Below are 144,179 nucleotides of genomic sequence, written 5' to 3'. Positions count from 1 at the left end.
CACTGTGCCGAAAACAATCCACACTGTGACCTTAATACCGAGGTACGTACTAAACTGTACTGATACACTCACACCACAATCATTTACCACGTTCAAAGAAACACACCACTGATAGAGGGACCCGGTCTTGATTCATGGCTCAACAGTTTGAGAATGACTTCAATAACTTTGTTCCATCATTTTTGCATTTGTGTGAAGCCCGCAAAAATTTATTATTTTTTTTGGTCCATACACAACACACATGTGGAATGTGACCTTAAAAATACTTAGTAAGTAGTTATTGAAAGATCAAACGTTGGTCTCTTCCAAACTTTTGGGCCACCACTGTACAAAGTGATTAACCAACCACTGCGCCGTGGCACATTTGTGTGCCAAGAGAGATCATCAGGTGTGCTGTGCAAAATGATCCAATTGTGCTTAATTGGTCTGAAATTCAAATATCAAGACAAAAAAATAAAAAAACAGCCGCTAGATGGCAAAAGGTACGATATTGACCTGTGTATGCACCGTGGCCACGAACGTGTTGTCTATCCACAGTGCAAAGCCGCTTCTAAGATACTAATCCTCACCGCCATGGCGAACAATAAACCAAGGTTCTTCCAAGTAATAAAGTAAGGAATGGCTAAGCAATGTACACACACACACACACAAAGCAGGACGACACAAGAAGCGAACCGCTAAAGCTTTGAAGTAAAGTCGGGGTGATCGATCCAGATGTCGATACTGTCGATACCTAGTAGGGTATTAGAGATGTTGCACGGTTTTGCCATTTCTAAATCTTCACAATAATGCCGTGATGTGTGACGGTATCAAACGAAAATTTGGGGAGAGTAGGTTTTTTCTGACGCTTTTTTCTGGGTCAATTACATCCAAAGACTATAAAAGTTAGACCCATTACCTCCCTGTTTGGCACTCAGCATCAATGGTTGGAATTGGGGGTTAAATTACCAAACTTTCAAATTGACCAAGTCAAAGGGATCTACCTCATTCATATATATACATATATATATCCATCCACCCATCCATCTCCTACCGCTTATTCCCTTTTGGGGTCGCGGGGGGGCGCTGGCGCCTATCTCAGCTACAATCGGGCGGAAGGCGGGGTACACCCTGGACAAGTCGCCACCTCATCGCAGGGCCAACACAGATAGACAGACAACATTTAAACTCACATTCACACACTAGGGCCAATTTAGTGTTGCCAATCAACCTATCCCCAGGTGCATGTCTTTGGAAGTGGGAGGAAGCCGGAGTACCCGGAGGGAACCCACGCATTCACGGGGAGAACATGCAAACTCCACACAGAAAGATCCCGAGCCTGGATTTGAACCCAGGACTGCAGGACCTTCATATTGTGAGGCAGACGCACTAACCCCTCTGCCACCGTGAAGCCCACATATATAGATATATAATTTATATTAATTTTTTTATGAAAGAGACATTGTTGTTATCAAGTTAAAGTTGTTTAATGATAAAACAAGCATGTTTAGACTTAGACTTAGACATATAGTCGTAGTCCAAAGTTTATATACACTTTAAAAGAACATAACGTTATGGCTGTCTTGAGTTTCCAATAATTTCTACAACTCTTATTTTTTTATGATAGAGTGATTGGAGCACATACATGTTGGTCACAAAAATCATTCATAAAGTTTGTTGTTTTTTTATGAATTTATTATTATGAATTTGTCCATGTGATGTCAGATGAAACAAAAATTGAGCTGTTTGGCCACAATGCCCAGCAATATGTTTGGAGGAGAAAAGGTGAGGCTTTTAATTCCAGGAACACCATCCCTACCGTAAAGCATGTTGGTGGTAGTATTGTGCTCTGGGCCTGTTTTGCTGCCAATGGGACTGGTGCTTTACAGAGAGTAAATGGGACAATGAAAAAGGAGGATTACCTCCAAATCTCTTCAAGAAAACCTAAACTTATCAGCCCGGAGGTTGGGTCTTGGGCGCAGTTGGGTGTTCCAACAGGACAATGGTTTGTACTTGTATAGCGCTTTTCTACCTTCAAGGTACTCAAAGCGCTTTGACACTACTTCCACATTTACCCATTCACACACACATTCACACACTGATGGAGGGAGCTGCCATGCAAGGCGCCAACCAGCACCCATCAGGAGCAAGGGTGAAGTGTCTTGCTCAGGACACAACGGACGTGACGAGGTTGGTACTAGGTGGGATTTGAACCAGGGACCCTCGGGTTGCGCACGGCCACTCTCCCACTGCGCCACGCCGTCCAATGACCCCAAATGCACGTCCAAAGTGGTAAAGAAATGGATAAATCAGGCTAGAATCAACATTTTAGAATGGCCTTCCCAAAGTCCTGACTTATATGTGTGGACAATGCTGAAGAAACAAGTCCATGTCAGAAAACCAAGACATTTAGCTGAACTGTACTAATTTTGTCAAGAAGGGTGGTCAAAAAATTGACCAGAAGCTTGGCTTTCTGAGACTCTTATTTTGTTGGCGCGGGCAGGATGAAGCAGCGCTTTTATTGCGAAGACAGGAAATGTGCAGTCGGTCTTTAGTTTCGACGGCGGGTCGAAACTCAGTTGAAATAAGAGTCTGTTGAAATAAAAAGTTTTTCTCGCCTTGCTGTCGGTAATTGTTTCTTAATAATAAATGTCAATCAAGAGAAAAGTGACGTCTTGGTGAAGATTGATGATCGCTAATTTTTAGGTCCATATTTTGAACGCCTGGCTGGCAACCCTACGCGATCAACCGGTAGCTCACGATGGAGTTAATGGGCACCCTTGATTTATTGCAACCGAATTAAAACACAGACCAACGAGCCTGAAGCAGGTTATCTCGCGCTCATCCACACCAGCGCCACTTGAGAATCAATGTCACATGTCAAGTGGCGACGAGGCCTCTAGGGGATACTGATTAGGTTAATGCAGGGGTGTCAAACTCATTTTATACCAGAGGCCGCATGGAGGAAAATCTATTGCCACGAGGGCCGGACAAGTAAAATCATGGCATGATAACCTAAAAGTAAAGACAACTGCAAAATAGTTTTCTTTGGCCAAAAATAGAACAGGCATATTCAGAAAATGTACACATGAAAAATAATCTTCTTGGCAAAACATTTTAAGTTTGTAGAAAACTCTGAGCAAACAATTGCTGCCGTTTCCAAAGCACCATGAACTTAGACAATGTCTCTGTGTTTTTACAAAGCCATTAAACATTAAGCACTTCCTGTTCAGTATTATCATGTTGGCAGTTCATTAAAGACGTGTTTGGAAAAGCAACCGAGTGTTTCCTCAAACAGCCACATTGGTGACATCCACAACTGCCACAACACATTCATTTACCATCATACAAATATTGCAATTATAATATGATCAACATGGCATGGCACAGTTGGGAGAGTGGTTCCTGGTTCAATCACCACCTTCTACCGTCCTAGTCACATCCGTTGTGTCCTTAAACAAAACACTCAACCCTCGCTCCTGATGGGTCCCGGTTAGCGCCTTGCATGGCAGCTCCCGCCATCAGTGTGTGAATTTGTGTGTGAATGGGTGAATGTGGAAATAGTGTCAAAGAGCTTTGAGTTCCTTAAAAAAAAGGTAGAAAAGCGCTATACAAGTACAACCCATTTACCATATCAAAACAATGATCAAAATGACACCATAATAGCCCAATTAAAGGTAGGTAGGTAGGTAGGTAGGTAGGTAAGTAGATAGATAGATAGATAGATAGATAGATAGATAGATAGATAGATAGATAGATAGATAGATAGATAGATAGATAGATAGATAGATAGATAGATAGATAGATAGATAGATAGATAGATAGATAGATAGATGGATAGATAGATAGATAGATAGTACATAACTGATTCCTTCAGGATAATTCCCTCTGGAAAATTGCAAATAGCAACCGAAGGTAACATAACTACAAAGTAAACCAATGTGAACATGGAAGATTCAATCAAAATGAAATAGAACAAACAACAAATGTAGAAACACACATTTTTACAATGGAGTTCAGGGTGCACATCGTGCCGTCAACAAAACTGCGAGCGCTTCATGGAAATCTAACTAGCAAAATGATGGTCATGTTGCATTTTACTGTTTTGTTATTTGTATCTGTTAAGTGGATAATTTCCAATACAAAGAGGTATTGTGTGTTGCTACAGCATTAGTCTGTTGCCAGCCACAATCCATGCTGACTGGAGTAGCGGCACCCAATCCAGAGGGCGCTTGAAGTCAGCTGACACATCATCTTTAAAACAGTGTCAGGCGTGACGTGGGTAACACTTGAATTGCTACTGCGACATCCAGTGGACACATTTAGAACAGCAGTTTCTTTCATTAAAAAATTTGCAGCTCACGTTATCCTTCAACTTATTTTGCGGGCCCGTACGTTTGGCACCCCCTGGGTTAAAGCGGACGTGATTTATTTCCAAGACGCCGCGTGTTTTCGTCACATAAACAAGCTTGTGTGCGCATGAAATCCAATACCGCATCAAATCTTTCACGGGTGCAGCGGCGGCACAATGGAAGGCCTTGTCAGGACCTGAGCACCCCGGCCGGGGTCAAAGATGAGCGCGCACGTGAGCGAATACAACAAAGTCATTAAAAGGGTACTGTCGATTGAGCTAATTGGACCACCAGCTCTGGCGGAGGACCGGGCACGGGGGACAAAACCCGGGGGACAGGGGGGGAGGTCAGTAATGACAGGGGCCAAAATATGTCACTGCACACACACAGAGTACAGAGTACAGTAATGTTCAAACCAAATGACATTCCAAACTGTATACTTATAAAGGTAAAACTAAGAAATATGTTCAGCTTTGCGTCCTGTCATTAATAATGAGACGAGAGGTGCTTGTCAATCATAGCTGACAAGGCACGTGTCCCTAATTTTATGGGCAGCCTGTAAACAACAATACTTTGACAATTGTGTTGTGCTCCTTCGTGACGTCACATTTTAATCACGACGTAGTTTTGTTTCTGTTGTAAGAAAATAAAATAATAAAAATAAAAAAAATAATAAATAAAAATGCCAAATTGATTATTCAGAGTGAAATGAGTGTTTTGGGAGATTATACACGAGTTACTAAATCAAAACAAAGCCTTTAAAGAGTTGACCTGTGCAAACTCACCCTTTCCCCGGAGAGGTACACGGCCAAGCCGAGGGTCAAAATGAAGCAAAGGTTTCTCATTATTCCGTGTTTTTGTCGCTAAATGTCGTCTTCTTCTCGTTCCTTCCTCCGCTGGGCTTTACAAGCCTGCCTCCAAACTCCCGTCGCGTCTCCCGCAGGACCCCCGCAACCTTGTTTTTTTTGTTTGTTTGTTTGTTTGTTTGTTTTCTTCTCTTCACCACCTTCTCATTCTCCGAGGTGCTCCTTTCTTTCTTTCCAGTTGGTCTGGCGGACAATCGAGAGAGAAAGGAGGTGGGAAATAAAGCAGGAATCCGATTCGCAGCCCGCCGCGCGGTTGTGAAGTACACTCCACAAACCTCTCGTCGCTCGCACTGTGCGCCTTACGTGAAAGAGTAGGTTTTTGGGAGTGACTCGAAAGAGCCGATTTTCAGCCGAGGTGGGCGGATCGATCCAAATACCAAAAGAGTCAATAGCTTTCGTCTTCCTCCCTGCCCCCAAATATATGTTGTTCAAATATGTTGTAAATGTTGCAAACTCTGGTAATAGGTGTCAAACTCAAGATCTGGCCTGCTACTTCATTTTGAATGATTCGTGAAAGCCTGTAAATAATATGCATCAATAAAGTAGTTTATAGATGCGTGTCATTGCATCCGCGGGTCGGGCTGGTGACATGACGAAAAAATACGATTTTAAATAGATTCGGGCGGGTGGCGTTTGAACCATTCGGAAATATTTAATATTCATAGTTAAGGGTTCGGCAACTTTTACCACTCAAAGAGCTAATTTGACCCGTGTCGCAAAGCGAAGAAGACAATAGGAGCCACAAACATTCTCACGAATATCTGCTGGCGGTCACCCAGTTAACAAGAATAACGGCATGCTATGAAGCCATTGCCTTTAACGCCTTCTACAACATGTACAAATTGATTGCCAGTCCAGCAACGTGATGTATTTGGCTTCCGCAGGCACACACACACGACTGCAAGGCATACTGGGTGACACAGAGTACATTGATGGTTGTTGTATAAACAACTTTAACACTCTTACTAATATGCGCCACACTGTGAAGCCACACCAAACAAGAATGACAAACACATTTCGGGAGAACATACTCACAGTAATACAACATAAACACAACACAACAAATACCCAGAATCCTTTGCATCCATGACTATTCCAGCCTATATTATACACCCCCGCTAGCACCAAATAACAGCGCAAGACAATAACTAAAGCACTACACACAGGAAAACACTAACAAACTCAAAATACGTCATGACGACCTGGTGGAGTTTAATTTTAAAACATTTTCTGCCGGTGGTGTGCCTCCGTATTTTTTAATGAAAAAAATGTGCCTTGCCTCAAAAAAGGTTGAAAAACACTGATTTAGTAGTTTTTTTCTTTTTTTTTCTTTTGACAGGAAAAGAAAGACATGTACTGCATGCAGTTATAATTATATTAAAAATAGGCAGCCTTTGCTCTGATTACTGCTTTGCACACTCTTGGCATTCTCTCAATGAGCTTCAAGCGCACCTGTGAAATGAAAATAATATCAGGTGACTACCTCTTGAAGCTCAAGACAAGGCCAAGAGTGTGCGAAAAAGTAATCAGAGCAAAGGGTGGCTATTTTGAAGAAGTTAGAATGTAAAAATATTTTCAGTTATTTCACCTTTTTGTGTTAAGTCCATACAGTCCTGGTCAAATGTTTACATACACTTGTAAAGAACGTAATGTCATGGCTCTCCTGAGTTTCCAATACATTCTACAACTCTTGTTTTTTTGTGATAGAGTGATTAGAGCACATAATTGTTGGTCGCAAAAAAACATTCATGAAGTTTGGTTATATATGAATTTATTATGTGTCTAATGAAAATGTGACCAAATCTGCAGGGTCAAAAGTTAGTTTGTTTGTTTCATCTGACCAAAGAACTTTCCTCCAGAAAGTCTTATCTTTGTCCATGTGATTCCAGATGAAACAAAACATTAGCTGTTTAGCCACAATACCCAGCAATATGCTCGAAGGAGATAAGGTGAGGCCTTTAACCCCAGGAACACCATACCTATCGTCAAGCATGGTGGTGGTAGTATTATGCTCTGGGCCTGTTTTTCTGCCAATGGAACTGGTGCTTTAAAGGATGATTAGCTCCAAATCCTTCAGGAAAACCTAAAATCATCAGCCCGGAGGTTGGGTCTTCCAACAGGACAATGACCCCAAACACATTTCAAAAGTGGTAAAGGAATGGCTAAATCAGGCTAGAATGAAGGTTTTAGAAGGGCCTTCCCAAACTCCTGACTTAACCATGTGGACAATGCTGAAGAAACAAGTCCATGTCAGAAAACCAACAAATTTAGCTGAACTGCGCCAATTTTGCCAAGACGAGTGGTCAAAAATTCAACCAGAAACTTGTGGATGGCTACCAAAAGCGCCTTATTGCAGTGAAACTTGCCAAGGGACATGTGAGCAAATATTAACAATGCTGTATGTATACTTTTGACCCAGCAGATTTGGTCGCATTTCCAGTAGACCCATAATAAATTCATAAAAGAACCAAACCTCATGTATGTTTTTTTGTGACCAACAAGTATGCAATCAATCTATCACAAAAAAATAAGAGTTGTAGAAATTATTGGAAACTCAAGCCAGCCATGACATTATGTTCTTTACAAGTGTATGTACACTTTTGACCACCACTGTATATAACCCTAGGCTACAATTGAGAAATAAAGACACGGCTCTTCTATAAGAGCCGAACCAAACGTGAGGAATCTCAAAAAAGAGACTAAATTCCCTCTAGTCAAACTTGCACAGCTCTCTCTCTCTCCCTCTCTCTTTGCGTCAATTTGTTAAAGAGCGCACAACATTTCTTAATATGATGTGAACAGTAACACAGTTACATGCAATAGTTTGTATTCAACACCTCTATCTTCTGGTTGTAAATACTCTTGAGATTGCACATTTTACTTAATTGAAGAAGTAGAGCTGTATTTTCATTTTTTATTTTTTGCATGTAACAAAAGTAATTGTAAATTACATAGTGTGTTTTTGTTCACACACAACCCAATGACTGGTAGCACACAGTTTTTCACATTATAGGAGCGATCTGGTTTTTTTTGGGTTTTTTTTTGTCCCAAGCCAGTTGAAAACTTTATGAACAAAGCCACCCCCTGCTGGTGGGTGCTCACCCCTACGCATAAATACACCCACTGTGCCCCCTAATGGTTTTTGCTCATTACAACATTTATTTTGTAGCATGTTGTTTGATATAGTCATGGAAAACACCAGCATGGTACTACTCCAATAACTAAAGTCACAATAATAATTGTTTAGATAATATTAGCCTATTTTGTTCGTTAAAAAGTTAAAATTAGTATACCGTATAGAAAATGGGTGTCAAAATCCTTTTTATTGAGGGCCACATCGCATTTATGGTTGCCCTCAGAGGGCCGAGTTTAAAAATGAGTAATATATATATATATATATATATATATAGGACTGTCTCAGAAAATTGTGAATATTGTGATAAAGTCCTTTATTTTCTGTAATGCAACTAAAACATGAAAATGTCATACATTCTGAATTCAATACACATCAACTGAAATATTGCAAGCCTTTTATTATTTCAATATTGCTGATTATGGCATACAGCTTTAGAAAACTCTATAATCCTTTCTCAAAAAATTAGAATATTTCCTCAGACCAAAAAAAAAAAGATTTATAACAGCAAAACAAAATCAAACATTTGAAAATGTCAATTAATGCACTCAGTACTTGGTTGGGAATCCTTTTGCACGGATTACTGCATCAATACGGCGTGGCATGGAGGCAATCGGCCTGTGGCATTGCTTGAATGTTATGGATGCCCAGGATGCTTCAAAAGCGGCCTTTAGCTCATTTGCATTATTGGGCCTGGTGTCTTTCAGCATCTTCTTCACAATAACCCCTCAAATTCTCTATGAGGTTCAGGTCAGGGGAGTTGGCAGGCCAATGGAGATTGTCACACACACGCTAGGTGTGATGAAATTATCTTCTGCATTCGACCCATAACCCTGGATCCCCCCCCTTGGGAGGTGAGGGGAGCAGTGAGCAGCAGCGGTAGCCACGAACCCTGAATTATTTTGGTGATTCAACCGCCAATTCCAATCCTTGATGCTGAAGTTCAAGCAGGGAGGTAATGACTCCCATTTGTATAGTCTTTGGTATGATTTGGCCGGGTTTTGAACGCGCAACCTACCAATCTCAGGGCGAGCACTCTGACCACGAGGCCACGATATATTTTTTTTTACACAAGCTGCAAAAAAAAGATCTAATTTTACTTTAAAAACTGGCTGCTCAGTCACCACAATTTTACAGTAAAAGCATTGGGGGTTTTTTGAATAAATGGAAGGGAATGGAGAAACTATACCACTGTTTTTACTAGTGAAATTCAAGCAACAGAGCAGCCAGTTGTTTGTTTGTTTTTTACCGTAAAATCTTGTTGTTTTAATGTTTTATTTCATGTTAGTGTCTTACTGTATATGGAAAAAAAAAACAGTACCGAAGTTAATTTTATGGTAAAAAAAAACAAAAACCCTCAGTCGGTGGAATTTAACCGTAAAATCTAATGCCAATTTTACAGTGCACAATTTCATTGAAAATTTGTTTCAAAATGATAAGTCAAGCAGATATTTAAGAAGAGTATTTATCTTTATTTGAAAAAAAAAAAATTTTGGAATACATGATAATATGATATTTTAATGATATTGAACTTTAAAAGGTATGCAATTGCATGCAGTACAAACCAAATTTAAGGTAACATTTGAATAGCAAAGTTGTTCAAGCACTAAGTTGAACGTACTCTGTAAAGCCACATACAATAGTACTTGTTAAACCAAGGATACAGGTGCAAAACGAGTATTAAATGGAGCAGTGCATGAATGGCAAAATACTTGTAAATGACTAAAAACCTTTGGATTTTCTTCAGGCTTAATGTTGTAACTGTCCCATTAGAAAAGGTGTGATTTTCCGTGCAGGCTTTATCGGCTTACTCAAAGCAGTTCTAAATGTTAAATCTGTGCAGTTATGTTCGACAACATTTACATTAAAACAACCATTCTCACAATTTGTTTTTAATTGTACAACCACTGGTAAAATGATGGAAACACCAGTGTTGGAGGATGTTCATTCAGTTGTTTTAATTTCATAGAAAACACAAAAAGCAAGCAGATAACATATATGCCACAAAACTATAGTCAATTATTTGGTTTTAAGAAAACCCTAAAATAAATCAAGAAAATAACTATTTGTAATCAGAAACAGTTTCATTTTTAATACGGAATCACTCACTTCTGAGGAAGAAAATATGGAATGATGAAAATCAAACACTACAACATACTACTAGTACTTTGTTCAATGCAAAAATTCTGTGTTCAAAAACAAGAAAATACAAAAATGAGGGGTATTTTATTTGAACTAAGATAAATTATCTGCCAATAAAACAAGAAAATTCAGCCTGTCAAGACTTTCCAAAACAAGTAAAATTAGCTAACCTCAGTGAACCCAAAAATACCTTAAAATAAGTACATTCTCACTAATAAAAAGTGCACTTGGTAGAAAAAAAATTGGACGTTTTTGCTCAATATGTTGAAAAATATTCTTAAATTAAGTAAATGCTAGTGCCATTATCTTGACATAATGACATGCGCTCGGCATCGTGATTTTTTTTTTCATGCTTGAAGTAAGAAATTATTACTAAAAGTAGTTTTATACTTGTGAATGTTGATGACACAGCTTTGCAAAAGTTGATATTCTACAAACCCCGTTTCCATATGAGTTGGGAAATTGTGTTAGATGTAAATATAAACGGAGTACAATGATTTGCAAAACCTTTTCAACCCGTATTCAGTTGAATATGCTACAAAGGCAACATATTTGATGTTCAAACTCATAAACTTTATTTTTTTTTGCAAATAATAATTAACTTAGAATTTCAAGGCTGCAACACGTGACAAAGTAGTTGGGAAAGGGCATGTTCACCACTGTGTTACATCCCAGTTTCTTTTAACAACACTCAATAAACGTTTGGGAACTGAGGAAACTAATTGTTGAAGCTTTGAAAGTGGAATTATTTCTCATTCTTGTTTTATGTAGAGCTTCAATCGTTCAACAGTCCGCTTCAGAACGCGCCACACATTTTTGATGGGAGACATGTCTGGACTGCAGGCGGGCCAGGAATGTACTCATCTCTTTTACTATGAAGCCACGCTGTTCTAACACGTGCCTTGGCATTGTTTTGCTGAAATAAGCAGGGGCGTCGATGATAACGTTGCTTGGATGACCACATATGTTGCTCCAAAACCTGTATGGACTATTCAGCATTAATGGTGTCTTCACAGATGTGTAAGTTACCCATGCCTTGGTCACTAATACACCCCAATACTATCACAGAAGCTGGCTTTTGAACTTTGCGCCTATAACAATCCGGTTGGTTATTTTCCTCTTTGTTCCGGAGGACACCACGTCCCCAGTTTCCAAATATAATTTGAAATGTGGACTCGTCAGACCACAGAACACTTTTCCACTTTGCATCAGTCCATCTTATGTGAGCTCGGGCCCAGCCTTGGTGTTGTTGATAAATGGCTTTTGCTTTGCATCGTAGAGTTTTAACTTGCAGTTACAGATGTAGCGACCAACTGTAGTTACTGACAGTGGTTTTATGAAGTGTTCCTGAGCCCATGTGGTGATATCCTTTACACACTGATGTCGGTTTTTGATGCAGTACCGCCTGAAGGATCAAAGGTCTGTAATATCATCGCTTACGTGCAGTGATTCCTCCAGATTCTCTGGACCTTTTGATGATTTCACGGACCGTAGATGGTAAAATCCCCAAATACCTTGCAATAGCTCATTGAGAAATGTTGTTCTAAAACTGTTCGACAATTTGCTTACAAATAGGTGACCCTCACCCCATCCTTGTTTGAGAATTACTTAGCATTTCATGGAAGCTGCTTTTATACCCAATCAGGGCACCCACCTGTTTCCAATTTGCCTGCACACCTGTGGGATGTTCCAAATAAGTGTTTGATGAGCATTCCTCAACTTTATCAGTATTTATTGCCACCTTTCCCAACTACTTTATCACGTGTTGCTGGCATCAAATTTTAAAGCTATTGATTATTTGCAAAAAAAAAATGCTTATGAGTTTGAACATCAAATATCTTGTCTTTGTAGCATATTCAACTGAATATGGGTTGAAAATGATTTGCAAATAATTGTATTCCGTTAATATTTACATCTAACACAATTTCCCAACTCATATGCAAACGGAGTTTGTAGCATGTTCAACTGAATATGGGTTTAAAAGGATTTTCAAATCGTTGTATTACATTTATATTTACATCCAACACAATTTCCCAACTTATTTGGAAACAGAGTTTGTAGTTCCAAACAGGTTTTACTAAATATAGGTCATCAAATCTCAGCAACAAGCTGTAATATCTTACTTAGATAATTTAGGAACAAAACCCTTAAAACAAGTAAAACACTAACATAAAATCTGCTTAGTGAGAAGAATTATCTTATCAGACAGAAAATAAGCAAATATCACCGTTATTTGAGATATTTCATCTTACTTAGATTTCAGTTTTTACAGTGCTGCACCACCTCTGACTTTTATAGTAGCTTGCAGCCTCTGCAATTTTTTCAGAACAGTGCTCATGGGTCAAGTTCAGTATGTAAGGCAAGAACACATGTATTTCTGGTTTTCTAGCATTGTAATTTGTAAAAAACGGCAAGTATGAGGTGGCTAACGATGCAGCTAATAGGGGTACTCTAATGCGCCCATAAAGCCCTCTAAAACATCCAAAAACTACCAGAAATGTTCATGTATTGTGATGATGTTTTGTTTAGTTATGTTCTGTTTTGCTTAAGACCCCATTGTTTCCTGTTTTTGCACTTCCTTGTTTGCTTTGTTACCATGCCAACCAATTAGTTTCACCTTGTCCCCATGTCACGCACCTGTTTTCACGAATCACCACAGCATTATTTAAACCACAGTTGCCATCTAGTCAGCCAGGCGACTTTACATCTGTTACTCATGTCGGTCCATTGTTGTTTCTTGCCATGCCACGTAAGTTTTTGTTTTTTCATGTCACAAATATCGAGTTTTGTTTCATGTTCATAGTTTCTGCCTTGCGAAGTGCAAGTTTTGTTTTCACAGCCAAATTTTGTACTTCCTTGTGAGCGCCTTTTGTTTGTTCCTGTTTTGAGTTAAGATTAAATCATGTCTTTACCTTCACGCCTTGCCCGCTCAAACTTTCCTTTGCCTTCCAGGAAAACAAACCCTAAAGTCCACGCCTTGACAGGAATACTTACCAAGTATTAGTAATATTGTTACTATAAGCGGCAACATGGAGGAAATACTTTTAGCTGTTAAAGCTGTGACTAACTGCTCGCTGTTGCTGTTGCGCAAAAGCTAAGTATTGTTCTATCGGCGTGCTTTTAATTGTTTTGTAGCTTTCTTTACTACTTTGCAAATACATTCAGCAGTCTTATTTAACTTTCAAATCACCTGATGTCTGTCTCACCACCCCTCCCTCATATCAAAACACGTATTTGTATGTCAGTCTTAGCCCCGTCTTGGTTTAACTCTTATCTAACGGACAGGATGCAGTGCTTCTCCCATAACAATGTGACCTCGGACTATGTTAAGGTAACGTGTGGAGTTCCCCAGGGTATGGTTCTTGGCATTGCACTCTTTAGCAAATACATGCTGCCGCTAGGTGACATCATACGCAAATACGGTGTTAGCTTTGACTGTTATGCTGATGAGACCCAACTCTACATGCCCCTAAAGCTGACCAACACGCCGGATTGTAGTCAGCTGGAGGCGTGTCTTAATGAAATTAAACAATGGATGTCCGCTAACTTTTTGCAACTCAATGCCAAGAAACCAGAAATGCTGATTACCGGTCCTGCTAGACACCGACACCTATTTAATAAAACCACCTTAACATTTGACAACCAAACAATTAAACAAGGAGACTCGGTAAAGAATCTGGGTATTATCTTCCACCCAACTCTCTCGTTTGAGTCACACATCAAGAATGTTACAAAAACGGCCTTCTCTTACCTCTGTTATATCGCTAAAATTCGTTCCATTTTGTCCACTAGCGACGCTGAGATCATCATTCATCCAATCGTTACGTCTTGTCTCGATTACTGTAACGTATTATTTTCGGGTCTCCCCATGTCTAGCATTAAAAGATTACAGTTGGTACAAAATGCGGCTGCTAGACTTTTGACAAAAACAAGAAAGTTTGATCATATTACGCCTATACTGGCTCACCTGTACTGGCTTCCTGTGCACTTAAGATGTGACTTTAAGGTTTTACTTACGTATAAAATACTACACGGTCTAGCTCCATCCTATCTTGCTGATTGTATTGTACCATATGTCCCGGCAAGAAATCTGCGTTCAAAGAACTCCGGCTTATTAGTGATTCCCAGAGCCCAAAAAAGTCTGCAGGCTGTAGAGCGTTTTCTTTTGGGGCTCCAGTACCATGGAATGCCCTCCTGGTAACAGTTAAAGATGCCACCTCAGTAGAAGCATTTAAGTCCATCTTAAAACTCATTTGTATACTCTAACCTTTAAATAGACACTCCTTTTAGACCAGTTGATCTGTCGTTTCTTTTCTTTTCTTCTATGTCGGGGGGTTGGTATGGCGTAGTGGGTAGAGCGGCCATGCCAGAAACCTGAGGGTTGCAGGTTCGCTCCCCGCCTATTGACATCCAAATCGCTCCCATTGTGTCCTTGGGCAGGACACTTCATCCTTCCCCCGGTGCCTCTCACACTGGTGAATGAATGATGAATGAATGATTGGTGGTGGTCGGAGGGGCCGTAGGCGCAAACTGGCAGCCACGCTTCCGTTAGTCTACCCCAGGGCAGCTGTGGCTACAGATGTAGCTTACCACCACCAGGTGTGAATGAATGATGGATTCCCACTTCTCTGTTAGCGCTTTGAGTATCTAATAATAGAAAAGTGCGACATAAATCTAATCCATTATTATTATTATTATGTCCCTCTCTGCCTTGTGGAAGGGCGGGCACAGGTCCGGTGGCCATGGATGAAGTGCTGGCTGTCCAGAGTCGGGACCCAGGGTGGACCGCTCGCCTGTGCATCGGTTGGGGACATGTCTGCGCTGCTGACCTGTCTCCGCTCGGGATGGTCTCCTGCTGGCCCCACCATGGACTGGACTTTCACTATTATGCTTGATCCACTATGGACTGGACTCTCACATTTATGTATTAACTGAGTTTTAAGATGGGACTTAAATGCTTCTATGACTTCTATGACTTTTGATTGATGGAATAAGAAAAGTGTCCAAAATGTCAACATAAACTTGTGCATTTATTAAAGATGTAATGATCGCTATCTTCCCACTACCATTACCTGACATGCAGCCCGGATCATATGTGACTATGGAAATGTGCATGTTTTTTTTCAGCCAGTCGTCTTCATAAATATTATTGGCACCAAACAAAACTTTAAGCATCATCACCTTACTCGATGCAGATTCGCGATTCATCAATTGATATGACTTTCATCCAGTCATCCAGAGTGCACCATTTCTCTTCCTTAGCCCATTGGAACATTGTGACGACCGGGTCCCATCGTGATGTGGGGTTTGTTCTCCCAGGAATGCAGATCGGCTTCGGACACAGAGTGCAGGTAGTGTCAGGCTTGGACTTGGTCTTGGGTTGTTTTCCCGAGGTGCGAAGCGAATGGAGTGGAAATGGCGTGAAGGTAGGTACATATTTAATTGATTTACTCATAAACTAAAAACAGCAACAAACAAAAAGCGCTCACAATGGAGGTACAAAACTTGGGCTATGAAACAAAAGACTAGCACAAAGGCTATGAACTTTAACATGAAACAAAACACTTGTGCAATGGCATGAATGACAAAAACTTACGTGGACAAAATGTACGGCATAGCAATGCAGGAAGCAGATAATCGAGGTCGTGAAGGAGGTGATGTTGCCAGACTGACTAACTGTGGCTTAAATAATGAACATGATAAGTGAAAACAGGTGTGAGACAAGACTGGTGAACTGATTGGTCATCATGGTAACAAAACAGGGAGTGAAAAAAAAGGAACTTACAGTCCAAAAGCACCTGGTATTCCTAGGCAGTCTCCCATCCAAGTACTAACCCGGCCAGACACTGCTTAACTTTGAGAACAGATGAGATTGGGGATGTTCAGGGTAGTATGGCCATACAAAACTCATGATCAGACATGACAGATGAAAACTAAAATCCGTTGGCATGGTAACAAGACAAACAAGGAAATGCAAAACAGAACTAAATGTCCAAAAAACTAAACATAGCATGACCAAAACAAAACATGAACCATAGGCGTGACAAGTAGGAATTGATTTATTTAAGAAATTAATTATACAGGAACAAACAAAAACGTGCTCATAGCACGTAAGGCAAAATTAAAGGGACTAGCGTGGGAGCTAGCAGGTTCAGAGCCGGAAACAAAAGTCGTCAGCTGTAGCAAAAGCAATTTAGGAAGCCAGACCGAGTGAGGTCATGGCATGAACTAAATAGCCCTCTGATTAGTGCCCGGGCAACAGGCAAACATTTACCAGAGGCAGGTGAGTGTAATCTGCCGTCATGGCAACTGAGACACACAAACTCATAAGGTGCTGAGAACACAAGTGAACCGAAAACGTAAATAGACTATGATCCGGGCAGCGTACCATAACAATTATTTTTTAAGTTACCATTTGAAATGACTATGGTTTTGTGTCATGTCTGTTTTCTTCTATCAAATTAAACAACTATCCTCAGAGTCTGGCGATTCCATCAGTTTCACCAGTGGTTGTATTCGCAGAGACTTTCTCTCTGGCACTCACGGAGAGTGGAAGCTCCCCTTCCCTCTCCCTTATCTCTCCTGCTTGCTTCTTTGTTTTGTCTTGACTAACTTTCTTGTTGCCTCTTTTTGCACTGCTCTCCAAATCTAAATATTGGAACTATTTAACTGGCCTCAACAAAATTGACAAGATCTTGGGTTTGGGGGAACCTGCTGTCGTTACGAAGCGGTTGTTGCTGGACGCACGACGGACTCTTGGGAGAAGAAGGAGGGTCGCGTGCCTGGCGACCCTTTTCTGTCAAGGGCGTGAAGATATCCACCTATTCAGGATTGTGACAACAGGACATCTGATGATTGGAGTAAGCGTTGCTCTGGTTTGTCGACAAATTGGAAGTTGCTGGCAGTCTTCAAAGTACCCCAAAGCTGCCACAAATGATTAGAGGATGTGGGAAGAACTGTGGATTACATCGGACTGTCTACCCAGCAGTTTTTGAGGACCAGTCATAGACAATTTAGAGTGAAAAGCAAATTTTATTTTCACTCGCATACAAATCATTTTAACTTGGATTTTTTCCCTGGCTACGAGACTCTCCCGAAGATCACTGCAGGAAGACACAACAAACTCCCTTTTTTGTCTCTTATGGACACACACGTGTTGCTGTGAACTTTGGACTAGCGACAGCAAATACATCAAGGCCGCGGAACAGAGACACACTATGGGCTTATACACACACACACACACACACACACATCCACAAAAATATACGCCACACATACACACTCCAGTCCCCCAATCCAACGCCCTCGCCGCAATCCCGTAGGGATGATGAATGGATGGTCAGCGCCTGAGAGCTGCGGCCTACCACCATGACCTTGAACTACCTTCCCTCTGTTGCTAGATATCTCGAGATGTATGTTGTAATATGTATATGTGCTTTGCTATGAAGGTTTATTTCTCACTCCGAACTGGGCCCCCTTGGGAGCCCAGTCTGGATTGTATTTTTTTACTCATCCCTCCCCAGCGTTTACCTTTTTCCCATCTTTTACGGGGCGCCTTCTGGCGACCCATCAGCGTTCTTGTTCTGTAACCCTGTACACTGTTTGTTTGTCTAATCTTGAACAGATTTTTGCTGAAAACAAAGTGTTGTTGTACTTGTTGCAATGACAATAAAGACCTACCTACCTAAAATATGAAAACTAGTCCAGTCCATTACAAGATGTTGCACTTTGAGTCAATGGTGTGCTTAAAAGCTAAAGTCATTCTTCAGTTGTTGAACAGTTCATTCATTTTCTATTGCTTAATCTTTTCAGGGTCACGTACGAGTGAGCCGAAGCCTGTCCCGGATAAACGTGAGGATACGTGGTCATGGTCACAGCGTTTATTCCCCGGCGACCGTGGTGGCCCATCCATCCATCTTCTTCCGCTTATCCGAGGTCGGGTCGCGGGGGTAGCAGCCTAAGCAGGGAAGCCCAGACTTCCCTCTCCCCAGCCACTTCGTCCAGCTCTTTCCGGGGGATCCCGAGGCGTTCCCAGGCCAGCCGGGAGACATAGTCTTCCCAACGTGTCCTGGGTCTGCCCCGTGGCCTCCTACCGGTTGGACGTGCCCTAAACACCTCCTTCGGGACCAGATGCCCGAACCACATCATCTGGCTCTCGATGTGGAGGAGCAGCGGCTTTACTTTGAGTTCCTCCCGGATGGCAGAGCTTCTCACCCTATCTCTAAGGGAGAGCCCCGCCACACGGCGGAGGAAACTCATTTCGGCCGCTTGTGCCCGTGATCTTATCCTTTCGGTCATGACCCAAAGCTCATGACCATAGGTGAGGATTGGAACGTAGATCGACCGGTAAATTGAGTGCTTTGCCTTTCGGCTCAGCTCCTTCTTCACCACAACGGATCGATACAACGTCCGCATCACTGAAGACGCCGCACCGATCCGCCTGTCGATCTCACAATCCAGTCTTCCCCCACTCGTGAACAAGACTCCTAGGTACTTGAACTCCTCCACTTGGGGCAGGGTCTCCTCCCCAACCCGGAGATGGGACTCCACCCTTTTCCGGGCGAGAACCATGGACTCGGACTTGGAGGTGCTGATTCTCATTCCTGTCGCTTCACACTCGGCTGCGAACCAATCCAGTGAGAGCTGAAGATCCCGGCCAGATGAAGCCATCAGGACCACATCATCTGCAAAAAGCAGAGACCTAATCCCGCGGCCACCAAATCGGAACCCCTCAACGCCTTGACTGCGCCTAGAAATTCTGTCCATAAAAGTTATGAACAGAATCGGTGACAAAGGACAGCCTTGGCGGAGTCCAACCCTCACTGGAAATGTGTCCGACTTACTGCCGGCAATGCGGACCAAGCTCTGACACTGATCATACAGGGAAAGGACCGCCACAATAAGACAGTCCGGTACCCCATACTCTCTGAGCACTCCCCACAGGACTTCCCGAGGGACACGGTCGAATGCCTTCTCCAAGTCCACAAAGCACATGTAGACTGGTTGGGCAAACTCCCATGCACCCTCAAGAAACCTGCCGAGAGTATAGAGCTGGTCCACAGTTCCACGACCAGGACGAAAACCACACTGTTCCTCCTGAATCCGAGGTTCCACTATCTGGCGTAGCCTCCTCTCCAGTACACCTGAATAAACCTTACCGGGAAGGCTGAGGAGTGTGATCCCACGATAGTTGGAACACACCCTCCAGTCCCCCTTCTTAAAGAGAGGGACCACCACCCCGGTCTGCCAATCCAGAGGTACCCCCCCCGATGTCCACGCGATGCTGCAGAGTCTTGTCAACCAAGACAGCCCCACAGAATCCAGAGCCTTAAGGAACTCTGGGCGGATCTCATCTACCCCTGGGGCCTTGCTGCCGAGGAGTTTTTTAACTACCTCAGCAACCTCAGCCCCAGAAATAGGAGAGCCCACCACAGATTCCCCGGGCACCGCTTCCTCAAATGAAGACGTGTTGGTGGGATTGAGGAGGTCTTCGAAGTATTCCCTCCACCGATCCACAACATCCGCAGTCGAAGTCAGCAGAACACCATCCGCACCATACACGGTGTTGATAGTGCACTGCTTCCCCTTCTTGAGGCGGCGTATGGTTGTCCAGAATCGCTTCGAAGCCGTCCAGAAGTCGTTTTCCATGGCTTCTCCGAACTCTTCCCATGTCCGAGTTTTTGCCTCCGCGACCGCTAAAGCTGCACACCGCTTGGCCCGTCGATACCCGTCGACTGCCTCCGGAGTCCTATGAGCCAAAAGAACCCGATAGGACTCCTTTTTCAGCTTGACGGCATCCCTCACTGCTGGTGTCCACCAACGGGTTCTGGGATTACCGCCACGACAAGCACCAACAACCTTGCGGCCACAACTCCAATCAGCCGCCTCGACAATAGAGGTTCGGAACATGGTCCACTCGGACTCAATGTCCTGCACCTCCCTCGTGACATTTTCAAAGTTCTTCCGGAGGTGGGAATTGAAACTCTCTCTGACAGGAGACTTTGCCAGACGTTCCCAGCAGACCCTCACAATGCGCTTGGGCCTGCCAGGTCTATCCGGCATCCTCCCCCACCATCGCAGTCAACTCACCACCAGGTGGTGATCAGTAGATCACCACGAGTGTCCAAAACATGAGGCCCGAGTGTCCAAAACATGAGGCCGCAAATCCGATGACACAACTACAAAGTCGATCATGGAAAAGCCAAAGAAAAAGAAAAATAATTACTTTACTGCACTATGCTCAAGAAATTCAGGTTTGTGTTTTTTGTAGTTTGGGTTTCGTCTCGGGCTGCCAACCCATGCAGCGGATTTCACTCCGTCAAGTGTCAAGTGTCCAATTACCAGCTGTTAGTCACGGTGCACTGGAGGGAGTTGAAAGAAAGAGAAAGTGGTCAAAGGATGAGGAAGGATCGACAAAGAGAAGAGCCATGACCAGGTACCGTTTGACCCGTTTTGCTTGACCTCATCAACACAAAAGCAAAGGAGAACAAAGTAAAACGACGGGGTAAAAATGAAGGTTGCTTTGAATATTAATTTCAACCAGGATGATCTATATTTTTAAAAACTCATTTAGAAATCTTTGGAACCAACCCCCATTCTTAATGCAAAAGCTTCCCATGCAGGCTTTTGTGTCGTTGTCTTTCTCAAAGGGCTTAACACTACTCCTGGTGTCCCAGATTACGCAGCCAATTAGGGCATAGGCAAAGCCCCTTCTGCTACTGAGCCTGGTCGGACAGTGCCGTGTGTGTGTGTGTGTGTGTGTGTGTGTGTGTGTGTGTGTGTGTGTGTGTGTGTGTGTGTGTGTGTGTGTGTGTGTGTGTGTGTGTGTGTGTGTGTGTGTGTGTGTGTGTGTGTGTGTGTGTGTGTGTGTTGACATTAAAGTGCATCCGGCAGTGGAGGCTCATCTCTGGGGTCTTGGGGCACTAGGAGGTTAACCCCTTTACTTATGTTACCTCAGGTGGCCCTTGGCAAAGGCCAAGTACCTGACTGCCCCCTAACCTGGGACACGGTGAAGACCTCAACGGCGGACCAGGCGGAAGACGGTAGATTTAAGAACTAGCACAACGGCTGCGATGGCGGGGGAAGGCTGCAGCAGAAAAGGGTCCCCAGTTGTCTTGGACTCCATGCCACTGGACCCTGACCCGGATCTGTCAAGGATCGTGTGGTGACTGTCCGTGCAGCAGTCTACCCACATCAAACTAAGTCACGCACAGGCATCCTCCATACAGGGATACACTCCTACCAGGAGGTTCGTCATAATCGTTCAAGTGCCCACCGATGATGATAGTGTGTGTGTGTGTGTTTGTGTGTGTGTGTGTGTGTGATTGTGTGTGCGTGTGTGTGTGTGTGTGTGTGTGTGTGTGCTTAGTACCAATACGTTTCCCTGCCTCCATCAAAACACGAATAAGAGGAACCAACAAACCGTGTGACGATTCAGGATTTCCATTGTTAAATCTAATTCCATGTGCAAAACTATCTATTTTGTATAGTATGTATGTATGCTAATGCCCCGCCCCCCCCCCCCCCCCCCCAAAAAAAAACCAACAACAACAAAAGCACACACCTCATTTTTTTCCTTCTCCAATTCTACATGGCTAAAACTGCTATCATATTTGATTGTCTTGGACTTTTTTTTAAATTGTTTTCTTAGTTTCTATTATTTCCTGTACAATGCTCTTATTTTTGTTTTCACTTCCTATTTGTCTTGTCTAAGCGTTGGCTCCCTCACCTGTCCCAGACTGGCAATCAGGATGTTTCTTATGATTATTTTGCTTTGTACCTTACATGCATGCCTGTGTTTAATTGAGCCTGTTTTACCTTTTGTGCACTTCCTTTTTATTTTGCATTACCTAATCAAAGGGCTTTACCTGCATGCTGTTTACAGTCTATGCATCCTGCAGTCCAGACCAATATGAAGTATACCAAAAACACTCAGAAAACCAACCACAGGAAAGATTGGATAGTTTAGCAAGGTCCTCGAATGGGCTGAGAAGAGGATCTGTTGTGACTGTCTAGTCTAGAGCATTCAAAGTGCAGCCATTTAAGGGCCGCACCTCTTTTTTTTGGCCTCCGACACATTTTAAATACAAAATATTCACGTGCCACATTAAAACATTACACAATAAAACTACTAAAAAATAGGACCACTCCAAGATGTGACCTGAAAACCAAAATAGTCAACAACCCCTACTAGGGATGGGTACCGAATTCGGTACCTTATTAGGCAGAGCCCAAAAACTGTCGATACCAGTAGATATCGATTCATGTAAAATCAAACAGTGGCACATTTTAATAGAAAAATAGCATTTGGCTGGTAAACAAGCAGTCAAGCCCCCAGAGCTGACTGAATCAAACTGCCTCATCTTTGTAATGTTACAATTTTCCATGCCAATAAGGCAATAAGAAGGGACTCAAGTACAGGAAGGCGCCACTTTTCAAAATGTGCTAGCTTAAAGCTAATTTACATGGGGTTTTGCCATAGACATGCTACCGATTAGCAGTAGCAATTTTACATGGCAATTTCAACACCTCTGAATTAGACAAACAAAACTACAACTAGGAAGCATGTTACAATCAAATAGCTAGTGGGTAATAAAAACAATACTTACAGTATGAAAACGTTGTAGTGATCAACGAAAGACAAGTCAGGCACTTTCAACTTAATGGCAAAGACTACTTCCTGGCTAAAGCAACACCATCTATCCATTTATCCATCCATCTTCTTCCGCTTATCCAAGGTCGGGTCGCGGGGGCAGCAGCCTAAGCAGGGAAGCCCAGACTTCCCACTCCCCATCCACTTTGTCTAGGCTCTTCCCGGGGGATCCCGAGGCGTTCCCAGGCCAGTCGGGAGACATAGTCTTCCCAACGTGTCCTGGGTCTTCCCCGTGGCCTCCTACCGGTTGGACGTGCCCTAAACACCTCCCTAGGGAGGCGTTCGGGTGGCATCCTGACCAGATGCCCGAACCACCTCATCTGGCTCCTCTCGATGTGGAGGAGCAGCGGCTTTACTTTGAGCTCCTCCCGGATGGCAGAGCTTCTCACCCTATCTCTAAGGGAGAGCCCCGCCACACGGCGGAGGAAACTCATTTTGGCCACTTGTACCCGTGATCTTATCCTTTCGGTCATGACCCAAAACTCATGACCATAGGTGAGGATGGGAACGTAGATCAACCGGTAAATCGAGAGCTTTGCCTTCCGGCTCAGCTCCTTCTTCACCACAACGGATCGAAACAGCGTCCGCATTACTGAAGACGCCGCACCGTTCTGCCTGTCGATCTCACGATCCACTCTACCCCCACTCGTGAACAAGACTCCTAGGTACGTGAACTCCTCCACTTGGGGCAGGGTCTCCTCCCCAACCCGGAGATGGCACTCCACCCTTTTCCGGGCCTGCTAAAGCAACACACACCATAGTATTTACACTACTGCCATCCAATGTTTCAGAATTGCAACTGCATGCAAAGTCAACTACTGTATGTATTACAGTAAAGTACTTGCAAATGAGCCACTGAAGTGTAAGAAAGCAAGATATAAACTGGACAGCACAATCACTGTTGAATAAAAAATATATTAACAATTAATTATTTAGATATTTATTTATCAACATATTTGAACACACACACAAAAACACATAAAATTGGTACCGTTCGATTCCCACGCACTGCATTGATTCAAATGTGAAAAGGACCCACCCTTAATAACACATAGTCGTTGTTCTGGATTCTACTGCATTTGGATAAACCTCTTAAAATAAATGACACACTTCAGGTTCAAATCTAAATCCACTCCAGAAGTTCACTTAGCAGAACTACGTACAAATACATACAATCGTGGTCAAAAGTTTACATTCGCTTGTAAAGAACATAACCACAGAACTTACCTCCAGAAGGTCTTGTCTTTGTCCATATAATGTCAGATGAAACAGAAATTGAGCTGTTTGGCCAGAGTACCCAGCAATATGTTTGGAGGAGAAAAGGTGAGGCCTTTAATCCCAGGAACACCATGCCTACCGTCAAGCATGGTGGAGGTAGTAATATGCTCTGGGCCTGTTTTGCTGCCAATGAGACTGGTGCTTTACAGAGAGTAAATAGGACAATGAAAAAGGAGGTTTACCTCCAAATTCTTCAGGACAACCTAAAATCATCAGCCTGGAGGTTGGGTCTTGGGCGCAGTTGGGTGTTCCAACAGGCAATGACCCCAAACACCCGTCAAAAGTGGTAAAGGAATGGCTAAATCAGGCTAGAATTAACATCTTAGAATGGCCTTAAACGTGTGGACAATGACTTAAACGTGTGGACAATGCTGAAGAAACAAGTCCATGTCAGTAAACCGACACATTTAGCTGGACTGCACCAATTTTGTCAAGAGGAGTGGTCAAAAATTCAAGCAGAAGCTTGCCAGAAGCTTGTGGATGGCTACCCTAAGCTCCTTATTGCAGTTAAACTTGGGAAGGACCATGAACGTGGACCCCGACTTAAACAAGTTGAAAAACTTATTCGGGTGTTACCATTTAGTGGTCAATTGTACGGAATATGTGCTGTACTGTACAATCTACTAATAAAAGTTTCAATCAATCAATCAACATGTAAGCAAATATTAACACTGATGTATGTATACTTTTGACCTTGCAGATTTGATCACATTTTCAGTAGACCCGTAATAAATTCACAAAAGAATGTTTTTTGTGACCAACAAGTTTGTGATCCAATCACTGTATCACAAAAAAATAAGAGTTGTAGAAATTATTGTAAACTCAAGACAGCCATGACATCATGTTCTTTACAAGTGTATGTAAACTTTCGACCATGACTGTACATACAAATTTAGTTTTATGTCTATGCTGTATAACTAATCCTATTGAAGTAAATGCATGTATATATGCTAACACCTGTCAAATAAGACTTGTTAAAGGAATCATGCTACTTTAAACAAAGATGACACAGTTATTATTAAATAGACAAGAAGCAAGGAATCATGCACTGACAGAGTTAAATTTTGCTCAATTGAGGAGAGACATGCTTTGGGCTGTACTCTAGTTACAGATCCAAACTAAGTTCTAAAGGTCCAGCCCAGGTGCTTCCTCTGTTTATTTGGGAGGTCCCTGGTCACATCACTGAAGCTGTCGCTGAGGGAAGGGGGTAACCTCGACAGCTCCTGTTAGACACAATATATGATTTTACTAAAATGAAAATGTGGTGACAGTCGTGATATTGCCTTGTCTCTGCTCTGTCTGCATCACGGTACTCGATGTTCGGCGTTGGCAGTCATTAAGCCGATTCTGGAAACAAACACTGATATGAGACTGGTTTGCAATCTTTTGGATTGCCAGCTTTGCACAGGCAAAGAAAAATACAATTTCAGCACAATTGATAATAACTATAACAATGGCCTTAAGCATAAGAGTTGTGTGATAATACATACATAATTATTCTAACAGGTTTATCCTCCAAATCTGTAGTTTCCCTCTTCTTCTTCCTTGCTTAGCAGGGTGCTGGGGTTGAACTCTTTCAGAGGCTTGCCCAGGATGCCAAATCTGGGAGGGAAAATACAAAAGAAAGAGAAAGAAAAGAACATGTTACTAATATTTAATGTGAGTCGCTCACTATGGACGTTTTCCAGTTTTACAGTACGCTTATGTCATCATTATTGCATGTACCGGTGCAGTGGTAAAACCAAATAAGATTGTCCCATAAGAAATAATGTAAATCTAAAAAAATTCAAACTATAGCGCGGACTACTATGGCGGACTGGCGTAAAGCACTTTGGGTACATTTTTACTATATATAGAAATATCTGCTCACACCAGATGTGGGAAAAACGTCACTAATGGGGCGAATTCCAAATGGCAAGATTTTTTTTATAAATATCCCCGCTATGCCCCCATGGTTTAAATTCAAATTTTCAGTTACCAAATACCCCAAAACAGGTACCAATCGGTTAGAAAAAAAGTGAGTTTTGCATAATGGGCCCCTTTAAAAGTCACAAACTGACATTTCATGCAGCCTTGTCATCGATGCACTGCTGATGCTGATGTACAAGCAGAGCCACGTGGGATTGATGACTACTTTCAATCTTTAAAATTATTTTTGCAATATCAGACTTCTTGTTAATTTTGTGGCGGTTTAGCCCATTTTACAAAATAAATAAGTCACAAATCATCGAGTCTGTTATTAACAAAACCTAACCAAGGTTTAATTATACCTGGTGATGAACTAATTACACAATCATATCGACTTTAAACACACTGCACACGAGTGAATAAAGGGCATACTTACTCAGCAGCCATACGTGTCACACTAAGGGTGGCAGTATGAACAATGCAAACACCGTCATAAACATGTGCCATATAGTGAAACCACACTAAACAACACTGTCATAATCATGTGCCATATAGTGACACCACACTAAACAACACTGTCATAAATATGTGCCATATAGTGAAGCCCCACTAAACAACAACGACAAACACATTTTGGAAGAATATTTGCACTGCAACACAACATAAACACTACAGAAAAAATTCCCAGAATTCCCTGTAGCACCAACTCTTCCAGGACGCTGCAATATAAACAAACGCCATTTGTGGATCTACACCTAACATCTACTGTAATGATACCAAGTACAGGAGCGAATCTAGTCGATGCTACTGGGATTACATTGATTATTTTTAACATCACAAAAATCTTCTTTCACCTTTTTTTAATTTATATTATGTTTATAAACTCAGGAAATATGTCCCTGGACACATAAGGACTTTGAATATGACCAATGTATGATCCTGTAACTACTTGGTATCGGATTTATACCCAAATTTGAGGTATCATCCAAAACTAAAGTAAAGTATCAAACAACAGAAGAATAAGTGATTATTAAATTTTAACATAAGTGTCGATATAACATGTTAAGAGAGAAAGTAAACAGATATTAAGAGTAAATGAACAAGTAGATTAATAATTTGTTTTCTACCACTTGTCCTTAATAATTTTGACAAAATAATAGAATGGAAAATGAGACAATATGTTAAAACATATGTGAGCAGCTAAATTAGGAGCCTTTGTTTGTTTACTTACTACTAAAAGACAAGTTGTCTTCTATGTTCACTATTTTATTTAAGGACACAATTGCAATAAGAAACATGTTTAATGTACACTTAAATTTTTTTCTTAAAACATACCTGCCAACCCTCCCGGATTTTCCGTGAGACTCCCAAAATTCAGGGCCTCTCCCGAAAACCTCCCGGGACAAATATTCTCCCGAAAATCTACCGAAATTCAGGCGGAGCTGGAGGCCACGCCCCCCCCAGCTCAATGCAGACCTGACTCAATGTTGTGACCCTCTTAAACAGGACAAAACTGCTATCTACTCTACATAGAATATAATGTAAATATATTCTACATTTAAGTGCAGTCAAGGAACATGCATTAGGGAGTCTGTTCTGAAGCCCACAGTAAAGAGACATAACTTCATCACGTCGCCTAGTTATTGACTCCAACCCAATATATTACACCGTCGACGAGAAAAATGAAGAAATACGCTTGTAAGTTCCAAAACAAATGAAAACATGAATTTCAGTTTATCCAGGAGAGTTCGAAGGGGAAGGGGTATATGTTGCCTGTAAATTTTGTAGAACAGACTTCTCCATTGAACACGGCGGCCGAACGGATATACTCAGCCATGAACGGTCAGTCAGCGAAGCACAAAGCGTCCACAGCGAAGCACAAAGCGTCCGCAGCGCAGCATCATTCACAGCCCAGTATTATGGCCCACCTCGCAAAATGGAGACCCGATGGTGTATCTTATGCAGAGACAAAGATACTCTGCTGATAGCTGGAAGCAACATCCCGTTCTCATTTGCGGATGTCTACAACAAATCCGTGAAGGATGTTCCCGGATTCGGAGATCGCTCACCAATACGCAAATGGCAGAACAAATGTTACTCAAATAGTGAAAGGTAAGTGTTGTTGTGTGTTTTTTTAGTAACCAGCAAGCACAGTACAGTTAGTAGAACAACTGTGTTTTTATTACTGTGTATTTGATAGGTGGCGTAGGAAATTCAACTATTTATTTTGTTTGTATATATAATAAAATAAATATATAGAGCTAGAATTCGGCTTCACGGTGGACGAGGGGTTAGTGCGTCTGCCTCACAATACGAAGGTCCTGCAGTCCTGGGTTCAATCCCAGGCTCGGGATCTTTCTGTGTGGAGTTTGCATGTTCTCCCCGTGAATGCGTGGGTTCCCTCCGGGTACTCTCCCAGTGGGCACCCGTCCTTAGTTCAACGTCGAGGTGACGTTGAAATTACGTCGCAACGTCACTCAACCATATCCCGACCAAATCACAACCAACTGACCCCACCACACCATATGTTGCAAATCTGGTTTGTTTTCCTCATTGGGGGACATCGTCGTTTCAACGTCGTTTCAACGTCGTTTCAACGTCGTTTCAACGTGTACAATTCAACTTGCCAAACATTCTGCGCGCATTGGCCATTTGCGACGGTTTTCAACGAAACCGCCGCTTGATGGCAGCGTGCTGCACCACTCACACCACCTAGCGTATCACAGCCAAGCTTGTGCGCATGCGTGCTGAAGTACTTCCTTTCCAGTCCAGCAAGCAAGGCGAAGAGCGAAGATTTGAATTGGAAATCGAACTATTTCACTGCAAAGAAAACCATCAACGTCCATAAAGATTCAGGTTTGTACCTTGAGATAATACTGGTTATTGATATCGATATAATTGTGGCCCTTTTACAAGAGGGTTGCAGGAAAACGAGAAATTTATCTCACGCCTATTCTCAACGTTTATTTCGACTGTATAAACTGGACCTGAGCAAACTTTTTTTTTCTCCCCAAGCAGACAACTAACAATTTTTTTTCCCCACCTGCCCGAAAGAAAACAATTGTTTTTCCAGGCTAACACAAAACAAAAATATTTTTTGGGTTCTGTACCCATTGTCTTTTACAGCCGCGCCAGTCACTGTATTAATTTACTTCCTCTTGATTTTGATCTTCAAAACACCCGTCTGGATGGCAGTTAGGTTTTTCTGGCTCATTTTAATCTTTATTTGAAATGTTGCCAGTTTATTTTAAGTACAGGTACTTTTTAATTAGTTTGACTGGTTAGCAAGGCTTTGTCTCAAAAGGCAATTCCACGGGTCGCCCATAAAAGGATCCATGTAATATTAAATGCTATGATCTTTACTTATTTTTTTATTTTACTGATAAGGCCAGTACTGCTATTACAAGAGCTTTTGTCAAGTATTGAAACTTCCAAATGGTTTCACTGTTGACCTGTTGGCCAACATGTATACTAAAATATATGACAATAAAATATCCAGACAGATTTTGTTTCATATGTTTTATGATTGACAATAAAGGACTGCACGGAGCGCAGAAATTTTGGGGGGGGTACAAAGTTTTTTCTCTTGGCACAAGAAGGCAACCAACTTTTTTTTTTGCAGAGCTTACAGGAGCAAACTTTTTTTTATATACGTCAGGAGAACAAACTATTTATTTTTCAGTTTTTGCTAAACAATCTCTTTTTTTCCCCCAAAAAAACATACCCTCCCCCACGTTTCATCTGGTCCTCCCCTAAGTCTATGTACATGTACCACTACCGGTAATTGAAAAGCAGAACGTTAATGCAAGGCAATGTACCAATGATTTCAGTTTATGCATATATGGAACGACATAGTACACTTGCTATGATACATATAATACCAAAAAGGATAATTTTTTGATAAAACTGTCCTTCCATGTGCAGAAATTGGAGACAGTGGACGAGTTGATAAAAACTCAACCAAGCAAAAACGATTTGCTGGTAAGTAATTATAACATTATAATTGTGTAGCTGTTTTTACATCGGAAATATTATTGTATTTAGGTAGAAATGTCAGGTTATGAAATCGTATAGATAAAACACGTGTAGATAAAACAGGCCCTATACTTGAATGTATATGTATGTGTTTGCCAGCCCCTTCCCCCAGTGTATGCTAAACACATTCTCTTGTATATTTGCAGACAGCCAGGCTCTCAAAGATTGGTGGATATGACTTAAAGAGCTGTTTAAGCACCATCATGGACATGTATTTTCCTCTTTCTCTACATATATATTAAAGATAGGCGATGTAAGACCCAATTTCTAATCTATGAGTGCTAGATCGGGAATTATAATAATGCAAAATTCCATACTTTTTGGCCTGCATGTATGACTTGCGTGTTCAATTTCAGGCTCATGATAAATGAATTAATGTCCAATCTGAACATGAAGGGGAGAGGGGGAAAAAAATGCCTTCGCCGAGACGAAGCTGCTCGATGTAGTCACAGGTGAGTTTGTGTGTGTGTTTAATAATTTCATTAACTTGATTGGGGTAAACCATATGCACCCTTAATTAATTTGTATTCTTTTTGCCTGTTTACAGCTAGTGTCTTGGAAACCCAGAAGGGGACTGAAACGATGGTCCATGATGCCATAAAAAATAAACTGAAATATGCCCCAGGACGGAAGAGAGGATTAGGATAGGCATCACAGGCTAAATAAATAACTATATCGATTGACATTCTCCATTTTCTTTGTACTTAATTTTAATTTTGCATTATCAGGATTCAGCCTGGAGCTACTGTATATATGCACTATGTTTTGTTGTCTTTAATTATATTGATATATTGGTTGATATTACGTTGATAATTGGTTGGTGGATCTTAGGTTGAAACTGAAAGTTGAATCAACGTTGAAACATTGACGTACATTCTACGTCAGTATTTAAACATTGATCCAACTTTCATTTTCAACCCAAATCCAATGTTATTTCAACACGGGAAAGTAACGTTGTTTCAACCTTGATTAAACGTCTCTATTAGGTAGAAACTGAAAGTTGAATCAACGTTGAAACATTGATGTTGATTCAACGTCGGTATCTAAACAATGATCCAACTTTCATTTTCAACCCAAATCCAACGTTATTTCAACACGGGAAAGTAACGTAGTTTCAACGTTGATTAAATGTCTCAGTTAGGTGGAAACTGAGAGTTGAACCAACGTTGAAACATTGACGTTGATTCAACGTCGGTATTTAAACGTTGATCCAACTTTCATTTTCAACCCAAATCAAACGTTATTTCAACACGGGAAAGTAACGTCGTTTTAACGTTGATTAAATGTCTCTGTTAGGTAGAAACTGAGAGTTGAATCAACGTTGAAACATTGACGTTGATTCAACGTCGGTATTTAAACGTTGATCCAACTTTCATTTTCAACCCAAATCAAACGTTATTTCAACACGGGAAAGTAACGTTGTTTCAACGTTAATTAAACGTCTCTGTGCCCACTGGCCTGGCTTCCTCCCCCTTCCAAAGACATGCACCTGGGGATAGGTTGATTGGCAAAACTAAATTGGCCCTAGTGTGTGAATGTGAGTGTGAATGTTGTCTGTCTATCTGTGTTGGCCCTGCGATGAGGTGGCGACTTGTCCAGGGTGTACCCCGCCTTCCGCCCGATTGTAGCTGAGATAGGCGCCAGCACCCCCCGCGACCCCAAAAGGGAATAAGCGGTAGAAAATGGATGGATGGATGTTTTATAGTGCATGTATGTACCCACTTGACACTGGCCAGCTGCTGGTTGACTTCCTCCGTTAAGACCTTGTTGTCAAAGCATTCGGTCTGCACTGGACTCAACCCTCCGGCCCTGCTGCCAGAGAACAGATGGGGTGACTGTTCTTTTGGTGTGGGCAGCAGACACACCATCAGTGGGGAGCGCTGATTAGCTATCTTGCTCAGTGCTGGATGCCTCTGGAACATGCTGGGTAGAAAGTTAGCAGAAGTATGAATATAACTAAGATTATTTATGCACCAACACCCACATAATAGACAACGCATTTCACTTTATGTGGTATTTCCTGTTGTGTCAGTTTGCAATTTTCACATTATACTTAAGTTCTGTCCATTACCCCCTAAGAACCAGTAATTGTTTACAGTGGACATTAAGGTTGATTTGTAATATTCTCCCTTTTGTTTCTTATTATTCCACTTGCGAGTTTACTGTTTAAAGCTGTAGCATGGTTCCAGCTACTCTTCTGTTAGAGCAGGGGTGTCAAACTCAAATACTGAGTGAGCCAAAATATAAAACTGAACAAAGCCGCGGGCCGAGGTTGATCAAACTAACCTTTTAGTAAGGACCCAAACAAGTTTTTCATTGAATATTGATCAAACAAGGCTTATATAACTTTATAGTGACATGCAAAATTGAGTTTTAAATAATAATAACAATAATAATTAAAAAATATCAATGGCATATCAAATCAAATTTAAATAAAAATTAGATGCCTCTTTTGTATTTGCAGCCTTCTGAGGTAAATATCAACATTAACTTTTTCCAGGGGCTAATACATCTGAAAATAAAATAACAATGAATAAATCAACCATTCAGGCCTTTTTACTCTCAGTTAATGTCGGGGCTCAGGTGGGCGGGGTTTGGGGGTTTTGTTGGTAGCGGGGAGGGGGGTAATATATTGTAGTGGTCCGGAAGAGTTAATGCTGCAAGGGGTTCTGGGTATTTGTTCCGTTGTGTTTTTGTTGTGTTTATGTTGTGTTGGTCATTCTTGTTTGGTGTGGGTTCACAGTGTGGCGCATATTTGTAACAGTGTTAAAGTTGTTTATATGGCCACCCTCAGTGTGACCTGTATGCTGTTGATCAAGTATGCCTTGCATTTACTTACATGTGTGTAGAAGCCACATATAATACGCGACTGGGCCGGCACGCTGTTTGTGAGGAGGAAAAACAGACTTGACGACAGGTTGTAGGGGACTCTAAAGGCAGTGCCTTTAAGGCACACTCCCGATATTATTGTCCGGGTGGAATTCGGGAGAATGGTTGCACCTGGAGATTTTCGGGAGGGGCACTGAAATTCGAGAGTCTCCCGGGAAATCGGTGAATGCGGAGTTACAGCGGCACCGCTGTATAGCACCAGCGGGCCAGCTCTAATGTTAATTTGATATTGCCTCAATGGCCAAATCAAAATAAACGGCGGGCCAAATTTGGCCCGCGGGCCAGAGTTTGACAACTATGTGTTAGAGGTTACCAAGCACCGGTGTTTGGAAAATGACTTTTAAAAGTAATTAATCATAATTACTAGTTACTTTGCCCCCCCCAAAAAATGAATTTAATCACTAATAGAATTACTCTTTGATAAATGTTAGTAGTAAATTAGCAGAGGAAGTACTTTTTGTGTTACTTAAAAAAGAAAACTTCAAATATTTGCCAAATGCAGTTGAGATGTTTCATGAGACCAGAGTGTGTATATAGTCATGTTCAAAAGTTTACATACACTTGTAAAGAATATAATGTCATGGCTGTCTTGAGTTTCCAATCATTTCTACGACTATTTTTCTGATAGAGTGTTGGAGCACATACTTGTTGGTCACAAAAAACGTTCATGAAGTTTGGTTCTGACATCACATGGACAAAGATAAGACATTCTGGTGGAAAGTTTTATGGTCAGATGAAACAAAAATTGAGCTGTTTGGCCACAATACCCAGCAATATGTTTGGAGGAGAAAAGGGGAGGCCTTTAACCCCACGAACACCAAACCTACCGTCAAGCATGGTGGAGGTAGTATTCTGCTCTGGGCCTGTTTTGGTACCAATGGAACTCGTGCTTTACAGAGAGTAAATGGGACAATGAAAAAGGAAGATTACCTCCAAATTCTTCAGGACAACCTAAAATCATCAGCCCGGAGTTTGGGTCTTGGGCGCAGTTGGGTGTTCCAACAGGACAATGACATACAAACACATGTCAAAAGTAGTAAAGGATTGGCTAAATCAGGCAATAATCAAGGTTTTGGAATGGCCTTCCCAAAGTCTTGGCTTAAATGTGTGGACAATGCTGAAGAAACAAGTCCATGTCAGAAAACCAACACATTTAGCTGAACTGCACCAATTTTGTCAAGAGTAGTCAAAAATTCAACCAGAAACTTGTGGATGGCTACCAAAAGCGCCTTTTTGCAGTGATACTTGCCAAGGGACATGTAATCAAATATTAACATTGCTGTATGTATACTTTTGACCATGCAGATTTGCTCACATTTTCAGTAGACCCATAATAAATTCATAAACGAACCAAACTTCATGAATGTTTTTTGTGACCAACAAGTATGTGCTCCAATCACTCTATCACGAAAAAATAAGAGTTGTAGAAATGATTGGAAACTCAAGACAGCCATGACATTATGTTCTTTACACATGTATGTAAACTTTTGACCGGGACTGTATGTGCCTTTAAAGGGGAACTGCACTTTTTTCGGAATTTTGCCTATTGATCACAATAATTATGAAAGATTTGATGGCTATAGTTAAAGAAAAAAAAATTCTAACTCTTAAAAAAACCTAAATGTGCTTATACGACTTTTAAACACATTTATTTAATATTTCGAATTGTCTTTCATAATTATTGTGAACAAACGGCAAAATCCCCCCCAAAATGCAGTTCGGACGAGTAGTTTGCGGGCGGTTATGGCAGGTCTGTTAAATCTTTTTACTGTAAACCCAATCTGCACTTTTGATACAAGTTTATATATTATCACTACTTCATTGGGTTACACGTCAGATATGCTACATACTACACTTACTTCCGAGCATTTTCTATGAGGCATACTTGCTCTGTTGGCATGGCGTTTCTGGGTGTTGTTGATAAATGGCTTTCACTTTGCATAGTAGAGTTTTAACGTGCAGTTACAGATGTAGCGACAAACCGTAGTTACCGACAATGGTTTTCTGAAGTGTTCTTGAGCCCATGTGGTGATATCCTTTACACGCTAATGTCGCTTTTTGATGCAGTATGGCCTGAGGGATCAAAAATTACGGGCATTTGATGTTTGTTTTCAGCCTTGCCGCTTATGTGCAACAATTTCTCCAGATTCTCTGAACCTTTTGATGATATTACGGACAGTAGATGGTGAAATCCCTAAATGTCTTGCAAATAGCTCGTTGAGAAATGTTGTTCTTAAACTGTTGGACAATTTGCCCACGCATTTGTTCATAAAGCGGTGACCCTCGCCCCATCCTTGTTTGTAAATGACTGAGCATTTCGTGGAAGCTGCTTTTTATACCCAATCATTGCACCCACCTGTTCCCAATTAGCCTGTTCACCTGTGGGACATTCCAAATAAGTGTTTGATGAGCATTCCTCAACTTTCTCAGTGTTTTTTGCCACATGTGCCACCTTTTTTGAAACATGTTGGAGGCAAATGAGTTAACATTTGCAAAAAATAACAAAGGTTTTCGGTTCGAACGTTAAGTATCTTGTCTTTGCAATCTATTCAATTGAATATAAGTCGAAAAGGATTTGCAAATCATTGTATTCTGTTTTTATTTACCATTCACACAACGTGCCAACTTCCCTGGTTTTGGGTTTTGTAACATTACCAAGAGGCACTCTGGCTGCTTGACTGCTTGTTTCCCGGCCGAGTGATAGAGCCGGTGACAAGGCCGCAAACTGATGTGACATCCTGTGCAACAAAGGTATTGCAATATGGCACCGTTTGATTTTGCGTGAAATGGTACCTGGTAGTACCGACAGATTTGGGTCGGTACCATCCCCGGATGCGAGAAGCGTTTTTAATGCTCTGCTTAAATACTTATTCTGAATTTGTAGACAAAACAGAGGAGGGTTTCATGGACGATCGTGCGAGTACTTTGGATACAAACACAATAAGGTTTTTAAATTTTATCGACGCAAACAAATGGAACCAATAAGTGTTTGATAACATTTTTATAAAAGTCAATTACTTAATGAGCAGTTGGAGTACATTCATTTAATTTGACAAAAAACTAACTTTTCAATGCCTCACTTGTCATGAAAGTCACTGCACATCTCTGGTTTTTAGTGTCAGAGTTCCAAATTTCGGAAAAAAAATAACCTTACATGCAAAACACAAACGTCCGCGACAGAACAACACAATCCTTTTGTATCTCACATGTGCCAATACTGCATTTATCACTCAATCACCAGGGCTGTTGCTATAGCAACAAGCTCTAAAGATTCTTACATTACAATCTGCCCCACTGTTTGACAGCTGGAAGTGGTGCTGATGTGAATCCAAGTCATGTAGCGTGAACCCACCGGGATCAGACTTCAAGCCGAGCGGTTGATTATTATCCTGCAACTTGTAAACAGGAACACGCGTTTCGCCTCGGATGATTTATAATGACACTAATGGTATGGCAGCAAAGCAACTAATAGGAGACCAGCAACGATTTGTTTGATTTTTATGTTTGCTCTCGTTGCTTTAAAGCCACTGTTTAGAGCTGTTTGCACCATGTCTTTGCAGACAGAAAGTATACTGGATCTACAGTATATTGGACATCCTCCTGAGAATAGAATAGAATTGAAAAGAATAGAATAGAATGGACTTTATTGTCATTATATTTGCATATAACAAGATTAAAGACTCCAACTTAAGGTGCGGTAGTGGGAACAAATATGGGGGGAAATAAATAACACAAGAGGTAATAAAGGAAAAAACTAACAATTGAAATAAACAGATTACTATCCAATAAAAATAATAAGCAATCCTGTACAATATACAAAACACTATACAAAATGCAAAATAATGTACAATTTACAGAACAAGACAAGTGTACCGAAGTAATAAAAAGGAATCAGTGTGGCACTGTATTGTATTGCACTCGAAGGGTAGTATTGCACAGTAGGGTATTAGGGCATGATATTGTATAGGGGTATTGTAAGTTAGAGTTCAACATGATGAAAGTTCTGGTAAAGAAGCTGGCTCTGAGCCTGTTTGCACCTGTAGCGCCTGCCTGATGGTAGCAGGTGGAACAGGTGGAAGCCAGGGTGTGTGCTGTCTTTTGTGATGTCTTTTGCTTTCTTGAGGCAACGGGAGTCGTGTAAATCCTTCAGGGAGGGCAGGGGACAGCCAATGATTTTTTGTGCAGACTTTATGACCCTCTGAATCGCCTGTTTGTCTGCTTCAGTGCAGCTGGCGTACCACACTGTTATGCAGTAAGTCAGCAGGCTCTCGACAGCCGAGCGATAGAAGGTCACCATCAGCTGCCTCTCCGGTCTGTTCTTTTTCAGCAACCTCAGGAAGTGGAATCTCCGCTGGGCCTTCCGGATGACCGCAGTTGTATTTTGGGTCCAGGAGAGGTCAGCAGATATGAGGGTGCCGAGGAACTTGAGGAGTTGACTCTCTCCACCTCCTCGCCGTTGATATAGAGGGGGGTAAAGGGAATGTTTTTCCTGAAGTCAAAGATGACTTCAGGAAAAATATGACTTCAGTTTTCTTATCATTAAATGATAAGAAAACTAAATTTATGGTGTTTAGTGGTGCAAGGACAAATTGTGAAGCAAAATTAAAATTAAATCAAGTGGAAATTGATAGAGTATATGAAACTAAATTCTTGGGAATAATAATTGATCATAAACTGTGTTGGAAACCGCATATTGAATACATAAAGGGAAAAATATTCAAATCTATTGCTATTCTTTATAAAGTAAGACATGCCTGCATGTGTTGTATTATTCTTTTATTTTTCCATATGTAACGTATTGTGTTGAAATTTGGGGAAATATTTACAAAACAATCATAGACCCAATAATAAAACTTCAAAAAGGGGTCATTAGAATAATACACAAAGCCTGCTACTATGAACGTACCAATCCATTATTTATGAGTTCAAATGTATTAACATTTTCAGACATTGTGTTTTTAAAAACAATAGAAATGATGTTTGGAGTAAAGAACAACAGCCTTCCAGCTTGTGTTCTCAGGCTATTTCATTTAAGAGGAGAAAAATATAATTTACGGGGGATATCGATTTTTGAAATAGGTAAAGCGAGAACAAATATAAAATACAAATGTATTACAGTTTTAGGAGTTAAATGGTGGAACAAGCTCAGTGATGAGCTGAAGACATGCACTTCTTTGGTAAGGTTTAAGAAAACATTGAAAGGTGAAATAATTGAAAATTATAAAATATAGTAAAAATTACTTTAATCCCATTGATTTTTGATTTTTAATTTTTTTTTTTTAACGTTGATGTTCCAGGCAATATAATCTTCAGTGAAGGTATAGGATAGGCAAATATAAGCTTTGGCTTCAGCTTATTCCTTTTTCGGTCATTCTTTTTCTTTTCTTTTGTGTGTAAATGTGCATTATTGTATACATATAACATGTACTGTAAAACTGATCACACAAAATGGTTGATTGATTTGATTGATTATATGACCAAAATAAACTTATTTCATTCATTCATTCTGTCATTCATTCAGTTCCTTGTTTTTTGTGGTGTTCAGTGCCAAATTATTCACTGAACACCACGTTGATAGGTTCAGGACCTAATCTTTGTATGTAGACTCACCCCCGCCCCTGTAATGGGACCCACCACCGTTGTGTCATCGGCTTATTACGGTGATTACGGTGTTCTCTGAGTGGGCCGGACTACAGTCGTGGGTGTGAAGGGAATACAGCAAAGGGCTCAGCACACAGCCCTGTGGAGAGCCGATGCTGAGTGTGCGGGGGGAGGAGAGATGGGGGCCAAGTTTTACTGTCTGAGGTCGGTTGGTCAGGAAGTCCTTAATCCAAAGACAGGTGGGTGAGGGGAAGCATAAGTCCAGCAGTTTGGTGATCAGGATGTCTGGAATGATGGTATTGAAGGCGGAGCTATAGTCAATGAAAAGCCTCTTGAAGCACTTCATGATAACAGGTGTGAGTGCTACTGGGCGATAGTCACTAAGGTTGTTTGTGGCAGCTTTCTTGGGTACTGGGATAATTGTGGCTGATTTAAGGCAGGGTGGGATGAGTGCCTGAGCCAAGAAGAGGTTGAAAAGGACGGTGATAATGAAGGAGAGCTGGTCAGCGCATGCTTTGAGCACCTTCCCGGGTACACCGTCTGGACCAGTCGCCTTCCTGGGGTTCACTGCCTTGAGCACCCGCCTGACCTCGTGCTCCTCAAGACTGAGTGTGGGGGGTCAGGGGGCTGGGGGGATTGGAAGGGCTGGGGGTGGTGTGGCTGTGACTGTTTGTGATGTCGAGCAAAAAAGCAGTTCAGCTCCTCTGCTAGCGATGCATCCCAGTCCCCGGTTGCTGCGTCACAGCCTTTGTAGTTGGTGATGTGCTGTATGCCCTGCCACATCTGCCGTGGGTTGTTGCTCGAGAGGTGGTCTTCGAATCCTCTCTTTATAGTCCGTGATCCTCTCTTTATAGTTCATCTTGGCTTCCCTGAGTCCTCTCTTCAGGTCAGCACGCGCGACGCTGTATAGAGTACTGTCACTTGACCTGAAGGCGGTGTCCCGGGTCTTTGTATAGAGTACTGTCACTTGACCTGAAGGCGGTGTCCCGGGTCTTGGTATAGAGTACTGTCACTTGACCTGAAGGCGGTGTCCCGGGTCTTTGTATAGAGTACTGTCACTTGACCTGAAGGCGGTGTCCCGGGTCTTGGTATAGAGTACTGTCACTTGACCTGAAGGCGGTGTCCCGGGTCTTGAGGAGCATGCGGACCTGGCTTGTCATTCAGGGTTTCTGTTTTGGGTAAACCTGAATGAGTGACATTGCTGATACAGTACTTTATGTAGGATAGTACGGACTGTGTGTGTTTGGGCAGGTTTTGGTCTTTGAAAACATCCCATGCAGTGTGTGCAAAGCAGTCTTGTAGCTGGGGGAGTGGATCTTCAGGCCAAGTTGTAACAGTCTTTATTATTGCTTTTGTCCTTGATCTGAGGGGGGTGTAGGCAGGGATGAGCATCAAGTAGAGGTGATCTGTCTGGCCTAGGTGGGGGAGGGGGATGGCTCTATATGCCTCTTTGATATTACAGTAAACATGGTCCAAAGTGTTTCCCCCTCTAGTAGGGCATTTAAAGGCATACTGAAATGAGATTTTCCTATTTAAACGGGGATAGCAGGTCCATTCTATGTGTCATACTTGATCATTTCGCAATATTGCCATATTTTTGCTGAAAGGATTTAGTATAGAACATCGACGATAAAGTTCGCAAATTTTGGTCGCTAATAAAAAAGCCTTGCCTTTACCGGAAGTAGCAGACGATGGGCGCGTAACGTCACTGGTTGTAGGGCTCCTATGGCGTCACATTAGTGTCAAAAATCCAAGCGCATAAAAACTGTTATTGCGCGCTGATTCTTCACTTTGCGCGCATGTGGTGCCTTAGCGCGCACGCGCGGTGCCATTTTGCCCGCGCGATTCGCCTTTTTGCCTATATGTGCGCGCTCCGTCTCGGTCTGGCATCTCTCCTCGCGCTCTCATGTTTGTTTTGGCACTTTGGGGGCGGGAATGGTTAGACAGCCCCTTCTTTCTGATTGGCTCTGAGCGCTGTCAGTCAATAGCAACGTGGCGGCCATCTTACCTCAGGCTGCTGGCCACGCCCAGTACATAGTTGTCAAGGAACATCTATCTATCTATCTATCTATAGATGTCAAGGAACATATACTATTTAAATAACCATAACTTGCTCAATTTTCAACTCATTTCCAAACGGTTTGATTTGTTATAAATGTCAGGTTTTCATGGGGCTATCATGGCTGAGCAAGTGAGTCTTACACTATTATCTCTCAGATTTAATTTGCCTAATGTATTGAGCTAGCTTTTTTTGTTGTTATTTTAAATACATATTTTTAACTCTGCCATCTACACTGAACAAAATGATGTTTTGGCCTTGTAATTGTTACCACGGGTATTCATTTAAATTTTACAAGGATTTATTATTTCACGTCTTTTACTTTAAAATGTCACCTTGTATTTAATGTCTTACTTGATGGTTGTTTGTAACTTTGTATCCTCACTTTTATATGTAAATTTGATCATTCACTCCAAGTAATATTTACTTAACTAATATATTGATTTTACAACCTAATACCAGAAATTAAGATGTACTTGGGTAATAGTAGTAAACCTCGCCACCTTGTGGCCACTCAGCGCATGCGTCAGAGGATCGTTTGCGCTTTTCCTCTCATGCCCAGGGGCACCAGGTGTTCACCGGAGGACAGAAGATGGCGTGGACAGTCATTTAACAAGAAAGTTCATGGATTTGGAGCCACATGGGTAGGTTATATGCTTAATTAACTTTGTACATCGCCTTTGCTTATCTGTTCAAGTCAGTGATGGAATATGGAATACTTAACGTTAGCATTAGCTAACCCGTTTAGCCTGCCAGCTAGCTAGTTAGCTAGCTAACAACTGCAAACTTGGCATTGAGGCACGCGGCTACTTTTTTGGATGTGTTTATGGTCGCAGAACAGGAGATTTTTATTTTTACTAAACCTTTAAGGCTTAGTATATACATATATATAGCTATTTCTTTGCTGCTGAGTCCGACAGCATTAGCATGGATATCTCCTGCTGTTTATTTATTAAATTTTTTTGGCGGCAGTCCAGCAGCGGTGTCCTCTTCCCGCCTCCCGAACCGCTTATACCACCACAAAGATGGGATATTCAGGTCCAGCCCTAGTAGACTCATGTTTATAATATATAACATGATCTGTGGCAAATATAAATGATAAATAAATGGGTTGTACTTGTATAGCGCTTTTCTACCTTCAGGGTACTCAAAGCGCTTTGACACTACTTCCACATTTACCCATTCACACACACATTCACACACTGATGGAGGGAGCTGCCATGCATGGCGCCAACCAGCACCCATCAGGAGCAAGGGTGAAGTGTCTTGCTCAGGACACAACGGACGTGACGAGGTTGGTTCTAGGTGGGATTTGAACCAGTGACCCTCGGGTTGCGCACGGCCACTGTTCCACTGCGCCACGGCGTGATGTCAGTGATATCTGCTCATAAACAGTTGTTGACATGCTGTTTTAAATTCAGAAAGTGTGAAGTGAAGTGAATTATATTTATATAGCGCTTTTCTCAAGTGACTCAAAGCGCTTTACATAGTGAAACCCAATATCTAAGTTACATTTAAACCAGTCTGGGTGGCACTGAGAGCAGGTGGGTAAAGTGTCTTGCCCAAGGACACAACGGCAGTGACTAGGATGGCGGAAGCGGGAATCGAACCTGCAACCCTTAAGTTGCTGGCACGGCCACTCTACCAACCGAGCTATGCCGTGCTATTGGTTTCAGTTTTGTGGTTATTGTGGGGGAAGGTGATTTCTTTTTTTTAATAACAAGTATTTTTTTAAACAAGTATTCCAATGAGAAAAAATGGCAAGTCTGAAACCGAATTGCAAAATTGCAGCAACAAGCACACCCTCTTCAGGACCTAAAAATATATCAATTGTAACATAAACCTGTCTGGGGGGATTCGTAATTTTGGAGCAAGGTTAATTTACTATACACCATCCGTGGTCATTTTAATGTCAAAAATATTTTAGGGGAACTTTCTGTGTCGTCAGTGTTCTTCAAATAAACATTTGCTTTAATTTCTCATATTGCAACACATGGTATTTTATTGATATGTCATAATATAATTTCTCAATATATTTCACAGAATATTGAAGGACGTTGACTCAGGAATTTGGTCTCAACAGCTTATGCAAGGTAAAATCAAATTAGTGCTGTTGAAGGTTTAAATTGAATTTTTTAATGACACCAATATGATTTAGTTACAGGGGCCTCAACATGAGATGGAGGTGAAGATGTGTAGTTTTGAATCAGACAAGCGAATAGGATGTTTAAAACACTATAGGCTTAAACATGGAAATGGTGGCCGCAGTCAGTCAGTCCCTTGTCTTCACCCTGATGGCCCTTGTTCATTCAAAACATTTAATGCCCTTATTATACCGGGGAGACTACAATATTAATTGTTCTAGCAAGGTGCGTGTCTTGATCAAGTTGTGTTTTTATCTTCTGTTTCTGATCAAAGAAGAGTTCAGTAGGATAACAACACTTCATCTGGAGCAAACCTTTTTGTCAAAACTGGACACACACACTCCCAAACTCCTGGGAGGCACAAAAATCAGACCGATGCTGGATTCACTTGGCCAGGTAAAGTTACAGGGACATTAATGTCATTTGTGTCAGTCATCTTGTGTTGGGCTCATACACACTGAGATAGCTATTATCATCTCTCTCTCTCTCTCTCTCTCTCTCTCTCTCTCTCTCTCTCTCTCTCTCTCTCTCTCTCTCTCTCTCTCTCTCTCTTTCTATCTATATCTATCTCTAGCGCTCTCTATCTCTCTACCTCTCTATATCTCTCGCTTTCTCTCTGTCTATCTCTCTCTCTTTCTCTCTCAAATTAAATAAATAAATATAAATTATCAATAAATGCGTTGTACTTGTATAGCGCTTTTCTACCTTAAAGGTACTCAAAGCGATTTGACACTACTTCCACATTTACCCATTCACACACTGATGGAGGGAGCTGCCATGCAAGGCGCTAACCAGCACCCATCAGGAGCAAAGGTGAAGTGTCTTGCTCAGGACACAACAGATGTGACGAAGTTGGTACCAGGTGGGGATTGAACCAGGGACCTTTGGGTTGCGCACAACCACTCTTCCACTGTGCTACGCCAATTTAATTACGTTGCCTTTTTACATGGCATAGTGAATTTTGTGTATCTGTTTGCCTATACATGTTCTTTGCAATAAATTTGCTTCTCTGTTTTATAGCAATATGTTGAAGGCAGAAGAGATCTCATCATACGTTGCCTAATGGAGTTCCTTGGAGAGTCGGGAGAGGAGCTAATCAAAGACTGTCAGGTACATTTTGAAAATTTGGGATTTTCTGATGATTATTCTCACCATAGTAAATGTATCTCTTCTCCAACCTAATACTATAACCTCTGTCCTTTGTGTAATAATGTATTTCCATAAAAGTCACATGTGCCACTATATATGAGGAAAAACATTTGTAATCAGATTAACAAATATTAAGCCATTAACTTAAATTGGCAATTAATTGCTAGGTGTCCCAATTTTTCAACTGGTTCTGTATCTAAAATGTTTGAAAAGCAAATGTTTTGAAAGTATGAAAATGGTATTTCAAACAACCTTCTGGATTTTTTAGACAATCTTGTTGAAAAAAATGATGGTTGCCTCAGTGACTGAAGTCTACACTGACAAATGAAAGTGCAAACCTGGGTTAACCCAGACAAAGATTAAATAAAATAAAATCAATTGTTTCCTAAATACTTCCCCAGCACTTAACCAATGCCGTGGTCTCTGTATGTGTAGGTTATATGAACTGGGTGTGTATAATATTGACTCCTGAGCACAGAATCACTTGTTATTCACAGGATGTAGGTGCCTCATTTCATCATGTCTTCAAGATCTTCGTCATCAGTGGAAATGCAGCACAGGAAGGCCACAATCCTGCCCATGTGTCAGTCATCGTCGAAGGAAGAGGTTCTGGATGACTGCAAAACCATGGCAAAGGCTTGCCTTCTGATCATGGGCTTAATCTACGCCATGAACTTGAGTTACCCACTGAAACTGAAATATACATTTGAAGTGTTTCAGAAGCTGTTTCTAGAGCTGGATGTTTTGAAAATGTCGCCCAAGGTACGGTCTTTGTGAAATAAACTTCTGCTGTGAGTGTTTCCACAGTGTACATATGCTGTTCTAGCATATAGCTGTTCTTTGGTGTGTGGAAGCAGTACATGACGCTTGTCAATGTAACTTGTTGAAAGATTTTGCTGTTGTGCTTAAAAGTTACAATTCAGGACATTTTATCGGGCCTTTTACCTGTAATTGTTCGCATTATTGTGAATGTTCTAAAACAAAAAATCACTGTTTTATAATGTTTTGTCTGGTAATGCTGCTGGAAAATGTAATAAAAGTGCTCTTGTTTGAAATTGTGTTATCATTTCATATTTGTAGAAGATGTGTTAAGATAATTTGATTTAATTAACAGTAGGCCATGTTAAAAAGACAACACATTCATATTACAATAGTGGTGTAGGTGGGAGCTTAAATATTATGTAAATATTACTTAAATATTGCTCCGAATAAAGTAAAGAAAAACTAGTTAAATTATCCTGAAAATCGAGCATTTTTTTAAGGGTTTTGTAACTAGATACAAAGGTAGTTTTAAGTAAAATTTACTATCAAAGAGAGTAAATTTTGTCTCTAAGAAAGAAAAGCTCTAGTAATGTTTACTTGAGTTTTTTTTACTAAAAACTAATATTGCTGGCAAGTAAACTTTACTTGACTACTTCCTGAGTAAAAGTTACAAAGAATTTCTGTGTGGAAATTGTTACCTAGCTTTTTTTAAGTAAATGGCACTCCAATTTTTTTTCAGTGTATACTGATCTTGACTGATGTCTAATTTTCCATAGTTTGAGTTGTTTGCAGAAGCGTAAATACTTTTTATAGTAATATTAAAACCATATTACTTAATTGTAGTGATAAACTGTCATTCATTATTCTACTAAAATAGTAATTGCAATCATAACATCAATAATTAGGCCCATATGCTAATCATGTGGTCCTGATATGAAGTACGCATAGATAAGTGGGTTCGGGTAGACTGGTGTAAACTTAAAGTAGATAGAGGAAAGAAAATTAATAGTCCCCCATTGTGGCATACATTCAATATTTACATATACAAATATTAGATAAAAAAAATGTTTTTTAAAACAGACAAGAGAGGAAAGAAAACATATTTGAAAATATAATTTCCATCATTGACTGACATCTGTGGACTGGCTGTATGTGTATGAAAAGAGATTGATCTTAAAACTTCATTAACTATGTGATGTTCTCTCAACAGATGAGACATTTCCTTTTTCAAAGACTTTTGGATAAAATTCAATTGGCATTTTCCACAACTCCACTAAATTTGGACTTTTTAGAATTTGTTTGTCGACAAGAGCTGTATTATGTTGATACATATTGACGATGACCCGCCCTGCTATACTTCTGATTGGCCCTGAGCGATTTTCGCCTGACCAATCATAAAGGAGGGGCTGTGTAAGAATAACCGCCCACAAAGTGCCAAAACGAAGACGGCGCGCGCGCACATAGGCACCGCGCGCACGCAAAAAGGCGCCACGCTTGCGCACAGACACCTCGCGCACGCAAAAAGGCGCCGCGCGTGCGCACAAAGACACCTCGCGCACGCAAAAAGGCGCCGCGCGCGCGCAATAGGGTGTCACGCGCGCGCACGAAGTGGAGAATCAGCGCGCGTTAACAGTTTTTATGCGCTTGGATTTTTGGCACTAATGTGACGCCATAGGCTCCTCACATCCTCACATTGTTTATAATGTGAGCCTCCAGCAGCGAGAGATATTCGGACCGAGAAAGCGACAATTTCCCTTTTAATTTGAGCGAGGATTAAAGATTCGTGGATGAGGAAATTTAGAGTGACGGACTAAAAAAATTTTTAAAAATTTGAAAAAAAAGGTGATTGCAGTGAGAGCGATTCAGATGTTTTTAGACACATTTACTAGGATAATTCTGGGAAATCCCTTATCTGCCTATTGTGTTGCTAGTCTTTTAGGGAGTTAAATAGTACCTGATAGTCGGAGCGGTGTGCCCACGGGTGTGTTGACTCCAGAGTCTCTGAGGGAAGTCACGAAGCTGCAGCAGGACAGAAGCTCCGCTGATCTCCGTTAAGAGGCGACTTATTACCACATTTTTCTCACCGAAAACTGCCGGTTGACATGTAGTCAGGATCCATGTTTGCTTGACCGCTCTGATCCATAGTAAAGCTTCACCTCCGAGAATTTTAAACAAGGAAACACCGTGTGTTTGTGTGGTTAAAGGCTAAAGCTTCCCACCTCTATCTTTCTACTTTGACTTCTCCATTATTAATTGAACAAACTGCAAAAGATTCAGCAACACAGATGTCCAAAATATTGTGTAGTTATGTGTTGAAAAGAAACAACTTTTAGCCGTAAGTGGTGTTGGGCTAATATGTCCCCTCAAACCAATAACGTCACAAACACGCGTCATCATACGCGTCATCATTCCGCGACGTTTTCAAAAGGAAACTCAGCGGGAAATTTAAAATTGTAATTTAGTAAACTAAATGTAATATGTTAATATTTAATCATTGATATATAAACTATCAGACTGTGTGGTCGGTAGTACTGTAGTGGGTTTCAATAGGTTTTTAACAAACTGGTACAATTTTGGTAGTAATGTTTTCAGATTTGTTTTGTTAAAATCTCCAGCAATAATGTGAGCACCAAAACCGTAGAGTGCTCCTGTTGTTCAGATGAACTTGGACCACTATAAAGACAATGGGCAGGTCCTTGCATTGACATTTTGACCTTGGAGTCCAAACTTGTGATTTATACAACTTAGATGCTCCTCAAGGCACCCCTTTAAGTCCTCTCTTTTTTTTTGGTAACGTGATTCATGTACAGTCGTGGTCAAAAGTTTATATACGCTTGTAAAGAACATAATGTCATGGCTGTCTTGAGCTTCCAATCGTTTCTGCAATTTATTTTTTTGTGATTGAGAGATTGGAGCACATACTTGTTGGTCACATTCATGACGTTTGGTTCTTTTATGAATTTATTATGGGTCTACTGAAAATGTGACCAAATCTGCTGGGTCAAAAGTATACATACAGCAATGTTAATATTTGCTTACATGTCCCTTGGCAAGTTTCACTGCAATAAAGTGCTTTTGCTAGCCATCCACAAGCTTCTACTGGAATTTTTGACCACTCCTCTTTACAAAATTGGTGCAGTTCGGCTAAATGTGTTGGTTTTCTGACATTGACTTGTTTCTTCAACATTGTTCACAGGTTTAAATCAGGACTTTGGAACAGCAAACTGCGCCCAAGACCCAATCTCCGGCCTGATGATTTTAAGTTGTCCTGAAGAATTTGGAGGTAATCCTCCTTCTTCATTGGTCCATTTACTCTCTGTAAAGCACCAGTTCCATTGGGCATAGAGCATAATACTCCCACCACCATGCTTGACTTTAGGGATGGTGTTCCTGGGATTAATGGCCCCACTTTTTTCCTCCAAACATATTGCTGGGTATTGTGGCCAAAAAGCTAAATTTTTGTTTCATCTGACATCACACGGACAAAGATAAGACCTTCTGGAGGAAATTGAGCTCTTTGGCTTTTCAGTAGAGCCATAATAAATTCATAAAAGAACCAAACTTCATGAATGGTTTTTGTGACCAACAAGTATGTGCTCCAATCACTCGATCACAAAAAAATAAGAGTTGTAGAAATTATTGGAAACTCAAGACAGCCATGACATTATGTTCTTTACAAGTGTATGTAATAGAGATGCGCGGATAGGCAATTATATCATCCGCAACCGCATCACTAAAGTCGTCATCCACCCAAACCAACATTTCATCAGAACCGCAACCGCCCGCCCTTTGTTATATATCCGAAGTCTGACCCGTGCTACAAAGTAAAGAAGGCAATGGGAGCCGCTAACGTTCTCGCAAATACCCGATCATTTAGATAACGGGAATAAGGGCGTGCTGTGTAGCCAGTGCCTTTGACACCTTTAACAACATGTATGAACTGTTTGCCAGTCCAGCAACATGCTGTATGCAGCTTACGCAAACACACGTACAAGATTGAAAGGCATACTGGGTGATATAGAGTACACTAATGGTTGTGATATAAACAATTTTAACACTCTTACTAATATGCTCCACACTATGAAGCCACACCAAACAAGAATGTGGGGGGGTGTTTGCTGCTAGTGGGGTGTATAATATAGTCAGGATTTGTCATGGATGCAAAGGATTCTGGGTATTTGTTGTGTTGCGTTTATGTTGTGTTACTGTGAGGATGTTCTCCCGAAATGTGTTTGTCATTCTTGTTTGGTGTGGCTTCACAGCGTGGCGCATATTAGTAAGAGTGTTAAAATTGTTTATATCACAACCAGTAGTGCACTTTGTATCACCCAGTATGCCTTGCAGTCGTGTGCGTGTGTCAGTGGAAGCCACACACAACATATTGCTGGACTTGTAAGTAAATTGTACATGTTGTAGAAGGATTTAAAGTCAAAGTCTTCATAGCACACCCTAATACTTATTAACTGGGTGACTGCCGGCAGACATACTTGATAATGTTTACGTCAACTAATGTCTTCTTCGCTTTGTGACACGGGTCCTAAATGGCTCTTTGAACGGTAAAAATTACCGATCTCTGAACCATGTATATCAGATATTTCCAAATGGTTCAACCCCCACCCGCCCGAATCTATTTAAAATCAATTTTTTCGTCATAACACCCGCCCGACCCGCGGATCTCCGGATACTACGTAAAGTTCTGACCACGACTGTAAGTAACTAATGTGTTGCTGTCACTTGTTTAGGTCAGATGAAATCCGTAGTCGTTTGTTCAGGTTATAAGTGGTGTTCCTCAAGGTTCCCCTTTAGGGACGGCGTGGCGCAGTGGAAGAGTGGCCGTGCGCAACCCAAGGGTCCTGAGCAAGACACTTCACCCTTGCTCCTGATGGGTGCTGGTTAGCGCCTTGCAAGGCAGCTCCCTCCATCAGTGTGTGAATGTGTGTGTGAATGGGTAAATGTGGAAGTAGTGTCAAAGCGCTTTGAGTACCTTGAAGGTAGAAAAGCGCTATACAAGTACAACCCATTTATCATTTAGGTCCTCTCTTTTTCATCATTGGGAGTACTCAGTTCCAAAAATTTGCGAGAGACTCACATTTTTGCAGCAGATTCTGATTGGAAAACACCAGAGTGCTCTTTTTTTTTTTTTTTTTTTGCAGAAAGTCCTTAAAAAAGGTCCTGTAGCTATGACAAAAAAAGACTAAAATCAAATGTCCACTGTAAAAGACGCTGTTTCTCCGTTTTTTTAACTGTCCTTAGATTTCTGGAAATTGGGCCCCCAAAACAATAAAGTTGAATATCATGCTGCAGATTCAGTGTAAATTTACATTTCCTAACTTAGCTTTGAAGCATCATACTATAAAACATAATTTCACTACGTTATTATGGTGGTCCCGATACCAATACTTTGACACCGTTACCAAAATGTATTTCAAAACTTTTCGATACTTTTCTAAATAAAGGGGACCATAAAAAATGGCATGATTGGCTTTAATTTAACAAAAAAATCTCACGCTAAATTAAACATATGTTTTTTTTGTTGCAATAAAAGTACAATTTTGTCTTTAAAATAAAAATAGTGAACAAACAAAGGTTCCTAATTTGGGTGCTGACATATGCAGTAACATATTGTGTCATTTATCATTCTATTATTTTGTCAAAATTATAAAGGACAAGCTGTAAAAATTGATTATTAATCTACTTCATTTACTGTTAATATCTGGTGTTTATCTGTTTCAACATGTTCTATCTAAACTTCTGTTAAAATGTAATAATCACTTATTCTTCTGTTGGTTGGAAAATGTACATTAGTTTTGAATGATACCACAAATTTAGGTATCAATCCGATACCAAGTAGTATCTGGATCATACATTGGTCATCTTCAAAGTCCTCATGTGTCCAGGGACATATTTCCTGAGTTTATACACATAATATGAATTTAGACAAAAATGAAAAAACATCAATGTTTTCATAGTAGTATCGACTAGATACACTCTTGTACTTGGTATCATTACAGTGGATGTCAGGTGTAGATCCACCCATTGCATTTGTTTACATTCAGGAGCACTATCTTTTATTAGCACTGACGCCAGTGAGCTATTGTATCCTCCTACGGTGTGTAGTAAAGCATGTTTAGCTATTCCTAGTCCTGCAGGGATGGTACTTGTAAGAAACATACTTTCTTTGTCGCCATGGAGGCGAGGATTAGTGATTTAGAAGTAGCTAAAACACTGTGATGTTTTAAAGCACCTTTTGCTGTTATAGCTTCAACTTTAAAGTTAGTTTTCAAGCCCAAATGCGTCCATTCTCCCTTTTCTGTCTACACACTGTGTCTGCGTGTAAGTACTCTTTAATTGTGCGCTGCCGAACATGCTCCTCTGCTCGTTAAGCCTGCAATGTCACAACGTGATGACGGCGTGCTGTCATGCCCGTTAAATATAAAGGGGAACTGCACACAACGCTAAATAATACAACATGAGCATTGTTCAGGATTACAGAACTAAAACATATGCTTATAGGTTGCCAAGGCAACGCAAGTTAAAGAACAATACTGGATAAACAATGTGCAGTGCTGCCTAGGGAGTTCAATAAAGATGAAAAAACATGATTGTTCAATTAAGATTTACACAATTTTTTAGACTTAAAAACTACATTTTTGGTAAAAACAAATAAAGGTATATTTAGTGATGGCACTATATGAGTCCCCTTATTTCAACGTACCGTTGGCCGTGTGTGCGTCTTCGTTCGCCCTGAGAGTCCTGCACCACCGTGGAACCATTGCAGGCAAAAGAGCTCGTTTCCTTGGTTGTGTTCCTCACGGCCGTGTTAAAGGCGTCCGAGTACAAAAGTCGTCCCACCTCCTCCTGAATGTTGCTCATGTACTTCCGGCCAAACGCCACCCAGGCTACACAGCAGAAGAAGCTGTATAGGCACTGAAAAAAGACAAGTTTTTGTTTTTACACTGGGGAATTGAGTAGATTTAATCCACTGTGATGACTTTTGAATGATAGAAATATATGTTTGAATTCCAGTGAAAGAGCAGTACACCAGTATTGTTTCAGCTGCTTGTCAAACTTTTTGTTACGTACGGCGGGGTAAGGAGATGACACCACAGCAGGGATCAGTTCAATAGGTTTATTGATACTGGTGAATAGTTGGGATGTGTATGCTACCCGACGTGAATGGTGCAAGACGATGTGTAGAATTAACAATGTAAATGTTACCAGAGTTTGTTGTATGTGCGTATTGGATGAATCCTTTGTCAGACCAAAGGGGTAAGTAAGGCAAGAAGGCAGTCTGTGGGCAAGTGAGAGGTCGGGAGCTGGAAAGAGGCGACGAGGTCCGTGTCCAAGGACGAGGATCGAGGGAGGTGTCCCAAGGTCGAGGATCAAGGTAGACAGTCCAAAATCCGGTGGGAAGTCGAGGCACACAGCTTCATCAGCGTCTACTATGAATTGATTAACGTGGACCCCGACTTAAACAAGTTGAAAAACCATTTAGTGGTCAATTGTACGGAATATTTATTGTACTGTGCAATCTACTAATAAAAGTCTAAAAGTAACCGGATTAGCTTATTCTGGGATGTTTGGAGTCTAGATTTGAGGGATTTGGGGGTGCTGGGGTACCAGGAGGTGCAAGCGTAATCGAAGAAGGGTTGAATGAGAGTTCCCGCTAGAATCCTCAAGGTGCTTTTGTTGACCAGAGAGGAGATTCTGTAGAGGAATCTCATTCTTTGGTTGACCTTTTTGATCACCTTGGTTGCCATTTTATCACAGGAAAGATTAGCCTCTAGAATGGAACCTAGGTAGGTGATCTCATCCTTCCTGGTGATAACAATGTCACCCACTTTTATAGTGAAGTCACTGACCTTTTAAGTTTGATATGGGACCCAAATAGGATGGATTCCGTTTTACCTAAGTGTATGGATAGCTTGTTGTCAGCGAGCCAGGTGCAAATATTGAGGAGTTCAGCACTGAGGATTTGTTCCACCTGTGACTTGTCCTTGCCGGATACCAGCAGGGCCGAGTCATCCGCATACAGGAACAATTCACAGTGGCATGCTGATGGCATGTCATTCACGTATATTAGGAACAGTAAAGGTCCTAGTATACTGCCTTTGGAGGACTCCACAGCTTACTGAGAGGGGAGGGGACATGGTGCCGTTCACCTCTACCACCTGTTTCCTCCCCTCCAAGTAAGATTGCATCCAGCTCGATGAGGTTTCGTCGAATCCGATTGCTCGGAGCTTATCCAACAGTATAGCGTGGTTAACGGTGTCAAAGGCCTTCTGAATGTCCAGCATGACCATGCCGCAGTATTTGCCCGCGTCCACCTCATGTTTGATGTGGTCGGTCAGATAGAGAAGGCATGTGTCAGTGGAGTGGTTAGTTCTGAAGCCGGATTGGAATTTGTACATTAGTTTATTAGTAGCAAGGTATCTATCAACCTGTTCATAAACTATTTTCTCCATTACTTTCGAAATGGAACTGAGAATAGAAACAGGTCGGTAGTTACCAGGTTCTAATTTGCTTCCTTTTTTAGAAAGGGGGGTTACTCTTGCTATCTTGAAATCCTTGGGTACTTGGCCTTGTTTGATTGAGAGGTTTATTATATGAGTGATTATTGGGGCAATGGTGGTGGCAGAGTCCATGAGGAATCTGGAGGGGATGTTGAGTAGGACTGTTCTGTTTCAAAATCTGACACAAGGTTAGTTGTTCTCTGAGTAATTTTACTTGATCGAGCCCTTTCTAACGTCAGAAGGGAACATTTTTCAGAGTCCCAATAGTAAGGAATATTTTTTTAAATAAATCCTGACTCCAGATGCATAATGTAATGACGTGTTCCTTATCCAGTTTCTGAAAGTTTCATCCAAATCCACAGATAACCTTTTTGAGTTAAGTTGTTACCTAGCAGATAGATAAATAAACCTCATAATTTCCAGTCAGAGGTAATTAATCAAAGGATAAGTGAAATTGCCCAATCTGTGTGGGTTTGTTTTGATCGCCTGTTGCTTCCAAAGAGGCTGCAAAAGGGTTCACATGGGGGGGATTTTCTTCTATGCCTGGGTGCAATGAACGGACTGGACTTCTTTGTCTCTGTGGGTGGAGGCAAGGCCGCTAGCATACACACACACATTGAATTTGTAATGTAAACATAAGGTCACGTTGTAGAAATGATCAGGATCTGTGTGAAAAATGCTGAACGAACAATTTTAGTGCAGATTTGGACATTTCATTGGCTGTAATCTCAAACATTTGCTCAGTGAATGAAAAGCATGTGTGAGTTGAAATGCATAATGAAAACTTTTATAGTTTGCACCAGCTTGTTCTTTTTGCATTCTTTTACACAATTTACAATCTCGTTACAATCTCTCAGCCCAATGTTTACTTTTTCCACCAATTCTCCTGACAAGTAATTTGTTTTTTCATTATGTAGCAACACGTTCTCACGTGAATTTGGCATAAGAAGTCAGCCTCAACTTCTCTTCCTCTGTTCTCAAAAGGTCACAAACTGTTATTCCTGTCCAACAGAAGGCAATAAGCTGGCACAGCTGACATGGCATTGCCCTCCCTGAGCACCCACCTGTCTAAATGTTTGTCTGATCTTGAATGGGATTGTGCTGAAAATTTTAATTTTCCTGAAGGAACTCTCCTGAAGGAATAAATAAAGTACTATCTAATGTAATCTAAATACCCAAGAGAACCTGTCAAAGCACAGTACCTACAGTCATGGTCAAGAGTTTACATACAATTAACCGGTACTTGCCTCACCTTTTCTCCTCCATACATATTGCTGGGTATTGTGGCCAAACAGCTCAATTTTTCTTTCATCTGACATCACATGGACAAATATAAGACCTTCTGGAGGAAAGTTCTATGGTCAAATGAAACAAAAATGTAGCTGTTTGGCCACAATACCCAGAGGACAAAAGGTGAGGCCTTTAATCCTAAGTACACCATCCTACTGTAAAGCATGTTGGTGGTATATTTGTATATATATATATATATATATATATATATATATATATATATATATATATATATATATATATATATATATATATATATATATATATATATATATATATATATATATTTATATTTATAATTTTCCTGAAGGAACATTATAATTTTCCTGAAGGAACTCTCCTGAAGGAATCAATAAAGTACTATCTATCTATCTATCTGGTAGTATTATGCTCTGGGCCTGATTTGCTGCCAATAGAACTGGTGCTTTGAAGAGAGTAAATGGGACAATGAAAAAAACAGGATTACCTCCAAATTATTCAGGACCAGCTAAAATCATCGACCCGGAGGTTGGGTGTTTGGTGCAGTTGGGTGTTCCAACAGGACAATGACCCCAAACCCACGTCAAAAGTGTTAAAAGAATGGCTAAATCCGGCTAGAACTAAGGTTTTAGAATGGCCTTCCCAAAGTCCTGACTTAAACTTGTGGACAATAATGAAGAAACAAGTCCATGTCAGAAAACCAACACATTTTGTTGAACTGCACCAATTTTTGTCAAGAGGAGTGATCAAAAATAATAATAATAATAATGATGGATTAGATTTATATCGCGCTTTCCTATTACTACATACTCAAAGCGCTCACAGAGAAGTGGGAACCCATCATTCATTCACACCTGGTGGTGGTAAGCTACATCTGTAGCCGCAGCTGCCCTGGGGTAGACTGACGGAAGCGTGGCTGCCAGTTTGCGCCTACAGCCCCTCCGACCACCACCAGTCATTCATTCATCATTCATTCACCAGTGTGAGCGGCACCGGGGGCAAGGGTGAAGTGTCCTGCCCAAGGACACAACGGCAGCGATTTGGATGTCAATAGGTGGGAAGTGAACCTGCAACCCTCAGGTTTCTGGCACAGCCGCTCTACCCACTACGCCATGCCGCCCAAAATTCAAACAGAAGCTTGCCAGAAGCTTGTGGACGGCTACCAAAAGCGCCTTATTGCAGTGAAACTTGCCAAGGGACATGTAAGCAAATATTAACATTTCTGTATGTATACTTTTGACCCAGCAGATTTGGTCACATTTTTTAGTAGACCCATAATAAAATTCATTAAAGAACCAAACCTCGTGAATGTTTTTTGTGACCAACAAGTATGTGCTCCAATCACTCTATCACAAAAAAATAAGAGTTGTAGAAATGATTGGACACCCAAAACAGCCATGACATTATGTTCTTTACAAGTGTATGTAAACTTTTGACCACGACTGTATGTGAGGTCAGCATATTTTTCATGTTTTTAGCCGAAATGTACTTTTATTTTTTGTATATGTATACAGTGCAGTAGTTGACTAAGTCTTCATGTCCACTACGACCTCAAGTCCAATAAGTCTTAATGTCTGCCAGGTTTTCATGTCCAATGCCTCTCTCAGATCAAGTCTGAAGGTCTTCCAAAGGTTGGAATTGAAAGTCTCTCTGATGGAAACTCTGCCACAATCTTAGTGATCAATTTTACTGACTCAATCTCAGTTAGGTCGATTGGTAACTCAATGTTATGTTTTAACGCTGTGAATAGTTATCTCAATAAGCGGAATGCTGGCCTCAAATGACCCTGGCTCACGCAGTATGTAACACTGCTGGCTTTCAACAAGCTGTACTAGGTTCAAATCCCGGTCAGATTCAAATGTCAAGCAATTTCAGTCAGTATTTTATGTCACCTCTACGGTAGTTTACTGAGACAGGGTTACTAGAATCATGTCTTGATTGTCAATAATAGGTACTGGGTTCGAATCCCAGTCAAGTTGATTAGTAACTTATAAAGCTACGGCTATATAGCATCAGCATGATATTCATTGGGGGCGTTTCAACTACCCTACACAAAGTAATGTTATGTGGTATTTGGTTAATAACCATATAGTAAATGGTAAAGATAATAATAATAAAACATAGTCACTGATAACACCTCAGGTTCCAGAGGTGGGTGGGAGTAGAAAGTTAATAATTGAGGGCGTTGACCAATGAGCTCTCCTGGGTATGACAATTGGAATAGGTTCATTGTAATTGGATAATTAAAACAAGCCCTGTGATGAGGTGGCGACTTGTCCAGGGTGTACACCGCTTTCCGCCAGAAGGCAGCTGAGATAGGCTCCAGCAACCCGCCGTGACCGCATAAGGGACAAGCAGTAGGACATGGATGGATGGATGGATAATTAAAACAAATAGTTTATTAAAATGTAATTATGATAATGATCTTCATGTTAACATTATATGAGGGAGATTTTAGAATAAACCCCCTGTGATGAGGTAGCGACTTGTCCAGAGTGTACACCGCCTTCCGCTCGAATGCAGCTGAGATAGGCTCCAGCACTACCGGCAAACCCAAAAGGGACAAGCGGTAGAAAATGGGTGGATGGATAAATATTTTACATATATTAGCCGTACCGGACTAAAAGCCACAGATATATACCAGTATGAAGGAACGTTGTCGATGTTTATTTACATACCTGTTTTTCAAACAGTGCCTGTACCACGGAAGTAAAAAGGCTAACAAAACAGAAATCATGGACCCATTAGCTGTGGAAGTTAGCTCTCCAAATAGCTAAACAGACTCAATAACGCCACGGTGACATTCTGGTGAATTTACAAAAGTTTAAACAAAACAAATTGAACGCCATTGTAAGTTGATAACACTGACACAGACATTTATAAACCTGTTAGCCTATTCGCTAATGCTAACAACGCTGGCTTGATTACATTACAATAGCACATACAAATATGCATGAAAACACACCTAGAAACATCACACATGGGACAGTTACGTAAAATTGGTTTAGTTATATTGTAAAACTTACAAACATTGCTTGGAGTGACGAGTGAAAAATTATTTCAAGCAAAAACGCTGTCAATAAATACTCCCAGTTCAAGGAACGAGCCAGGAAGTACTTTTTCAACCCGCACCATAGCACAAACAACATAACACCTTTTCAATGTCTTTGTCGGTGTAATATGAAAAAAAAAAGTTTAATACCAAACAATATGGCAGTTAGCGTAGAACAGGGGTCGGCAACCCGCGGCCCCGGAGCCGCATGCGGCTCTTTGACCACTCTGATGTGGCTCAGCTGCACAATCGCCAACCCCTCCCCCGATTGTTACGGGGGGATTCCGGTTCTCGAAACCTCTTCCGGATATCACCCGGGGTCAACATTCTTCGATTTTCACTCGGACAACAATATTGAGGGCGTGCCGTGAAGCCTTTACTTTTAGCGCCCTCTACATTTTGACACGTTTCACAAAATAAAGAAGACAATGGGAGCCGGAACCGTTCTCCCGAATAACCGCTGGTGGTCACCCATATAACAGTAATAAGGGCGTGCCATGAAGCCATTGCCTTTAAAGCCTTTTACAACATGTACAGACATCTTGCCAGTCCAGCAACATGTTGTATGTGGCTTCCGCAGATACACGTACACGACTGCAAGGCATACTGGGTGACACAGAGTACACTGAAGGTTGTGATATAAACAAATTTAACACTCTTACTAATATGCTCCACACTGTGAACCCACACCAAACAAGAATGACAAACACATTTCGGGACAACATAAACGCAACACAACAAATACCCAGAATCCTTTGCATCCATGACTATTCCTGACTATATTATACACCCCCGCCCACCTCAACCGACGCACGGAAGGTGGGGGGAAAGCAGGTTTTGGTGCTAGCGGGGTGTATAATCTAGCCTGAAAGAGTCATGGATGAATAGCATTCTGGGTAATTGTTTTGTTGCGTTTATAATGTGTTACAGTGCGGATGTTCTCCAGAAATGTGTTTGTCATTTTTGTTTGGTGTGGGTTCACAGTGTGGTGCATATTAGTAAGAGTGTTAAAATTGTTTATATCACAACCTTCAGTGTACTTTGTGTCACCCAGTATGCTTTGCAGTCGTGTACGTGTATCTGCAAAAGCCACATACAACATGTTACTGGACTGGCAAGCTTTCTGTACATGTTGTAGAAGGCGTCAAAGGCAATGGCTTCATGGAACGCCCTTATTACTGTTACATGGGTGATCACCAGCAGATATTCGCGAGAATGATTTGTCTTCATTAATTTGTGAAACGGGCCAAAATGGCTCTTTGAGTGGTAAAGGTTGCCGACCCCTGGCATAGAAAAAAACATAAATGAGCCGCACCGTTTTATAAGCTTCTGGGTTCGAAGCGTGGAAAAACAGTAGGAGCTTATAGTCTGGAAAATAGGGTAATTCTCTCTGTGTTTTTCTTTATGCACAGTGTGTAATAATTCATGGGAGTGTGTCATAACAAGACCTCATAAGAAGAGAACTGCCTGTATGTGCTTAAAAAATTGCATTCATTAGTTTGTTGTTATTTTTGTAGAGGATGACTGAAGTACACCTACCGCATGCAGAAGCCATTCATTTTTGCTCACTCCCATCTGGCCCCTGGACAGACGCACAAATAACATGATTTGTTGTTATGAAATGACAACATAAACCAGCACTTGTTAGACGGCTACCTTGGGATCAAATATAGATTTTCTTGTAAAAGACCAGATAACTGCCCATATTGAGATCCCAACAATGACTGCTATTAAAACTCAAAGGCAACTACTGTACAGACAACAAGAAGCAAAAGCAATGAAAAAAAAACATCTCATCTTACTTCTGAAATGCTGTGTGCGAATGCTGCATGCCTCGAGCCAGAACCAGGTCCATGATCAGACTGAAGTAATGGACAGCCAGTATCCTCTGGGCAATCTCCTTTTTAGCCTGGATCTTTGCCACCTTCTGACGATCAGTGTTTGTCTCCAAACTAGCAAATGTATAGTGAAAGAGGGCAGTGATTATTATGGTGGAGACAGGGTATCTGCAGGTTTCAGCAAGTCAAATTTAAGATGTTTTAAGACCCTTTTAATGCCACCTTGAATTAAATTTAAGACCGAAAAAAATAATAAAAAATCTATAAATATAAGCGATGGTTGGGGATCCCACTGTACTACAACCTCAATGACAATCAGTCAAGTTTACTTTTTGAATGTGTATTAATAAACAAACTAATAAGCACCACTCTGCTAAACAGCTTATCAAAAATCTTGAGAGATCCAAAAACTTTGACATCCAAAACAAACAAACCAACACCAACGCCAGTAAAAACATAATAACCGAGGTGAGGGTAAAAATAAATTACATTTGGTCAATAATAGTGCAATAATAGTGCAAAACAATATTATAACATCAACAACAAAACACTGAACACAAACTCAAATGAGCCTCAGTTGAGCTTCAGCTGGCTGTTCTCTATTTTTTCAGCTCACTCATTTTTTCTTTGTATCTCTTTGAGAGATACAAAGAAAAAATGAGTGAGCTGGGATCACTCACTTTTACTCAAAGACGTGCCCCGAAAAAAAAAAAAACTGGCCCGACAATTCAAAACCATTGAGTACTGAATTTAAGACCATTTTAGGAATTTCTAATAAATGTAATACTTTTTAAGGCCTTATTTTAGATACATGAATTCAAGACTTTTTAAGACTTTTTAAGGATCCGCGGATACCCTGGGAGACAGAACATCAAAAAACTGCCTGTGCGATCTATAATCACTATAGAATAGAATCATTTTATTACCATGAGCAACTAAATTAGGTGCCATCCATCAGTGTAGTTTAAGTAAAAACAACATCTGTTAGGGTTATGGCAGAGATTCTCAAACTGTGGTATGCATACCATTATTGGTAAGCGGGGTCTGTCCAGTGTCCGATTGAATATTCAAACACAGTGTTACTGTTCAAACTGTGAGTAATGTTACAGTGGCTGAAAATATTAATGCTTTGTTTTTAATTAGTATTTAGGCCTAATACGCTACTGTATTTTAATGGTGGTCATTATGGTGGTACCTGGAGAGCCATGTGTTTTCTGATGTGGTACTTGGTGAAAAAAGTTTGAGAACCGCTGGGTTATGGCACTGGTTTATTTCGAACATGCATACGGTTAGGCACTCGCACTGCTGCAGTATTGTGACCCCAAGATGCAGGAACCAGGAGAGTGACGATCAGGTAAGATGATTTTAATACAATTAAACAGAGGAGAAAGCAGTCTTGCATGTAACAGTTCAACAAACATAAATCCATCCTCGAGCACTGAGGAATGCGCGAGACAGGCATAAATAGATTTATGTTGATTGGCACCAGCTGCCAATCAACTCCGCCTAGGCTGCCCTTTGTCACCGATTCTGTTCATAACTTTTATGGACAGAATTTCTAGGCGTAGTCAAGGCGTTGAGGGGATCTGTTTTTTTTTTTTTTTTTTATTACAACTTTTATTAGTAGATTGCACAGTACAGTACATATTCCGTACAATTGACCACTAAATGGTAACACCCGAATAAGATTTTCAACTTGTTTAAGTCGGGGTCCACATTAATCAATTAAAAGTAAATTCATAGTGGCTGCAGGATTAGGTCTCTGCTTTTTGCAGATGATGTGGTCCTGATGGCTTCATCTGGCCAGGATCTTCAGCACTCACTGGATCAGTTCGCAGCCCAGTGTGAAGCGACTGGGATGAGAATCAGCACCTCCAAGTCCGAGTCCATGGTTCTCGCCCGGAAAAGGGTGTAGTGCCATCTCCGGGTTGGGGAGGAGACCCTGCCCCAAGTGGAGGAGTTCAAGTACCTCGGAGTCTTGTTCACGAGTGAGGGAAGAGTGGATCTTTGGATCGACAGGCGGATCGGTGCAGCGTCTTCAGTAATGCGGACGCTGTATCGATCCGTTGTGGTGAAGAGGGAGCTGAGCCGGAAGGCAAAGCTCTCAATTTACCGGTCGATCTACATTCCCATCCTCACCTATGGTCATGACCTTTGGGTTATAACCGAAAGGATAAGATCATGGGTACAAGCGGCCATCCAGGAGGAGCTCAAAGTAAAGCTGCTGTTCCTCCACATGAAGAGTAACCAGATGAGTTGGTACGGGCATTTGGTCAAGATGCCACCCGAGGTGTTTAGGGCATGTTCGACCGGCATGAGGCAACGGGGAACACCCTGTAGTGGAATTTCTGACTTTATTTTGATTAATTTATACCATATTTGAAGATCTGTCAAAAAGGCTAAGAGGTCTGCTTATTCTTTTTTTCTATTCAGAACCAAGGGATATATATTGGGTAAAGTTCAGTTTGTGAGCACGGTGAACATTCTGAAAATTGTTACGACTATTTGTTATGACTAAGAGATCCTCGATTAGGGTGGTGCCGAAGTGGCAAAAACAACTCGACCCTGACCCAGGAGGAGTCATATAAAAAAGCCAAGCACCAAGAGAAGAATTATGATTTGCATGTGTTCGTTTTGACTCTGGATCCTTCGATGGATGCTATCTGCAACTCAATCCAATCTGTACTTTTTGATATTGGGTTAATAAAACTTTTGTACTAAAACCACTTTGTTTGCAGTTAAGTCCCGGACCTTTCCACTACAACCCAGAACACGTTGGGTAGACTATGTCTCCCGGCTGGCCTGGGAACGCCTCGGGATCCCCCGGGAAGAGCTGGACGAAGTGACTGGGGAGAGGAAAGTCTGGGCTTCCCTGCTTAGGCTGCTGCCCCCGCGACCCGACCGCAGATAAGCCGAAGAAGATGGCTGTATGGATGGATGGATGGCACCAGGTGTGGACTGGCTGCCAATCAACAACAGCAGGTGAGGGGAAAACGCCGCTCAGTGGGACAAGCAAGAAATGGAAACAAAATAAGAGCAGTGATAGGAAATAAACACAAAACAAGGAAGCACAAACAGAAATGAAGTGAGGAATCGTCACACATACAGTTACAATATGGTACATACCATATTTCTAGTTTCTCTTTACGTGTCTGTAGGAGTAGGAGGGATGATAAGGGAAATGTGATTTGCAAAGAGATGGGCCATTCCACCTAATCGGTGCCGTGCATACCTTAAGAGTGCTGCACAACTTATGATATTCATTCAAACTACCCTGAACACGGACAAAATGGCATTTGTTGCCTCGCCCTACTTCATATTAGACTTCACCATGAAATACAATCATTTCTTACAAAATTATATTTCTTCTTATCTCAACCTTACTTAATTAGAAAGAAAAAAGTAAAAATGTACTCTTAAATTATTTTCATATGTTTTTTCTCGGTTTTGCTACGCTAACTCAGTGTTTCTTAACAATAGGGAGAGTATGGCCAACACGGTTATGAAGTTGGAAGCAAACATGGTGCTCTGTAGTCTCGTGAGGGGCTTTTGACCAAACATTTAAGACTGGGGTCGGCAACCTTTACCACCCAAGAGCCATTTTGACCCGTTTCACAAAATAAAGAAAACAATGGGAGGCACAAAACTCTTTAGAAATGTAAAATGAAATAACACTGCATACAGAGTTTTTTGTACTTTGTGCTATGTATAAACCAGGGGTCTCAGACACGCGGCCCACACCTTAATATGAAAATTTAATGATAATTGGGCCCGCAAGTTCTATATGAAAGCCGCTTGACACCATCACACTTGCCATCCCTCCCCAATATTCCGAGAGACTACCGAATGTCGGCTCAACTATTCTCACGAATGTTTGCCGAATTTCCCTCGAACAACAATAATAAGAGCATCCTATGAGGGCGCTGCCTTTGGCGCCCTCTACAACACGTTCAAACAACTTGTCAGCCCAGTCACATGTTGTATGAGGCTTCTGCAGACGCACACATATGATTGCAAGGCATACTTGTTTAACAGCCTTACAGCTCACACTGAGAGTGCCCGTTTAAACAAATTTAACAATGTTACTAATTTGCGCCACACTGTGAACCCACCCCAAACCAGAATGACAAACACATTTCGAGAGAACATCGGCACTGTAACACAACATAAACACAAAATAACAAATACCCAGAATCCCATGCATCCATACTCTTCCGGGCTACATTATACACCCCCCCCCCTAGCACCAAATCCCCCAACACCCTCCGTGCGTCGGTTGAGGTGGGCGTTGTTGGCGGAATTTTCCGCTGGTAGGGGTGCATAATGTAGCCCGGAAAAGTTAGGGATGCATGGGATTCTGGGTATTTGTTCTGTTGTGTTTATGTTGTGTTACAGTGCCGATGTTCTCCGGAAATGGGTTTGTCATTCTTGTTTGGTGTGGGTTCACAGTGTGGCGCATATTAGTAAGAGTGTTAAAGTTGTTTATTTCATAACCCTCAGTGTAACCTGTATGGCTGTTGACTAAGTATGCGTTGCAGTCACTTTCGGGCTGAATGGAAAATGTGACCAGCCGGCACGTAGATCGCGTGGTGTAAAAGCGGGCGCGACGACATTTTGTAGAGAGGGTTAAAGGCATTGCCATCACTGCACACCCTCAATATTGAATTTCAGGTGAAAATTGGAGAATTATTTCCCCGGGTGATTTCTGAGAGAGGCACTAAAATCCGGAAACCTCCTGGAATAATCGTTGGGGTCGGCAATTTAGCAGATGAGCCACCACAGAGTGGTCAAAGAGCCGCATGCGGCTCCGGAACCGTGGGTTGCCGACCCCTGATTTAGGAGATCCTTTGGCCATAATCTCTCCGATTGGCTACCAACTTTGAAATTGAGATGACCATACTCTCTCTATACACGGTTCTGTGTTTTGTATTCCACAAATGTCCCTAAGAAGGCCACCAAAAAATATCCGTTTCTCAGCTGTGGTCTGTATGGGCCGCGGTGATACTCAGTTGTAATGTACTTTTCCACCACTTGTGGCAGTATAGACAATGTCAAACAAACAGAAGAAGTCCAAAGCTAATTTTCTTTGAGTAGTTTCTTAAGCACAAATATTATGGTGAAGCTGGACTTAAATGTTATTGACAGTTTATTTAAGAAACGTATTATGTTTACTTATAATATTATTATTATTAATAATAATAATATTTATTAATCTAATTAGAAATGTATTTATTTTAGCGCAGCATAACTGTATGTGTTTACTTTGTATCCGTTTTTATGAGTCTCTTCTTTCGCAATACATTAGATTACGCCGCAATAATATTGTGGAGGGGGGCGTGGCCTGTGGGCCTGCAGCGGAACGGGGTGTGCCAGGACTGGCCTCGAAGTCAGCGGCAGGTGCATAAATGGACCACCTGGGCCTTGTTATCTAATCACCTGTCACTCTGTATCAGCAGTAGCCGGGAAGAAAGACGTTGTTGGAGCTGGAGCAAGAGCGCGAGCGAGAGTGAGAGGGACAAAAGACAATTGTTGAAAAGCAACCCACAGACTTGTTGCAAAATAAAACTGTGTTGTGAACCTGAACCGGGCTGTCATGTCGATGCTTAGTGGTCCAAAGAACCCACTGGGGGGCAACATCCACAAATATTTTTGGTTATTAACACATGGTTTCATGTCATTTGACAAGGTTTTCCCTATTAAACTGTAATTAGGTTGGATATGATTAATGAATAAAAAAAAAATTAAGAGTTGGATTACTAATTAAAGGCCTACTGAAATGAGATTTTCTTATTCAAACGGGGATAGCAGGTCCATTCTATGTGTCATACTTGATCATTTCGCGATACTGCCATATTTTTGCTGAAAGGATTTAATAGAGAACATCCACGATAAAGTTTGCAACTTTCGGTAGAGAAATGCCCTGCCTCTACCCGAAGTCGCAGACGATGACGTCACCCGTGTGATGGCACCTCACATATTCACATTGTTTTTAATGGGAGCCTCCAACAAAAAGAGCTTTTCAGACCGAGAAAACGACAATTTACCCATTAATTTGAGCGAGGATGAAAGATTTGTGTTTGACGGGTGTCTTGACGCGCAGTGTCTCAGGGGAGTCGATTGCAGTTATGGACGGCACAGGCTCAGCTTTTCTTTGGTAAAAACTGACTTTTTAACCACGATTTTCTCACCGAAACCTGCTGGTTGACATTTTGTCTTGATTCATGTTCGCTTGACCGCGCTCTGATCCATAGGAAAGTTTTACCTCCAGTAATTTTAAACAAGGAATCACCGTGTGTTTGTGTGGCTAAAGCCTAAAGTTTCCCAATTCCATCTTTCTACTGTGACTTCTCCAATATTAATTGAACAAATTGCAAAAGATTCAGCAACACAGATGTCCAAAATACTGTGTAATTATGCCGTTTAAGCAGACAACTTTTAGCTGTGTGTGTGTGCAGCACTCATTTTTCCTAAAAACCCGTGACGTCTTGCGTACACGTCATCATTACACGACGTTTCGAAGATGAAACTCCCGGGAAATTTAAAATTGTAATTTAGTAAACTAAAAAGGCCGTATTGGCATGTGTTGCAATGTTAATATTTCATCATTGATATATAAACTATCAGACTGCGTGGTGGGTAATAGTGGGTTTCAGTAGGGCTGTAAGCAATGGTATTTGAGTGGGCCTCGGGCCCCTCTGTAGAGGAAAAGTTGATTTTCAATGCATTTAAATATTTGTTCAGTGTAGATATTAAACAAGGATGGGAATAGAACACATACTTGTTGCACACCTCTCTTTTTATGTATTGCACCTGAAAAGCTCAAATTATATGTATATACATGCTTTTTGTGTCCAGTACAAATGTATGATCATTTTGATCACTGAAAAATTTCAAATATTCCACAAGTCACATGGTCCACAGGAAATTGCATCATTCAGATCCTTGCCATGAATGGCATGATATTTAGACTTAGAATTCCTTTTATTGTCATTCAAATTTTAACTTTATAGTGGAGATAAGAACACAATTTATTTCATTTCAACTATGACTTAAATCTCAGCCCAATCGTGTTGGCGACCTAAATTATTCATCCATCCATCCATCCATCCATCCATCCATCCATCCATCCATTTTCTACCGCTTATTCTCTTTGGGGTTGCGGGGGGCGCTGGTACCTATCTCAGCTACAATCGGGCGGAAGGCGGGGTACACCCTGAACAAGTCGCCACCTCATCGCAGACCTAAATTATCTTTAATGTTATTTCTGAGATGAGCTCCAGTGCCGCCCGACCCCGAAGGGAATAAGCGGTAGAAATAGGATGGATGGATGGTTATTTTTTTATTTAGGTTGTTGTTGTTGAATTGCTTTAATGTGCTTACTGCTTATTGTCAACATCCCAGCAGGCACAAGACATTAAAACAACTTGTTGAATTAGGTCCTGGGGTTGACCAACTCAAACCTAACGTTTAAAGGGGAACATTATCAGCAGACCTATGTAAGTGTCAATATATACTTTGATGTTGTAGAAAAAAAAACATTTTTTTTAAACCGAATTCCGAACTCTAAATGGGTGAATTAAACGCCTTTCTATTATTCGCTCTCAGAGCGATGACGTCACCTGGGTAGTCAGTCTGCCATTTTCTCAAACACATTACAAACATCGAGTCTAATCAGCTCTGTTATTTTCCATTTTTTCGACTGTTTTTCATACCTTGGAGACATCATGCCTCGTCGGTGTGTTGTCGGAGGGTGTAACAACACGATCAGGGACGGATTCAAGTTGACTTACGTGGAGTGTGCTTTGATTAACACGGGATGCTAATCGATGCTAACATGCTATTTAGGCTAGTTGTATGTACATTTGTAGCTATATTTGCATCCAGCCTTTCTCTCCACCCACATTTAATGCCAAACAAACACAATCCAATCCACTTTATTTATATAGCACATTTAAACAACAATAACGTTTCCAAAGTGCTGCACAGCCAAGTTAAAAACAATTTTAGAAAAAATAAAATAAAATAAAATAATAAAAAAATAAAAATAAAAATATATTATGCTCCACCAATGACTGAATAAAACAAGAAATAAATAAATATAAAACCAATAAAAACAATATAAAAACAAATATGATTAAAAACTATTTTAAAGGGTAAAATCAATTAAAACAGTAAAATAGAAATCAAAGTGTATAAAAAACACAGAGGACAACAGAGGACAGAGGACCACACAACTCACGTAGTGTTAAAAGCCAAAGAATAAAAGTGGGTCTTAAGACGAGACTTAAAACACTCCACTGTGGAAGCAGTTTGAACATGGAGGGGCAGAGTGTTCCAGAGCTTAGGGCCGACCACAGAGAAGGCCCTGTCTCCCCTGGTCTTAAGTCTGGTCTTGGGCACCACGAGCTGGAGCTGGCTCTCGGACCTCAGAGCGCGCGCAGGAATGTAAATTTGGATGAGGTCCGAGATATATTGAGGTGCCAGTCCATGTAAAGATTTAAAAACAAACAGCAATGTTTTAAAATCAATTCTAAAATGAACACGGAGCCAGTGCAAACGCTGAAGAATTGGGGTTATATGCTGGCGTTTCCTGGCCCCTGTTAAAAGTCGTGCTGCCAGGTTCTGGACTAACTGCAACCGGGGGAGAGCTTTTTGGCTAATGCCAGCATAAAGTGCATTGCAGTAGTCCAGGCCACTTGAAATAAAAGCATGCACGACTTGTTCAAAAAGGTTAAAAGATAAAAACGGTTTAACCTTTACTAAAAGACGAAGGTGATAAAAACATGATTTTGAAAGGCCATTGACTTGTTTGTTTAGTTTAAAATCGCTGTCTATACTTACCAATCGACGGATTTAAGTTGCTCCAGTGTCACAAGATGCGAAAGTCCCGATCATTTGGTCTGCACATTTTACCGGCGATACTAAGGCAAACAGGGCACAGAGATGCATGGACATCCTGCGACACTCAATCGAAGGTGATCGCCGAATAGCTTCAATAGCTATTCGCTCAATAGCTTGAGTTTCTTCTTCAATTTCGTTTTCGCTAACTCCCTCCATACTCCAACCATCCGTTTCAATACATGCGTAATCTGTTGAATCGCTTAAGCCGCTGAAATCCGAGTCTGAATCCGAGCTAATGTCGCTATATTTTGCTGTGCTATCCGCCATGTTGGTATCACTGTGTGACGACACAGGAAAATGGACGGTGGCTTCACAGATAGCGAAAATCAGGCACTTTAAAGCCTTTTTTCGGGATATTCCATGATGGGTAAAATTTAAAAAAAAAACTTCGAAAAATAAAATAAACCACTGGGAACTGATTTTTATTGGTTTTAACCCTTCTGAAATTGTGATAATGTTCCCCTTTAAACAACATACTTTTTGACAACGTTAAATTAATGTTTGGTTCTAACATTGATTTGACCATTAAAATTTGGTCATTTCCCAACCAATATTCTACAACATAAACAATACGTTGAAACAACATGCTTTTTGACGACGTTTATTCAATGTAATTTTCCTGCAAACAACGTGGATCCAACGTTGGGCATCAACATTGTCTCAATTTACAAATACAACTATTTTGCAACATTGTTCCAAAGTCAGTTTTAAAGGACATGTATGTATTATTAATGTTGTATCAATGTCTTGTGCCTGCTGGGATATTTACCATATGGTTATAATCCTTGCATTGGCCAATTCTGGGTAAACTCATTCCTGTTACTCAAATAAGTCATCTTTGATTCAGAACCGTGTACAAAAATTAGGTAAAATTGCCTGAGATTGGCCCTTACACATTTTGAGTAAATCTGTATGTGTACTATCAGATGTGCAGTTAAAAAAAGACCAGAAATGTATAAGCGTTTTCAACAAGCAAACTGCTTATTACCATATTTTCCAGACTATAAGCCGCACTCAAAAAAAAAAATTTTTCTCACAACTCGACAGTGCGCCTTATAATCGGGTGCCCCTAATGTACGAAAGAATTCTGGTTTTGCTCCCAACCTCGAAGCAATTTTATCTGGTACATGGTGTAATGATTAGTGTGACCAGTAGATGGCAGTCACACATAAGAGATACAAGTAGACTGCAATATGATGGCTATATGACTCAACTAAACAACACCAACATTTTATATGTTCCATTGAAAATATAGAATATTACACACGGCACTAAAAAATCTATCAAACTGTTTTAGTACAACTTTAGTAAGCTATGTAGCTGCACCGCTTGATGGATTGTATTGTGCTTCAAAATACGAGTATTATTATGGTGTGTGTATAAGGTAAGACATATTATCTGGCGTTTTGTTTCGTAACATATTGCAAAAGCAACTTTTCTTACCTTCTGGTACCTGCTGATCTGTATAAATCTGGAAAAATTGCGTGGTTCCGCATTTGTAGTCCGTGTCGACTCCGTAGTCGATAAGCTTCTTCTTTTTCTCTATCTTCTTGCTATGTAACATTCATCCTCCGCTGTTGCCATTTCTAAGATAAAGTAGTGTAAATTTCTTACTTAAATCTGTCAGTACTCTAGCCATGAAAGCGCTAAAACATACCGGTGTAGTGAGTTTACATTGTTCACCCAAGGAACTTTAGTTATTAGAGAGTTCCGGTCGATCGCTTTTTCACGGGTCACATTTCTGGCCCTGTTGTTGTTTGCGGATGAGGAGATGCTGCTCCGTTATTGATTTAAGTGAAGTCTGAATGTTATTAAAACAGTTAGATCCATCTTTTGACACTTCTTCCACTCCCGTCCTTGCACGCTACACCGCTACAACAAAAATGACGGGGTGAAGACGCTGCCGAAGGTGAGCCACGTAAATAAGACCGCCCACAAAATGGCGCATCCGGAAGCGACTGTCAGAAAGACGGTCTGTAAAACATAATCTCTGCAACATTTTCACCAAATAACCACTATTACATGTTATGTAGACCACAAGGAAGTGTTTTACATTTAGAAAAAAAGTTAAAAAAAATATGACTCCTTTAATTCGCCCTATAATCCGATGCACCTTATATAAGAAAAAAGATCGAAAATAGACCATTCATCGGTGGTGCGCCTTATAATCCGATGCGCTCTATGGTCTGGAAAATACGGTATATACTTACAACAAGGAAGGCTGAGCTGCTTTCTTGTGCTCAATATAATAAGAAACATAAAGAAGAAGCGCAGTCAGGACATCATCCAGCTCTTTCTTCCTGGGAAAAAGTTACAGTGTGACTTAGAATACGTCAGTGGCTGCTATCATATTGCCAAACATGCAATGTCTTACTTCAGTAACGCCACGAAGTAGAGCGGGATTGGCAGTGAGTAGTTTTCCTGGAGCAAAGCCACAGCCACCTCTAGATCACATGCACACAAACAGGTTAAAAAGCCGTAGTATACATTTAAGAGTATTGACTGCAGTACCCCAACTTACAAGCTTGATTGGTAAACTTGTATCTCACCTCAAAGTCTCCCACTGAAATGACTTTAAATGAATTGAGTTGGTGCTTGGCCACCTTAGAACAGCCCGATTTTGACATGTAACATGAGTTTTAAAAAGAAAAAGTTACTTTTAAACAAGAGCAATTGTATTACCATAATACATTTTGATGTACTACTAACAAGTACATTTAGGAAGTTGTGTAATAATTACAGTTGTGGTCAAAAGTTGACATACACATGTAAAGGACATCATGTCATGTCTGTCTGGAGTTTCCAATAATTTCTACAAGTCTACATTTTTTGTGATAGAGTGATTGGAGCACATACTTGTTGGTCACAAAAAACATTCATGAAGTTTGGTTCTTTTATGAATGTATTATGGTTCTACTGAAAATGTGACCAAATGTATACATACAGCAATCAAAAAGGGACAAGGGGTAGAAATGGATGGATGGTTACATGTCCCTTGGCAAGTTTCACTGCAATAAGGAGCATTGGGTAGCCATTCACAAGCTTCTGGTTTGATTGATTGATTGAAACTTGTATTAGTAGATTGCACAGTTCAGTACATATTCCATACAATTGACCACTAAATGGTAACACCCCAATAAGTTTTTCAACTTGTTAATCAATTCATGGTACAAATATATACTATCAGCATAATGCAGTCATCACACAAGTTAATCATCAAAGTATATACATTGAATTATTTATATTGTTTACAATTTGGGGTGTGGGATGAGGAGGGTTTGGTGGATATCAGTACTTCAGTCATCAACAATTGCATCAACAGAGAAATGGACATTGAAACAGTGTAGGTCTTACTTAGTAGGATATGTACAGCGAGCAGAGAACATAGTGAGTTCTGATAGCATAAGAAAAAGTATATGCATTAGAAATACATTTGATTATTTACATTAGGTTATTTACAATCTGGGGAGATGGGATGTGAGTGGAGGAGGGTATTAGTAAAGAGTTGAAGTTGCCTGGAGGTGTTGTATTAGAGCGCTTTTGAAGGAGGAAAGAGATGCACTTACTTTTACACCTGTTGGGAGTGCATTCCACATTAATGTGGCATAGAAAGAGAATAAGTTAAGACCTTTGTTAGATCGGAATCTGGGTTTAACGTGGTTTGTGGAGCTCCCCCTGGTGTTGTGGTTATGGATATCATTTACGTTAAGGAAGTAGTTTGACATGTACTTCGGTATCAGGGAAGTGTAGCGGATTTTATCGACTACTCTCAGTGCAAGTTATTTGACTCTGTCCTCCACCCTGAGCCAGCCCACTTTGCAGAAGTGGGTTGGAGTGAGGTGTGATCTGGGGTGGAGGTCTAAAAGTAACCGGACTAGCTTGTTAAGAAGGGATAGTAGTTATTTTTAGAGTTGGACACGATGGACAGATTCCGGCCAGAAAATCCTTAAATCATCTTTATTGCTCAAAAGTAGATGTGAATTGTGTGTGTGTGTGTGTGTGTGTGTGTGTGTGTGTGTGTGTGTGTGTGTGTGTGTGTGTGTGTGTGTGTGTGTGTGTGTGTGTGTGTGTGTGTGTGTGTGTGTGTGTGTGTGTGGTCTAAACAAATAGAGAAAAGAGGAACATTACAATCCAATTATATACACATTAATATGCAGCAATATACATGCATGTACACATAATATAATATAAAGGGGTGAATAATAACAAATATATACTACACTTAACTAAGCATGAACTTCAACAAGTTCTAAGCTTCAGAGCCATAAATGGCAATTATGTGGTCTTTGTTGCTATCTAGATGCCAAACGACGCCATCGCAGTTGTTTTGCAGAAGTGTTGCTTGTTCTGGGATGTTTGGAGATACGATTTGAGGGTTTTGGAGGTGCTGGGGTACCAGGAGGTGCAAGCGTAATCAAAAAAGGGTTGAATGAGAGTTCCCGCTAGAATCTTCAAGGTGCTTTTGTTGACCAGAGAGGAGATTCGGTAGAGGGATCTCGTTCCTCAGTAGAAGCATTTAATAGTGAAGTCACTGACCTTCTTAAGTTTGATATGGGACCCAAATAGGATGGATTCCGTTTAACCTAAGTGTATGGATAGCTTGTTGTCAGCGAGCCAGGTGCAAATATTAAGGAGTTCAGTACTGAGGATTTGTTCCACCTGTGACTTGTCCTTGCCGGATACAAGCAGGGCCGGGTCATAAACCGAAGCATGCGCGAATTATTTTGCTAAACGAGTTTGACCCGGCGGTAAAACGAGGCATGCGGATAACATATACCCGGCAATACGGTATGTATGTGTTTATTTATACACATGTGTATATATGCATATGTATATATTTATGTTTATGGAATTGAATAGAATAGAATAGAATAGAATAGAAAGTACCTTATTGATCCCTGTGTGTGTGTATATATGTATATAAGATATATACATACATATGCATATATATATATATATATATATATATATATATATATCTTGATTGGATTATCCAGAGAATAGTGCTCGATGCTGTGGTAGAGCGCAATATGTATGTGTGGGAAAAATCACAAGACTACTTCATCTCTACAGAACTGTTTCATGAGGGGTTCCCTCAATCATCAGGAGATTGATGAATGACGGAACCCCTCATGAAACAGTTCTGTAGAGATGAAGTAGACTTGTGATTTTTCCCACACATACATATATATATATATATATATATATATATATATATATATAAAATGACAACACGGAACACGTGATGCTACTACATGGTCAAGGTCCTAGCTGCGACAGTCAAGTTGACCAAGTTTTAGCAGAATTTATAGCTATTGTTTTGGCACTTGGAAACCCACTTCCACAGAAAAGGAATCACCCAAAATGTGACAAAGTAATGTTATGTACAAAGTTAAGAATAAATATATATATACTTCCAAACAATGAGCCACAAAGATGTTTCAAACTGTAAACCATGCACAAATATCATGGGACTAAAATTCAAAGCCCAAAGGAATATTTGGGGGTCACCTTAATATTACAAGTGTTTTCCAAAAGACTGAAAAAATCCAGCAGTTACTGTCAGACTCTAATCTGGATTACCTTTGTCTATCGAAGTCATGGTTAAAACCTACAACACCTTTTGCTCTAATTAATGTCCCAGGGTACAAGATTTACAGAAAAGACAGATTAAGTCAGAGAGGAGGAGGAGTTATGATTTATGTAAGGGAAAAGATTAAAAGTGAACAAATAACCCTCCCAGTAGATAATCTTGAGTGTGTTGGAATTAAAATCACATTGTCCTCAGAAATGTATTTCAAGGTAATTGTAGCATACCCACCACCCACAGCTAAAGACATTTTTCTCAATTCATTTTTAGACATCCTCAAGCAGCACAGTATGACAGAATTAATCGCTATGGGGGACTTTAATGTCGACTGGCTAAATAAGTCACGCAGAAAGAAAACTTAAGGATATTATAAACGGCCTCTACATGACACAAATGATAAGCAGCCCTACTAGAATTACACATTCCCCCCGAACCTTGCTGGATTTGGTATTTACTAATAAACCTGATCGCATAAAAAAAACTTACAATTTACTAAACGGCTTATCAGACCATAACATCACATTGATAACACGAAAATTGTCAAGATTTAGGCATCACAGCCAAAAAGGTGCACAAAAATGCTTGACCTATAACCCTAAAAAAGACCAACACTTACTAGAGGATGAATTTAAAACTGTACCATGGAGTGACATAAATTGGATAAACACTGAACAAGCCTGTGATGACCTAATGACAAAAATCAAAGAGATTATCTGTAAATACACTAAAACAAAACCCAGAAAGAAAAGTGCTAAAATAAAAATACTGTGGATTAATGAAACAATTTGGACTCTGTTGAAAAATTGTGACTCAGCTCTCAAAAGAGCAATTAAAACAGGTCTAAGTACGGATCGGATTATTTTTTAAAGTTTGAGGAACAAAGTTACAATGCTGCTGCCGAAGGCTATGGCTGACTTTCACTTAGAATTAATCAAATCTACAAAAGGGAACATTAAACAGTTATAGAAAACCATTTACAAACTCACTGGAAGAGAACAAACAAGAAACAACACTATAACATTAGATATCAATGGCACTACTGTCACAGACAGTCTGGACATAAGTAATCATTTTAATGAACATTTCATCCAGTCTGTACAAACCCTGAATAAAACATTTCCTCAAAATCAGTGCAAAGAATTGCCATTTATTCAGGATGGCCTAGGTTTAGAATTAACAAATGAAACAAAGGTAAACAAAATCCTCTCTGCACTATCAAATTCACGATCTAGAGCAGGGTTCACCAACCTTTTTGAAACCAAGAGCTACTTGGGTACTGATTAATGCGAAGGGCTACCAGTTTGATACACACTTAAATAAATTGCCAGAAGTAGCCAATTTGCTCAATTTGCCTCTAATAAATATATATATATATATATATATATATATATATATATATATATATATATATATATATATATATATATATATATATATATATATATATATATATATATATATATATATATATATATATATAAAATGGGTAACTGTCTGTCAATCCTTTTGCGGAAGGTTTTTTGTAGAGAATAAATGATGAAAAAACACTTATTTGAACAGTTTAAAAGAGGAGAAAACACGAAAAAAATGAAAATTAAATTTTGAAATATAGTTTCTCTTCAATTTCGACTCTTTAAACTTCAAAATTCAACCGAAAAAAAGAAGAGAAAAACTAGCTAATTTGAATCTTTTTGAAAAAATTTTTAAAATAATTCATGGAACATCATTAGTAATTTTTCCTGATTAAGATGAATTTTAGAATTTTGATGACATGTTTTAAATAGGTTCAAATCCAATCTGCACTTTGTTAGAATATATAACAAATTGGACCAAGCTATATTTCTAACAAAGACAAATCATTATTTCTTCTAGATTTTCCAGAACAAAAATTTTAAAAGCAATTCAAAAGACTTTGAAATAAGTTTTAAATTTTATTCTAAAGATTTTTCTAGATTTGCCAGAATATTTTTTTTTTAATTTTAATCATAATAAGTTTGAAAATATTTCCCAAAGGTTCTTCGTCGAAAAAACAGAAGCTAAAGTGAAGAATTATATTAAAATGTATTTTATATTGTTTACAATAAAAAAATACATTTACTTGAATATTGATTTGAATTGTCAGGAAAGAAGAGGAAGGAATTTAAAAGGTAAAAAGGTATATGTGTTTAAAAATCCTAAAATCATTTTTAAGGTTGTATTTTTTCTCTAAAATTGTCTTTCTGAAATAAATCAATTTATTTAAACAATTAAATGAATTTATTTAAAGAAGTGAAGACCAAATGTTTAAAATATTTTCTTGGATTTTCAAATTCTATTTGAGTTTTGTCTCTCTTAGAATTAAAAGCGAGACCAGCTTGCTAGTAAATAAATAAAATTTAAAAAATAAAGGCAGCTCACTGGTAAGTGCTGCTATTTGAGCTATTTTAAGAACAGACCAGCGGGCTACTCATTCGGTCCTTATGGGCTTCCTAATGCCCGCGTGCACCGTGTTGGTGACCCCTGATCTAGAGATATTTACGGTTTGGACACTTCCTTCCTAAAAACGTATAAAGATAGTCTTACTGCTCCTATAACAAAATTGATAAATAAATCAATAACAGAAAACACTTTCCCTACAATGTTGAAAACTGCCACAATCATCCCAATCCATAAAGCAGGAAATAAACAAGACATCAACAACTATAGACCAACTAGTCTTCTCCCCGTTATATCTAAAGCAATAGAAAAAGTGATCGTTGAGCAACTCACAGTACTTTTGGACTATGAAGACCACCTACATCCAATGCAGTTTGTGTTTCGGGCAAATCACTCGACCGAAACTGCATGTTGCGTTCTATTAGAAACAATCAAAGAAAACCTTGACAATGGAGGTGTAGTTGGAGCAATATTCTCAGACCATCGCAAGGCATTTGATACAGTCAGTCACCCCAAAAATTAACAACTTTTAAACTGTGGACATATACTCTGGCGTGGATTATATCTCTGTGGTCGGACCCAATGTGTCCGTATTGATAAATCAACATCCAGTTTCACTGCAACTCATATCGGCCTGCCACAAGGCTCTAATATCGGCCCTCTTCCTTTCTCCATGTACATAAACGACCTGCCATCTGTATGTGAGGATTTAAATATCCAGATGTATGCAGATGACACGGTTATTTATACTTGGGGAAAAGACGCTGAAATGGTTGCCAGAAAACTTACAGGAGAAGGTGGCAAGATGGCTACATGACTCTTGTCTTACATTAAATATTAAGAAAACGGCAACAATGTATTTTGTAAACAAATATAAAATGTCATCCTATCCAAATATAAGGGTTAATAAGGAGCTAATACAAAATGTTAGTGAATATCGTTACCTGGGTGTCATTTTAGACCCAACACTTGGCTTTAAAAAACATATCAAACAGATGTGCCAGAGTCTTAAAGGGGAACATTATCACCAGATCTATGTAAGCGTCAATATATACCTTGATGGTGCAGAAAAAAGACCATATATTTTTTTAACCGATTTCTGAACTCTAAATGGGTGAATTTTGGCAAATTAAACGCCTTTCTGTTTGTCGCTCTTTTGGCGATGACGTCAGAACGTGACGTCTCCGAGGTAATACAGCCGCCATTTTCAACACATTACAAACACCGGGTCTCAGCTCTGTTATTTTCCGTTTTTTCGACTGTTTTTTGGAACTTTAGAGACATCATGCCTCGTCTGTGTGTTGTCGGAGGGTGTAACAACACTAACAGGGAGGGATTCAAGTTGCACGACTGGCCCGAAGATGCGAAAGTGTCTGCCGCCAGACCCCCATTGAATGTGCCAGAGTGTCTCCACATTTTACCGGCGATGACAGATATGGCACAGAGATGTATGGATAACCTGCAGATCCATTTGCAATGATAAATTCAACGCAATCACAAAGGTGAGTTTTGTTGATGTTGACTTATGTGCTAATCAGACATATTTGGTTGTGGCGTGACTGCCAGCTAATGATGCTAACATGCTACGCTAATTGACGCTATCATGCTATTTACCGGCGGTGCTAAAGCAGACATGGCACAGAGATGTATGGATAACCTGCAGATGCATTTGCAACTATAAAGTCAACGAATTCACAATGCTGAGTTTTGTTGATGTTGACTGCCAGCTAATCGATGCTAACATGCTACGCTAATCGATACTAACATGCTACGCTAATCGATGTTAACATGCTATTTACCGGCGGTGCTAAAGCAGACATGGCACAGAGATGTATGGATAACCTGCAGATGCATTTGCAACTATATTACGTTTCCTTCCACCCATATTTAATGCAAAAAAAAAACAATCAAAGGATTTAAGTTGCTCCAGTGTCACAAGATGCGAAAGTCCTGATCGTTTGGTCCGCACATTTTACCGTCGATGCTAACGCAGCTATTCGGCCATGCTATGGCTATGAATAGCATCAATAGCTATTCGCTCAATAGCTTCAGTTTCTTCTTCAATACTTTCATACTCCAACCATCCGTTTCAATACATGCGTAATCTGTTGAATCGCTTAAGCCGCTGAAATCCGAGTCTGAATCCGAGCTAATGTCACTATCTTGCTGTGCTATTCGCCATTGTTTGTTTACATTGGCAACACTGTATGACGTCACAGGAAAATGGACAGTGTCTTGGCAGAGAGCGAAAAAAAAAAGGCACTTTAAAGGTTTTTTTAGGGATATTCCGGGACCGGTAAAATTTTGAACAAAACTTCAAAAAATACAACAAGCCACTGGGAACTGATTTTTATTGTTTTTAACCCTTTTGAAATTGTGATAATGTTCCCCTTTAAATACAACATAAAAACGTTCAAATGTATCAGGAATTCGTTAACCCTGGAGGCAGCTCAAACTTATTTTAATGCAATGATTATGTCTCGTTTTTATTATTGTATAACATGTTGGTCGCAGGCAAGCAAAATGACTCTGAGGCCATGGGAAACTTTGCACAAACAGATGCTCAAAATTCTTGACCGAAAACCCCAACACCACCATCACTGTTTAGTTCTCTAAAAATATAGATTGTTAAAGGCCTACTGAAACCCACTACTACCAACCACGCAGTCTGATAGCTTATATATCAATGATGAAATATTAACATTGCAACACATGCCAATACGGCCTTTTTAGTTTACTAAATTACAATTTTGAATTTCCCGCTGAGTTTCTTGTTGAAAACGTTGCGGAATGATGACGTGTACGCGTGACGTCACGGACTGTCAGGAAATATTAGCTCAGCACCAGTTACGGCTAAAAGTCGTCTCTTTTCATTGCATAATTACACAGTATTTTTGGACATTTGTGTTGCTGAATCTTTTGCAATTTGTTCAATTAATAATGGAGACTATAAAGAAGAATGGTGTTAGTGGAAAGCTGTGTATTGCAGCTGTCTTTAGCACCGAGAAACAGCCGGTGTTTTTTTTTTTTTTTTTAACACAGAGCGGTCAAGCGAACATGTTTCTCTACGTCAACCAGCATGTTTTTGGATGGGAAAATTGTGATATATATATCTTACCGGAGACATCATTGGAATATTCGTCCTCCTGCAGTAGCTGTTTAAAAGGCAGCTGTGAGCTTGGCTCCTCGGCTTCTCTCTGAGACACTGCGTGTTCACCACAGCCATCCGACCTCGAGGTATGTCTTTACAATCTTGCAAAAAACTATTAATACAATAAGCATATAAGGGATCTTCCAGAATTATCCTAGTAAATGTGTCTAATTACATCTGAAACGCTCACACTGCCGCCACTTTTTAGTTTATTTTATGTTTAAATTTTTTTTCTAGTCCTTCGATATCAATACCATTATCCACAAATCTTTCATCCTCGCTCAAATTAATGGGGAAATTGTCGTTTTCTCGGTCCGAATAGCTCTTGCTGCTGGAGGCTCCCATTAAAAACAATGTGAGGACGTGAGGAGCCCTCACCCTTGTGACGTCATCGTCTGCGACTTCCGGTAGAGGCAGGGCTTTTCTCTTAACACCGAAAGTTGCGAACTTTATCGTGGATGTTCTCTACTAAATCCTGTCAGCAAAAATATGCCAATATCGCGAAATGATCAAGTATGACACATAGAATGGACCTGCTATCCCCATTTAAATAAGAACATCTCATTTCAGTAGGCCTTTAAATTTAGCTAATATTCAAAGATTAGCATCAATATGAATGGCCCATCGAATCCTAAATAACACCACACCAGCGCCACTTAAGCACTTTGTCCAGTTTACATGTGCTGTGTCAACCAGAAACATGCGAGCCTCCACCAGGGGGCAGTGTAGCATACCCAGATGTAAAACATATTTTGCACAATCAGACTTTTCATATAAAGCCATAAAGGAATGGAACAACCTCACAACAAACTTGAAAAGTTTAACAGATTACTTTACATTTACAAATAAGTTAAAAAGTCGTTTTGGAGCAATCAAAGCTGCACACATGGTCACTGAGGTGGGCACTGTGTTTGACAGATCAAATTAATGTGTATTATATTCATCCATGACAGCATTTTTGTTGTAAATTGTGAGGTGTTTCTGTTAAAATCATGGTTGTTTTTATAAATGATGACAGATGTGAACAAGAGGATGTATTGTCTTTCTGTGATGATGTAAATGAGATGTGGTGGAATTGTATATTAAGTATGTGTCCATGAAAGGGCATTTTATGGCTTTTTTAAATTTGATTTTGAGATATGGTATGATTTTATTGTAATGATTTTATTGCATGATTTTTGTATCTCTTTAATTTAGGTAGCCAGGGACTGCAGATGGAAATTAGCTATTTAGCTGTAATCTGATACAGAACATATCTGTCTTTGAACTTCATGTTTTTGTGCATTGTCCTTTTAAATAAAGACTAAACATAAATATGAAAACTCACGTTTGACGTCATCAACAGTGACGTGATCGCCTTGCTTTTCCAGCACAGATGCTCTGTATGCATTCAAACGGGCTGTACTCAGGCTCTTCTTTGAGCTTTGGTGTCCTCTAGCGGTCAAGATGCAGACATCAGCCAACCTGGGAGGAAGGTTTACTGTTAACAAGCGAATTGCACGCAAATAACCGTCTAAATATTTCATCTGCATGCGTAATAAGTACAAACATGTCACCATTCTGATCTTTTCTGAAGATCCTTCATGTGGTCACAAGTCGGTTTTCCTTTCTCCAAAACTCCATCCTTTTCTGCAGCAGGGCTGTTAAAAGTCACCATATCAAAATACCTCTAGTATTTTACATACAAAGTAGGGACAAGCGGTAGAGAATTGGATGAATGGAGTAGGACGTTTAAACCTTTTCTCACCGCTTAAACTCCAAAGTGTTGCTGTCATCATTCCACATCCAGCCACTAGAGGGAACTGTTGTCATCTGTAAGGGGAAAAAAACAATTTAAAATGTTGAGTATTGACCAGTAAGCATCCTTAAATTCCACTTGTCCTAACTTACCTTTTGTGTCGACTTGTATTGTGTATTTTACCACGTGACAACCGTCACTCAGTTCTTGTGTTTTCAAATGTTGCAAACGGTAACTAGGCAACAGCCAATAGGAGAATAGCATGTCTCCTCCCAGCAAAAAACTTTAACTCTTTCAGGGCAGCTTTAAAAATGTACTTTTTGTTTTACATCATTATTATTATTTTAGAATATTTGATTGAAACAACACTAAATTGCATTTACCATACCGCAATCTATTGTTGCAATAATAAAGACATTCAACATAAACAAGTCTTGTATTGGATCTCATACAGTAGTAAACATGTAGCTAATGTTGTGTATTGGCCACAAAAATACCAGGATTTCACCCAGCATTTCACAGTAAAATACTGAAATATAAATTTACTGTAGCATTACAACAAAAGACTGTAAACTTATTGTATCCTCACATTTCATTGGAAGTGAAATGTTATAATTATATATATGTCTCTCTTAAGAAGTTCCACAGACTACCTCGCATAATCTTGTAGAGTAAGTGGTGGCATGATGTTAAACCAAGACGGATGTTAACTATGAAAAACAAATTTGTGAAGTTACAGCGTTTATTGTAACTTTATTGTAATCAATCGTTAAATCGTAGCTCTGCAATTACAGTAGTGTGCTGTGTCAAAATATTTCACAGTGCATTACTGTAAATGTTACTGTGAAAAAAATCCAAATATCAGCCAGTAATTTCCTGAGAACTTATTTACTGTGTTTATTTTTTTGCCAAATTGGGAGCTTTTCCCACACTAAAATATGGCCTATCTGTTACCATCTGGAAAATACACTCCTAAACAAACATTTCCTGATACTGAGTCTTTTCAGCCATCTGTTTAGATAGAAAACAATAAAGACTCGTTTTCACATACATTTCCACCATGGACGCATAATCAGCTTGTTTCCATTGCTTCCTTATTCTTAGTAAGTCTATCACAAGGCCACCAGTTGAATAACCCAAACCATAAAAAAGAGCGGACATAAAACAGAACTTTGAGGAACATCACGAGCGTAACTAAGTTGAACAAATGGCTGCATCTGAAGTAAACGAGCTACTGTTGGTAGAGTGGCCGTGCCAACAACTTGAGGGTTGCAGGTTCGATTCCCGCTTCTGCCAACCTAGTCACTGCCGTTGTGTCCTTGGGCAAGACACTTTACCCACCTGCTTCCAGTGCCCCCCACACTGGTTTGAATGTAACTTAGATATTGGGTTTCACTATGTAAAGCGCTTTGAGTCACTAGAGAAAAAGCGCTATATAAATATAATTCACTTCACTGTTATACCTTAGTTACATAAATCCATCAATTTCGACCGCCGTCTGGAATTAAGTTAATGTTTTTCATCCTACTGCAGTGATAAGTGTTGAACTTTTATTTTGAAATGTCCACCACAAGCCGTTTTGTCGTAAATGAGTAGCAGCTGTTGAAAAATGTACTGGGGCGGGAACTCTAAGGTAATAATGTGAGCTCCACAGTTTAAAGGAAGATGAAGCTACTACTAACGTGTACATCGTAGCTATTTACGGTCTCCAACAAGGTTGGTGCTATAATTTGTGAAGTAAACTCATTTTTGTCATGTTTTACGGAGTGTACAATGTACTGCATGTTGCAGCTTAGCGACGTTTCGCCCACTAGAGGGTGCTGTCGCACAATAATACGTGCAATGAGGTCTTGCGTCATTGCAATGTTTACATTAGGGCAGGGGTTCGGCGGAGCCTCCGCCGTGGAGGTCAATACTCACCTGACTCACCGTCGAACAAACAACTTCTCCCTATCGGCGTATTATGGATATTTGAGTCCTGTGCATGACTTTAAAGTCCATCCGGCAGTGGAGGCTCCTAGGTACTAGGAGGTTAACCCCTTTGCTACTGTTACCCCAGGTGGCCCTTGGCAAAGGCCTAGTACCTGACTGCCCCCTAGCCAGGGATACGGTGAAGACCTCAACGGCGGAGCAGGCACAAGATGGTAGATTTAAGAACTACCACAACGGCTGCAGCAGAAAAGGGGTCCCCAGTCGTCTTGGACTCCATACCACTGGACCCTGACCCGATCCTGTCAAGGATCATGTGGTGACTGTCGGTGCACCAGTCTCCCCGCGTAAAACAAAGTCATGCACAGGCTTCCTCCATAAAGGGATACACCCCTACCAGGAGAATCATCATACTCATTCGAGTGACCGCCGATGATGTTATGGATACCCCCAAAGAATGTTCCCTCTAATGTTCCATTTGATTTGCAGGTGTGTAATTTCTTGTGAGTTCATTCACGGTGTTGGTTTTGTTCTTTGAACAAGGTGATGTTCAGGCACTGTTCATTTTGTGCAGCAGTAAAAAAACATAACTTTATCTTGATTTTGAAACAAACCCAACATTTTATTTTTCACTAAAGAAGGGTTCTGTGGATGCACATAGGAAACTGGTGAGGTTCGGTACTTTCAACAAGGTTAAGAACCACTGACCTAAACCAAACAAAGATTTTCTAGTCATTAATAATTGGCGTCCAATGAGCCTTCTAAACAATGACTATAAGATTGTAGTTATTATTATTATTATTATTAATTGACGAGACACCGTCAGGATTTATGAGAGGGAGGCACATATCAATTAATATCAGGCTTGTACTTGAGATGCTGATTTACCCAGAGTTCATTAGTGATGAAGGCTTCCTTGTTTTCTTGGACTTCGACAAAGCTTTTGACTCGATCGAACATTGATTTTTCGTCAAGACACTTGACCAATTCGGCTTCGGCAATTTTTTCCACAAAACAATCAAGACTTTGTACTGCAATGGCAATAGCTCAATAAAGTTAAAAACTGGTACATCTCCAGGTTTCAAATTAAAAACGTGGGATACGGCAAGGTTGTCCTATTTCTCCATATCTATTTTTGTTAGTCACCCAATTAACAGTTCATAACAAACTAGTCATTTAAAGGGGCTCTCTATATTAGAGAGAGAAAAAAGTATCCGCCAACTGGCTGACGACACAATATTCTTTTTGAAGGACTTTTCTCAAATTCCTCTTGCCTCGGATATGATTTGTGTATTCTCTTTGGCTTCCGCTCCCCATCTAAATGTGAATAAGTGTGAACTAAAGGCTATGAAGGGATGTAAAATGTTGTCTATATGTAAAATTCCAATTAAGGAGACTATTAATTACCTAGGAATATGTATTTCTAAAAATCGGAGTTCTAGATCGGTCTTGAACTTTACTCCATTTGTAGATAAAAAAAATAAAAGATTTTACCAATGGCTTCAGAGAGAACCTTACTCTCCAAAGCAGAATTTATCTCCAGACTTATTAAGATGTAAACCAAGAAATATGTAAGACTATTGACAAAATACTTGTTGACATTATTTGGAAAAACATAACTAATTATATTAAGAAATCTGTTGAAATGAACAATTACGATCAGGGTGGTCTAGATGTTCTGGATTTCACTACACTAAACAACACCTTCAAGATTAATTGGATAAGACACTAGTTGAAAGATCCTACCTCAATTTGGAACTTCATTTTTCATCATGTATTTTCTAATCTTGGAGGCCTAAAATTATTGATAATGTGTAACTTGAACATTGATAAGATTTCTGTTTCTCTTTCATACTTCCACAAACAAGCCCTTCTGGCATGGTCTCTTCTCTACAAGCACAATGTCTCACCAATGAAATACTTCATTTGGAACAATAAAGACGTATGTTAAAAGAGTAAATCTCTTTTCCTCAACAATTGGTTCAAGAATGGTGTTAGTTTAGTGACTCAGCTTTTCAATAAGGAAGGTAAACTTTTTAATTACCAATAATTAAGGTCCCTGTGACTCCCAAACAATTTGCCTTTGCCTTTGATGCCATTCCATGTGGTGTTGTTATGTTGTACAGGGCTTACTCATTTCCTCTTTCTGCTGTTACAATTGTGAATGATCCACTTGACACTCCTGTAGGGAAACTTTGTTATAATCAGAAAAATAACATAAACATCTGCAGCTTATTCCAAAATTATAGTGTGTCTGTCTCCTATGTAATTGTGCTCTGGAATAATGTTGTGAATGACATCTGCTGGGTCAAAACTTGATCTCTTCCTAACAGGTATTTACTTACCAACAAAGTTAAAGAGATTTCTTTCTAAATCATTCATGGTTATTACCTTGTAAAGACTATGGTGGGTAGATACAAGAAGGACAACGGTTTTGGACTTGGGAAAGCACTCGATCACTATGGCAGGCATTTGTCGTCCTTTCACTCTGGACAATATTCATTGAAAATTTGTGCTTTTGTTTTAAAGATGTGCTGTTTGGATTTACACAGTATGAAAACAATAAAATAAAATGAATTTTACGTTTGCAACCTCATTATACTATTGGCTAAGTTTAATATTCATAAATGTTATACCTGACATGTTTTTTGTGCCTTTAAAAAATAATTAGAACTTTACTTCCAAAAGCTTTCTAATTCTAACAACAAAAAAGCTGTGATAACAATGATTCAATGACTTTACACACACACACACAAACACACACGCACGCGCACATGCACACACACGCACACAACATATATATGTATATATATATATATATGTATATATATATATATATATATATATATATATATATATATATCTACACATTGCATTCTACTTAAGTTGCTTATGGAGATTACAACCCCCTGGCACTGTTTTGTTTTGTACTGTTTCTGTACTTGTTTTGATTATTATTATATATTTGCGTATATGTAAATGTTGAATATTAAAAATAAAGGTTTAAAAAAAAGAGCTTTAAGTGGCTGCTGTGCTTAACCAATCATGTGACAGTTTAATCAGAGGTCACTTCTATGTCACAAGAAGACACGGGAAAGGGGCGTGGCGAGCAGGGTTGCCAAATTGTGACCAATAGACCCTTTTACAGCAAACGTAAGTGCGCCAATTCAGGTACCGAAAGTGAAGCAACGCTGCTTTTTACACTCAAACAAGGAAGCGTAGGCTTAATACAAATTTCATAAAAATATCATGGAAATGACAGATTGTTGGTTTATTTTCTGTTGAGATGGAAACACATGGCAACGAAGGTAAGGAGAAGCTCAGAGGTGACGTCACAGAAGTGGGAAAATTGAGAGCGACGGAAGTGACGACATTTTAGCGCATGCGCGGTCTGATAGAGTTGACAGGTGGATAGTGGAGCAAGTAGGAGCGACAAGACAAGCTGACGGTTAAGTTTAAAGCCATAAAAAGAGAAATCATGACTGTCTGTAAGTATTTCATGCAAGGACGTTGTCAATATGGTGTTAAATGCTGGAACGAGCACCCGGTTGGAGGAGGAGGAAGAGGCTATAACCGCTCTACCTCTCAACAGCACTCCAGAGGAGATACAGGTAAGATATGTTATGTGTATATAGTTGTATTTTAAAACAAATGGTTGGGCGCTTTTAGGGTTAGTGTATAGTTTGGTAATTGATATTTTCGTTTAATGAATGGGAATTGGAAGAAGAAAAAAAACTATTGGTTTATTTCAATGTAATTTTGTAATATGTAAATGTTCAATTGAACAACGTAATCCAAAGACTGTTTGATTGTCACTTTATAGTTTATATGGCATAAATAAAAATCATCAGTTACTAAACTATTATAACGTAATTAACGGACGTTTTTTTCAAATTCGGGAACCGGAAGTTGCTGTTTAAATACACGACAGCTGATTGGCTTATAGGGGGGACGAAAACTGATTATCCGTTTGCGCATGCGCTAAAAGTCAGCAACTTCCGTTTTACTCGTTCGCAAATGTATCAACTAAACTCAAATAATCGACAACTACTCCTTTAAAATAACGATTAGTTATCCATTTAAATCGTACATTACTAATTGTCTAAATATTAGGTAGAAAACCATTATGACAGAAAGTGGTTTAAGTATACTTTTAGCATGATAGAATGCAGCTGAGATAGACTCCATCAATCCCCGCTTCCGTCCGTAACCCCGAACGGGACAAGTGGTAGGAAAATGGATGGATGATAGAATGAATATGTGTCTCAAATGCATGTTAAGACCAAAGAACATTTTATAAACTGGGGTTCGCAATATTTTCCCTAAAAAAAGTTTAAAAAGGAATGTTTGATGTGAAGTAATTAGAGCCTTGTTAAGCATTCATAACAACATTGCTTTTGGTTCATTATAGTTTTTTGAATAATGACAGTTTATTTAAAAAAGTCTGTTTAAAGGTATCCTAAATACCCCACTCATGAAAGTGTTAAGTCACATATATGTATATATATATATACATATATATATATATATATATATATTTTTTTTTTCATGCTTAAATCTCAAGATCAACTTATATAAGTCATTATATATATATTTTTTTGCCTTGTGAAATCTGTCGCAGGCTGTAAAAAAAAGTTAGCTGCGGGCCGCAAATGGCTTCTGGGCCACACTTAGGATGCCTCTGCTCCAAAATATTTGAATTTATTTTTTAGTTTCAAAAATACATTACCACTGACAATCAATTTGGTTTTAAAACGACTAACCAGTTAAAAGGATTTAAACTTGTATTTCTCATTACTGTAAAAATTTTTATCATTGTTCTGTAAGTTGAAAATAATAACTTTATCATATATGAATGAACAAATAAAACAATTGAATGGACTCAAAAATGTAAACATAAATTGTACTTAAATAAATATTAAATATAAAAATAGGGTGGTTAAAAAAGAAAGTGTGTCCAGAAGGTCTGCTGTGGAGAGGTCCAGTGTCTTCAGCGATGGTGGGGGCGGGGGTCCAATGCATCTCTGATTTCACAGCGATCAAATGTATCACTGATTCATGTATTGTTTTATCTGCGCTACTCTCGGATGATATCATTGACAGCTTCACCTGTCGTACACACAGAGTGGAAATCAAATGAAGGCCCACCCTAGCAGGCCAATTGCCACGCTAATGCGGGGAACGCCAAGGCTCGCTGTTCGCTCGCTCTGTCCACTGCCGTCATGTTATTCTCATGAGCAAATTGCAAAACACCTTGGCTTCACGGGCGTCTCTGACGGGCTTTTTACACTTTTCAGACGGCGCTGAAATGAGAATGGCCGGCGGCTTTTCTTCCGGCAGCTTCTTTGCCGGCGGAAGCGTCTTCATGGACTTTTGAGGCATGAAGCCTGGCGGATTTTCGGGGTGGCTGGTGAGGTATACACTTATGAATCCAGTGTTGTTATTTTTATTCTTCCCAGCAGAGTGTTAGCAGGGCATTTGGTGCGGGTGGCATGCAGGATGTCTTATTTTGAAAGGAACAACAAAGTGCTGCATGACCAATGAAAGCCATGTTTAACACTCTGTCTGCTGCGTTTAAATGGGCTCTACACTTCATTTACTTTCCGTAACCTGTACAATAACTAAGCTGTACAGTTATTGTAAGAGCGAACACTGGTATTTTTTTTGGCATAGTAACACATCGCATTGTTCACAGAGACACTCACACTGCTACGGCATTAATAAGAGGCAAGCTAGCTTCTGCGTCAGCAGCTGAATTGCTTTTGAGTTTGTAATGCACAACACAATGTGATTGGACACATACAGGTTGTTTTTCTGATGATTTTCATATTGTTATATGACATCTAAAATTAAAAGTATTTTTTTTTAATCTAGTTATTTGTTTTTTAATTCTCATTTTTATATATCAAATATAATGACCAAAACTTTACCAATCAAGTAAAGTTAATTTTATTTCTATAGCTGCCATTTCAGAATCAGCATTATTGGCCGCAAGCAATTTGACTTGGTAGACTGATCTCTGTGTTTAATGGAACAATTGGTATTAACAGTTTACAAAAATATAGTCAATGACTTAGATAACTAACTTCTGAGAGGCTAATAATTAAAAAAAAAAAGTTATCTTAAGGCACACTATACATACAAAAGGTCCAGAACTCGTCTCCTCGTACATAAAAAGAACCAACTGAAGCATTTAGGCTGCGTTCACACCGGGTTCAATGTCCAATTTAAAAATTTTTTGGGTCAAATCCAGTCTTTTTAGTAGCCCTTCACATTACAAAAAAAATGTGATTTTTAATGTGAATGCAAACTGACCCTCTTGCAGACATGACGTAGCGAGCACTTCAGTGTTTACAGAAGTAAAATTGGCTTCAGCTCTAGTCGGTCTCAGTACTGGCACATTTGTGACAATTTCAAGGTTTTTTTGTGATCAAATTCAACGTTTTCTGAACCAAAATTATTGCGCATGTGAGAATAAGAAAGAAGAGAAGAAGTATTTTGGCTCCCACAGTTCTACGGAATAATTTGCTTCAATGTCTGCTTGAAGACCTGAGTGTGGGAGCGTTCACACTGATACATCGCATTTATATTCACATACGAAAGAGGCCTGGGTCGAATATGAAGTATTTAGAATTGCACTGTTTATACTGACAATAAAAATTCTGATACAGGTCACATATGGGGAAAAACTTGGAATTGACCTGCAGTGTGAACAAGACGAAGGCGAGGGAAAACTCCCTCAAACAGAACCCAGACTGTCTCGACTGTTTTGATAAAAATGCTCCAATGTCACTCCTATGTGTGTTTCAGGGCATAGAAACAAGGTTCCGGTGAATCCCTCTCACCAAAAAGGAGGACATAGCCAGCAAGTGTCCTCCCGTGTGAGTAATCAGTGTGGTGGGAGAGGACACGGCTTGAAGAGCTCCGAATTCAGCGTCTCTTCTCAAAACAGTGTTTCAACAGTGGGCATCAACCGCGGGGACGATGAACGGGGTGGAAGAAGAGGAGAAGGAGACAGAGGACCAGCACAGGATGAAGAAGATGAAGAGCAAAAACTGTGAGTTGTCATTTTCCTTAACTATGAATCATGCAACAATGACGTAAAAGCAAAAATTGCCCTCTGATGTCGTCCCCTAAAAATGTTAACATCCTTGTCCTTCTCAGGGAGATCATTCAGACTCAGAGTGACATGATGGTTTGGGAGAGCTCAGACCAGTCAAGCTTTTCATGTTCTAGCGGCTCCAAGGCACCGTTTTCTGGTCGGTATCAAACACACGTGACATATGTTTTAGTATTACATCAGCAGATAAACATGATGTCTCTCCCCTCTCACCCCACCACTGTAGGGTTTGCAGACATATCTCCAGAAGAGCAGAGGTTTGAATATTACTCCACCGAGAGTTACGTAAGTGTAGCCTCGAAAGTTGGAATCTTGAATTGGTGTAAAAAGTGTTTAATGCTTGGTCCTGGTCTACTTCTTTAGCTCGATCGCATCAGCTGGCTGCTCATTCAGTGGGGAGACCGAATGAATCAATCTACTCGTGCAGCTTTGGTGAGGCACACCCAGTCACTCATATTGAATATTTATACTAGGGCGGTTTTCTTCTCAACATTTTCATAGTCAAATCTGATTTGTTAGATTTTGCCCATTGTCTACGATCATGTGGGATGTTTTTATTTATTTAAGAGGAACAAATCTAAGATATATAATAGTGTATACTGACTAGTCACTAGGTGTGACTAATGTCGCATAGATGTTTTCTAGCACATATATGTGAATATTTCAAAGTTAATTAAAGGCACATGTGAAAGGAACACCGTACTATATGAAAATGAACAATACAAAGATCTAATTCGCAATTTTTTCCACCTCACAAAAAAAGGCTTAATTGCAGTGTGTGAAGTCCTTGGCTTTGACGCAGCACCGAGTGGACATCAAACTTAACCAAATAGAGGATGTAAAAGTCGGCACAAAGTTTCCATACGTGAACCTGCAGAAGGATCATTACCTTTTTTAAGAGCAGAGTTAAGCGGTAGATTGAATATAATAAGAGGTCGCTGAAACACGGCCAGCTGATTTCAGAGACGTGACGTCACACCAGGAAGCAAGTGAAAACCGAGATTAAGATTTATCTCTTACTTTCTGAAAACTATTTGTCTGCACAGAAGAATATTGTTGTAATATTTAAAGAAGACATGATGAAAACAATGTTTCCTCCCAACACACCTGCTGCATGCGAGGCACGCGCAGAAATTAACTTAGTTTAAAAGCAGACGATTCAACTGCAAGGTTAATTGTCAAATCAGATTACTCCCACTCGAATATTCAAATATTTGAAGACAGCCCTAATTGATACATGTATTTATTTTTGATGCAGTACCTAATTGTTTGATAATTTCACAGATTGCAGAACTAAGATATCCAGCACCTCGGACCTCGTCAAGTGGCTTTGGCTCAGCACCTGCTGGATGTGGGTCCTCTTCCCTTGATGTTGGCAATAAAGGTAAGAGTTTACTTTTTTCCAAGGGTCAGTTTCAGAAATCTTGTGAATGCATTCTTCAGGGTTTCTGCGGTTCATTAAAAAGTAGACCTTGGCCAAAAAAAGTAAATTAATTGAACGATAAAATTAACTTTTTAGCATTGGTAAATTCCCAGGTCTGTTTTTTTCTTTGTTTCTGTCTTTCAAAATGAATACTTGCTGTCTCACTTTGTACATCGCTCTCAGCACCTGAGCACGCTTATTTGACAGCAGAATGGATTTAGTGAACCAAGTAAGCTTTTTGTCAGTCATCAACAATCTTTGTGTCGGTGTGAGCAGACGCAGCTGCTAGCTTACAGACAGAATACACGGACATTGTCTCGCCAGTGAGAAGCACTGCTAAGTAAGAACATTTAGGAGGAAAAAGATGATTGTAAAGGCAAACATCTGTGTGTGGGAATATTTGGTCTTAAAACTGCTTCAACACAGATGAATGAGCAAGTATGTTGTGATGGCATTGGAAATTAAAAAAAGACAACAAAAACACCCGATCCAGTTTTTTACCAATTGAGATAAACTGCACTTCAAGATGTTCAATATTGAAGCGCAATTTTTGATAACATAAATTAACAGTGTATTTTATTGTTTTGTTTATTTACTTATTTAAGATAATTCAGTTATTTGCCTTCCAATTAGACTGGTAGTAAAAAATACTACAGTATGAAAAATGTTTGTTGCATTTAAAAGGGTTACTTGCATTATCATCAATCAAATATTACTTTAGTGCTTAATTTGGCCACAGTTAATGTCAACTTGTCAACATATGTCAAATTCTTACAAATGTGTTGATACAAGTCTAAACTTTTGGCTGAATACAATAACTATCATTGTACAACATAGTTAACAGGCAAAGTTAATATTTAGAGCCTTCATGTTCATACAAGTGTTTAAAAAAAAGTTAACCATCTAAACATCAACTTTGATTATGACAGTGCATTAAAGATGCTAAAACCTGTCCAAAGTAGGTCAATAAATGAGTGTAATATCTACTTTTGCATGTGAGAAAACAGTCCTTGCATGAATTAATGATCGCGCAAATTCAACCATTTTCTTGTAAATACGCATGACCTCGCAACTTTGTCCAGTGCCCAAAGCCTACCAGTACATTTTGGCCAATCTACGTCATTTTCCACAATTGAATTTGCCTCTGATCTGAAAGGCGCGCATCAATCATCAACTGTCTAATCAAAACTTGTTGTTTCTTATGTAGACAAAGCAGGAACAGCAACATATAACAATATATAAACTATTTATTGCTTAAACAGCAAAGTTTTCTTCTTCCTGTGTAGCTCAGACTTACTTCTGAACATCGTCTTCAGCACTAAGCCTTCTGGATAACACACCACGAGTTTACATGTATTCATATATTTATTTAACCTTTATTCATCCAGAATAAGTTCATTAAAATTACCATGGATATAGATCACTACCAACAGTTAACTTCACTTTTTTTTGGCATTTTACCTGTCGTCCACAATCATTATAAGAGACATGAACAGTTTTTTTTGGGGGGGGGGCATTAAAGATAAAAAACAGCTAATGAGAATCATTGTTGTAGCCTTCAAAGCCCTCTAAAACAACTTCAAAACACTACAACATTTTAATAAACAAACTGCAAGTTAATGTAGATAATGTAGTAACAGACACGTTCATAACAGTATGTAATATGTACAATGTTTACCATATTTTGATCATTTTAATCATTGACAGACTAATTTTTTAGCCAGCAAGAACGAGACGATTTTGACACGTTAGAATGCAAAAAAAACATTTGTTTTCTTATCTTTAATGAATGTGAACGAGAGGCAAAATTCCCCCCAAAAAGTTCAGTTCCCCTTTAATGTGCAGAACATATAAAAATTACCAAAAAAAAAAAAGCCTGCAGAATCCTGAAAGACGGAATAAAAATATATTACATTCGTTTTAAAACTATAGGCCAGTAATGCGAGCTAAAAAATGGCCCTGGTGCAGCTCTTAGTCAGATGTTTGGTGAGCTCATCGTCTGTGGATGTTATATTTTTCTGATCTTGGAGGGTTTTAGCGGTAGATGTGTAACGTACAAACATGTCATTCCTCATCTTGCTCTTCTTTAGGGTTTGAGGCCGAACCACCAGCCCAAGCAACTAATATCAGTTTAGCTTCTCCAGCGAGTGGATTAGGCTCTCCACTGGCCCCAACATCTCCTCCAGGTTTCAGCGGTGCCATCCCAGCTGTGACACAACCGCCCTCCGGGTCTGACGCCACCCAGTCTACAAGTTCTGATGCACCTCCGGGCTCCCCCTCCCCCCGCTCGTCTGGCGAAAAACTTGCGGCTCCATCTTCAGGGACAGGTTCCTCCTCCACAGCCGAGACCAACAAAGCGATGGAGAAGTCCGGCGCACCTGCAGGAAATTTGCCAGGACAGGTGCGTGCGGTGGAAACCTCAGGCGGTCTTTACTCCCTTGAGAGCGAGCTAACCCAGGAGGAGCTGGATCAGTTCAAAGCACAAAGGTTCACTTTGGGCCTGATTCCTCTGAAGCCGCCTCCTGCTGCAATGCTTGCCATTTAATGCTCACATGTATTTATTTATTTTACATAAAGTTTTTATACATTCATATTGATGCACATATAGAAATATTTATAACAAACCCCTCACTCCTCACACTCCAAACAGTCCTTGGACAAAATAAATAAATGCACATAAAATAAAATGAAATAAAAAGTGAATGAAAAAAACTACATGAGTGTTCAAGCTTCTTATAGACAATGCTGGCTAAGTACACTAAATGTACACACATTACACGTCTTGAAAGGAGTAACTTGGTTACCAAACAGACAGAGTTGCTACTTAGTCATCAGAAAGTGGCTTCAGCTTATCGAAGTGGGAGATAAAGGGGCGCCACCTTGATTGGAACTTGTTTAAAGACCCTCTCAGATTGTATTTAATTTTTGAAGTTTGATGACGAGCATAATATCTTTCAGCCAAAAATGATGAGAGAGGAGACTTGGGAGACTTCCATTCATAAAGTATTCTTCTCCGAGCTTGGAGAGATGAGAATGCAATAACATCTGCTCGCGGTCTTGAGTAGGCAGAAGGCACCATGCAGACTTCATTCTATCGATGGCCTTAGCCCACCAATCATCAGTAAAATCCACACTTCATTCTTTTTCCCATGCAACCCTAGCTTCGAATACTGTTTTCTTACTGAGTGACATGAGACCGCTACATAGCCAGGATATGAGAGCTTTCTGAATTAATTTTGATTTCAACAAATCCTCCCAGGGCAAAGTGGGGAACAGTGAAGGAAACGGGGGATACCGAGTACTGTGACGTCCGAAAGAAGTTGCTCTATGTTGAACTTTTTTCTGGGGACAGGAAATGTGCAGCGTCCCACTAAAAGTTACAGTTTTAATATCCATCCATCCATCCCTTTTTTCCACCGCTTATCCCAGATATATACACACACACAACGCACAACAAAGGGAGTACCTTAAACACCAGTCATTGAAATATATACAGTATTTAGTCTCACAAATACCAGAATCAGCTTTGAAGGCCAAGTGATTGTGACCATGTATCACTTCCTGGCCTGTTGATGTAAAGCAGGGGTGTCCAAACTTTTTCCACAAATTTAAGCATGCGGGGGCCATTTTGATATTGTTCCTTTTAAAACCATAACAAAATATATGGATTTTTTTTAAATCTTTAGGCCCCCTGGGGAGCATTGAAGGTCTCAGTCACTAAAATGTTAAACATAAGTCAAATTATTATTATTATTTTTTATTTAATGCTTACAGTAAATCTCTATATCAACTTGAGGTTGATATAAAGTAAAACAAATACGGTTTTATACCTTTTCTGTCAAAGACAACTTTGTTTTTTATAGTAAAACTGAAATATGCAATATTTAGATAGATATATAGTACTTTATTGATTCCTTCAGGAGAGTTCCTTTATTTAGCAATTAAAGCCTTCAAAGATCAATAATGCAGGAATCATTGATTTTAATTATTTAATATTTTTGAGTAATCAAAGTAAATAAAATTCTACTAAATATATTTGAGATCCGAAAGGTTCCCCACTCATAAAGTGATACATTTTTATTAGTTGTTTTTTTACTTTTAACACTTAAATTTCAAGATAAACTTCAGATATATCTGTTGATTTTAAGTGTGAACTATTATTTTGTTTGTTTTATGCTCTCTCGTCCAAACGTTGATGTTTTTATACGGCAACCACACAACATACGCAATATTTTTTCCACATAAAACATTTTAAAGTGATAATTTTTAAGAAATAATTTATTATTAGATGGATTTTTTTTTGTCCTTTTTTTTTTCTTGAGCAATGGAAAAGAAAGGAAATAAAGACAAAAGGAACAAAAACCTGCCTGCATGGCAGCTTTGTGTCAACATTGCCACTTTTTCCTCATTAGATTTCACCTCATTCCACTTTTTTTAAATGTTTTTTTAAATTTTTGCAATACCATCAACTTTGCCATTTTTGCAGAATGTGTGGCGGGCCGGTAAACGATTAGCTGCGGGCCGCAAATGGCCCCCGGGCCGCACTTTGGACACCCCTGATGTAAAGTAACAACAGTACATTTTAGTGGAGGACCTTAGGGAGATTTTCATTCACTTTAGTCTAAAAGCGCCAAATTTGGCACAGGGCATACTTAAATGATTTAGCTACAGCGGCCAATCAAATATGGCCGCTGCTTGTAACATTTGAAACAGATGAGCTACAAATGTAAACTTTGTGTCTATTTCATGTGTTTTGACAATTAGAAATGTGTTGAAATGCTCATTTTTATTTGTGGGTGTGTCTCGACCCCTAATTTGCATATTTCCAAGTGGCGTTTTGCTATTCTGAAGACATTGGAAGTAACTTGGGCGTTGTTATGACTAAAACCTGGTGCAACATGCATGATTCCTTTCTAATGTTTATATGAAATATTCACATATCACACAATGAATACCACTGGTTTGGGGATGACTTGATCGAAGCTTTTTAGGACTTAATAAGGAGAGGGCAGCATGATACTCATGCTTTCTAGCCTTTTTAACACGAGAACTAAGACAGTAGCTTCTGCAGTGTTTGTGGTGTTTGGCCTTATTTAATACAAGTGTTGATGCGATACCTGAACCATCAGTCAATGGATCAATTGCGACATTTATACATAAAGGTATAGCATTTGCAATTTCAATGAAATTTTTCAGATCCTTTTCTAGCAACAAAAGTCCTTCGCTTTTGGGTGTTTGTAAGGGGTCATCAGACTGGAATGGGCAGAGATAACATAAGTCCCAATTGCTGCTGCTACTACAAACCCCGATTCCATATGAGTTGGGAATTGTGTTAGATGTAAATATAAACGGAATACAATGATTTGCAAATCATTTTCAACCCATATTCAGTTAAATATTCTACAAAGACAACATATTTGATGTTCAAACTGATAAACTTTTTTTTTTTTTCAAATAATCATTAACTTTAGAATTTGATGCCAGCAATACGTGACAAAGAAGTTGGGAAAGGTGGCAATAAATACTGATAAAGTTGAGGAATGCTCATCAAACACTTATTAGGAACATCCCACAGGTGTGCAGGCTAATTGGGAACAGGTGGGTGCCATGATTGGGTATAAAAACAGCTTCCCAAGAAATGCTCAGTCAATGACAAGAAAGGATGGGGCGAGGTACACCCCTTTGTCCAAAAATGCGTGAGCAAATAGTCAAACAGTTTAAGAACAACGTTTCTCAAAGTGCATTCACAAGAAATGTAAGGATTTCAACATCTACGATTCATAATATCATCAAAAGGTTCAGAGAATCTGAAGAAATCACTCCACGTAAGCGGCATGGCTGGAAACCAACATTGAATGACCGTAACCTCCGATCCCTCAGACGGCACTGTATCAAAAACTGACATCAATCTCTAAAAGATATCACTACATGGGCTCAGGAACACTTCAGAAAACCACTGTCACTCAATACAGTTTGTCGCTACATCTGTAAGTGCAAGTTAAAGCTCTACTATGCAAAGCGAAAGCCATTTATCAACAACATACAGAAACGGCGCCGGCTTCTCTGGGCCCGAGATAATCTAAGATGGACTGATGCAAAGTGGAAAAGTGTTCTGTGGTCTGACGAGTTCACATTTGTAATTGTTTTTGAAAATATTCTACATCGTGTCATCCGGACCAAAGGGGAAGCGACCCATCCAGACTGTTATTGACGGAAAGTTCAAAAGCCAGCATCTGTGATGGTATGGGGGTGCATTAGTGCCCAAGGCATGGGTTACTTACACATCTGTGAAAGCACCATTAATGCTGAAAGGTACATACAGGTTGTAGAACAACATATGCTGCCATCTAAGCGCCGTCTTTTTCATGGACGCCCCTGCTTATTTCAGAAAGACAATGCCAACCCACATTCAGCACATGTTACGACAGCGTGGCTTCGTAAAAAAAGAGTGCGGGTACTTTAATGGCCCGCCTGCAGTCCAGACTTCTCTCCCATCGAAAATGTGTGGCGCATTATGAAGCGTAAAATACGACAGCGGAGACCCCGGACTGTTGAACGACTGAAGCTCTACATAAAACTAGAATGGGAAAGAATTCCACTTTCAAAGCTTCAAGAATTAGTTTCCTCAGTTCCCAAACATTTATTAAGTGTTAGTAAAAGACAATGTTATGTAACACAGTGGTGAACATGCCCTTTCCCAACTACTTTGGCACGTGTTGCAGACGTTAAATTCTAAGTTAATTATTATTTGCAAAAAAAAAAATAAAGTTTATGAGTTTGAACCTCAAATATCTTGTCTTTGTAGTGCATTCAATTGAATATGGGTTGAAAAGGATTTGCAAATCATTGTATTCTGTTTATATTTACATCCAACACAATTTCCCAACTCATATGGAAACGGGGTTTTATATGTATATAAAGATATATAAGTATGTGTGTGTATATATATATATATATATATATATATATATATATATATATATATATATATATATATATATATATAATGTATATGTATATATAGCATGTATATATATTCTATATATTGAGTGTGTCAGAACGCACACACAAAGTGCATACAAGCAATGACATCATAGAGAGGAGGAATGGCAAAAAATGACAATGTGGTGAAGTACAATATGCGGGTATTTGGGCTTCAAAAGTAACACTTTAAACAAGGAGGTGCCGCGCTGCAATTTGTGCCTTAAAACACGCCTCGCCAAATGTGGCGATTAGTATTACCACCGTTGCTTCAAACTTAGGTAAACGTTTAAACAATAAGTATTCAGATCTTCACAAACAGTTATAAAGAGTGACAGGTAATAATGTTGTTACACCTGTCCTGCTGTTCAGCTCCGGTGCAGACCGTAGTAGAGGAGCACAGGGCAGACGTTCCTTCCAGGGTGGATGTTTTCATCAGGGGTAACACCCTTCATTTCACCTGGGAATTTGTCTGCTAAGCTCCGCTTTCGGGTCAGAATGACGAGGCTGCCGATTCGTGACAATCTGTTTGCTTGATTATTAGTTTTGCAGGACACAACCGGACCTGTTCATCACTCTTCTGCGCAATGAACACGCTACATTTCTCTCTCTCTTTACTCGCCCACTCACTCACCGATGTCACTCACACAGCCAACACGATGACATTCTCGCAAACACACATACTGTACGCTACTCTCATAAGTAAACTAGCTCCTCTGTTGTGCACATGTAGATACATAACATGTAGATACATAACATGTAGATACATAACATGTAGATACATAACATATAGATACATAACATGTACATATATCGACGTGCACACAGCTGCTTGGCTTCATGCCAAATATAAGAATTTGGAGTAATTTTTATTAACTTTTATTAAATTAGTGGTTAAAGTGCAACATACTAACCTAGTTTTAGATTGTGTTCCCTGTTTAAATCTCAAAATTCATGAGATTTTTTGTTGAAACATGACTTTTCTGGACTTGTTGGTCTAGTTGTATGATTCTCGCTTTGTGTGTGAGAGGTCCCGGGTTAAATTCCCAGACAAGCTCTTGAAAGTAATTTTATACTCTTTCCAAGGGATCCACGACATTTTATAAAATCAAATACAGTTGTACTTAAATCTATGACCATATTTTGTTCTAGAATTGAGCTCATAAGGCTTAGTTCATTTTGGTATGAAAAAAAAATCCAATTTGGGTTAAAAGTGTAATATGGAAGCCCAGTTTCAGATTGTGTCCCCTATCAAAATATCACATTAATTGACATTCTTGCAAAACCACAACTCATAAATTGTTTATTTAGTCGTATGATCGGATCTGGGGTTCATTTCCTGAAAAAGCTCTTGTTCATTTATGCATGAAAATTGTAGTGAATCAAACTGTGTGTTATTAAAAGTGCAGTTACCAATGATCTCCCCAAATAAAATGCATTTTTCTGAACAGTTATAAGGGCTTGTTGGTCTAGTAGTATGATTCTCGCTTTGGGTGTGAGAGGTTCTGGGTTCAATTCGGAGACAAGCCCATAACTGTGATACTAAACTCTTACCTCAATTTTCCAAACTGCACACACTCAAGTGATCAATGAAAGTCCATAAAATGAAGTACAGTGGTACCTTAATTTACGATCTCTAAATGTTTTAGGACAGAGCTTGTAACCCTTAATTATTTTTTGCATGAAAATAGACATACCTTTAAATTAGTGGTAAAAGTGCAATATACTAAGCTAGTTTTAGATTGTGTTCCCTGTTAAAATCTTACAATTCATCAGATTTTTTTAATGAATAATGGATTTTTGGGGCTTGTTGATCTAGTCGTATGATTTTTGCTTCAAGTGCGAGAGGTCCGGGGTTCAATTCCCGGATAAACCTTGTGTTTATCAGGCATAAGTTTTTCATTTGTCCACAATTGAATTTCTTTTCATGTATGATTTTCGACTTATTTTTAAAACTTTAACCTCTATTTTACTCACGCCACACACTCAGCCATCCATCCATTTTCTACCGCTTATCCCCTTCGGGGTCGCTGGGGGTGCTGGTGCCTAACTCAGCTACAAGCAGGCAGAAGGCGGGTACACCCTGGACAAGTCACCACCTCATCGCAGGGCCAACACAAATAGACAGACAACATTCACACTCACATTCACACAAACAGTTGTAAAGTCGTTTCATTTGTGATGTGAGACTTCATCTTAACGTTTGCATCAATTTTCCAAACTGCACACACTCAAGAGATCAAAGAAAATGTAAAAACTGAAGTACAGTGGTTCCTCAATTCATGATCTCTAATTGTTTTAGGACGGACCTTGTAACCCTTAATTCTTTTTTGCATGAAAATAGCCATACCTTTAAATTAGTGGTAAAAATGTTACACACGAACCCAGTTTCAGAATGTGTTGCTTGTTAAAAGCTCACAATACTTTGTTGAAACATAACATTGTAGGGCTTGTTGGTGTAGTCGTTTGATTCTCGCTTCAAGTGTGTGAGGTCCTGGGTTCAATTCCGGGTCATGCCCTTGTGTACATGAGGCCTAAGTTCTTCATTAGTCCACAAGTGAATATCTTTTCATTTATGACTTTCGACTTATTTTTAAACTTTAACTTCTTTTTTTCATGGAACACACTTAATAGATCAGTAAAAATCTATCAAATCAAATCAAATCCTTTGTGATGTTGGATTTTTTAGTTTTGTGACTTCATATCATGTTCCATGGTGTAATGGCTAGTGTGCTAGACTCTGAATCTAGTGATCCAAGTTCAATTCTTGGTGGAACCCCCTTGTGAAACCTATGAATTCTATTTGACTTACTTTTTGCAAGCCCTGGTTTGTAATTCCTTTATTCAATCAGGACTTTTTACCTCACACAGACAGTTGTAAAGTCATTTCATTTGTTACCCGAGACTTCATCTTAAAGTTTACCTCAATTTTCCAAACAGCAGACACTCATTGGATCAATGAAGATCTATAAAATATATATATATTTTTTTTATAACAATAAAGGTTTTTTTTGCCTGAGCCCATAAATGAACCAAAGTTAATTTAAGCATTAAAATGGCTTTTAATTTAAATTTAGGTTAAAAGTTTAATACAATTTTGGATTCCAACCATCCATCCATTTTCTGAGGCTTGTCCCTTTTGGGGTCGCGGGGGGTCGCTGGCTCCTATCACAGCTGCATTAGGGCGGGAGGCGGGATACACCCTGGACAAGTCACCACCTCATCGCAGGGCCCAATTTTAGATTGTTCACCCTATTTACATCACACCTTTCATGAGATTTGTGGAACAATACTGTTTCAGGGTGTGTGCCATGGACGAGCACTTACTTGTGTATACAATATCTGTTTTCAATCATTATTTTCCCACCTGTACACATGCGCTTGTTGGTCTAATTGTATGATTCTCACTAAGAGTGCAAGATGTTTCGGTTTCAATTTCCAGGATACCCTGAAGTGTAACTTTAAACTCTTAGCTGAATTTTCCAAACTGCACACACTCAAGGGATCAAAGAAAATGTATAAAATTAAGTACAGGGGTACCTCAATTTACAAGCTGTAATTGTTTTACGACAGAGCTTGTAACCCTTAGTTCTTTTTTGCATGAAAATAGCCATACCTTTAAATTAGTGGTAAATATGCTACACACTTACCCAGTTTCAGAATGTGTTCCTTGTTAAAATGTCATAATTCTCTGGTGAACATTGGTTCTTCAGGGCTTGTTGGTCTAGTCGTATGATTCTCGCTTAGGGTGCGAGAGGTCCCGGGTTCAATTCCCGGACAAGCCCTTATCAGTGATTTTAAACTCTTTGCTCAGTTTTCCAAACTGCACACAATCAAGGGATCGACAACATTTTGATAAAATCAAATACAGTTGTACTTAAATCTACGACCACATTTTGTCATAGGAATGAGCTCATAAGCCTTAGTTCATTTTGGTAGGAAAAAAAAATTCAGTAAATCCGATTTGGGTTAAAAGTGTAATTTGGAAGCCCAGTTTCAGATTGTGTCCCCTACGAAAATATCACATTTATTGACATTTTTGCAAAATCACAACTCATAATTTGTTGATCTAGTCCAGGGGTCGGCAACCTGCGGCTCTGGAGCCGCATGTGGCTCAGCTGCATAATTGCCGACACCCCCGATTATCCGGAGAGATTTCCGGAGTTTAATGCTTCTCTCAGCAATCACCCGGGGCCAACATTCTCCGATTTCCACCTAGTTGATAATATTGAGGGCGTACTCTGATGGAAAAGCCTTTACAACCCTCTAACACTCGTCGTCGTGCCCGCTTTTACACACTGCTATCTGCGTGCCAGCTGGTCACATGTAGAACACAGCCTCTGTTGTCAAACGAAAGTGACTACAAGACATACTTGTTCAACAGCTATACAGGTTACACTGAGAGTTGTGATATAAACAACTTTAACACTCTTACTAATATGTGCCACACTGTGAAACCACACCAAACAAGAATGATAAACACATTTCTGGAGAACATCCTTACTGTAACACAACATAAACACAATAGAACAAATACCCAGAATCCCATGCATCCCTAACAATTCCGGGCTACATTGTACACCCCCGCTTGCACCAAACCCCGCCCACCTCAACCGACGCACGTAGAGGGGGGGGATTTGGTGCTAGCGGGGATGTATAATGTAGCCCGGAAGAGTTAGGGATGCATGGGATTCTGGGTATTTGTTCTGTTGTGTTTATGTTGTGTTACAGTAAGGACGTTCTCCAGAAATGTGTTTGTCATTCTTGTTTGGTGTGGGTTCACAGTGTGGCGCATATTAATAAGACTGTTAAAGTTTATTATATCACAACTCTCAGTGTAACCTGTATGGCTGTTGAACAAGTATGCGTTGCAGTCGTCTGAGTGTGTTCAAGGAAGCCACATGTGACTTGTGGCTGGGCTGTGCTAGATATTTGTACATGTTGTAGAGAGTGGTAAAGGCAGCGCCTTCATGGAACGCCCGTATTAATGTTGAAGGGCGACATTTAGCAGACATTTGCGTGAATAAATGCTCTGGATTCCGGGAGTGTCCCGGAAGTTCGGCAAGTGTGATGCTGTCAAACGGCATTAATTTAAATCTCGCGGGCCGCACTAACGTAACATTTTCATATTAAGGTTAATACACAGCACAAAGCAAAAAAACAACTCCGTATGCAGTGTTATTTCATTTTAAATTTCAAAAGAGTTTTGTGGCTCCCATTGTTTTCTTTATTTTGTGAAACCGATCAAAAAAGTTCTTTGGGTGGCAAAGGTTGTTGAACCCTGGTCGAGCCATAAGTTTCTCATTTAGGGTACGAGAGGTCCTGTGTTCAATTCCCTGACAATCCCTTGTGTTCATGAGGCATGAGTTTTTAATTGGTCCACAGTTGAATTTCTCTATGACTTTCGACTTAACTTTAACCTTTAACCTCTACTCACGGCACACACTCAATGGATCAGTAAAGATCTATAAAATAAAATAAAATTGACCAAATTTTTCACTACAAGTTTATTTTTGCCTGAGCCCATAAATTAACCAAAGTTAACTTAAGCATGAAAATGGCTTTTAATTTAAATTGAGGTTAAAAGTGTAATACAATTTTAGAATGCGTACCCTATTTACATCTCACCTTTCATGAGATTTGTGGAACAATAATGTTTCAGGGTGTGTGCCATGGACGAGCACTAAACCAGTTTCAGAATGTGTTCTTTGTTAAAATCTCACAATTCTATGTTGAAACAAAACATTTCGGGGCTTGTTGGTCCAGTCGTATGATTCTCGCTTAGGGTGCGAGAGGTCCCGGGTTTAATTCCCGGACAAGCCCTTAAAAGTGATTTTAAACTCTTAACTCAATTCTCCGAACTGCACACACTCAAGGGATCAACAACATTTTATACAATCAAATACAGTTGTACTTAAATCTACAACCAGATGTTGTTCTAGTAATGAGTTCATAAGCCTTAGTTCATTTTGGTAGGAAAAAAAAATGCAGTAAATCCAATCGGGGTTAAAAGTGCAATATGGAAGCCCAGTTTCAGATTGTGTCCCCTATCAAAATATCACATTTATTGACATTCTTGCAAAATCACAACTCATAAATTGTTGATCTAGTCGTATGATCGGATCTAGGGTTCAGGTCCTGAATACGCTCTTGTTCATTTATGCATGAAAATTGTAGTGAATCGAAATGTGTGTTGATAAAAGTGCAGTTACAAATGATCTCCCACAATAAAATGCAACATTTTGGTGCAAAACTAGGGCTTTAGTAGGTTTGATTCTCACTTTGGGTGTGAAAGGTCTTGGGTTCAATTCTCAGACAAGCCCGTAACGGTGATTTTAAACTCTTAGCTCACTTTTCCAAACTGCACACACTCAAGGGATCAATGAAAATCCATAAAATCAAGTACAGTGGTACCTCAATTTACAAGCTGTATTTGTTTTAGGACCGAGCTTGTAACCCTTGGTTCTTTTTTGCATGAAAATAGCCATACCTTTAAATTAGTGGTAAATATGCTACACACTAACCCAGTTTCAGAATGTGTTCCTCGTTAAAATCTCACAAATTCTTTTTTGAAACTAGAATTTGCAGGGCTTGTTGGTCTAGTGGTATGATTCTCGCTTAGAGTGCGAGAGGTCCTGGGTTCAATTCCCAGACAAGACCTTAATAATGATTTCAATCTCTTAGCTCAATTTTCCAAACTGCACACACTCAAGGGATCAATGAAAATGTATAAAATGAAGTACAGTGGTACCTCAATTTACGAACTCTAATTGTTTTAGGACAGGGCTTGTAACCCTTGGTTCTTTTTTGCATGAAAGTAGCCATACCTTTAAATTAGTGGTAAAAGTGTGTTGCAGGTCCCAGGTAGCCAGGACAAGCAGTCAGATAATAATGTCCTGTTATACAGGAGGAAAAAGCACATAAAACGATTCAGTTGTTCACAGACTGGTCGCTCACATCAGAATGACGAGAAACTTCCGGTCTGCAGGTAATACCATTCAATTAGGAAGAAACGCCCTACTGCTCCCTGCTGACCAAGGAGAATATCGACAAATATGGGATGGCAGCTCCAAAACGAATTCAAACCACAAAATAAAATAAATAAATCAACACAAAAATGTGAAACATTATGGGTGGGTCACACGCTCCCCGACAAAGAAAATGATTCCAATAATTTAAAAAAAAAATACTCTTTTCAATACACTTTTTTTTCAAATCAAAACTTGTATGTTAGTATGCAAAGGAAGGGACAGTGTATGGCAGTGTTGGGTATGGTGTCGGATAGGGTGGGTAATGTGGTGTTGGGCCTGACTGTATTCCCCATGCTGGCAATGTCTGTGGCCCACAAAGTCCAATATTGTTGACTGACCCAATTGACTGGTAGGATGGCTGACCAAGAGACTCGTAAGTCAGTGTCCTGGGTGGTCTCCTGTCTCGCACTGGTCTCTTGACTGTACCACACTGAGGGGAAGTAGGACTGTCTTGGTTAGTGTCATACCCGGCTTGGCAATGTTAATTTTCAGCATTCGGTTCATATTCGTGTTCACTGGATTGTTCTTGCCCCATCAGTTCAGGTTCCTCTGCTGTGAAGCTAGGAGGCTGTCTGTGCTCTCCTGCTTGTGTGGTCAGCCTTGCTTGTTCATGTAAGGATGGAGAAGTAACTGGGTTTCTTTGAGGCACATGAGTGGTTGTTATATTTGACCTTTGTGACTTTGCTGGCCTTGATACTCTGAGCCAGTACTGTGGTCTTGGGCCATCTTCATCAGAGTCAGATGAAGCACTGCATTGGAACATCTCTCTCTCTACATTCCATTCAACCTTATTCCTCTTCCTTTGTCTTTCCTTAGTCTGTTCTTGGTTCTTTGACTCTTCAGCCACACTCACAGGTAAGTCATTTACCAGGTGGAGGAGATTCCTATGTAGAGTACGGACCTTGCCACCACCTGTCTCTGGAGACACTTTGTAAACAGGGCTGTCGTTTATTCGTTCCTTAACAATGTTTACCGTTTGCTCCCAGTAGGACCTGAGCTTTCCTGGACCTCCTTTCTCACTCATGTTGCGAATTAAAACCCTGTCACCAGGCTGTAGAACGGTCCCCTTCACATGAAGGTCATACCGTCTCTTTCCTCGTGCACTAGACTGCTGACTGTTCTCAGATGCAATGCGGTAAGCCTCTTTCATTCTCGCAGCCCATTTGTCCGCATACCCTTGGGGTGTTTCACCCTCCTCTTCAGAGGACAGACCAAAGAGCAGATCAACGGGGAGGCGGGGGTGGTACCCAAACATGAGGTAGTGGGGTGAGAAACCTGTTGCCTCATGTCTAGTGCAGTTGTATGCGTGCACCACCTGTGGCAAATGATCCTTCCAGTTGCTCTTTTTCTCCTCTTGCAGTGTTCTCAACATCTGAAGCAACGTCTGATTGAATCTCTCGGCAGGGTTTCCCTGTGGATGGTACGGGGTTGTCCTGGAGTGTCCCACCCCAGACAGTTGCTGAAGGGTCTTGAACAGGGAGTTCTCAAACTCTCTGCCTTGATCATGGTGCAATTTGGATAAAAAACCAAAGCAAGGGATAAAGTCATTAAATATTTTCTCTGCGGCTGTTCTGCCAGTCTTGTTTCGTGTTGGATATGCTTGGGCAAATCTGGTGAAATGGTCTATGACTACTAAGATGTATTCATATCCACCCTTACTTTGCTCCAAGTGCATGTAATTGATAGATACAAGCTCAAGAGGTGCCTTGGTCGTGATACTGCCCATTGGTGCTCGGTCATGTACTACAGGTTTCTTTTTCTTGATACAGGGGCACTGTTTTGTGACATATGCCTCAATGTCCTTTTTCATGAAAGGCCAATAAAAACGATCTCTTGCCAGCCCAATGACTCTCTCTGATCCTAGATGTGCCATGTCATCACGGAGATGCTTCAATACAAGGGGCCGATATTCAGAAGGTAGGACAAGCTGCTGTCGTTCCCCTGCACTCCTGTACAGAAGGCCACATTTCATATATAGTTTACCCCACTCATGCATGAGTCTTTTCACAGGGCCACCTGCTTTCCTCCTATCCTCATTTGTCAGTGCTGTCTTTGTCTGTTTCAGCTTGATTATCTCACTGATGGCTGCATCCTGCATCTGAACTCTGATTAGTTCACTTTGGCTGATGGTCGGTACTGGGTACTTAACTTGAGACTCTGAACTTTGGCCCAGGTTAAGAGAAGCAACATAGGCAATGTCATACCTTTTTGCAGCCTCACTTCCTTCCCAAGTAGCACGTATTGCATCTCTGTCGAGCTCTTCAGTACACTCCTCAACATAACTGTTTATGTCCAGTGGGAGACGAGAGAGTGTGTCAGAATCCACATTGACTTTTCCTGGCCTGTACTTTAGGTTGAATCTGAAGTCAGCAAGCTCTCCAACCCAACTGTAGCCTGTGGCATTTAGCTTTGCAGTACTCATCACGTATGTCAGTGGATTATTATCTGTATACACTGTGAAGGATGGGGCATAAAACAGATAATCCCTGAATTTTTCACATACCGCCCACTTTAAGGCTAAGAACTCCAGCTTTCCAGAGTGAAGGTTATAGTTCTTTTCAGCGGGGGTCAATGTCCTTGAACCATATGCGATGACCTTCAGCTTTCCACTCTGTCGCTGGTACAAGACTGCACCGAGTCCCTGCTGACAGGCGTCTGTGTGTAGTGTAAAGGGCATTTCAATGTCAGGGTACGCTAGTGTAGGTGGGTGTGACAAGATGTCAATGAGCTGCTCAAGGATGGTCTGGTGACAAGCAGTCCACTGAATGGGGGTATTTGAAGATAACTGTGCTCCTTTACCTTTCTCCATCTTCCCCTGTGTTGCATCAGGATTTACTTTCACTTGTAGCAGCCCATATATTGACTTAGCGATGCGGGAGAAATCTTGAATGTACATTCTAAAGTAACTCAGAAAACCTAACAGTTTTCGGACATCCCCCACCGTAGTGGGTCTTTTCTCCCTCATGATATTACAGCCACGATGTCTTTTGGGTCTATTCTCACCCCATTAGCTGACACCAACCTACCCACATACCTGACCTCTGGCTTGAACAACTCACATTTTGTGGGTCGCAGCTTGACTCCATGACGTTGTAGGGCTCTCAGGACACGACGCACTGCATCGACATGATCAGCAAAGGACTTGGAGTAGCAGAGAATGTCATCAAGGTAAGGAATACAGCAGTCATCACGCAAGGTGACAAGCATCTCCTCCATGCTGCGTTGGAAAGCAGCAGGGGCATTGCTGAGACCAAACGGTATTCTCACCCACTCATGTAGACCCCAAGGCGATATGAAGGCTGTCATGTGGCGGGATCCTTCAGCTATGTAGCCCTGATGATAGGCTTTGCCTTGGTCAAGAATGGTGAACCAGCTGTGGCCGCCCAGGGTGTCCAAGAGATCCTGGATGCGAGGCAGTGGGTGGCGATCTGGCACTGTTTTCTGGTTCAACTGCCTGTAATCAATACACAGTATCAGAGATCCATCACGTTTTCTGACAGAGACAACAGGTGCTGCAAAGGGTGATTTTGACTTGACAATCCAGCCTTTTGCAAGCAGCTCTTGGATGTACTGTTTGACCTCTTGATATAGTGGTTTGGGAATGGATGAATATGTTTTTTGGACTGGAATGTCATCTTTCAGACTTATGGTCATATGGAGGCTTGGGATGTCCCCAATGTCACCCTCATTGCGAGCAAAAGCTCCTGATTCCTCCATCAACATTTGTTTCACCTCCTCTTCTTGATCATCTGTCAGATGACTGACATCCACTGGTGGGTGCCACAGGTCTGCAGTGGTTGGGGCCTGATTAGAGCTGGGAGGAGATGAGGAGTCAACAGTATTAACCTGAATACTTTTAGGGTCACTGTGGGGACTGTCTGTCTCTATGACTTTGTCAATGGACTCAATCCTGCCTAGGACTGTAAAGCTTGGCAAGGTCACATCGTGTTGGGAGTGGTTTGACATGGGCACTTTAATGAAACACCTGTCAGTCTGGTGAATCTCCATTAGGCCTGCTCCAATGCTCAATGACTCCAGCTGTACACTGTCAAGGTTGGGTTCAAACAACACAAATGACTCTGAGGGGTTAATCTTGGCAGGAACCCTGCACTTAACGTAAACTACCTGACCTGAACAAATTGTGACCTCTTTGAAACCCACTTTTACAGTAGCATGTTCCTCTTTTGGGGAGTTCTGAGTCCGAATAAAACTCACTATGGCCCCGGCACTAACATCATCAATCTCCATGGCACCTGCGAGGAGGTTAGACAGAATGGACATGAGTTTAGGCCGGCCTTCATTGCTTTTAATGAGTTCTTGGATTACGTTAAAACCAACTAATGGTCTGTTTAGTTTCAGGCAACTCACTAGGAAGGGTACACGGATGGATAAGTCTGGATCATCATTGCCTTGCAGGTTTACCACAATTTCAACCCATCCGTCGTAAGGCACTTCATCACCTGTGACTGCCGAAACATTCAGCTCACTGTCCAGTAGCTCACGGAGAGGTCGAATATCTTGGCTAGGCAGATATTTGCTTTTCCATGTGCGGTCAATTAGGCTCACATTAGCTCCTGTGTCCAGCAGGACAGTGACAGCGTAGCCACCCATACTACATTTCGGCAGGGATTTGCGGCCAATGAGTGGGGCTACTAGCTTAAATGGTTGTGATGTAATATGGGATTGTATTGTTTTTGCATCACTGATCTTAGCTGGCTTTGGTTTTGGGCCTGTTTGGGGTTGGGACATGGGTGCAGGAGCGGTCAAAGGTTGTCCATCTGTCTTGACCGCGCCTCGTTTCCCGACGGTTTCTGTTTCTTCAAACACCCAACTGCACGATGGCCTTCTTCTCCGCATGCAAAGCAGTGGTTGCAATTTGGACTGTGCGACACATTGTATGCAGCCATAGGGTCTCTGTGTGTTTTTCTGAGTTCTGGGCTTGTCAGGGTCACAGTAAGGTGTTGGTGCACAGCGTTGGTCTGGTGCATGAGCCTGCGTGACCAGCTGTTTCAGGGTCTCCATTGCCTGGGTCAATGCTTCAACCTGGGAGCTAAGCCTATGTATTGTGTCATCTCTATTGACGATGTTGACTTTTACCTCACTCTTACCTTTCTCCTCAGGTTCAGCCTGGGTGCTATGGGCCTGACTTACTTTACGGGCAGAGCTGCAACCAAATCGGCGCTTTCTCTCACTTTCCTCTGTGGTGGTCTTTATCACCTGTCGCAGCAAAGCTTCATCACATACTGTTGGGTCAGCAAGGAGAGCCTTGAGCTCATGTCTGACATCATCATACTTCTCTCCTATTCCCTGACATATTGTGTTCAAGAATATGCACTGTATTGTAGAGGTATCATACTTTACTACTGAGCTTGTCTCTTTAGTAGTGAACATAATCTTTTGTTTGAGGCCAATCATTCTATACAAGAATTGCTGGGGTGTCTCATTTTCATGTTGCTTGGCACACATCAAGTCCTGAAAGAGCTCTGTGCATCCCTTTTCACCTAGGTGTGACTGGAGGAAGCTTTTTAGTTCTGTGACAGTCAAGTCGTCTTTGTTTGTCAACATATCTCTGAAGTTGCCAGGTTTGATTGCACGGAGCACCCCTCTAATGACCTCACCCTCAGTGTGTTTCTCTCTGAGACCTTCATCTATTTGTTTGCATAAGCTGTTGTAGCTGAGATCAGATGTTGTGTCACTTATTTGGCCCCCATGTATCCTGAACTCTTTTCGCTGGAGATAAGCAAGATCTTGTAGGGAGACCAACCTCTTGGGAGTTTGGTGTGGTGTGGGTTCGATATCACAATGGTGACCTGGCTGGTTGCCACCTTGTGCTTGTGTTCTTAAAGTCATTAGGGGGTCATTTGCATCATGGTTGTTCAGGTGTGGGTTAGTTGTGGTTGTCAGGCCAGAAGATGTGTTGGGAGTCACACATTCCTGTAACTTCCTACCTAGTTCTTCATACATGGCTTGTAGTTGCTTCATATCTGGTGTTGTTGTGTGGGTGTGTGTACTGGGGTTAGTGTGTGGATATGTAGTGTTACCTGAGTGTGTGGGTGGTGCATTTGAACAAGATGGCTCACCATTTGAAACAAAAACAGGTAATTCAAAACAATCAGGTTTTTTGACAACCTTCAATATTACATCATTCAATATCATCAAACGACCAATACCCTCATCATCAGAATTAAACAGATCATCAGATTGCATAAAGGAACGGATATGGTCGATGCAGCTTTCCTCATCGGTTGAGCTCAACTCATCTGTGCCTGGATGATCAATTCCGATGGACATCGCAACCTCATAAGGTTCAATGCCTGAGAGATGGTATAGTTGCTTTTTGATGCTCCATAAGAGTTCTTTGCGTCCTTCAGACAATGGCCATAGCTGCAGTAATGACACCTTGCTTCTGTCGTTGCTTTGCAGCCACTTCACCTAGCCTCTGTAGTAGCACTGAATCACTGTAGTTGCACTGCAGTCCCTGTAGTTGCTTTGGCTCTATGGTCACACGTCACCTCTGTACTGTAGTTGTCCTGCAGTCATGCCACCTCGTCTCTGTAGCCGCACTGTAGACACACCACCTCTGCTCTGTAGCCGCACCACAGACACACCACCTCACTTCAGCAATGTGAAGTCACTCTGGCCTTCTGGTTCATATGTATCACTGGATCAATAACCTCAAAACATCAATGGCGTTGCCGATCCCGGACGAGCCCCCAATTATCTGTTGCAGGTCCCAGGTAGCCAGGACAAGCAGTCAGATAATAATGTCCTGTTATACAGGAGGAAAAAGCACATAAAACGATTCAGTTGTTCACAGACTGGTCGCTCTCATCAGAATGACGAGACACTTCCAGTCTGCAGGTAATACCATTCAATTAGGAGGATCGCCCTACTGCCCCCTGCTGACCAAGGTGAATATCAACAAATGTGGGATGGCAGCTCCAAAACGAATTCAAACCACAAAATAAAATAAATAAATCAACACAAAAATGTGAAACATTATGGGTGGGTCACAAGTGCAATATACTAACCCAGTTTCAGAATGATTTCCCTGTTAGAATCTCATAATTCATAAGATTTTCTGTTGAACAATATTTTTCGGGGCTAGTTGGTCTAGTCATACGATTCTCACTTAGGGTGTGAGAGAACTAGAGTTCAATTCCCGGACAAGCCCTTGTGTTTATCAGGAGTTTTTCCATTAGTCCACAGTCAAATTCCCAATCACGCAGGACTTTTGACTTATTTTTAAACTTTAACCTCTATTTTTCTCACAGCACACACTCAATGGATCAATAAAATCCCTAAAATAAAATACAGTGTTACCTCAATTTACGAGCTCTAATTATTTTAGGACAGAGATTTTAACCCTTAGTTCTTTTTTTTTTTTGCATGAATATAGCCATACCTTTAAATTAGTGGTACAAGTGTAATATACTAATCCAGTTTCAGGATGTGTTCCCTGAGAGATGTTTTGTTGAAACACAAATAAAGTGGTACTTAAATCTACGACCACAGTTTGTTCTAGGACTGAGCTCAAAAGCAAAAAAAAAAAAAATCGAAGTAAATTAAATTTGTGGTAAAAGTGCAATATGGAAGCCCAGTTCCAGATTGTGTCATCTATCAAAATATCACATCTATTGAGATTCTTGCAAAATCACAACTCAAAGCTTTTTGGTCGAATCGTATAAATTTTCGTTTTTGGGTCTGGGTTCAAATCCTGAAAAAGCTCTTGTTCATTTATGCATGAAAATTGTAGTGAATCAAAATGTGTGTTATTAAAAGTGCAGTTACAGATTGTCTCCCCAAATGAAATGGCGACTTTTTTTTAAAATTTGGGCTAGGAGTGTGATTCTTGCTCTGGGTGTGAGAGGTCCATGTTTAAATTCCAGGACAAGCCCTCAATGGTCATTTCAAACTCTGAGCTCACTTTTCCAAACTGCACACACTCAAGGGATCAATGAAAATGTATAAAATGAAGTAGAGGGGTACCTCAATTTACGAGCTCTAATTGTTTTAGGACAGAGCTTGTAACCCTTAGTTTATTTTTGCATGAAAATAGCCATACCTTTAAATTAGTGGTAAAAGTGCAATATATTAACCCAGTTGTAGATTGTAGTCCCTATTAAAATCTCATAATTCATGAGATTTTTTGTTGAAACATAGTTTTGCACGGCTTGTTGGTCTAGTCGTATGATTCTCGCTTAGGGTGCGAGAGGTCCTTAGATCAATTCCTGGATAAACCCTAAACAATGATTTTAAACTCTTTGCTAAATTTTCCAAACCACACACACTCAAGGGATCAATGAAAAAAGTGGTTCTTACATCTACAACCACATTTTGTTCTAGGACTGAGCTCAAAAGCCTTAGGGCTTACAAAAAAATTGCAGTAAATCCGATTTGTGTTAAAAGTGCAACATGGAAGCCGAGATTTAGATGGTGTCCCCTATCAAATTATCACATTTATTGAGATTCTTGCAAAATCACAACTCAAAGCTTGCTGGTCTAGTTCAGGGGTCGGCAACCCAAAACAGTGAAAGAGCCATATTGGACCAAAAATACAAAAAACGAATCTGCCTGGAGCCACACAAAATGCCGAATATAAGTCTTATAATGAAGGCAACACATGTTGTAAGTATCTTTATTAGCTATAATAGCCTACGATCAAAATGACTTTAAAAGTCTTATATAAGTGTTATAATGAAGACAATGCATTACATAAGTGTCTGTATTAGCTTTAATAGGCTACTATCAAAAAGAGTTTAAAAGTCTTGTATAAAGTTAAAGTCGTTGGCAATCACTTGAAACGAGTATGATTGTCCTCCTGTTGGTGGGATTGCCTTCAGGAGAACGCCTGTGTGTGGAATCTTTTAAAGTGGGGAGACTGGTGCACAGACAGCCACCACACTGTCCTTGGCAAATAGAAGGCCAGGGTCCAATGGCATGGAGACCAAGACATTTGGGGGCCCATCTTTGCTGCAGCCTTCTACCGCCTTTGTGACCATTGTGGAGCTTCTAAGACCTCCGCCTTCGAGGTTTTTTTCGACAAGGTAGACGCGCAGACTCCAATGTCACTTTTTGGCTGTGGGGAGCTGTATCCGGTGGCAAGGGAATCCCAGGACGACTGACACAGCTGCAGGAGGCTGCCGGAGCTCCGGTCTGTCGGAGGACCGCCTATGGTGCGCCTAACAGCACTTGCTTTTCTCTCTGGTTGTGCTTCCCTAGCCTTTTGTCTTCCCAGAAAACCCACAAGGCAGCGGGGCAAAGTTAAAGTACTCTAAAGTATTCTTTGCATTTGACCCATCACCCTTGATCACCACCTGAGAGGTGAGGGGAGCAGTGAACAGTATCGGTGGCCACGCCTGGGAATCATTTTTGGTGATTCAACCCCCAATTCCAACCTTTGATACTGAGTGCCAAGCAGGGAGGTAGTGGGTCCCATTTTTATAGTCTTTGGTATGACTCGGCCGGGGTTTGAACTCACGACCTAAGTGCTATAATGAAGACAACACATGACATACCGTATTTTCGCGACTATTGGGCTCACCGTGTGTAGAGGCGCAGTCTCAGTTAAAACATACGCTAGCTTAAAACACACGGTAGCATGCATGCACACCGTTCTAAAAAGGCAGCAGGAGCAAAGCTGAGTTTGGCTGTTCTTTATTGAAGTATTGAACTTCCGGTTTCTTTACGTAGACCTCACTCAGCCACTCTCTCATTGACTCCGCGTCCATCCAGCCCTTTTGATTCACCTTAATGATGACTCCAGGTGGAAACTTTTCTTTCGGTAGCGTCTTCCTCTTAAAAATGTTTTCTGTCCATTAGCACAGCAAGCTAGCACAGCAGTAAAAGTTGACTTCTCATGCCCAGTTGTGCGTATCGCTACCGTGCTGGTCCCCCTTCTTCTTGACATTGTGGTTCACCGGGATGTCGAAAGTGAGCTGCACCTCGTCCATGTTGGTGATGTGGCTCCAAACTGTTCCCACAAGGTTTGGACTCGGGAGCATGGAATTGTCCAAAATGTTTTGGTATCCTGGAGTTCCTTTCACTGGAACTAAAGGGGCCAAGCCCAACTCCTGAAAAATAACCTCACACCATAATTCCTCCTCCACCAAATTTCACACTCGTCACAATGCAGTCCAAAATGTACCGTTCTCCAGGCAATCTCCAATACCAGACTCATCCATCAGATTGCCAGATGGAAACGCGAGATTCATCACTCCAGAGAACGCATCTCCACTGCTCTAGAGTCCGGTGGCGACGTGCTTTACACCACTGCATCCAACGCTTTGCATTGGACTTGGATGTATGGCTTGGATGCGGCTGGACAGCCATGGAAACCCTTTCCATGAAGCTCTCTGCGTACTGTACGTGGGCTAATTGTTATGGCACAAAAGAGCCATGAAGTACAATTTATTATATATAAAGTCAATGTATATATAATAATACCAAACAATACTACTAAATAAACTAAGGAAATGGAGTGTGTCAAACTCAAGTGCGTATGTGTGTTACTATGTGTGTAGATTAACTGAAGTGTGTGTTACCAAGTGTTGACGAGAGCGAAGGAACGATTTAGTCCATGGGTCAGGCAGATGATCAGGGGCGAGAGTTGGAGTCCAGGGACGAGCGAGGAGTCGAGGAACGAGGGAGGCAGTCAGAGGACGGAAGGAGATCCGGGGAAAAGTGAGACGGGAGGGTAGGTACACCATGAAAACTATTAAGTTCCCACGCCGATCCTTGGGTCCACTGGTCTTTTATCCAGCTCGCCCTCATCAATACCAGGTGTGCAGATTAGCAATTGAGTGCAGGCTTTTCGCTGCGTGGAGGTGCTGCGCTCAGCGTGAACGGGGGCGTGTCCGGGCGAGCAGTCAGATGACGAATTGTGACTCAGATGCAGGAGGGATAAGCAGACTGCGCGTGCGCCGTAACACTAATTGGAAGGTCACATGAAGTTTGGAGCTCTGTAGCAACTGACTGTGCAGAAAGACAGCGACCTCTTTGCACTATGTGCTTCAGCATCCGCTGACACCTCTCTGTCAGACTACGTGGCCTACCATTTTGTGGCTGAGTTGCTGTTGTTCCTAAACTCTGTCCTTTTCTTATAATAAAGCCGACAGTTGTGTTTGAAATATTCAGGAGCGAGAAAATTTCACTCCTGGATTTGTAGCTTAGGTGGCATCCTGTGACAGTTCCACGCTGGAAATCACTGAGAGCGACCCATTCTTTCACAAATGTTTGTAGAAACTGTCCTCCATGTCTAAGTGCTTCATTTATTACACTGTGGCCAGGGCCAAGTGATTAGGACACCTGATTCTGATCATTTGATGGGTGGCCAAATGCTTTTGGCAATATAGTGTATTAAACAGTGGGTTTTTCTAACAACTGGAAGTTTGTGTCATGTTTGTCCTCAAACAAAAAACTACTAAAACAAAATAATTATTTCACCCCCATGTTATTCCATTTTCAGTCCTTTTTTAAAAATGCTCCAGGGAGTAAAGAGCACTAAAGAGCAGCATGCGGCTCGGGAGCAGCAGGTTGCTGACCCCAGTTCTAGTCGTATAATTTTTGCCTCGGGTCTGGGGTTCAATCCTGAAAAAGCTCTTGTCATTTATGCATGAAAATTGTAGTGAATCAAAATGTGTGCTAATGAGAGTGGAGTTCAGGGGCGTCACTAGACCTAATACTGTACTGGGGCACACCTGGGCACAAATAGTTCATGTGAACGTGCAAAGCGCGCAAGCAAAAACATTTTTAGCACTTATTTATCATAAAAAATACATAAATAGTGCTTTAAACTTTGAAATCATATCATATTATGTTGTATGGATCTTTGATTAACCACCTGAAATTAACTAATGCATTTGACCTACTTGTGCACTTTTTTACTCCAGACTTCTAAACTGACACTGGTAAAAGCAAAAAGGAAGAGCAATGAATCTTTTGAAATATATATTGCAATAATCATCTGCAAATGTAACATCTACAAAAGTAAAACAAAAAATAAAGCACCCCTACATCTCTGGGTTCTTTTATATTATTTAATTTCCATTTATGCAATGTGGCTAATCCTATTTTAGATACACAAAACTATAAAATATACACAAAACAATAAAGCCACAGTAGTAGAATAAATGAACAACTGTTGTGTGTCTGTTCAGGGATTCATTTTCTGAGAAGTAAACTGTAACGTCTCCTTTTCATTTTTTCAAAGAGGTCAATCACTCTGGACAGACATGGAAATATTACAGTAGCTGTTATACAGTTGACCAGTGGTTCCCAACTGCTGGGTCGTGACATAAAAGTGGATTGTGTGTCATTTTCAGTGAGTCGCAGACAGATGTGTGCATGAAAAAAAAAAAATTTAGGGAGAAAAAAATCAAATTGTGGCAACAAAACCAGATATTTTTACCCATTTTTCTAGTGACTATTAGTGAGTATTTAGCAAAAGGCAAACAGACTAACAAGTTGGAGGAGGACTCAGGACAGACATGGAAGTATATTTTAAAAAAATCTAAATGGGGCAACAAAACCCGATATTTTCAGCCATCTTTCTGAAAACAAATACAGAAATGTTACTATTTTTTCTGGAAACAAAACCAGATGTTTTAGCTGTAGCCATTTTTCCGTGACAAAACAAGATTATTTCAGTCAAAGTCACTCCGATTAACAAGACAAGTCTACTGTGCTATTTTTCTGTGAAATAAACTTAAATGATTAAAAAATTTGGCTCACGACTTGATGATATGGGAAAAATGTTTTTCTTCCTGAAGATAAACCATTTGAGAAGCACTCAACACACACAAGCTTACTCCAAATCATCATTGATGCAGAACCAGCAGACAATAACCAACATTATGTTTCATGTTCATTGGAAATTCCCCCGACAGCTCGTACAGCAAATGAATGTCTTGATACAAAGAAGAACGTTAGCTAACTTAGCATCAACTTAAGACAAATATGTTGCCTAGCTAGCTAGGACTTCACGTACATCTCTCATTCCTTCCTGCTTCTTCCTGCTGCGGGCGAATAACTTTCTGATATCCATCTAGGAGTTACAGTTTGGGTCAAATCAAATCAAAATAATATAATTAACAAATTGTTGTTGGCTAACTTTACCTACCTCAGCAGTGATTCGCACCCCCCCCCCCCCCCCCCCCCCCCCCCTCTCTCTCTCTCTCTCTCTCTCTCTCTCTTTCTCTCGGGCGGTATCGAAGGGTTCTCCGGGTGCCTGGAGCATACAGGGCTCCTCAGCCAACTTATCCAAGAAGCAAAGGAGAAGAAAGGCAACCTAACAGTAGTCTGGCTTGATTTTGCTAATGCATATGGGTCAATTCCCCATAACGTGATCCAAGTGGCTATGGAGCATTACCTCATCCCACATCACATCCAGGGGATGATCACCAGCTACCTGGGAGACATCAAGCTACGATTCCAAGCAGCCATGTTCACAACTAAATGGCAGCCAGTGGAAAAGGGAATAGTGACAGGGTGCACCATCTCTCCCATCTTGTTTGTCATGGGAATGAACCTGATCATCTCGGCAGCTATCATAAAGTCAAGAGGACCAAAGACTGCAGCAGGAAGTCAACAACCAGCAATCAGAGCATTCATGGATGATCTTACCGTGATAACACCAACTCATGTGCAGGCGAGATGGGTCCTGGCGGAACTGGATCGTATGGCTACTTGGGCAAAGATGATCTTCAAGCCCAAGAAATCAAGGTGTCTGGTGATCCAAAAGGGAAAAACAACGGGAAAGTTCAAGCTGCTTGTTCAGGGGGAAGCAATCCCAAACATCCAAGGGAACCCTATTAAATACCTTGGAAAGTGGTATGATGATTCCATGACGGATAAAAACAGCATCTCCAGCACCGAAAATCAGGTTGAAGAATGGTTGAAAAGGATTGACAAGTCTGGTCTGCCTGGGAAATACAAGTGCTGGATCTACCAGCATGGCTTACTCCAAAGACTTATGTGGCTTCTCACCGTGTACGAAGGGGCAATAACAACAGTTGAAGGGTTGGAGAGGAAGTTCAACAAGCACCTTTGGAAATGGTTGGGGATACCCCCGAGCTTTACATCTACGGGGCTCTACATAAGGTCGGGCCAGCTCCAGCTCCCCCTGTCTTCAGTTTTGGAGGAGTTTAATGTCGCAAAATGCAGACTTTCCCTGACGTATAGGGACTCCCAAGATCAGCTGATCAGGGAAGCTGGAATAAGAACAAGATCTGTCAGGAAGTGGGCCGCTAGCACTGCTATTGCCCAGGCAGAATCATCTCTCAGGACCAAAGATACCATCGGAAGCCTCTGCACTGGAAGACAGGGTCTAGGAACATCACATTTCCAGCAGTGGTCCAAGTCCACTCCGAGGGAAAGGAGGACCTTGATTCAGGATGAAGTCCGAAACCTTGAGGAAGAAGGAAGAAGAGCTAAAGCCATCGAGCTCGTAACCCAAGGTGCCTGGACAAGGTGGAACCTTCCCAAGAGGAACGTGACGTGGAGGTAACTGTGGAGGCTGGAGCCGTTTCGTATCTCATTTCTGCTTCGAGCAGTATATGACACCCTGCCGACTCCAGTCAACTTGCATAGGTTGGGAATGAGGGAGGACCCGCTGTGCAGGTTGTGTGGCGGTAAAGGAACTATGGCGCACATTCTGTCTTGGTGCAAAACAGCATTGACCCAGGGAAGATACAGGTGGCGCCATGACAAGGTGTTGGCAATGCTCGCAGACATCTTGGAGCAAGAGAGGAGAAAGAAACACCCAGCCAAAACAAAGCCATTGCTGAGAAACATCACCTTCGTGAAAGAGAATCATAGACCAGTTGTCCAAGGCCAAGCCAACCAAAACCTCTTGCAGTTGGCCCAGGGATGGGAGATGGAGGTCGACCTGGGGCGGAGCTCCTCTTCCCAGAGGCAGTACTGTCCACCACTCTGAGACCAGACATAGTTTTGTGGTCCCCAGAGGGAAAAAAAATCATCCTGGTGGAACTTTCTGTCCCGTGGGAGGAGGGATGTGAGGAAGCGGCAGAGAGGAAGAAAACAAAGTACCAACAACTTGTCCAGGACTGCCGGGACAAGGGGTGGACAGCATGGCTGATGACAGTGGAAGTTGGTTTTCGAGGATTCCCTGCGCAATCTGTGTGGAATATGATGACAAAGGTTGAATTGAGAGGTCACTTGAGAAAAACAGCCGTTCGTAGGCTGGGAGAAGCGGCGGAGAGAGCCTCCTGTTGGCTCTGGCATAAAAGAGAAGACAATAGCTGGAAGCCTGGATGAGAGGAGCAGTGATCTGGCCAATCACTGCTGACCCACCAACCGGAGAGTGTTGTGGTTAAGGGTCGAAACACTCGGTGAACGTTGGGGACCACCTGATGACCTCTTGTCCAGGCCAAAGCTTTATCTATTAGAAATGGATTGTAATAGCATCTTTGATGTATTTGCAAACTCTCTCAACTGAAGTCCCATCCACACGTGAATAAATTACCATATTAATTAGCCATGTGCTCATTGTTACGTGGAGTGAATACAGGAGCAATCAATTACCATACTAAGTAGTATGTGCGCTGTTGTCTATGTTATGTAGACTTAAAACTCTGAAGCAAGTTTTATTTATAGGTGAAATTTTTACTGGGGCACTGCAGATCAACACTGGGGCACGTGCCCCAGTGAAATCTGTCTGGCGACGCCCTGGTCTAGACATTCTGGATTTCACTACACTAAACAACACCTTTGAGATTAATTGGATAAGACACTATGTGAAAGATCCTACCTCAATTTGGAACTTCATTTCTCATCATGTATTTTCTAATCTTGGAGGCCTAAAATCGTTGATATTGTGTTACTAGAAAATTGATAGGATTTCTGTTTCTCTTTCATACTTCCACAAACAAGCCCTTCTGGCATGGTCTCTTCTCTACAAGCACAATTTCTCACTATACGAAATACTTCCTTTGGAACAATAAAGACATATGTTAAAAGAGGAAATCTCTTTTCCTCAACAATTGGTTCAAGAATGGTATTATTTTAGTGACTCAGCTTTTCAATTAGGAAGGTAAACTTTTTAATTACAAATAATTTCTCAACCATGTTAAGGCCCCTGTGACTCCCAAACATTTTGCCAAGGTCTTTGATGCCATTCTATGTGGTGTTGTTATGTTGTACAGGGCTTACTCATTTCCTCTTTCTGCTGTTACAATTGTGAATGATCCACTTTACACTCCTGGAGGGAAACTTTGTTTTAATCAAAAACATAACAGAAAAATCTGCAGCTTATTCCAAAATGATTGTGTGTCTGTCTTCTATGTAATTGTGTAATGTTATGAATGACATCTGCTGGGTCAAAAGTTGGTCTCTTCTTAACAGGTATTTACTTACCAACAAAGTCAAAGAGATTTCTTTCTAAATCATTCATGGTTGTTACCCTGTGAAGACTGTGGTGGGTAGATAGAAGAAGGACATTGATATTACCTGCACCTTATGTAACATGCATCCAGAGACTGTTTACTACCTGTTTTGGACATGGGAAAGCACTTGATCACTATGACTGGCATCTGTCCTTTCATCGTGGACAATATTCATGGGAAATATTTGCTTCGTTTTGAAAATGTGCTATTTGGATTTACACAGTATGAAAAAAAATAATAATAAAAGGAATTTTAGCTATTGGCTAAGTTTTATATTCATAAATGTAAGTTTCTCAATACCCGAACCTGTTTTTTTGCCTTTAAAAAATAATTTAAACTTGATTTCAAAACGCCTTCTATCTCTAACAACCAAAAGGCTGTGAAAACTATGATGCCATGCTCCAAATTTGTATTACTTATGGAACTTGTGTGAGCCTATGACTTAACTTCACACACACACACACACACAGACACACACATATATATATATATATATATATATATATATATATATATATATATGTATATATATATATATATATATATATATATATATATACATATACATATATATATATATATATATATATATATATCTACACATTGCATTCTACTTAAGTTGCTTATGGAGATTACAACCCCCTGGCACTGTTTTGTTTTGTACTGTTTCTGTACTTGTTTTGATTATTATTATATATTTGCGTATATGTAAATGTTGAATATTAAAAATAAAGGTTTAAAAAAAAAAAGAGCTTTAAGTGGCTGCTGTGCTTAACCAATCATGTGACAGTTTAATCAGAGGTCACTTCTATGTCACAAGAAGACACGAGAAAGGGTTGTGGCGAGCAGTGTTGCCAAATTGTGACCACTAGACCCTTTTACAGCAAACGTAAGTGCGCCAATTCAGGTACCGAAAGTGAAGCAACACTGCTTTTTACACTCAGACAAGGAAGTGTAGGCTTAAAAAAAAGTTCAGAAAAATATCATGGATTGTCAGGTTGTTGGTTTATTTTCTGTTGAGATGGAAAAACATGGCAACGAAGGTAAGGAGAAGCTCAGCCATCGATGACGTCACAGCAGTGTCAAAATTGACAACGACGGAAGTGACGACACTTTAGCGCATGCGCGGTCTGATAGAGTTGACAGGTGGATAGTGGAGCAAGTAGGAGCGACAAGACAAGCTGACGGTTAAGTTTAAAGCCATAAAAAGAGAAATCATGACTGTCTGTAAGTATTTCATGCAAGGACGTTGTCAATATGGTGTTAAATGCTGGAACGAGCACCCGGTTGGAGGAGGAGGAAGAGGCTATAACCGCTCTACCTCTCAACAGCACTCCAGAGGAGATACAGGTAAGATATGTTATGTATATATAGTTGTATTTAAAACAAATAGTTGGGCGCTCTTAGGGTCAGTGTATAGTTTGGTAATTGATATTTTCGTTTAATGAATAGGAATTTTTAAGAAAGAAAAAAAACAATTGCTTTATTTCAATCTAATTTTGTAATATGTAAATGTTCAATTGAACAACGTAGCTTTCTTTTTGTTCGTGTCGAAAAACAAGTATATCCAAGGACTGATTGATTATCACTTTATAGTTTATATGGCAAAAATAAAAATCATCAGTTACTAAATTATTATAACGTAATTAACGGACGTCTTTTTCAAATTCGGGAACCGGAAGTTGCTGTTTAAATACACGACAGCTGATTGGCCTCTAGGGGGGAAGAAAACTGATTATCCGTTTGCGCATGCGCTGAAAGTCAGCAACTTCCGTTTTACAGGTTTAACTTTTTACAAGGGTTGGCAAATATATCAACTAAACTCAAATAATCAACAACTACTCCTTTAAAATAATGATTTGTTATCCATCTAAATCGTACATTGCTAATTGCCTAAATATTAGGTAGAAAATGATTATGTCAGAAAATGGTTTAAGTACACTTTAAGCAGGATAGAATGCAGCTGAGATAGACTCCATCAATCCCCGCCTATGACCCCAAACGATTGATGGATGGAATGAATATGTGTCTCAACTGCATGTTAAGACCAAAGAAAATTTGATAAACTGGGTTTGCAATATTTTCCCTCAAAAAAGTTTAAAGAGCAATGTTTGATGTGAAGTAATTAAGGCCTTATTAATCATTCATAACAACATTGCTTTTGGTTCAGTATAGTTTTTTAAATATTGACAGTTTATTAAAAAAAAACTGTTTAAAGGTATTTTTTTTTACTTTCCATGCTTGAATCTCTTGATCAACTTCCATGCTTGAATCTCATGATCAACTTACATACGTATAAAAAAAAAAAAAAATATATATATATATATATATCTTTATTTTGCCCTTGTTGGGAAATCTGTCGCAGGCTGTAAAAAAAAGTTAGCTGCGGGCCGCAAATGGCTTTTGGGCCACACTTAGGATGCCTCTGCTCTAAAGTATTTGAATATATTCTTTAGTTTCAAAAATACATTACCACTGACAATCAATTTGGTTTTAAAACGACTAACCAGTTCAAAGGATTTAAACTTGTATTTATCATTACTGTAGAATTGTTTATCATTGTTCTGTAAGTTGAAAATAATAAGTTTATCGTACATAAACAAACAAAACAATTGAATGGACTCATAAATGTAAACATAAATTGTACCTAAATAAATATAGAATATAAAAATAGGGTGCTTAAAAAAGAAATGGTGTCCAGAAGGTCTGCTGTGGAGAGGTCCAGTGTCTTCAGCGATGGTGGGGGCGGGGGTCCAATGCATCTCTGATTTCACAGCGATCAAATGTATCACTGATTCATGTATCGTTTTATCTGCGCTTCTCTCGGATGATATCATTGACAGCTTCACCTGTTGGGACGTACACACAGCGTGGAAATCAAATGAAGGCCCACCCAAGCAGGCCAGTTGCCACGCTAATGCGGGGAACGCCAAGGTTCGCTGTTTGCTCGCTCTGTCCACTGCCGTCACGTTATTCTCATGAGCAAATTGCAAAACACCTTGGCCTCACGGGCGTCTCTGACGGGCTTTTTACACTTTTCAGACGCCGCTGAAATGAGAATGGCCGGCGGCTTTTCTTCCGGCAGCTTCTTTGCCGGCGGAAGCGTCTTCATGGACTTTTGAGGCATGAAGGCTGGCGGATTTTCGGGGTGGCTGGTGAGGTATACACATATGAATCCAGTGTTGTTATTGTTATTCTTCCCAGCAGAGTGTTAGCAGGGCATTTGGTGTGGGCGGCATGCAGGATGTCTTATTTTGAAAGGAGCAACAAAGTCCTACATGACCAATGAAAGCCATGTTTAACACTCTGTCTGCTGCGTTTAAATGGGCGCTACACTTCATTTACTTTCCGCAACCTGTATAATAACCAATCTGTACCGCCATTGTTATTGTAAGAGCGAACACTGGCATATTTTTTTTGGCATAGTAACACATCGCGTTGTTCACAGAGACACTCACACTGCTACGGCATTAACAAGAGGCAAGCTAGCTTCTGCGTCAGCAGCTGAATTGCTTTTGAGTTTGTAATGCACAACACAATGTGATAGGACACATACAGGTTGTTTTTCTGATGATTTTCATATTGTTATATGACACCTAAAATTAAAAGTTTTTTTTTTTAATCTTGTTTTTTTTTATTCTCATTTTCATATATCAAATTTAATGACCGAAGACATGCTAGTCAAGTAAAGTTAATTGTATTTCTCTAGCTGCCATTTCAGAATCAGCATTATTAGCCACAGGAAATTTGACTTGGTAGACTGCTCTCCGTGTTTAATGGAACAATTGGTATTACAAGTTAACGAAAATATAGTCAATGACTCAGATACTTAACATGTGAGAGGCTAATAATTAACAAAATAAGTTATCTTAAGGCACTCTACACATACAACAGGTCCAGAACTCGTCTCCTCGTACATAAAAAGAACCAACTAAAGCATTTAGGCTGCGTTCACACCGGGTTCAATGTCCAATTTACATTTTTTTGGTTCAAATCCAGTCTTTTTAGTGGCCGTTCACATTACAAAAAATTTGATTTTCAATGTGAATGCAAACTGACCCGCTTGCAGACATGACGTAGCGAGCACTTCAGTGTTTACAGAACTAAAATTGGCTTCAGCTCTAGTTGGTCTCAGTACTGGCACATTTGTGACAATTTCAAGGGTTTTTTGTGATCAAATTCAACGTCTTCTGAACCAAAATTATTGCGCATGTGAGAATAAGAAAGAAGAGAAGAAGTACTTTGGCTCCCGCAGTTCTACTGGATAATTTGCTTCAATGTCTGCTTGAAGACCTGAGCGTGGGGGCGTTCACACTGAGGACACATCGCATTTATATCCACATACGAAAGAGGCCTGGGTCAAATATGAAGTATTTGGAATTGCACTGTTTACACTGACATTAAAAATTCTGATACAGGTTACATATGGGGAAAAAACTTGGAATTGACCTGCAGTGTGAACAAGACCAAGACGGAGGCGAGGGAAAACTCCCTCAAACAGAACCCAGGCTGTCTAGACTGTTTTGATAAAAACGCTCCAATGTCACTTCTGTGTGTGTGTTTCAGGGCATAGAAACAAGGTTCCGGTGAATCCCTCTCACCAAAAAGGAGGACTTAGCCAGCAAGTGTCCTCCCGTGTGAGTAATCAGTGTGGTGGGAGAGGACACGGCTTGAAGAGCTCCGAATTTAGCGTCTCTTCTCAAAACAGTGTTTCAACCGTGGGCATCAACCGCGGGGACGATGAACAGGGTGGAAGAGGAGAAGGAGACAGAGGACCAGCACCGGGTGAAGAAGATGAAGAGCAAAAACTGTGAGTTGCCATTTTCCTTAACTATGAATCACGCAACAATGACGTAAAAGCACAAATTGCCCTCTGATGTCGTCCCCTAAAAATGTTAACATCCTTGTCCTTCTCAGGGAGATCATTCAGACTCAGAGTGACATGATGGTTTGGGAGAGCTCAGACCAGTCAAGCTTTTCCTGTTCTAGCGGCTCCAAGGCACTGTTTTCTGGTCGGTATCAAACACACGTGACATTTGTTTTCGTAATACGCCAGCAGATAAACATGATGTCTCTCCCCTCTCACCCCACCACTGTAGGGTTTGCAGACATATCTCCAGAAGAGCAGAGGTTTGAATATTACTCCACCAAGAGTTACGTAAGTGTAGTGTTGAAAGTTGGAATCTTGAATTGGTGTGAAAAGTGTTTAATGCTTGGTCCTGGTCTACTTTTTTAGCTCGATGGCATCAGCTGGCTGCTCATTCAGTGGGGAGACCGAATGAATCAATCTACTCGTGCAGCTTTGGTGAGGCACACACAGTCACTCATATTGAATATTTATACTAGGGCTGTTTTCTTCTTAACATTTTTATAATCAAATCTGTTAGAATTTGTCCATTGTCCACGGTCATGTGGGATGTTTTTATTTGTTTAAGAGGAACAAATCTAAGATATATAATAGTGTATACTGACTAGTCACTAGGTGTGACTAATGTCGCTAGGATGTTCTTTAGCACGTATATGTGAATATTCCGAAGTTAATAAAAGGTACATGTGAAAGGAATACTGTACTATATGAAAATGAACAATATAAATATCTAATTTGCAATTTTTTCCACCTCACATAAAGGCTTAAGTACAGTGTGTGAAGTCCTCGGCTTTGACGCAGCACCTAGTGGACATGAAACTTGAGCAAATACAGGATGTAAAAGTATTAACAAAGTTTCCATACGTCAACCTGCAGAAGGATCATTACCTTTTTTAAGAGCAGAGTTAAGCCTATGGGTCTAAGCGGTAGATTCGATATAATAAGAGGTGGCCGAAACACGGCCAGCTGATTTTAGAGACGTGACGTCACACCAGGAAGCAAGTGAAAACCGAGATTAAGATTTATCTCTTACTTTCTGAAAACTATTTGTCTGCATAGAAGAATATTGTTGTAATATTTAAAGAAGACATGATGAAAACAATCAATGTTTCCTCCCAACACACCTGCTGCATGCGAGGCACGCGCAGGAATTAACTTAGTTAAAAAGCAGACGATTCAACTGCAAGGTTAATTGTCAAATCAGATTACTCCCACTCGAATATTCAAATATTTGAAGACAGCCCTAATTAATACATGTATTTATTTTTGATGCAGTACCTAATTGTTGGATCATTTCACAGATTGCAGAACTAAGATATCCAGCGCCTCGGACCTTGTCAAGTGGCTTTGGCTCAGCACCTGCTGGATGTGGCAATAAAGGTAAGAGTTTACTTTTTTCTAAGAGTCAGTTTCAGAAATCTTGTGAATGCATTCTGCAGGGTTTCTGAGGTTCATTAAAAAGTAGACCTTGGCCAAATAAGTAAATTAATCGAACGATAAAATGAACTTTTTAGCATTTATAAATTCCGAGGTCTGTTTTTTCTTTGTTTCTGGCTTTCAAAATGGATACTAGCTGTCTCACTCTGTACATCGCTCTCAGCACCTGAGCACACTTATTTGAAAGGCAGAATGAATTTAGTGAACCGAGTAAGCTTTTTGTCAGTCATCAACAATCTTTGTGTCGGTGTGAGCAGGCGGAGCTGCTAGCTTACAGACAGAATACACGGACATTGTCTCGCCAGTGAGAAGCACTGCTAAGTAAGAACATTTAGGAGGAAAAAGATGATTGTAAGCCAAACATCTGTGTGTGGGAATATTTCATCTTCAAACTGCTTCAACACAGATGAATGAGCAAGTATGTCGTGATGGCATTGGAAATTAAAAAAAGATAACAAAAATGTGAGTGTGAATGTTGTCTGTCTATCTGTGATGGCCCTGCGATGAGGTAGCGACTCGTCCAGGGTGTACCCCGCCTTCCGCCCGACTGTAGCTGAGATAGGCGCGACTCCAAAAGGGAATAAGCGGTAGAAAATGGATGGATGGACAACAAAAACACCCGATCCAGTTTTTTACCAATTGAGGAAAAACTTCATTTCAAGACGTTCAGTATTGAAGTGCAATTTTTGATAACATAAATTAACAGTCTATTTTATTGTTTTGTTTATTTACTTATTTAAGATAATTGAGTTATTGGCCTTCCAATTAGACTAGTAGAAAAAAATACTACAGTATGAAAAATGTTTGTTGCATTTGAAAGGTTTACTTGCATTATCATCAATCAAATATTACTTTAGTGCTTAATTTGGCCACAGTTAATGTCAACTTTTCAACATATGTCAAATTCTTACAAATGTGTTGATACAAGTTTAAACTTTTGGCTAGATATAATAATTATCTGCAGTACAACATAGTTAACAGGCAAGGTAATATTTAGAGCCTTCACAGTCATAAAAAAAAGTTAACCACCACTAATAATATAAAGTGTAAACATCAACTTTGATTATGACAGTGCATTAAAGATGCTAAAACCAGTCCAAAGTAGGTCAATAAATGAGTGTAATATCTGTTATTGCATGTTAGAAAACATTCCTTGCATGAATTAATGATCGCGCAAATTCAACCATTTTCTTGGAAATACGCACAACCTCGCAACTTTGTCCAATGCCCAAAGCCTACCATTACATTTTGGCAAATCATTTGTCATTTTCCGCAATTGAATTTGCCTCTGATCTGAAAGGCGCGCATCAATCATCAACTGTCTAATCAAAACTTGTTTTTTCTTGTGTAGACAAAGCAGGAACAGCAACATGTAACAGTATATAAACTATTTATTGCTTAAACAGAAAAGTTTTTTTCTTCCTGTGTAGCTCAGACTTACTTCTGAGCACCGTCTTCAGCACTAAGCCTTCTGGATAACACACCACGAGATTACATGTATTAATATATTTATTTAACCTTTATTCATCCAGAATAAGTTAATTAAAATTACCATGGATATAGATCACTACCAACAGTTATCTAAAGCTCTCAAAGGGACACTTCACTTTTTTTTGGCATTTTACCTGTCGTACACAATCATTATGAGAGACATGAACACAGTTTTTTTTTTCAGGGTATTAAAGATAAAAAACAGCTCATTGGAATCATTGTTGTAGCCTTCAAAGCCCTCTAAAACAACTTCAAAACACTCCAACATTTTAATAAACAAACTGCAAGTAAATGTAGATAATGTAGTAACAGACACGTTCATAACAGTATGTAATATGTACAATGTTTACCATATTTTGTTCATGTTAATCATTGCCGCGCGTGCGTGGACCGATCGTGTCTTACAGTACCGATTGAGTGACACGGTTCCCTTTTTAAAATATTTAATAATATTCTAATTTCTAGCCAGCAAGTACGAGACCATTTTGACACGTTAGAATGCAAAAAACGTTTGTCTTCTTATCTTTCATGATCATAAACGATAGGCAAAATTCCCCCCAAAAAGTGCAGTTCTCCTTTAATGTGCCCAACATGTAAAAATTAACCAAAAAATCCTGCGGAATAAAAATATATTACATTCGTTTTAAAACTATAGGCCAATGATGCGAGCTAAAAAATGGCCCTGGTGCAGCTCTTAGTCAGATGTTTGGTGAGCTCATCGTCTGTGGATGTTATATTTTTCTAAACTTGGAGTTTTGTAGCGGTAGATGTGTAATGTACAAACATGTCATTCCTTATCTTGCTCTTCTTTAGGGTTTGAGGCCGAACCACCAGCCCAAGCAACTAATATCAGTTTAGCTTCTCCAGCGAGTGGATTAGGCTCTCCACTGGCCCCAACATCTCCTCCAGGTTTCAGCGGCGCCATCCCAGCTGTGACACAACCGCCCTCCGGGTCAGACGCCACGCCGTCTACAAGTTCCGATGCCCCTCCAGGTTCCCCCTTCCCCCGCTCGTCTGGCGAAAAACTTGCGGCTCCATCTTCGGGGACAGGTTCCTCCTCCGCAGCCGAGACCAACAAAGCGATGGAGAAGTCCGGCGCACCTGCAGGAAATTTGCCAGGACAGGTGCGTGCGGTGGAAACCTCAGGCGGTCTTTACTCCCTTGAGAGCGAGCTAACCCAGGAGGAGATAGATCAGTTCAAAGCACAAATGTTCACTTTGGGTCTGATTCCTCTGAAGCTGCCTCCTGCTGCAATGCTTGCCATTTAATGCTTAAATGTATTTATTTATTTTTCATAAACAGTTTTTATTCATTCAAGTTGATGCACATATAGAAATATTTATAACAAACCCCTCACTCCCCACACTCCAAACAGTCCTTGGACAAATTAAATGCACATTAAAAAAATAAAAAGTGAATAAAAAAACTACATGAGTGTTCAAGCTTCTTATAGACAATGCTGGCTAAGTACACTAAATGTACACACATTATTACACGTCTTGAAAGGAGTAACTTGGTTACCAAACAGACAGAGTTGCTACTTAGTCATCAGGAAGTGGCTTCAGCTTATCGAAGTGGGAGATAAAAAGGCGCCACCATGAGTGGAACTTGTTTAAAGACCCTCTTAGATTGTATTTAATTTTTAAAGTTTTATGAAGAGCATAATATCCTTCAGCCAAAAACTATGAGGGGAGACTTGGGAGACTTCCATTCAAAAAGTATTCTTCTCCGAGCTTGGAGAGATGAGAATGCATACTTGATCATTTTGCGAAATTGCCATATTTTTGCTGAAAGGATTTAGTAGAGAACATCACCAATAAAGTTTGCAACTTTCGGTGCTAAGAGAAAAGCCCTGCCTCTACCGGAAGTTGCAGACGATGACGTCACATGTTGATGGCTCCTCACATATTCACATTATTTTTAATGGGAGCCTCCAACAAAAAGTGCTATTCGGACGGAGAAAACGACAATTTCCCCATTAATTTGAGCGAGGATGAAAGATTCGTGTTTAAGGATATTGATAGCGACGGACTAGAAAAAAAAACGTGATTGCATTCGGACGGATTCCGACATTTTTGGACACATTTACTAGGATGGTTCTGGGAAATCCCTTACCTTTCTATTGTGTTGCTAGTGTTTTAGTGAGTTTAACAGTACCTGATAGTCGGAGGGGTGTCTCCACGGGTGTCTTGAAGCCAATGTCTCAGGGGAGTCGACGGCAGCTATGAACGGCACAAGCTCAGCCTTTCTCCGGTAAGAAGCGACTTTTTAACCACAATTTTCTCACCGAAACCTGCTGGTTGACATTCCTTCGTGATTCATGTTCGCCTGACCGCGTTCTGATCCATAGAAAAGTTTCACCACCAGGAATTTTAAACAAGGAATCACCCTGTGTTTGTGTGGCTAAAGGCTAAAGTTTCCAAACTCCATCTTTGTACTTTGACTTCTCCAATATTAATTCGACAAATTGCAAAAGATTCAGCAACACAGATGTCCAAAATACTGTGTAATTATGGGGTTAAAGCAGACGACTTTTAGCTGTGTGTGTGTGTAGCGCTCATACTTCCTAAAAACCCGTGACGTCTTGCGTACACGTCATCATTACACAACGTTTTCAAGACGAAACTCCCGGGAAATTTAAAATTACAATTTAGTAAACTAAAAAGGCCATATTGGCATGTGTTGCAATGTTAATATTTCATCATTGATATATAAACTATCAGACTGCGTGGTGGGTACTAGTGGGTTTTAGTAGGCCTTTAAACACCAGTCATTGAAAAATATACAGTATTTAGTCTCACAAATACCAGAATCAGCTTTGAAGGCCAAGTGATTGTGACCATGTATCACTTCCTTGCCTGTTGATGTAAAGTAACTACAGTACATTTGAAACAGAATGTAAAGTTACTTTCATGAAGTTTGGGATTGTACATCAAAATGGACAAAAAGTATCTGCAGTCGTCGGCCATCAAAGAAGTGATGAGAGCAGAGTGTCTGTGGAATTGTGCAGGGCAGATGTGCACTTTATGACTTTAAATGCAGGTTAAAACATTAAAGTTTACATTGTGGTGGCATAACTGACACACTCACGGTGTGAACTTTGACCTTAGAAACCCAATCATCATACAGTATGCTGTAATTACACTTAAGTAGGGTTTTTTGCTTTTACATACTAGTATTTTAATTTATTTTGTGACCTTAAATTAATCTTAAACAAAATTGCTGTGTTACCGCATTGCTCTTAGAAATATTGCAAATATTTATAAATATTTTAAAATATTCACTGCATAAGAAATACTTTTTTAAAACCTTATTATTATAATTATGGCCTGAATGAAATATTTTTAAGCATAAAAATGGCTAAACGACAACTAGAAATATCAACACTACAGAAAAATTGGCAACTAAAAGGAGACCAAACTAGTCAGAACGCACTGTTAAGTATTGTGGCCACGATTGGCTCAGCCTTACAGTGTAAATGTGACTAAAGCGTGTTCATTTATGTCTTGAAGGGTTTCAAATGTTAAAAAATTTATTTAGAAGATCATAAAACAGCTTTTTATACTTGAGCTATGAACATATTTGATCTATAGTGAATGATTCCTATTTCCCATTTCACCGAAATTAAATTTTTTCTTTAACCTTTTTACTGTGTATGAAATTCCGACTGTTACATTTCATTTGTGCTCAAATATTGTTTAGTTTTTTTAAGTTTATGTATATTGTGCAAGCGAGTAATAACCTGTGATTGATGTCAGCGATACACAAGGGACGACGGTATTATTATTTGTAAATACAACAATGAATATGTATGCTTATATACTGTGTATTTATATATATATATATATATATACATATAAATATATATATATAGTGCTGCCTAATTATTATATATTTTTAAAATCTGAATAATCACATTTTACAATGTGTATTTATCATAATCAAGCACATAATACTCATTTCTATAATATATATTAACCTAAAAAAATATGCCAATTTATGAGCACTAATGCCATTTTATAATCAAAATATCATACGGGAAAATGTTTGAATTGCACTTCATTTATTTGTTCTAGACTTTTATCCAAACGACTGTCTGGGTTTAATTTGAAAACAATTTTAACCAGGGCTGTGAATCTTTGGGTGTCCCACGATTCGATTCAATCTCGATTCTTGGGGTCACGATTCGCTAATATATCGATTTTTCGATTCGATTCGATTCTCGATTCAAAAACGATTTTTTTTCCCTGATTTCAAAGGATTCTGTATTCATTTAATACATAGGATTTCAGCAGGATCTATCTTAGTCTGCTGACATGCAAGCAGAGTAGTAGATTTTTGTAAAAAAAGATTTTATAATTGTAAAGGACAATGTTTTATCAACTGATTGCAATAATGTAAATTTGTTTTAATTATTAAACGTACCAAAAATATGACTTATTTTATCTTAGTGAAAACATTGGACACAGTGTGTTGTCTGTCACGATCCGCGACTCGGATTGTTTATGGTTTTGCCTTTTGATATGTTTATCATCATGTTTGTTTCTGAACTCTGCCGATCCTTGTTTGAGCTCTTGTTTGTTTTAGTCACCATGGCAACTTATTGTGCTTCTCCTCACGGGCTCCTGTCACACACCTGTTTCTGATTATTATTTGTGTATTCAAGCCCACCTGATTCCTTAGTTCGTCCTCGGTCCATTGTTTGCTTTTGCAACAAAGTCACGTATGTATTCAGTCTTATGTTTTCCATGTGCTAAGATCCGCCTTAGCTTCGCGTGCGGTCGGCACGTCGCATTTTTGTACTTTCGTCTCCTGCTAAGTTTAGCGTTAGATTCCGTGCGTAGGCACGCGCTTTATTTTGTCCTTTTGTATCAGTGTTCTTTTGTTTTATTATATTAAAAATCAGTTTCTTACCTGCACTCCTGCCTGACTGGTCGTGTGCATTCACGAAGTGGCAACTCCGCGCAACAAGTGCGCCGAAAGCGTGACATTGTCAAGCTTATGAGATGTATTGCAAGTGTAAGCCACTGTGACACTTTTTTTTTAATTTTTATAAATGTCTAATGATGTCAATGAGGGATTTTAAATCACTGCTATGCTGAAATTATAACTAATATTGATATTGTTTTTGATGATATTAATTTTTGTTTCCATTCTTTTGGTTTGTTCTGTGTCGTGTTTGTGTCTCCTCTCAAGTGCTCTGTTTATTGCAGTTCTGAGTGTTACTGGGTCAGGTTTGGTTTTGGAATTGGATTGCATTGTTATTGTATTGCTGTGTAGTGGTTTGTTGGATTAATAAAAAATTAAAAAAAATAAAATAAAAAAAATCGATTTTTTAAATATTGGAATCGATTCTGAATCGTACAACATAAACGATTCGATTCATATTTGAATCGATTTTTCCCCACATCCCTAATCTATATATATATATATATATATATATATATATACAGTGGGGCAAAAAAGTATTTAGTCAGCCACCGATTGTGCAAGTTCTCCCACTTAAAATGATCACAGAGGTCTGTAATTTTAATCACAGGTACACTTCAACTGTGAGCGACAGAATGTGAAAAAAAAATCCTAAAATGTACATTTTAAGATTTTTTAAATAATTTATTTGTAAATTATGGTGGAAAATAAGTATTTGGTCAACCATTCAAAGCTCTCACTGATAGAAGGAGGTTTTGGCTCAAAATCTCACGATACATGGCCACATTCATTCTTTCCTTAACACGGATGAATCGTCCTGTCCCTTTAGCAGACAAACAGCCCCAAAGCATGATGTTTCCACCCCCATCCTTCACAGTAGGTATGGTGTTCTTGGGATGCAACTCAGTATTCTTCTTCCTCCAAACACAAGGAGTTGAGTTTATACCAAAAAGTTCTATTTTTGTTTCATCTGACCACATGACATTCTCCCAATCCTCTGCTGTATCATCAATGTGTCCATTTTTTACTACAGCGTAGCTTTGTAGTAAAAGAGTGCGGGTACTTTCCTGGCCCGCCTGCAGTCCAGACATGTCTCCCATGGAAAATGTGTGGCGCATTATGAAGCGTAAAATACGACAGCAAGACCGCGGACTGTTGAACAACTTAAGCTGTACATTAAGCAAGAATGGTAAAGAATTCCACTTTCAAAGCTTCAACAATTAGTTTCCTCAGTTCCCAAACGTTTATTGAGTGTTGTTAAAAGAAAAGGTGATGTAACACAGTGGTGAACATGCCCTTTCCTTGCCCTACTTTGGCACGTGTTGCAGCCATGAAATTCTAAGTTAATTATTATTTGCAAAAAAAAATTAAAGTTTATTGAGTTTGAACATCAAATATCTTGTCTTTGTAGTGCATTCAATTGAATATGGGTTGAAAAGGATTTGCAAATCATTGTATTGCGTTTATATTTATATCCAACACAATTTCCCAACTCATATGGAAACAGGGTTTGTATTTTATAAAAATCTCTACCGGTACCGTTCTTTCATCTGAATGCCACTGTACGGCGGTGACTACAGAACCGAGGCGCGTGATGTTGAGTGTGTCAGAACGCACACACAAAGTGCATACAAGCAATAACATCATGGAGAGGAGGAATGGCACAAAATTACAATTTGGTGAAGTACAATATGGAGGTATTTGGGCTCAAAACTAACAAAAAAGGTGACACTTTAAACAATGAGGCTGCAATTTCCACTTTAAAGCACACCTTGCCAAATGTGGCGATTAGTATTACCACCGTTGCTTACCACTTAGGTAAACATTTACATAATAAGCATTCTGATCTCCACAAGGAGTTATAAGGAAGGACAGGTAATAATGTTACACCTGTCCTGCTGTTCAGTATTGATGGGATCGGCAGTTCTTTTGACTGTACTGAATCACTAGAATCAGTTCCTTAAATTGATTTGTTCAAAAGATTCGTTCACCGAATCACTTCTGCAGCAGCAGTTCTGTGTACAGGTCGGTGAAACATGAGTCAGTCAGTAACAGCTTCCCCAGCGGCAGATCTCGCTGTGTGTGAATCTGACAAGATAATAACAATTTATTTTAAAATTTGCTACAAATATTATTTTCTTTTTTTTCCTTCTTTTTTTTGTGTCCTCTCCATGAGGTGTCCATGACATTTTAAAATGGATCTGAAAACAAAATAATTTAAAAAAAAGTTTTTTAAAGTGGTAGATATTACATACAAATTTACAAATGGTATTATTATTTTTACATTTTAACATTTGACTCGACGACAAAATTTGAAATATGTTCTTAAATGTGTTTGAAATGCAATTATTTTCTACATTATTACATTACATTTATTTTAACAATTCATAGTGGATTTGACAAGATAGAAAAAAGGATTCTAAAATGTGTTACAAGTTTTTTTTTTCACAATACATTTTATTATTTTGACATGTAATGTTTCTAACAAAACATGCATGTATTAAAAATGTAATAAAAATCACTCTTCCTTTTATATCACATCCAATGTGGGTTATTTTTTTTTCAAACAATTATGGTCACTCTAAAAAGGGTATATAATAAACACAATATGAAAAATAGAATAAAAAATGTGTGCAGGTCGGCGAATCATGAGTCAGTCAGTAACAGCTTCCCCAGCGGCAGATCTCACTGTGTGTCAGTTCGCGAACGACACAAGCCCTCAGCACCCAATGAACGACGCGCGCAGTGACTGAATGAGATCCTCAATGTGACGTCATCCTCCGCGACACAGTCAGTTCTCTGCGTCAGTACGTTCGCGAACGTGATTCACGTCGCGACACAGTCATTTCTCTGCGTCAGTACGTTCGCGAACGTGATTCACGTGATTCACGTCGCGACACAGTCATTTCTCTGCGTCAGTACGTTCGCGAACGTGATTCACGTGATTTACGTCGCGACACAGTCAGTTCCCTGCGTCAGTACGTTTGCGAACGTGATTCACGTGATTCACGTGATTCACGTCGCGACACAGTCACTTCCCTGCGTCAGTACGTTCACGAACGTGATTCACGTCACGACACAGTCAGTTCTCTGCGTCAGTACGTTTGCGAACGTTATTCACGTGATTCACGTCGGGACACAGTCAGTTCTCTGAGTCAGTACGTTCGCGAACGTGATTCACGTCGCGACACAGTCAGTTCTCTGCGTCAGTACGTTCGCGAACTTGATTCACGTCGCGACACAGTCTTTTCTCTGCGTCAGTACGTTCGCGAACGTGATTCACGTCGCGACACAGTCTTTTCTCTGTGTCAGTACGTTCGCGAACGTGATTCACAAGATTCACGTCGCGACACAGTCAGTTCTCTGTGTCAGTACGTTCGCGAACGTGATTCACAAGATTTACGTCGCGACACAGTCATTTCCCTGCGTCAGTAGGTTCGCGAACGTCATTCACGTGATTCACGCCAGTTCGAACTGGCTGAGCCAGAAGGCAAAACTTTTGGTCTACCGAGCTACAGTATCTACACACCTATGGTCATGAAGTGTGGGTCATGACCGAAAGAATAAGATCGCGGATACAAGCGGCTGAAATGATTTTCCTCAGAAGGGTGGCTGGCATCTCCCTAAGAGATAGGGTGAGAAGTTCAGTCACCCGAGAGAGACTCGGAGTCGAGCCGTTGCTCCTTCCCTTGGAAAGGAGCCAGTTTAGGTGGTTCGGCCATCTTGTGCGGATGCCTCACGAGGGTCTCCTAGGGAGGTCCTCGTTGCCAAGGACCAGACAGGGGGATTGCATCTCCTCTTTGGCCTGGGAACTCTTTGGGCTCCCCCAGGAGGAAGTTGCTAATATTGCTCTGGAGAGGGAAGTCTGGATAGACCAACAAGCCCCGAAAAATCACATTCCAAAAAAAAAATCTCATGAATTGTGAGATGTTAACAGGGAACATAATCTAGGTTAGTATATATTGCACTTTTACCACTAGTTTAAAGGTATGACTATTTTCAAGCAAAAAAGAACTAAGGGTTACAAGCTCTGTCCTAAAACATTTAGAGCCCGTAAACTGAGGTAACACTGTATTTGATTTTATAAATGTTCATTGATCTCTTGAGTGTGTGCAGTTTAATAAATCGATCTAAGAGGTTTAAATCACTTTTAAGGGCTTGTCCGGGAATTGAACACAGGACCTCTCGCACCCAAAGCGAGAATCATACCACTAGACCAACATGCCCTACAAAACCTATTACCAAATTTCCAAAAAGTTGATTATTTATTTGCGGAGACACTCTGTAACTCCACTTTCATTAGCACACATTTTGATTCACTACATTTTCATGAATTATGATATTTTAACAAGGACTACAATCTAAAACTGGGTTAATATATTGTACTTTTACCACTAATTTAAAGGTATGGCTATTTTCATGCAAAAATAAACTAAGGGTTACAAGCTCGGTCCTAAAACAGTTAGAGCTCGTAAATTGAGGTACCACTGTTCTTTATTTTATACATTTTCATTGATCCCTTGAGTGTGTGCAGTTTGGAAAATTGAGCACAGAGTTTGAAATGACCATTAAGGTGTTGTCCTGGAATTGAACCATGAACCTCTCACACCCAGAGCAAGAATCATACGTCTAGACCAAATTTTCAAAAACGTATTTATTTCATTTGGGGAGACAATCTGTAACTGCACTTTTATTAACACATTTTGATTCACTACAATTTCACGCATAAATGAACCAGAGCTTTTTCAGGATTTGAACCCTAGACACAAAACAAAAAATATACGATTCGACCAAAAAGCTTTGTGTTGTGATTTTGCAAGTATCTCGATAAATGTGATATTTTTATAGGGGACACAATATGAAACTGGGAGTCCATGTTGCACTTTTACCACAAATTGGATTTACTTAGATTTTTTTTTTTTGTAGCTTTTGAGCTCAGTCCGAGAACAAACTGTAGTCGTAGATTTAAGTACTACTTTATTTGTGTTTCAACAAAACATCTCTCAGGGAACACATTCTGTAACTGGGTTAGTATATTACACATATTACCACTAATTTAAAGGTATGGCTATAGTCATGCAAAAAAGAATTAAGGGTTAAAATGTCTGTCCTAAAACAATTAGAGCTCGTAAATAGAGGTGACACTGTACTTGATTTTATGGATTTTTATTGATCTATCGAGTGTGTGCTGTGAGAAAAATAAAGGTTAAAGTTAAAAAATAAGTCAAAATTCATTCATGAAAAGGATTTCGACTGTGGACTAATGAAAAACTCACACCTGATAAACACAAGGGCTTGTCCAGAAATTAAATCCGGGTCCTGTCGCACCCCAGGCAAGAATCATACGACTAGACCAACAAGCCCCGCAAAATATTGCTCAAATGAAAATCTTATGAATTATGAGATTCTAACAGGGAAATCATTCTGAAAATGGGTTAGTATATTGCACTTTTACCACTAATTTAAAGGTATGGCTATTTTCATGCAGAAAAGAATTAAGAGTTACAAGCTCAGTCCTAAAACAATTAGAGCTTGTAAATTGAAGTACCACTGTACTTCATTTTGTGGATTTTCAGTAATCCCTTGAGTTTGTTCAGTAGGTAATTCCTTTATTCCATTTGACTTGAGTAAGTCAATTGGAGATCACAGCTTTCACAAGGAGGTTCCACCAAGATTTCAGTGTGCTAACCATTACACCATGGAACCTGCATACATGTGGGTAAAATGTTGGGATCCAACAGCACACAGGGTCTGATTCCATAAATTTTAATTGATCCATTGAGTGTGTCCCGTGAGAAAAATAGAGGTTGAAGTTTAAAATTAAGTCAAAAGTGATTCATGAAAGAAATTCAGCTGTGGACAAATGCAAAATTTATACCTGATAAACACAAGGGCTTGTCCAGGAATTGAACCCGGAACCTCTTGCACCCAAAGCAAGAATCATACAACTAGACCAACAAGCCCTGAAAAACCTTGCTTCAAAGAAAGATTTAATGAATTGTGATATTTTAACAGGGAACGCAATATAAGACTAAATTAGTATATTGCACTTTTACCACAAATTTTCATGCAAAAAAGAATTAAGTGTTACAAAGTATGTCCTAAAACAATTAGAGTTTGTATTTTTTATTTTATACATTTTCATTGATCCTTTGAATGGGTGCAGTTTGGAAAATTGAGCTTGGAGTTAAAAAACACTGTTAATGACTTCTCCAGGAATTGAAACCAAGACCTCTCACACCCAAAAGCTGGAATTATACTCCTAGACCAACTGACTTCACCTTTAGTTTAACTTTGGCTTTTAATTTAATTTTAGGTTAAGAGTGTAATACAATTTTAGATTGTGTACCCTTTTTACATCTCACCTTTCATGAGATTTGTGGAACCATACTGTTTCAGGGTGTGTTTCATGGACGAGCACTTGTGTTTGTAATTCTTGTTTTCAGTCATTATTTTCCCCCGGTCGTACGTCATGTCATTTTTTTTTAACTTTAGACCTGATCTGAAACTTTTAGCTCCATTTTCCTAAAGGCGCACACTCAAGGGATCAACGAAAATCGATCAAATCCAATCAAGTACTGTGTACTGTAGGATCCAAAGGTTTTATGTGCATTTTTGTTTGTTCCATGGTGTAATGAATACAAACTTGTGTAAAAAGTTTAGTGTTGTAAACCAGTTTCAGAATGTGACCCCTGTTTTGTTATAAGTCATGTTTTTATTCATCACTTTCTACCTCATACACACACTTGTCTCTACATTTGTGACTTTAGACTTAATTTTAAACTTTTACCTCAATTATCCAGACAACAGACACTGACGGAATCAATGAAAATTCATGAAATCAAATATAGTAGTACTTAAATCTAGGACCACATTTTGTTCTAGGACTGAGCTCATAAGCCTTAGTTCATTTTGTTATAAAAAATTTTTTTGCAGTACATCTAATTTGAGTTAAAAGTGCAAAATGGAAGCCCAGTTTCAGATTGTGTCCCCTATCAAAATATCACATTTATTGACATTCTTGCAAAATCACAACTCAGAGCTCGTTGGTCTAGTCGCGTAGAATATGGGGTTCAATTCCTAAAAAGCTTCTGTTCATTTATGCATGAGAATTGTAGTGAATCAAAATTTGTGTTAATAAAAGTGTAGTACCAGATGTTCTCTCCAAATAAAATATCAACATTTATGAAGATTTGGTGAAGCAGTCGTATGATTTTTGCTTAGGGTGCGAGAGGTCAATTCCTGAACAAACCCTTAACAGTGATTTTAAACTCAAAGCTCAATTTTCCAAACTGCACACACTCAAGGGATCAATGAAATTGTATAAAATGAAGTACAGTGGTACCTCAATTTACAAGGTCCAATTGTTTTAGGACAGAGCTTGTAACCCTTAAGTCTTTTTTGCATTAAATTAGCCATACCTTTAAATTAGTGGTTAAAGTGCAATATACTAACCCAGTTTCAGAATGATGTCCCTGTTGAAACCTCACACTTCATAAGATGTTTTGTTAAAACATGTTTGTAGGGGGCTTGTTGGTCTAGTTGTAAGGTTCTTGCTTAGGATATGAGACGTTCCGGTTTCAATTCCTGGAGAAACCCTTGTGTTTATCATGTATGAGTTTTTCATTTGTCCACAGTCGAACGACTTTCGATTTATTTTTAAACTTTAACCTTTATTCTTCTCACGGCACACACTCAACGGCTCAATAAAGTTCCCTAAAATCAAGTGGTAACTCAATTTACGAGCTCTAATTGTTTTAGGACGGAACCCTCAGTTCTTTTTTTGCATGAAAATAGCCATACCTTTGAATCAGTAGTAAAAGTGCAAAATACTAACCTCGTTTCAGAATGTGTTTACTGTCCACAATTCATGAGATTTTTTGTTGATTTGTGATTATTTTGGGCTTGTTGGTCTAATTGCATGATTATCAGGGAGGGCATGGCATATTTGGGACAGTGGCTGTGCCAGCAACATGAGGATTCCTGGTCCAATCCCCATCTGTTGTGTCCTTGCATGGCAGCTCCTGCCATCAGTGTGTGAATGTGTGTGTGAATAGGTGAAAGTGGAAATAGTGTCAAAGTGCTTTATGTTCCTTAAAAAGGTAGAAAAGTGCTATACAAATATAACACATTTCCCATTCTCTCTTGGGGGCTAGAGGTCCTGGGTTCAAATCCCAGAAAATCCCTTAATGATGATTTTAAACTATTAGCTGTGTTTGCAAAATCGCACGCACACAACGGATCAATGAAAATGTATAAAATCAAATACAGTAGTAATTTGGAGGAGGAAGGAAGCCGGAGTACACAGAGGGAACCCACATAGTCACGGGGAGAACATGCATACCTCACACAGAAAGATCCCAAGGCCAAGACCTTCGTATTGTGAGGCACACACACTAACCTCTGTTCCACCATCTCACTCAAAGTGCAAGAGGTCCTGGGTTAAATTCCCGAACAAGCCCTTAACAGCGATTTTAAACTCTTAGCTCAATTTTCCAAACTGCACACACTCAAGGGACCAAGGAAAATATAAATCAAATACAGTTGTACTTAAATCTACGACCACATCTTGTTCTATAGGACTGAGCTCATAAGCCTTAGTTCATTTTGGTATTAAAAAATTGTGTTAAATCCAATTTGGGTTAAAAATGCAATATAGAAGCTCAGTTTCAGATTGTGTCCCTTATCAAAATACCACATTTAGGTTTAACTTTTTATTTATTGTGATTCTTGCAAAATCACAACTCAGAGCTTGTTAATCTAGTCGTATTATTTTCGCTTCGGGTCTGGGCTTCAATTAATCAATCAATGTTTATTTACATAGCCCTAAATCATAAGTGTCTCAAAGGGCTGCACACATACGGGTAAGGAAAATCTCACCCCAGTGGGACGTTGATGTGAATGACTATGGGAAAGCCCGATATATATATATATATATATATATATATATATATATATATATATATATATATATATATATATATCGGCTGGCTACGGGGTGCTAGCCAATTACTTCTGTCTGGGGGGCGGGACTTCCGGGAAGAGATAGGGAAGTGACGTTGTTGATAGCGAGTGAGTGTTCGAGTTGCCCGGGAAGAACGTTGGAGAGACACATGAGAGCTGTTGTATGTTGTTTTGCATCTTGTGCAATA

At 40.0% G+C, this 144,179-nt stretch overlaps 4 protein-coding genes and 3 non-coding genes across 11 annotated transcripts in view; 4 read left to right on the top strand and 3 right to left on the bottom strand.

The window, feature by feature from the left end:
- Positions 1–5,488, bottom strand: part of sdc2 (syndecan 2) — a 127,212-nt gene extending 121,724 nt beyond the window's left edge. The window contains exon 1 of the mRNA XM_061882057.1: positions 5,117–5,488. Coding sequence (XP_061738041.1) covers positions 5,117–5,176 — 60 coding nt within the window. The 5' untranslated portion in view covers positions 5,177–5,488. The remainder of the gene's footprint in view (positions 1–5,116) is intronic.
- An 18,603-nt stretch (positions 5,489–24,091) lies between these two features.
- On the bottom strand, positions 24,092–81,631 carry LOC133539454 (protein phosphatase 1 regulatory subunit 36). Its single transcript, XM_061881452.1, has 12 exons — positions 81,569–81,631; positions 81,426–81,490; positions 81,235–81,318; positions 81,006–81,142; positions 70,897–70,966; positions 70,733–70,822; positions 59,586–59,735; positions 59,323–59,365; positions 51,665–51,876; positions 32,068–32,268; positions 25,893–26,004; positions 24,092–25,749 (listed from the first exon to the last, which is right to left on the bottom strand). The coding sequence occupies exons 2-11, from the start codon at positions 81,488–81,490 to the stop codon at positions 25,911–25,913; spliced, it is 1,146 nt and encodes a 381-aa protein (XP_061737436.1). The 5' UTR covers positions 81,569–81,631; the 3' UTR covers positions 24,092–25,749; positions 25,893–25,910.
- Positions 81,632–86,863: 5,232 nt separating this feature from the next.
- LOC133540256 (nucleoporin NUP42-like) lies at positions 86,864–94,576 on the top strand. The gene is made up of 8 exons (XM_061882849.1): positions 86,864–86,956; positions 88,653–88,755; positions 90,156–90,402; positions 90,510–90,604; positions 90,692–90,750; positions 90,829–90,897; positions 91,750–91,849; positions 93,979–94,576. Exons 1-8 carry the CDS (start codon positions 86,864–86,866, stop codon positions 94,431–94,433), a joined length of 1,221 nt encoding a protein of 406 aa, XP_061738833.1. The 3' UTR covers positions 94,434–94,576.
- Positions 90,178–131,527, top strand: LOC133539822 (nucleoporin NUP42-like). 5 transcript variants are annotated; one of them, XM_061882053.1, is made up of 10 exons: positions 123,271–123,653; positions 125,147–125,237; positions 125,346–125,458; positions 126,870–126,940; positions 127,012–127,113; positions 127,221–127,315; positions 127,403–127,461; positions 127,540–127,608; positions 128,472–128,550; positions 130,912–131,527. In XM_061882053.1, exons 6-10 carry the CDS (start codon positions 127,246–127,248, stop codon positions 131,364–131,366), a joined length of 732 nt encoding a protein of 243 aa, XP_061738037.1. In that variant the 5' UTR covers positions 123,271–123,653; positions 125,147–125,237; positions 125,346–125,458; positions 126,870–126,940; positions 127,012–127,113; positions 127,221–127,245; the 3' UTR covers positions 131,367–131,527. The 5 variants fall into 5 exon arrangements, with proteins under 5 accessions (XP_061738040.1, XP_061738038.1, XP_061738037.1 ...); XM_061882054.1 differs by having other exon boundaries at positions 123,269–125,237; positions 125,346–125,463; XM_061882055.1 differs by lacking the exon at positions 125,147–125,237 and having other exon boundaries at positions 123,272–123,653; positions 125,346–125,463.
- On the top strand, positions 102,583–102,654 carry trnap-agg (transfer RNA proline (anticodon AGG)). The gene has a single exon. It is a non-coding gene; the product is annotated as a tRNA-Pro (tRNA).
- Positions 105,458–105,530, top strand: trnas-aga (transfer RNA serine (anticodon AGA)). Its single transcript has one exon. It is a non-coding gene; the product is annotated as a tRNA-Ser (tRNA).
- Positions 131,528–140,918: 9,391 nt separating the features above from the next.
- On the bottom strand, positions 140,919–140,990 carry trnap-ugg (transfer RNA proline (anticodon UGG)). Its single transcript has one exon. It is a non-coding gene; the product is annotated as a tRNA-Pro (tRNA).
- Positions 140,991–144,179: the final 3,189 nt, after the last annotated feature.

This window comes from Nerophis ophidion, linkage group LG21 (assembly GCF_033978795.1).
Source record: "Nerophis ophidion isolate RoL-2023_Sa linkage group LG21, RoL_Noph_v1.0, whole genome shotgun sequence".
NCBI lineage: Eukaryota > Metazoa > Chordata > Actinopteri > Syngnathiformes > Syngnathidae > Nerophis > Nerophis ophidion.
The sequence above is the reverse complement of the archived record's forward strand: the minus strand, read 5'-3'. Positions and strand labels throughout refer to the sequence as shown.

Coding starts and splice junctions, on each gene's coding strand:
- LOC133539454 (XM_061881452.1), bottom strand. CDS start 81,490: ATGACAACAGTTCCCTCTAGTGGCTGGATGTGGAATGATGACAGCAAC. Junction 81,319..81,425: donor AACACTTTGGAGTTTAAGCG/GTGAGAAAAGGT, acceptor GACTTTTAACAG/CCCTGCTGCAGAAAAGGATG. Junction 51,877..59,322: donor ATGAATGGCTTCTGCATGCG/GTAGGTGTACTT, acceptor GTCTTTTTTCAG/TGCCTATACAGCTTCTTCTG.
- LOC133540256 (XM_061882849.1), top strand. CDS start 86,864: ATGGTGTTAAATGCTGGAACGAGCACCCGGTTGGAGGAGGAGGAAGAG. Junction 90,605..90,691: donor CTCCAAGGCACCGTTTTCTG/GTCGGTATCAAA, acceptor CCACCACTGTAG/GGTTTGCAGACATATCTCCA. Junction 91,850..93,978: donor CCTTGATGTTGGCAATAAAG/GTAAGAGTTTAC, acceptor GCTCTTCTTTAG/GGTTTGAGGCCGAACCACCA.
- LOC133539822 (XM_061882056.1), top strand. CDS start 127,246: ATGATGGTTTGGGAGAGCTCAGACCAGTCAAGCTTTTCCTGTTCTAGC. Junction 127,316..127,402: donor CTCCAAGGCACTGTTTTCTG/GTCGGTATCAAA, acceptor CCACCACTGTAG/GGTTTGCAGACATATCTCCA. Junction 128,551..130,911: donor TGCTGGATGTGGCAATAAAG/GTAAGAGTTTAC, acceptor GCTCTTCTTTAG/GGTTTGAGGCCGAACCACCA.